This window comes from Chiloscyllium plagiosum, unplaced genomic scaffold (assembly GCF_037043375.1).
Source record: "Chiloscyllium plagiosum isolate Xiang-an unplaced genomic scaffold, Cpla_swu_hap1 HiC_scaffold_44, whole genome shotgun sequence".
NCBI lineage: Eukaryota > Metazoa > Chordata > Chondrichthyes > Orectolobiformes > Hemiscylliidae > Chiloscyllium > Chiloscyllium plagiosum.
This window is the reverse complement of record NW_028270182.1, coordinates 46285490-46429326: the sequence shown is the minus strand read 5'-3', so window position 1 is coordinate 46429326 and position 143837 is coordinate 46285490. Positions and strand designations below refer to the sequence as shown.

Below are 143837 nucleotides of genomic sequence, written 5' to 3'. Positions count from 1 at the left end.
ACTTCGTCATCATTCTAATAGAATTCAATAAATCAACATCCTTGTGGATGGATTATCTCATGTTCTTAATAAAATACAATGACCACCATTGTTATGTGAATCATGAAAATATTGGAGAACATTATTGGATATATAACAAGGTCATAAAGCCATCAGTTGAAACAGGAGAAGAAATCAAACAGTGCAGATAAGCAAGTTAAAACAGAATTATCAGAGACCACATTTGATTGAATGGCTCAGACAAAACACGAACAGATGGAGAACTAATGGAAGATGAAAAACTGAAACAATTGCATTGAAAAGTATTCCCAGGAGAAGAATCTGAGTGCATTCCCAAATGTTACTAACTGAAACATGATGTCTTGATGATGAAATGGAGACCATCACATATTCAGGCAGATGGGAAAGTGGGAGAAATTCATTACCAGGGGCTTATAGAAATGAGGTGCGTCAGGTAGCACATGAGCCACCTGTGGGTCATTGTGGGAGTGAGAAGAACTCACGCCAAAATCCAAAAACATTTTTACTGGCCTGGACTGCAGAAAGATGGAGTTGAAAATTGCCAGAAATGTTATATATGTCATGCAAGCAGAAAACCTCAGTCAATAATAAAACCAGCACCTTTAATACCCATCCCTGCATTTGAGGAACCTTTTCCAAGAGTCTTAATTGATACAGCAGGACCCCTACATAAAACAATAAGTGGGAATCAGTATTTGTTAACCATAATAGATGAGTCCATTAGATTTGCAGAGGCCATTCCATTTGTGCAATACCACTGCTAGAAGGATTGTAGAAGAGTTACCCAAATGTTTAACTCGATAAAGACCGCCCACAGAGATACAATCAGACCAAGGGTCAAATCTTACATCAAATTTATGCATGGAAGGTATGGGTAGCTTAGGAATAAAACATTCAATTCTACTGCTTCCCAACAAGGATGGCAGGGAGTGTTAGAAAGGTGGTATCAAACTTCAAAGACCATAAGCAAATTTAGAGAACACCATATTGAGGGCTTATTGTCACAGACAATCCAACCAACTGGATAAAGGAAGTGATTTTGTACATCTTGCCAATAGGGATGTACAAAATGAATCTGCCTCATTCAGTCCATTTGAATGAGTGTTGGGGCACGAGCTGAGAGTACCACTGAAAATAAATAAGGAGAAATTAGTGAGTCAGAGTTCAGCTACCACATACTTAAACTGTGTGTCAAATTTTAGGGAATGATTAAATTGAGCGGGGAAGTTGGCTAAATGGCATTTAAAAGTAACACAGCATGTGAAGAAGTAGGAAGCAGTCATGAGATCGAAAATTTGCAATTTTGTGAACAGAGATAAAGTGTTAGTGTTACTTCCAGTGAGAGGTGAACCTTTAAAAGCAATATTTAGTGGTACTTATCAAAGTGAAAGTAAGTTGAGTGAGGTGAATTATTTAATAAGGACTGCAGATAGAAAGAAATCTTACACAGTGCCCTGAGAATGTGCACATTTTGATAATGTGACAAAACTGTTCCTTTAACAAGGTTAGGTTGTCATTGGGTTTGTGTTTTCTCCTGGAGGTCATAAAAACACAGGTTCAGAAAAGTCTCCCTTTGGAAGGATTTTAGGGCCAATTTGCTAATAGCGAACAGATACTGCCTCGGGTAGAAGGTGTTCAAGTTAAAAAAAAAACACTTGTATAATGAAAGGTGAGTGTGCTTTCTCCCAGCGCAGCTTATTTCTGGTTTGGCTTTTTTCTAGCAGTAATGTGAAGAAAGGCTGCTGGACCCAAAGAAGCAGATCCGTGCTGGTAATGTCTCTCAGCCGTCTATCCTGTGATAATTATTAGATTAGATTACCTAAAATGTGGAAACAGGCCCTTCAGCCCAACAAGTCCACACCGACCCTCCGAAGAGCAACCCATCCAGACCCACGCCCCTACATTTACCATGACCAATGTAGCTAACACTACGGACGCTTTAGCATGGTCAATTTACCTAACCTGCACATCGTTGGACTGTGGGAGGAAACCAGAGCACCCAGAGGCAACACATGCAATCATGGGCAGAATGTGCAAACTCCACACAGACAGTCGCCCGAGGCAGGAATTGAACCCAGGTCCCTGGCACTATGAGGCAGCAGTGCTAACCACTGAGCCACCATGCTGCCCACACCTGTGTTTGATTTGACCTATTGTGCCAAGGGGTGTTTATAGGGATGTTGCAAGTATCTTGGAACAGATAAACTGTTAGGTTTTAAGATAGGATAAGTTATTTGGTATTCTGTTTTCTGTTCTTTGTGTTTCATTCAGTAAACTTGTAAAGAAATCCTGTTTGGTTTAAAATGATGTATCTTAACCAGCTGATTCTCTCCTTGAATATCCACTGTACACCTTCTCAAAACAACTAGCAAATTTAGGGTCTGGTCGACCTTCTTGAAATGTTTTGAGGGGGCTGGCCTGCTCCATAACAATCGAGAAAGAAAGTAAAAGGAGAATGTGTTACTGGATACAACACAGAATGGCGAAGTGAGTTCAGAGGATTCTGAATTGGACTTTCCTCAAATTAAAAAGGACAATGAGGACGTTCTCAAAATTTGGTATAAATTATTGAGTTACTTTCCCCAGTAAATCAAAATGATCTGAAAAAGGTATTACTATTGCTTGGTGAGATGTGTGCGAATAAGCTGTGAAGTACTAATTTAATTATGCATGATATATATAGGAAATGCTGTACCAATTAAGCAACATCCTTATAGATTTACACCAAAGAAAGTTGGTATAGGTTCAAAGACAGCTTGAACGCATGTTCCATAACAATGTATCAAAGTGAGGTGCAGTAACTGGAGCTCAGTCACAGTAATGGTGCCACAACCAGATGATTCTGTGCAGACTATTGCAAAGTGAATGCAGTTGCAGAGTCTGATTCATGTCCGATTCCACAATGAGAAGACTGTATTGAAATGTAGAACAAGCAACTTATATTTGGAATTTTGAATTGCTCTGATGATACTGGCAGGTACCTTTATCTGAAGGAGTGAAGACAATTTTGGCATTTGTAACACTGTTTGGACTTCACCAACTTAAAGTCCTAGAGTCACAGAGTCATAGAGATGTACAACATGGAAACTGACCCTTTGGTCCAACCCGTCCATGCCAACCAGATATCCCAACCCAAACTAGTCCCAGCTGCCTGCACCCAGCCTATATCCCTTCAAACCCGTCCTATTCATATACCCATCCAGATGCCTTTTAAATGTTGCAATTGTATCAGCCTCCACCACTTCGTCTGGCAGCTTATTCCATACACGTACCACCATCTGTGTGAAAATGTTGCCCCTTAGGTCTCTTTTATATCTTTTCCCTCTCACTCTAAACCTATGCCCTCTACTTCCCCGACACCAGTGAAAAGACTTTGCCTATTTATCCTATCCATACCCCTCATGTTTTTGTAAACTTCTATAAGGTCACCGCTCAACCTCCGACGCTCCAGGGAAAACAGCCCCAGCCTGTTCAACCTCTTCCCATAGCTCAAGTCCTCCAACCCCGGCAACATCCTTGTAAATCTTTTCTGAACCCTTTACAGTTTCACAACACCTTTCCGATAGGAAGGGGACCAGAATTGCACGCAATATTCCAACAGTGGCCTAACCAATGTCCTGTATAGCCGCAACATGACCTCCCAACTCCTATACTCAATGCTCTGACAAATAAATGCAAGCATACTCGATCCCTCTTCACTATCCTATCTTGTTGAGACTCCACTTCCAAGGAACTATGAACCTGCACTCCAAGGTCTCTTTGATCAACAACACTCTCCAGGACCTTACCATGAAGTGCGCAAGTCCAGCACTGATTTGTCTTTCCAAAATGCATCACCTCACATTTATCTTAATTAAACTCTTTTCCCAACCTTTGGCCCATTGTCCCATCTGGTCAAGATCCTGTTGTACTCTGAGGTAACCTTCTTCACTGTCCACTATACCTACAATTTTGTTATCATCTGCAAATTTGCTACATAATCCTTCTACGTTCACATCCAAATCTTGCATATAAATCATGAAAGGCAGGAAACCCAGCACCGATCCTTCTGGCACACCACCGGTCACAGGCCTCCAGTCTTAAAATCAATTCTCCACCACCACCCTCTGTCTTCTACCTTCAAGCCAGTTCTGCATCCATGTGGCTAGTTCTCCCTGCATTCCTTGAGATCCAACGTTGCTTACCAGTCTCCCATGAGGAACCATTCTCCCATGAGAATGCCTTATTTAGGTTCACATAAATCACTTCCATCGCTCTGCCTCATTAATTCTGTTTGTTACTTATTCAAAAAACTCAATCAAGTTCATAAGATTTTGATTTTCCATGCACAAAGCCATGGTGACTATCCATAATCAGTCTTTGCCTTTCCAAATGCATGTAAATCATATCCCTCCAACTGCAACGTGCCCACCAATGATGTCAGGCTCACTGGACTATAGTACTCTGGCCTGTTCTTACCACCCTTCTTAAACAGTGGATCCAGTTAGCCAACCTGCTGACTTCCAGCACCTCACCTGTGACTATCGATTATACAAATATCTCAGAAAGTGGTCCAGCAATCACTTCCCTAGCTTCTCCCAGAGTTCAAGGGTACATATCAGGTCCTGAGGATTTACCGACCTTAATGTGTATTAAGACAACCAGCACCTCCTCCTCTGGAATCTGGACATTTTTCATGATGTCACTGCCTTTTTCCCCACATTCTATATCTTCCATGTCCTTATCCACAGTAAACATTGATGCAAATACTCCTTTATTATCTCCCCCATATCTTGCAGTTCGACACATCGGCAGCCTTGCTGATCCTTGAAAGGCACTATTGTCTCCCTAGTTACCCGTTAATCCTTAATGTATTTTTAGAATCATTTTGGATTCTCCTTAATCCCATTTGCCAAAGCTATCTCATGCCCCTTTTTTGCCCTCCTGATTTCCCTCTTAAGTATACTCCTACTGCCTTTATACTCTAAGGATTCACTCGATCTATTCTGTCTATACCTAACGTGTGCTTTCTTCTTTTTCTTGACCAAACCCTGAATTTTTATAGTTATCCAGCATTCTTCACACCTACCAGCCTTGCCTTTCACCCGAACAGGAACACACTGTCTCATTATCTCATTTTTGAAAACGTCATCATTTTCTAGCCATTCCTTTACCTGCAAAAATCCACACCCAATCACCTTCTCAAAGATCTTACCTAATACTGCCAAAATAGTTCTTGATCCGATTTAGAAGTTTAACACTTAGATCCTGTCTATCCTTTTCCATTACTATTTTAAAACTAATAGAATTATGGTCGCTGGTCTCCAAGTGTTCTCTCACTGACAGATCTCTCACTTGCCCTGCCTTATTTCCCAAGTGAGGTCAAGTTTTGAACCTTCTCTAGTAGGTTCATCCACATACTGAATCAGAAGATCTTCTTGTACACACTTAACAAATTCCTCTCTATCTAAACCCTTAACACTATGGCAGTCCCAGTCTACAGGTAGAAAGTTAAAATCCCTTACCATAACCACCCTGTTATTCTTACAGATAACTGAGATCTCCTTACAAAATTTGTTTCTCAATTTCCCGTTGACTATGATCGGGAGTCTCGCATGGTGTGTTGCCTGCCCAGTGCCAGGGTGCGGGACATCTCCGACCAGCTTGAAAGGATATTTGTGCAGGAGGGGGAGGATCCAGTTGTTGTGGTACACGTTGGGACTAACAACATAGGCAAAGCTAGGGTGGAGGACCTGTTTGGGGATGATCAAGCACTAGGAAGGAAATTGAATATCAGGTTCTCAAGGGGCACAATCTCCGGATGACTGCCCGAGCCACGTGCCAATTGACATGGGGAAAAGAAGATTAGGGAAGTAAACACGTGGCTAAGGGATTGGTGTGGGAAAGAGGGATTCCATTTCATGGGGCATTGGCATCAGTTTTGGAACCGGAGGGATCTGTACCGTTGGGACGGTCTCCATCTGAACCGATCTGGTACCAATGTTTTTGCGAAGAGGATAAATTGGGTGGTCTGTAGGACTTTAAACTTCTGATTTGGGGTGAAGGGAAAGTGAAAGCGACAGGGAGTATGGAGTTCAATGGAAAGATAAGTAGCAGGATAGCATGTGTGCAGGTGGATTGAAGTTTGAGGCAGACTAGGAATGCAGCAAAAAGGAAGGATAACTTAGGACATCTTATGACTTCCAATATCTCTAATGATAAGAAAGTTAGCATTAAGGATCTTTACCTGAATGCTTGTAGCATTCGCAACAAAGCAGATGAACTAACGGCACAGATCATTGTGAATGATTATGATGTGGTAGGCATCACAGAGACGTGGTTGTAGGGGGTTCAGGACTGGCAGTTATACATCCAAAGATTTACAACTTACCGAAAAGACGGGGAGGTGGCCGGGGGGGGGGGGTTGCCTTGTTAGTTAAGAACAAAATTAAATCAATGGCACTGAATGACATAGGCTCAGACGATGTGGAGTCTGTGTGGGTGGAATTGAGGAACCGCAAAGGCAAAAAAAAACATAATGGGAGTTATGTACAGACCTCCTAACAGTGCTCAGGACCAGGGGCGCAACATGTACCGGGAAATAGATAAGGCATGTCAGAAAGGTAAGATCACGGCGATCATGGTGGACTTCAATATGCAGGTGGACTGGGTAAATAATGTTACCAGTGGATCCAAAGAAAGGGAATTCATGGAATGCTTACAGGATGGCTTTTTGGAACAGCTTGTCACGGAGCCCGCAAGGGAGCAGGCTATTCTGGACCTAGTACTAGGTAATGAACCAGACTTCATAAAAGATCTTAAAGTAAGGGAACACTTAGGAAGCAGCGATCATAATATGGTAGAGTTCAGTCTGCAGTTTGAAAGAGAGAAGGCAAAATCGGGTGTAATGGTGTTACAGTGAAATAAAGGTAATTATGAGGGCATGAGAGAGGAACTGACGAAAATCGACTGGAAGCAGAGTCTAGCGGGGAAGACAGTAGAGCAAAAATTGCAGGCGTTTGTGGGTATAATTGAGGACACAGTACAGAGGTTCATCCCCAATAAAAGAAAGATTATCCGGGGAGGGATTAGACAGCCATGGCTGACAAAGGAAGTCAGGAAATGTACCAAAGAAAAAGAGAGATCCTATAACGTGGCCAAGAGCACTGGGAAATCATAAGATTCGGAAGGCTGCAAAAACAAACAGAGGAAAACAAAGAGAGAAACAATGAAGGAGAGAATGAAACATGAAGGTAGGCTAGCCAGTAATATTAGAAATGATAGTAAAAGTTTCTTTCAATACAAAAGAAACAAACGACAGGCAAAAGTAGACATTGGGCCACTTCAAACTGATGCTGGAAGGCTAGTGTTGGGAGATACGGAAATAGCTGGAGAACTTAATAAGTACTTTGCGTCAGTCTTCACAGTGGAAGACATGAGTAATATCCCAACAAGTAAAGGGAGTCAGGGGACTGAATTGAGTATGGTTGCCATTACAAAAGAGAAAGTGCTAGAAAAACTAAAAGGTCTTAAAATTGATAATTCTCCTGGCCCTGATGGGCTCCATCCTAGAGTTCTGAGGGAGGTGGCTGAGGAAATACCGGAGGCATTGGTTGAGATCTTTCAAAAGTCACTGGAGTCAGGGAAAGTCCCGGATGGTCGCAGTTGTAACCCCCTTGTTCAAGAAAGGATCAAGACAAAATATGGAAAATTATAGGCCAATTGTTGTTGGTAAAATTCTAGAATCTATCGTTAAGGATGACGTTTCTAAATTCTTGGAAGAGCAGGGTCGGATTATAACAAGTCAACATGGATTTAGTAAGGGGAGGTCGTGCCTGACAAACCTGTTAGAATTCTTTGAGGAGATGACAAGTAGGTTGGACCAGGGAAACCCAGTGGATGTGGTCTAACTAGACTTCCAAAAGGCCTTCGATAAGGTGCCACACGGGAGGCTGCTGAGTAAGGTGAGGGACCATGGTGTTCGAGGTGAGCTACTGGCATGGATTGAGGATTGGCTATCTGCCAGAAGGCAGAGATTTGGGATAAAAGGTTCTTTTTCGGAATGGCAGCCGGTGACAAGCGGTGTCCTGCAGGGTTCAGTGTTGGAGCCGCAGCTGTTCACGTTATATGTTAATGATCTGGATGAAGGGATTGGGGGCGTTCTAGCGAAGTTTTCCGATGATACAAAGTTAGGTGGACAGGCAGCTGGAACTGAGGAAGTGGGGAGGCTGCAGAAGGATCTAGACAGTTTGGGAGAGTGGTCCAGGAAATGGCTGATGAAATTCAATGTGAGCAAATGCGAGGTCTTGCACTTTGGAAAAAATGAATACAAGCATGGACTACTTTCTAAACGGTGAGAAAATTCATAAAGCCAAAGTACAAAGGGATCTGGGAGTCCTAGTCGCGGATTCTCTAAAGGTAAACATTCAGGTTGAGTCTGTGATTAGGAAAGAGAATGTTGTCATTTATCTCAAGAGCATTGGAATATAAAAGCAGCGATGTGCTACTGAGACTTTATAAAGCTCTGGTTAGGCCCCATTTGGAGTACTGTATCCAGGTTTGGTCCCCACACCTCAGGAAGGACATACTGGCACTGGAGCGTGTCCAGCGAAGATTCACACGGATGATCCATGGAATGGTAGGTCTAACATACGAGGAACGGGTCGGGATCCTGGGATTGTATTCATTGGAGTTTAGAAGGTTAAAGGGAGATCTAATAGAAACTTACAAGATAATAAATGGTTTGGAAAGAGTGGATGCTAGGAAGTTGTTTCAATTAGATGAGGAGACTAGAACCCGTGGGCACAGCCTTAGAATTAGAGGAGGGAAATTCAGAACAGAAATGCGAAGACATTCCATCAGCCAGAGAGTGAAATTCATTGCCGCAGAGTGCAGTGGAGGCCGGGACGCTAAATGTCTTCCAGGCAGAGATTGATACATTTTTGATGTCACAAGGAATTAAGGGCTATGGGGAGAATGCGGGTAAGTGGAGTTGAAATGCCCATCAGCCATGATTAAATGGCGGAGTGGACTCGGTGGGCCTAATGGCCTTACTTCCACTCCTATGTCTTATTGTCTTATGGACTATGTGCAGCTCTATAGTACAGTCCCGAAAAGGTAATCATCTTTTTCTTCTTTCTCACTTCCACCCAAATAACTTCTCGGATGTATTCCCAGTATTTTTCCTTCCGCAGTACAGCTGAAATGCTATCCCTTATGAAAAACGCCAACACCCCTCCCCCCCCACCATCCCCCCCCCCCCCCCCCCCCCCCCCCCCCCACCACCTCTCCTGTCTTGCCTCCTTTTCTATCCTTCCTGTAGCATTAGTATCCTGGAACATTAAGCTGCCAGTCCTGTCCATCCCTGAGCTATGTTTCTGCAAATGCTCTCCTATCCCAGTCCCATGTTCCTAACCATGCCCTGAGTTCATCTGCCTTCCCTGTTAGGCCCCTTGCATTAATGTATATGCAGTTTAATTTATCAGTCCTACATTGTTCTCTGCTTTGTCCCTGCCTGCCTTGACTGTTTGACTTGCTCCTCTTCCCAACTGTACCAGTCTCAGATTGATCTCTTTCATCACTATCTCCCGAGGTCCCACACCCCCCACCTTATTACTTTAAATTCTCCCAAGCAGCTGCAGCAATCTCCCTGCCAGTATATTAGTTCTCTTCTAATTCAGGTGTAATCCATCCTTCTTGTATAGGTCACTCCTACCCGAAAAGAATTTCTCGTGATCTAAAATGTGATCTCTTCTCCCATACACCAGCTCCACAGCTATACAGTCATTTGGACACTCCCCTCCCTCCCCTTCCTGGGGCTCTCCATCTCCATCAACAGTGATCAACTCAACACTGATATCTTCTACAAACCCACCAGCTCCCACAACTAAACAAGGACAGAATCCCCCTGATCTTCACGTTCTACCCCACCAACCTCCAGATACATTTCACCATCCTCCGCCATTTCCGCCACCTACAAATGGAGCCCAGCACCACAGATATATTTCCCTCCACACCCTTATTTGCTTTCTGTAAAGACCATTCCCTCTGCAACTCCCTTGTCAGGTCGATACCCCACACCCCATCAACCCACCCTCCCGTCCTGGCACCTTCCTCTGTCACCAGAGAAATTGCAAAACCTGTGCCCCCAACTCCCTCTCACTTCCCAAGTGCCCTAAAGCAGCCTTCCACATCCAACAGAGCTTTCGCTGCACTTCCGCACATGTCATTTACTGTACACATTTCTCCCGATTCAGTCTCCTCTACATCGGGGATACAGGTCGCCTACTTGCTGAGCTCTTCAGAGAACATCTCCGGGGCACCCCCACCAACCAATCCCACCACACCGTGGCTGAAAACATCTCAACTCCCCCTCCCACTCCGCCGAGGACATGCAAGTCCTGGGCCTCCTCTATCACTAAACCCTAACCACTCGACGCCTGGAGAAAGAATGCCTCACATACTGACTTGGGACATTGCAACCACTCACTATCAATGTGGATTTCACCAGTTTCCTCATGTCTCCTCCCCTTCACAATTCCCTCCACCAATCCGAGCCCCAACCTTCCAAATCGGCACCACCCTCTTGATCTGTCCTACCTGTCAATTTTCCATTCCACCTTTCCAATCCACCCTCCCCTCCGATCTTTCACCTTTGCCCCCAACTCCAACCACTTACTGAACTCTCAGCTCCCTTACCCCCTCCCCATCTCCCATTTATCTCTCCAACCCCTTGGCTCACAGCCTCATTCCTAATGAAGGGCTTTTTGCGAAAATGTCGATTCTCCTGCTGTTCGAATACTGTCTGACCTGTTGTACTTTTGCAACACCACATTCTCGACTCTGATCTCCAACATCTGCAGTCTTCACTTTTTCCGAGACGTTCATCTGCTTGATCCTTCTATCCCTAGACTCACTAGCTCACAGCATCGGGAGTAATCCAGATATTACTACCCTCGAGGACCTCTTTTTAAAATTCCTGCCTAACTTTCTATCTCCTCTCTTCAGCATCTCATTCTTTTTCCTTCCTGTGTCGTTCGTTCCAATGTGCACAGTGACCTGCTGCTGGTTCCACTGCATTTTGAGGATATTCTGCCTTGATCCTGGAAACAGGGGGCAACATACCATTCCGATTTCTCGCCGTTGGCTGCAGAAACATCTGTCGGTGCTTCTGACTAGAGAGTCCCCTCTCACAATCGATCGCTTGGTACTTGACATATCCCTCGTAACATTACAGCTTGGTTCGGTCCCAGAAACTTGGATGTTCATGCTTTCACACCCTACATTTTCCAAAACAACCTACTTGTTTGAGATCGGGTTAACCACAGGAGACTCCTGCACTACCTGCCTCCCATTCCTACTTTTCCTGGTTTTTCTCCCTTCCTTAAAATTACAATCCGTCAGATGCGCCTAGCTCCTGTAAATTCCTCATTGCCTCAAACTGTCACTCCAACTGATCGATGCGATCTGATAGGATTCAGAACCAAATACACTTACTGCTGACATAATCATCAGTATTAAGGAAATTCTCCCTAATCTCCAACAGCTCTCAGGAAGAGTACATCACTCCACTTAAGTCCATCTTTGTACTTTAACAACCTACAGAAAATAGCATAGCCTCATGCACTAAAAAAACACTAATCCAGTCTAACCTATTTTCTATGTTTCATATTTTTAAATTTTAATCAAAGGACAGATCTCAAAAAAAAGAACAAACAAAACCCACTCCACTCACTGTTAAAAACGACAGCAATATTACACTTAAAAACCAGGCACTTATCTGCTCCTGTGCTGTATGCTTCCAACATAGGTTCCTCGAATGTCAGTTGTGAATTTTGCTGTTTGTTAACTTTTCTTCAACGCACTCCAAAGTCAACACTTGAACTCAAACAGCAAAGACAGTAACTGTGCAGATTCACCGCTGCGTCAGTCAGCAGTGTAGGTTTCTTTCTCTCTGTCTCTGCCTCTCTCTCTCTCTCCCTCGCTGTCTCTCTCCCTGACCATGTGGTCACTACCTTTGTTCACTTTCTTCTTTTTAAAGTGCCATTGTTTTGATCTTTTCTCCCAAACTTCCAAAACAATGCAACAGCTTAAAAACAGTAATTACTGCTGATGGAATTCGAGGAACTCACTTTCAACACCTAAAATACCCGAAAAGCGAGCAGTTCTTACAGCCAAAACTTTTCCCATCCTCGATCGTGGATTACCCAAATCCTAATAGCTTTTGCTCCATCTCCATGTCAATCCTTATCACTCATCAATTGGGTTTCCCTTTTTCACTTTGGTTACTTGTCTTCTAATCCTGATGAGTGTAGGGCAGAAATGTTCATTTTTGTTTTTCTCTTAGAAACATTTGGTTTTGTTCAGTTCTACAGCAATAGTGGGTGGTACCATGGCACAGTGGTTGGCACTGCTGCCTCACAGCGCCAGAAACCCGGGTTCAATTGGCGCCTCCGGCGACTGACTGCGTGGAGTTTGCACATTCTCCCTGTGTCTGCGTGGGCTTGCTCCCACAGTCCAAAGATGTGCAGATCAGGTGAATCGACCATGCTACATTGCCCGTAGTGTTCGGTGAAAGGATAAATGTAGGGGAATTAGTCTGGGTGGTTTGAGCTTCGGCGTGGACTTCTTGGGCCGAAATGACTGTTTCCACACTGTAAATAATCTAATTACCCACTATCTTCTTTTTAAAGACCTTTCCACTTCTCTAATGGCTATATTTATCGCCTTCAGTTGTGCGGAATATTATTCCCTATTCTCGAAGAAATGAGTCAATCTTGTACCAAGCTGGTTGAATATCAGACAGATCAGGGAGTCAGGCATCATTCACCCCTAGAGGTACACTGACAAGGAAAGCCCAGACTTCAATCAGGTTTTTTCTTGTTTCTCACCAGCTATTCCTTAAGATACTGAAACTTGACTGTCCTCCAGTCCATTTCTGGAGTTCTTAATCCATGAACCTTCAACCTTCAGTAGGGCCAATGGTGAAATGCCACAGTGGGGGTGATACCTTCAAAAAGGAACTAACTTGCATCAGAGATGCTAAAATGGCTCAGTATATCTAATGCAAACTAAATTTATTTGACTTTTATCGAAAATATTAAACCTGTCTCACACAGGTTAATTAACCTGAGCATAAACAGACTCAGTGAACATGGCTTGGGCCTGGATGTGGTTAACAGCACAATCTCATTGCTTTAGTTCGTTATGAACACGTCGGTGTCTCAGCAGGTTGAGAGAGTGAGCAAACCCTTCTTACACACGGAGCAGGTGATTGGCCTCTCCCTGGTGTGAACTCAGTGATGTTTGATGTCAGACGATTGACTGAACCTGGTCCTGCAGTGAGAGCCCCAGAAAGGTTTCTCATCATTGTGAACATGTTGATGGAATATCAGTTCCCTGGAACCTTTAAAGCGCTTCCCACAGTCTGGACATTTAAAAGGCCTCGTCTCAATAAGAACTCACTGGCCTCCCAGTAGGGCAGAAGATTGAGTAAATACCTCCCTAAACACAGCGCAACGAAATAGTCTCACCCTTGTGTGAACTCACCGGTGTTTTTGCACATAGGATATGGTACAGAATGCCTTCTCATTCGGCTCAGGGGAACAGTCTGAGTTTGCCGATATATCTGCAGCTGGATGACTGAATGAACGCCATGCCGCAGTCAGAGCAGGTTCTCAGCCTCTACCCAGTGTGATCTCGCTGGTGTGTAGTGAGTTGAAATGATTGTCTGAACTTAATGCCGCAGTGAGAACTCCTGAATTGTCTCTCCTCTGTTGAAATACGTCAATGGCACATCAGATGTCCAGAATTTCTATGGAATTTTCCACAGTCTTGTCATTTAAAAAGTTCTTTTACTGGGTGAACTCAATGGTCTACCTGCAGTAGAGAAGACTGAGTGAATCCTTTCCCACACTTGGAGCAAATGAATGGTCTTTCCTCAGTGTGAGTGCATTGATGAATTTCCGGTTGAGGTGGGGACTTGAATCCTCCTTCACCGTCCTCATATTCCCATACTTTCTCCCCAGCGTGACTGTGATTATATCTTGACAGTTCAGATGATTTCATCCACACACAGGACAGGTGCACAGTTTCTCCTCACTTGGTGTTTTCTCCTTCCAAGTTCAGAATTGAATAATATTCCAGTCATAAAATAAAAATCAATCTTTCCAATTCTAAAATGATACCTGGTTCTGTTTCCTTACCACAGACTGTCACCTTTACATATTCTGTGAAGCTAATTATAGAGAAGGAAAATGAGTGAGAGAAGACCACAATCTGACTGAATGGTCATCACTGAGGTAAAAACAGTTAAAAGCAATGGCTGCAGATGCTGGAAACCAGATTCTGGATTAGTGGTGCTGGAGGAGCACAGCAGTTCAAGCAGCAGCCGAGGAGCAATAAAGTCGACGTTTCGGGGAAAAGCCCTTCATCAGGAATACAGGCAGAGAGCCTAAAGGGTGGAGAGATAAGTGAGAGGTGGGTGGAGGTGTGGAAAAAGTAGAACAGTACAATCAGTGAGTGGGGGAGGGGATGAAGGTGATAGGTCGGGGGGGGAGGATGGAGTGGACAGGTGGAAAAAGAAGATAGGCAGGTAGGACAAGTCATGGGGACAGTGCTGAACTGGAAGTTTGAAACTGGGGTGAGGTGGGGGAAGGGGAAATGGGGAACCTGTTGAAGTCCACATTGATGCCCTGGGGTTGAAGTGTCCCGAGGCAGAAGATGAGCCGTTCTTCCTCCAGGCGTCTGGTGGTGAGGGAGTGGCAGTGAAGGACGCCCAGGACCTCCATGTCCTCCGCAGAGTGGGAGGGAGAGTTGAAATGTTGGGCCACATGGCGGTGTGGTTGATTGGTGCGGGTGTCCCGTAGATGTTCCCTAAAGCGCTCTGCTATGAGGCGTCCAGTCTCCCCAATGTAGGGAGACCACATCGGGAGTAACAGATACAATAAATGATATTGGTGGATGTGCAGGTAAAACTTTGATGGATGTGGAAGGCTCCTTTAGGGCCTTGGATGGAGGTGAGGGAGGAGATGTGGGCAGAGGTTTTGCAATTCCTGCGGCGGCAGGGGATGTTGCCAGGATGGGAGGGTGGGTTGAAGGGGTCATGGTCCTGACCAGGTAGTCACGGAGGGAACGGTCTTTGTGGATGGGGGAAAGGAGTGGGGACGGAAATATATCCCTGGTGGTGGGGTCTGTTTGGAGATGACTGAAATATCGACGGATGTTCCAAACTTCCAGCTCAGCACTGTCCCCATGACTTGTCCTATCTGCCTATTTTCTTTTCCGCCTATCCACTCCACGCTCCACATCCCGACATATCACCTTCATCCCCTCCCCCACTCACCTATTGTACTCTATGCTACTTTCTCCCCACCCCCACCCTTCTCTGACTTATCTGTCCACCCTTCAGGCTCTCTGCCTGTATTCCTGATTAAGGGCTTTTTCCCGAAAGTGGGCAGCACGGTGGCACAGTGGTTAGCACTGCTGCCTCACAGTGTCAGAGACCCGTGTTCAATTCCCGCCTCAGGCGACTGACTGTGTGGAGTTTGCACATTCTCCCCGAATCTGCGTCGGTTTCCTCCGGGTGCTCTGGTTTCCTCCCACAGTCCAAAGATGTGCAGATCAGGTGAATTGGCCATGCTAAATTGCCCGTAGTGTTAGGTAAGGGGTAAATGTAGGGGTATGGGTGGGTTGTGCTTCGGCGGGGCGGTGTGGACTTGTTGGGCCGAAGGGCCTGTTTCCTCACTGTAAGTAATCTAATCTAATCTAATCTAATCTAATCTAATCTAATCTAATCGAAATGTCGATTTTACTGCTCCTCGGATGCTCCCTGAACTGCTGGTCAGCACTGAGACCTGGCTGCAGGATGAAGTTCTAGGACATTCCTGAAGAGGGCGCGCGATGTCTAACCCCCCCCCCCCCCCCCCCCCGCCCCAGGACACCAGTGCGCAGGCGCTGGATTGAGCACTTTGGAGCATGAGAGATTTAATGAAGGCCCCTTTTTCTGTCTCCAGATAATGGCGGGGAGGGAGTGCTCCCGGAGGTATAATAGAGCCAGCGATGGGAGAGGTGGTGCAATCCGTCTCGGTAATACCCAGTAAAGATCCCGCGAACCGAATAAGAATTAGCAGGTCCCGCGGGTTCATCCCTGATTTTAATTCCCGGGACCTGGGCCGTGGCCACCATTTTGTTTGGGACGAGGCGCATGCGCGGTTATTCTGGTGACACACAGCGAGGGGGCGGGGCCTCCCGTCCCATTGACGGAGACAGTGGAGGTGGGGAGGGGGATGTGGCAGTGACCCCAGGAAGAGGGAGAGCCTGGAGTGGCTCGCATGCACAGGTCTGGTGATGGTGAGGGAAACATGACAGGGACAAATAATTCACCAGTACTGGAATGGTCTGAACTTCTCTCCTGTACTGACAGTGATCACTTCTATAAACTTCTTTTACAGGGGATCAGGAGAGGGCTAGAGAAAGGAAACTCAAACCAAACCAAAAACAGTCAAAATCTGATACAACACAATGAATCAGGAACTGAATGTTATCGGTGTTTGAACGTGGAAGCAGAAGTTTACAACCAGATGCACAGCCTCGGAAAAGCTTTGCACCATTCACAGCAGACAGGACCTGGACAGCATAGAGTTACAGAGATCTACAGCACAGAAAAAGGTCCTTGAGCCCTTCAGCAATTTAAACCAAACACACAGAAAAACTCACCTTGCCTCGGAATCTGTTAAAGTATGAGTGACAGAAGACTCCCAAATTCCACCATTTAAAGAAAATTATCAATGTTATTCTTTATCCCTAAACGTGAATATGAAACATTAAACAAAAGTGAACATTTAAATGAACATTTTAATTGGGGAAAATGAAATTATGACAAGAGTTGGGAAGTACAAACTGGGAACAATTGTTCCACAGAAAGGGCACAGCAGACATGTGGAGACTATTTAAGGAGCGGTTGTTGCAAGTGATGCACGAAGTTGTTCCTCTGAGACAGGTAAGAACGGGTAAGATTAAGGAATCTTGGATGACAAGAGCAGAGGAGCTTCTCATCAAAAGGAAGAAGGCAGCTTACGTTAGATGGAGGAAGCAAGGATCTCGCACAGCTTTACAGGATCACAGACGTGCTAGAAAGGAGTTCAGTAATGGACTGAGGAGAGCCAGGAGAAGGCACGCAAAAGGCTTGGCAGGAAGGACTAGGGAGGACCCAAAGGCATTTTACTCATAAGTGAAGAATAGAGAACGATCAGGGAGAAGATAGGGCCAATCAGGGGTAGAGTAGGGAACTTGTGCGTGGAGTCTGAGCAGATAGGGGAAGCCCCAAAAGAGTTTTTTTTTTTGCTTTGGTTTTCACTAAGGGGAGGGACCTTGTTAATGAGAACTTTGAGGAGCTAGGATACAGGCTGGAACAGATCAAGATTGATGAGGTTCATGTGCTGGACATTTTGGCAAACATTAACATTGATAAGTCCCCAGGACCAGGAGAAAATGAGGACTGCAGATGCTGGAGACCAGAGTTGAAATATGTGGTGATCGAAAGACGCAGCAGGCCAGGCAGCATCCGAGGAGCAGGGGAATTGACGTTTCGGGCATAAGCCCTTTTTTCAGGATTGAGGCTGATGTGCCAAGCTTGGCACACCAGCCTCATTCCTGAAAAAGAGCTAATGCCCGAAACTTCGATTCTCTTGCTCCTCGGATGCTGCTTGGCCTGATGCGCCTTTCCAGCACCACACTTTTCAACTCAAGTCCCTAGTACCAGACCAGATTTATCCTAGGCTACTACGGGAAGCAAGAAAGGAGGTTGCTTACCGCTGGTGAAGGTCTTTGCTTCCTCACTCTCCACAGGAGTCGTATAGGAGGATTGCTAGGAGGCGAATGTTGTTCCTCTTTTCAAGAAGGGTAATAGGGAAATCCCTGGCAATTACAAACCAGTCAGTCTTACGTCTGTGGTCAGCAAGGTTTTGGAAAGAATTCTGATGACTATTTGGAAACGCATAGCGTGATTAAAGGCAGTCAGCATGGCGTTGTGAGGGGCAGGTCATCCATCATAAATCTGATTGAGTTCTTTGAGGAAGTGACAGAACACATCGATGAAGGTCAAGCTCGTGGATGTGATGTATAAGGACTTCAGCAAGGCATTTGATAAGGTTCCCCATGGTAGGCTCATCCATAAAGTCAGGAGAGGTATGGGTTTTGGGAGATTTGGCTATTTGAAATCAGAATTGGCTGGCTGACAGAAGATGGAAAGTATTCTGCCTGGAGGTCAGTGTTGAGTGGGTTCCCACAGGGGTCTGTTCTTGCGCCTCTGCTCTTTGTAGTTTTTCTAAATGACTTGGATGAGGAGATTGAGGGGTGGGTTAGTAAATTTACAGATGCCATATAGGTTGGAGGTGCCATGATAGTACCGAGGGCTATTGCAGGCTGCAGCACAACATAGACAGGATGCAGAGCTGGGCTGAAAAATGGCAGATGGAATTAAACTCGATAAACGCGAAATGATGCAATTTGAAAGGTCAAACTAGAATGCTGAATCCAGGATTAAAGACCGGATTCTTGGCAGTGTGGAGGAACAGAGGGATCTTGCTGATCAAGTACATAGTTCCTGTAAATATGCCACCCAAGTGGATAGGGTTGTTAAGAAAGCATATGGTGTTTTGGCTTTCAATAACAGGGGTAAATAAATTTAAGAACCGAGAGGTTTTGCTTCAGATCTACAGTTCCCTGGTGAGACCACACTTGGAATATTGTGTCCAGGTTTGGTTGCCCGACTATTGAAACTGATTGGTTGAATTCAAATGGTGGTCAAACTACTGAGGTATCGAGTTTACAACCAAATGTTACATATTTTCAATTTCCCAGTACACTCTGAGACTGCTACTCAGTCACACGACAGTTGCACTCGCTGCCAAAACATCTCCCTTAAAGGTACAGTATGCATCTTCAACTTCATAACAACATCTTAAATATTTGGAGAGTTTCTCCTTCTGAAACCCTTACAGAAAGTGAGTTCCCGTTTCCCACCACCCTGGGGCTGTGTTTGTGTGTGGGCAAGGCTTTAACTGATCACCCAAACTGGAGACAAGCAACAACATCAGTACCACAGGGAAACCATGTAAACATGGGGATTGTGGAAAGGCATTCAAATACTCATTTCTGCTGAAAATGCATCCGCACAGTCACACTGGAGAGAAGCCATTCTCCTGCACTCAGTGTGGGAAAGGATCCATTCAGTCAACAACTCTGCTGACATACCAGCTATTTCACACAAGGGAAAGACCATTCACCTGTTGTCTCTGTGAGAAAGGATTCACCTAGAGTGACTGGTAGAACAGGTTCATACTGAGGCGAAGCTATTCATTCCCCTGTTCCATTTGAGAAAGGGATTTACTCAACTGTCACAACTACCGATCCATCAGCATGTTCTAACTGCGGAAAGAATATTCGTCTACCATGTGTGAGAAAGGATTCACTATTTCATCTAAACCTCTGACCCATCAGTGAGTTCACACTGCGTCGAGGCCATTCGCCTGCCCTGTATGAGAGGAAGGATTCACAACTTCATCCAACCTGTGACACATCAGCCGATTCATACCTGGAGTTACCTCTTCAACCTGTGCAAGTAGGTTTAGTCAGCTCACACGCCAGCAAGTCGATGTGTGACTGCAGAGGTTGGAATATTCCATTATTCCTGTTGCTCGTGACATCCAGCACTGAATCAGGTATGTCCATACAGTAAGGGTTTGTTTCTGCTGAAGTTACCTCCTTATCACTAGAGTAGAGTTGAAGATTGTTGTCATTGTAGCTGACAGCGTTCTTCGGGGTATAGTGACTTTTTAAAACCAGCTCTCTGTGATCATTCTGCCAAATTCAGACAAAATTCACAGACAATTAGTGTGCAACTAATATTGAATTTCTGCTTCAAATGGAACTTGCTCCCTGGTAAAAGAAATGAAATTTAACATCTGAACTGTTCCCTTGGGATTAAAATCTCTAGTAAGAAAGTGATGATGAATCCTTGCTGACAAATCCTACTGACTTGAATATTGCACACATGGCCCTACTTTCCTACCAGGAAGAATGGGAATCAAAGTTTATGTCAGACTCGAGGAGATTGGTGTCAGTGACTGTGGGGCCGGTTTACATCAGACCGGGGGAGATTAGTGTCAGTGAATAAGGGGCTGGTTTATATCAGATAAGGGGAGATTGGTGTCAGTGACTGCAGGGCTGGTGGAAATCAGGTGCGGGAGATTATTGTCAGTGTCTGTGTGGCTGGTCTCAACCAGACAGGCGGAGATTGGCGTCACTGACTGTCTGGCTAGTTTATATCAGAAGGGGAGAGATTGGTGTCAGTGATCTAGAGGCCGGTTTATATCAGACAAGAGGAGATTGGTGAAAGATTTTGTGGAAATGTTTTAAATTGGACAGGTGAAGTTTTTATCACTGCCTGGGGGATTGGTTTATATCAGGGGAGATTGGTGTCAATGAATGAGGGGCACGTTTATATCAGACAGGGGAAGATTAGGGGGAGATGTATTTAATAATGAGAGGTGTTCATAAGGTAGATAGTGAGGAAATTTTCCCCTTGGACTCGGGAGCTTATTCGCCCCTAGACTTCAGGACTTGGGGACATATTTTTAAAGTCAGAGGATAAAGATTTAAAAGGGAAATGAGGGTCAACTTTTTCTGCACAGAGAGTGGTTCATGTGTGAATGAACTTCCAGAGGAATTAATGGATGCGGGTACAGTTCCAATGTTTAAAAGGTATTTGGACAAACAGGAAAGAATTGAAGGGATATGGGCCAGGAGCAGGCGGTGGGACTAGTTTTGTTTGGGATTATGGTTAGCATTGACTTGGGGGGCACCAAAATGTCTGTTTCCATGCTGTTTGACTTTATCACTGACATTACCCTGAAGTCTCCTGCCTCTTACCTTAAATATCTGCACTGCCTTCCAGTCTTTACAGCATTTGTCTTAATTGGTTCCTCCATCAAGGGGAATATTTCCTTACTGTCTACCCAATCAACACCTCGCATTATTTTATACATCTCAATGATGTCATAGAGTCAAACAGATGTACAACACATAAACAGATCCTTCAACCCAACTCATCCATGCCGACCAGATATCCGAAATTAACCTAGTCCCATTTACCAACACTTGGCCCTCTAATCCCTTCCAATTCAAGTTAAAAATCACACAACACCAGGTTATAGTCCAACTGGTTTATTTGGAACCACTAGCTTTCGGAACGCTGCTCCTTCGTCAGGTGCTAGTGGAGTTTTATTTTACACTACCGATGCCTTTTATATGTTACTAGCCACGTACTGGCCTGCACTTCCTCTTGCATACACCGCCTGTTGCATGAAAAAGTTGCACCTTCGGAACCTTGTAAGTCTTTCTCCTCTCACTCTAAACCTAAGCCCTCTAGTTCTGGACTTCCCCAACCGCCCCCCTCTCCCCACCCCCACCAGGGAAATGACCTTGTCTATTAACCCTATCCATGCAGCCATAATTTTATCAACCTCCAGAATGTCACTCCTCAGCCTTCGACACTCCAGGGAAAACAGCTGCAGCCTGTTCAGCCTCTCCCTGCAGTTAAAACCCTCCAACCCAGGCAACATCCTTGTAAATCTTTTCTGAACCCTTTCAAATTTCACAACATCCTTTTTGAGGAATCAGAGCAGAATTGCACACAATACTTCAAAGGTGGCCTAACCAATGTCCTGTACAGCCACAACATGACCTCCAAGCTCCTTTACTCCGTGCTCTGACTAATGAGGTAAAGCATCTCAAATGCCTTCTTCACTATCTTATCTACCTGTGTCTCCCCTCTCAATCTCTCTGGCCGAAGGAAAACGACCCAATCTTTCCAGTCTCTCTTCATAACTGAAACTCTCCAGCTCAGACAACATCTTTCCAAGTCTTGAGTGCTAACATATCCCTTCTTAAATGTGGATTACAGAAATGCAGACAACAAGCTAGCTGTCCCCTAGCCAATGTTTTAAACAGTTCCAACATAACTCCCCAGCTCAAACTTTGTGCTTAATAACGAAAGCCGAGCTTATCACCTATTCCGGTGCTTAAATGACTGGTGGACAGGCACATCAAGGTCCCTCTGATCTTCAGTGCTTTCCAGGGTCCTAATGTTCATCATGTATCCCCTTGCCATGTTTGTCCTCCTATGATCTAAGCCTATCTTCCTCATTTGCCACCACACTTGTTTTCATACCATCTATGAATCACTGATCAATCCTCCTACTTTCATGTGAAAATTATTTCTATTAACCCAGAAACAGCAAGGACACAATACTGGCCTCTGCAAGATCCCTCTGGGCACAATCTTCCAGTTACAGAAACACATCTCAACCCCTGTCATTCTCTGCTTCCTGCCACTCAGCCCATTGTGTATCCAGTTTGCCAAATTTACTTGGAATCCATGGGCTCTTGTCTTTGCCATCAGTGTCCCGTGCTGGACCTTAACAAAAGACTCACTGAAGTCCAAGGAGACTACATCAAATGCATTGCTGTCATCTAAACGTCTGGTCACCTGTACAATAAATTCAATCAGGTTGGTCACACATGACCTTCCTTTCATAAAACCACACCTAACATTCTTACTTGACCCCTTTATGCTGCAAGTGCAGATTCATTATGTTCTTAATTATTGATTCCAACATTTTCCCCACCGTCAGACTGATTGGCCGGTAGTTTCCCGGTTTCCCCCTCCTTCCTTCTTGAAGACCTTGTCACGTTGGTTGTTTTTAATTGATGTCTGCAGCCAAGTGTTAGGTCTCTTGTACAACTTAGCGAAGGTGGAAAGGGACAGTGGTAGCGACTTTACCTCTGATCTAGGAGATCCAGGTTCAACTCCCACTTGGTCCAGAGGAATATCGTACCATCATTGAACAGTTTGGTTGAGAAATTATCTCCAAGGTGTTTTTGATCCACCTGGAATTGTTTGCTGCTCTCCTGAAATGACTTAGTTAATCCAGAATAGACATTCCAATAATACCTCTGCACCTGAATGGCACTATTTCTTCTCAATCTAATGTTATTTGTACCTTCCATCCCAACCTCTTTTGGGAGCTGTACAACACTCACTTTACCCTAGTTGTGACATTTGCAGCTTTTAAAAACTTTCACATTTGTATCTTTGCCAGTTTTATTTTGAAAATCAAAGACCAATCAACCTGAAACAGTAGCAGGAATTTATCTTCTTGGATACACAATATAACCACACACACACATGTTTTGATGGATAGATGATTTCTTCCAGGACTGAACCCTAAACTTGGATGATAACTGCTCCAGTGAGACAGGCATCAACTGCAAATGACTTCCTGGATCTTTTTGTGCAGCGCCCATTGCATCGACAGCATTGGTCTGTTTGTGTGCCTGCTTTTTTAAAGCGTGGCCAAGCAACAAGTGATTCATAACAGTTTTCCTCCAATGCATGTTTAAGGCATGTGTTTGTGTTATGTTTCACTGAGTGTTGATCTAGTCTTCTAAAATGGGGAGTGGTTTCCATCCCATATTACCACACCAGCGTGCCTTTAGGGCCCTGAGGAAATGATTAGGGAAGTGTATGTTTACCGTTCCAACTCCTGCACCCTGTACCGCCAGATAGTGCTCCCTCTGTTCCTCAGAAAGCACCTCCTCAGTATACTTACCCCTAAAGTATCTCGAAAAACATTCATGCCTTCAACGCCACAGAAAGCAAACCTGTTGCCCCCTTGGACCGTGTTCATCCCAAATCTCTTCTCACTGTGATGATCCACAGCCGCCCCCAAGATTGGAGCCCAGGGCCCAGAACATTATTTGGGTCTCTGGATTGATCACAGAATCCATACGACGTGGAAGCAGGCCATTCGGTCTATCAGGTTCACACTGACCCTTGGCAGAGCATCCCACCCACCTTCTCTATCCCTGGATCCCTTCATTTCCTCTGGCAATTCCACCTAGCCTGCATATCTTTGGACAGTGGTAGTGAACTGGAGCAACCTGAGGCAGACAGGGGGAGAATGTGCCAACTCCACACAGATAGTCGTCCGAGGCTGGAATCGAATCAGGGTGGGGTGAGGCAACACTGAGCTTCCGTGGCAATCACATTATCTCCTCCCCGTTGATGACCGTTTGATTTATATTTTCGAGGAGTATCTAACTTTTCTAGTGTTTATTTAAGAACGACGAGGGACAAGGACATTGTGTCCACACGTTCAAGATGCTCGATTCCGCTCTAAACATGTTTCTATCAATTTCAAAAAATACTTTATTAATAAAAACGTCTTTATGTACAAACGTAGTTACTGAAGTTAAATTGATAAGGATCTTTGTAAAGTGCATGTAAATCTTTATTTGTTCTCCCATGTACCACGCCCTCCGAATACAGTACCTTACAAAGCATTAAACATGTTTGTCAGCTTTCAGCAGAAGCAGCCTCAGGGAATTGAACACAGACTGAATTGCGCAGTGACGCTTGAATCAGGTCAGATCAAATTCTCAAGCAAACAGATGGCTGGGGAAATTCAACAGATCATGCAGCAACGGTGAAGAGAGAGAGGAACAATTCGCATTTCAAGTGACCCTTCCTCAAAACGGTCTGTTCTGAAGGAACTTCCCGCAGAAATCGCTGGATTGAAAGGTGAATTCTCTCTGTGTCTCTTTCTCCCTCTCCCTTCAGAAATGCTGCCGGACATGCTTAGCTTCTTCAGCAATCTCTGTATTGATGTTTCAGGTCGCCAGCGCGTCCGGACAGGTTGGTTTTAGTGTTAAATTCCCAAGCTTGTTCTATTTAAGGGATAGAATTCCTCTGTTACAAAGGAGGGTCAGTTACCTCAGCTAACAGGTTCGTGATGCCAACATCGTTGGCTCAATCTCTATCATGTCTGAAATTACCATGAAGGCCCCAGATTCTCAACATCGCCCCTCACCTGAGGTTTGTGACCCACCAGCCCTCTCTGGCTGACAAATAGCAGCTCTCGGGTCCTCCTGGTCTATATTAACTTCCTAACTTTAAAATGACACTCCAATAACAGAGCTCTTTACATGGTTCAGGTCAAAATCCTGGAGCTCCCCCCCTAACACCACTGTGGGACACCCAAGGATTGCAGCAGGAGAGGACAGCTCACTCCCACCTTCCAGGCAACTATTAGAGGGTGTGGTAATCATATGCAAGCCAAATTTCAAAATAAGTTTTGTTACAGGGTCACGATGGATGGTCACTAAGACTGTTTCTTTACCTCTGTTGAAATCAGCATAATGGAGAACCAAAGGGTGGGTTGAAAATGACAATGACAGCCTTTCGTAGGTTGATGTTTATTAGAGTTTGTATCGACAGTATGAATGTTTGAGCACTTATTCAAGGGCATGCAGGTAGCTGCTAGAGGAAGTGATGGGGGCTGGTACAATTGTGGCATTTAAAATGCCTCAGGATGAGTATGTGAATAGGAAGGGTTCAGAGGGATATCAGCGAAATGCTAGCAAATGGAATGAAATGAGATGAGCATATCTGGTTGGTATGGACGAGTTGGACAGGAGTGTCTGTTTCCATGCTTTGCATCTCTGTGACTCCGAGGAGAAAGTGAGGTGTGCAGATGCTGGAGATCAGAGATGGAAATGTGTTGCTGGAAAAGCGCAGCAGGTCAGGCAGCATCTAGGGAACAGGAGAATCGACGTTTTGGCCTGAAGAAGGGCTAATGCCCGAAACGTCGATTCTCCTGTTCCCTAGATGCTGCCTGACCTGCTGCGCTTTTCCAGCAACACATTTCCATCTCTGTGACTCCGTACCACTAAATAGACGATTGCAGAGAATTTCAGACAGGGCTTGGTTTGTGTATCTCTCTCATGTTTCGCAGAATCTACAAACGCTATGTCTCCAAATTTCCACAAGACTCTAAGAAATAGAAAAAAGAGGGTCAGTACTGAGGGAGTGCTGCACTGTCAGATGGTCAGTACTGAGGGATTGTTGCACTGACAGTGAGTTAGTACTGAGGGAGTGCTGCACTGTCAGAGGGTAAGTACTGAGGGAGCGCTGCACTGTCAGAGGGACAGTACTGAGGAAGTGCTGCACTGTCAGAGAGTCAGTACTGAGGGAGTACTGCACTGTCAGAGGGTCAACACTGAGATAGTGCTGCACTGAATAAAGGTCAGCACTGAGGGAGTACTGCACTGTCAGAGGGACGGTACTGACGGAGTGGTGCATTCTCAGAGCGTTAGTACTGTGGGAGCGCTACACTGTAAGAATGTCAGAAATAAAGAAGTGATGTACTGTCAGAGGGTTAGTACTGTGGGTGTATCGCACTGACGGAAGGTCAGTACTGAGGGTGCACCACACTGTCACACTGTCGGTATGGGGGCAGTGCCGCACTGTCAGAGGGTCAGTACTAAGAGAGTGCTGCACTGTCAGAGGGTCAGTACTGAGGGGTGCTGCACTGTCAGATGGTCAGTACTGAGGGATTGCTGCACTGTCAGAGGGTCAGTACTGAGGGAGTGCCGTATGTCAGAGGGGCGGTACTGACGGAATGGTGCATTCTCAGAGGGTGAGTACTGTGGGAGCGCTACATTGTAAAAATGTCAGAACTAAAGAAGCGCTGCACTGTCAGAGGGTCAGTACTGAGGGTGTATCGCACTGACAGAAGGTCAGTACTGGGGGTGCACCACACTGTCACACTGTCGGTACGGGGGCAGTGCCGCACTGTCAGAGGGTCAGAACTGAGGGTGTACCGCACTGTCGGTCTGGGGCAGTGCCACACTCTCAGAGGTTCAGTACTGAGGGAGCTCTGCACTGTCAGAGGGGCAGCACTGAGGGAGTGCTGAACTATCAGAGGGTCAGCACTGTGGGATCACTGCGCTGTCAGAGGGTCAGTACTGAGGGACTGCTGCACTGTCAGAGTATAAGTACTGCGGGAGTGATGCACTGTCGGACAGTCAGTAGTGAGGGGCTGCTGCATTACCAGCAGACCATCTCTGAGGATTACTACAATGTCAAAGGGTCAGTACTGAGGGAGCACCACACTGTCAGAGGTTCAGTGCAGAAGAAATGCCACACTATCAGAGGGTCAGCACTGGGGGAACACGCACTATCAAACGGTCAGTACTGTGGGAGCGCTACACAGTGAGAGTGTCAGTTCTGAGCGAGTATTGTTTCAGAGGGTCAGTATATAGAGGTTGCTGCACTCTCAGATGGTCAGTACTGAGGCACTACTGGACTATCAGAGGTACAGGACCGAGGCAGAGTGTCAGCACTGAGGGAGTGCTACACTGTCAATGGGTCAGTACTGAGGCATTCCTGGACCATCAGAGGTGCAGGAATGAGGCGGTGCCGCACTGTCAGAGTGTTAATACCGACGGGGTTCTGCTCTGCCGGAGGGTCAGTGCTGAGGGAGAGACTGTCGGAGCATCAGTACCGAGACAGAGCGGCACTGTCAGAGTCAGCACTGAGAGAGTTGCACTCTCAATGGGTCAGCACTGAGGGATTGCTGAGCTATCAGAGAGTCAGTACTGAAGGAGTGCTGCACTTCACAGGGGCAGTAATGAGGGAATGCTGCACTGTTAGAGGGTCAGCACTGAGGGAGTGCTGCACTGTCAGAGGGTCAGTACTGATTAAGCGCCTCACTATCGGAGGGGCAGTATAGGGCCACTTCGAAACTGTCAGAGGGTCAGTACTGAGGGTGTGCTGCACTGACAGAGGGTCAGTACTGAGGGAGCGCTGCACTGTCAGAGGGTCAGTACTGAGGGAGTGCTGCACTGTCAGAGAATCAGTATGGAGGGATTGCAGCATAGTCAGAGGGTCCTGATGGAGGGTGTACTGTGCAGTGAGAGGATCAGTAATGATGAAGTGCACACTCTCTGAGGGTCAGTACTAATGATGGCCTTGCTGTCAGTGTGCCGCACTGTGAGAGGGTTACTACTGAGGGAGCGCTGCACTGTGAAAGGATTAGAACTGAGGGAGCACCGGGCTTTGAGGGGTCAGTACTGAGGGAGCGCCACGCTATGTGTCGAACAGTCAGTACTGAGGGACTGCTGCATTGCCAGAAGATCAGTACTGAGGGAGCGCTGTACTCTCAAAAGGTTACTATTGAGGGAGCGCTATACGGTAAGTGCGTAGGTTTTGAGGGAGTGTTGTTTCTGAGGGTCAGTCCTGAGGCAGTGCTACAGTGCCAAAGGATCAGTACTGAGGCATTCCTGGACTACCAGAGGTGCAGGAACGAGGAAGTGCCGCACTGTCAGAGTGTCAGTATCGAGGGAGTTCTGCTCGGTCATAGGGTCAGTATTGAGAGAATGCCGCGCGATCAGTGGGTCAGTACCGAGGGATTGCTGCCCTGTCAGAGCATCTGTATTGAGGGAGTGCCTCACGGTCGGTGGGCCTGTACAAAGGGAGCGCCACACTATCGGAGGGTCAGTACTGAGGGAATGCTGTTGTGTCAGAGTGTCAATTCTGAGGGAGTGCTGCAGTGTCAAAGGGTCAGTGCTGAGGGAGAATGCACTGTCAGAGGGTCGGTACTGAGGGAGTGCTGCACTGCCAGAGTGCTGCACTCTCAGAGGGTCAGTACTTTGGGAGTGCTGCACTGTCAGAGCGTCAGTACTGAGGGATTGCTGCACTGTGAGAGGGTCTCTTCTGAGGGAGTGTTGAAGTGTCAGAGGGTCAATACTGAGGAAACGCTGCACTATCAATGGTCAGTGATGAGGGAGAACTGCACTGTCAGAGGGTCAGTACAGAGGGAGTGCTGCACTGCAACAAGGTTAGTTCTGAAGGCATGCTGCACTGTCAGAAGGACTGTACTGAGGGAGAGCTGCACGCTCAGGGGTCAGTATGATGGAGTGATGCACTGTCAGAGGGTCAGTAGTGAGGGAATGTTGCACTGTCAGATGGTCAGTACTGAGGGAGTGCTGCACTGTCAGTGTGTCAGTTCAGATGGAGTTCTACACTGTCAGAGGGTCAGTCCTGAGAGAGCTCTGCACAGCCAAAGGATCAGAACTGAGGGAGTGCTGCACTGTCAGAGGGTCAGTATTGAGGGCCGGCTGCATTGCCAGAGAGTCAGTACTGAGGGAGCGCTGCACTGTCAGAGGGTAAGTATTGAGGGCCGGCTGCATTGCCAGAGAGTCAGTACTGAGGGAGTAAAATATTGTCAGCGTGTCGGGACGGAGGAAGCACTGAAATGTCAGAGGGTCAGTACTGAGGGAGTGCTGCACTGTCAACGTGTGAGTACTGAGAGAGTGATGGACTGTCAGAAGGTCAGTACTGAGAGACCTCTACACAGCTAAAGGATCAGTACTGAGGAAGTGCTGCACTGTCAGAGGGTCAGTATTGAGGGCCGGCTGCATTGCCAGAGAGTCAGTATTGAGGGAGTGCAACATTGTCAGAGTGTCGGGACGGGGGCAGAGCTGAAATCTCCGAGGGTCAGTCCTGAGGTAGCGCTGCACTGTCGGAGGGTCAGTACTGAGGCATTGCCGCACTGTGAGGAATCCTGAAGCAAGAGATTGCTGCACTGTCAGACGGCCAGTACTGAGTGTGTGTTGCACTGTTAGAGCGTCAGTACTGAGGGAGTGCTGCACTGTCAGAGTGCTGCTCTGTCGGAGGGTCAGTACTGTGGGAATACCGCATTGTCATAGGGTCAGTACTGAGGGAGCGCTGCACTTCCAGAGGGTCAGTAGTGAGGGAGTGCTGCACTGTCAGAATTTCAGTACTGAGGGAGTGCTGCACTGTTGGAGTGTCAGTACTGAAGGAGTGCTGCACTGTCAGAGGGTCAGTAGTGAGGGAGTGATGTACTGTCAGAGGGTCAGTACTGGGAGAGCTCTACACAGCCAAAGGATCAGTAATGAGGGAGTGCTGCACTGTCAGTGGGTCAGTACGGGTGGTGTTCTGCACTGTCAGAGTGTCACTACTGAGAGAGTTCTACACAGCTAAAGGATCAGTACCGAGGTAGCGCTGCACTGTCGGAGGGTCAGTACTGAGGCAGTGCCGCACTGTGAGGAATCCTGGACCAAGAGAGTGCTGCACTGTCAGAAGGTGAGTACTGAGCGAGTGCTGCACTGTTGGAGTGTCAGGACTGAGTGAGTGCTGCACAGCCAGACAGACAGTCCTGAATGCATGCTGCACTGTTAGACTGTCAGTACTGAGGGAGTGCTGCACTGTCAGAGGGTCAGTACTGAGGGAGTGCTGCACTGTCAGAGCGTCAGTACTGAGGGATTTCTGCACTGTCAGAGGATCTGTAGTGAGGGAGTATTGCAATATCAGAGGGTCAGTGCAGAGGCAAAGCTGCACTGTCAGAGGGTCAATACTGAGGGAGTGCTGCACTGTCAGAAGGTCAGTACTGAGGGAGGGCTGCACTGTCAGATGGTCTGCACTGAGGGAGTACTGCACTGTCAGAGGGTCAGTGCAGAGCCAAAGCTGCACTGTCAGAGGGTCAGTACTGCGGGAGAGCTGCACTGTCAGGGGGTCAATACTGAGGGAGTGCTGCACTGTCACAGTATCAGTACTGAGGGAGTGCTTCACTGTCAGAGTGTCACTACTAAGGGAGTGCTGCACTCTCAGAGGGTCAGCACTTAGGGAGTGCTGCTCTGTCAGAGGGTCAGCACTGAAGAAGCTCTGCACCGTCAGAGGGTCAGTACTGCGGGAGCGCTGCACTGTCAGGGGGTCAATACTGAGGGAGTGCTGCACTGTCACAGTATCAGTACTGAGGGAGTGATGTACTGTCAGAGTGTCAGAACTGAGAGAGTGCTGCTCTGTCAGAGGGTCAGCACTGAAGAAGCTCTGCACCGTCAGCGGGTCAGTACCGGGAGAGTGCTGCACTGTCAGAGGGTCAGGACTGAGAGAATGATGTACTGTCAGAGGGTCAGTACTGTGCATGTGCCTCACTGTCGGACGTTCAGTATAGGGCCACATCCACACTGTCAGAGGGTCAGTACTGAGGGTGTACTGCACTGTCAGAGGGTCAGTAGTGAGGGAGCGCTGCACTGTCAGAGGGTCAGTACTGAGGGAGCCCTGCACTGTCAGATGGTCAGTACTGAGGGAGTGCTGCACTGTCAGAGGATCAGTATGGAGGGAGTGCAGCATAGTCAGAGGGCCCGGATGGAAGGAGTGCTGTGCGGTGAGAGGATCATTACTGATGAAGTGCACACTCTCTGAGGGTCAGTACTCATGGATAGCCTTGCTGTCAGAGTGCCGCACTGTGAGAGGGTTACTACTGAGGGAGCGCTGCACTCTGAATGGGTTAGAACTGAGGGAGCACCGCACTCTCAGTGGATTAGTACTGAGGGATCACTGCGCTGTGAGGGGGTCAGTACTGAGGGAGCACTACGCTATGTGTCGAACAGTCAGTACTGAGGGACTGCTGCATTGCCAGAAGATCAGTCCTGAGGGAGTGGTGTACTCTCAAAAGATCACTACTGAGGGAGCGCTACACGGTAAGTGCGTAAGTTTTGAGGGAGTGTTGTTTCTGAGGTTCAGTCCAGAGGCAGTGCTACAGTGCCAAAGGGTCAGTACTGAGGCATTCCTGGACTATTAGAGCTGCAGGAACGGGGAAGTGCCGCACTGTCAGAGTGTCAGTACCGAGGGAGTGCTGCCCTGTCAGAGCACCTTCATTGAGGGAGTGCCACACTGTGTCGGTGGACCTGGACTGAGGGAGTGCCACACAGTCGGAGGGTCAGTACTAAGGTAATGCTGTTGTGTCAGAGTGTAAATTCTGAGGGAGTGCGGCAGTGTCAAAGGGTCAGTGCTGAGGGAGAATTTCACTTTCATAGGGTCAGGACTGAGGGAGTACTGCACTGTCACAGGGTCAGTTCTGAAGGCATACTGCACTGTCAGAGGGATTGTACTGAGGGAGTGCTGCACTCTCAGAGGGTCAGTATGATGGAGTGCTGCACTGTCGGAGGGTCAGGACTGAGGGGGCGCTGCACTGTCGGTCGGTCAGTACCGAGAGAGTGGTGCACTGTCAGAGGGTCAGCACGGAGGGAGTGCTGCCCTGTCAGAGGGTCAGTATTGAGGGAGTGCTGCACTGTCAGAGGGTTAGTACTGAGGGAATGTTGCACTGTCAGATGGTCAGTACTGAGAGAGTGCTGCACTGTCAGTGTGTCAGTTCAGATGGAGTTCGACACTGTCAGAGGGTCAGTACTGAGAGAGCTCGACACAGCCAAAGGATCAGTACTGAGGTATTGCTGCACTGTCAGAGGGTCAGTATTGAGGGCCGGCTGCATTGCCAGAGAGTCAGTACTGAGGGAGTAAAGCATTGTCAGAGTGTCGGGACGGAGGAAGCGCTGAAATGTCAGAGGGTCATTATTGAGCGAGTGCTGCACTGTCAGACGGCCAGTACTGAGGGTGTATTGCACTGTCAGAGTTTCAGGACTGAGGGAGTGCTGCATTGTTAGATGGTCAGTACTGTGGTTTGCTGCATTATCAGAGGGTCAGTACTGAGGGAGCTCAGCTCTGTCAAAGGGTCAGGACTGACAGAGCGCTGCACTATCAGAGGTTCAGTACTGAGGGATTGCTGCACTATTAGAGGGACTGTACTGAGGGAATGCTGCACTATCAGAGGGTCAGTGCAGAGGCAAAGCTGCACTGTCAGAGGGTCAGTACTGAGGGAGTGCAGCACTGTCAGAGGGACAGTACTGAGGTATTGCTGCAGTGTTAGGAATGCTGGACCAAGTGAGTGCTGCACTGTCAGAGGGTCAGTACAGAGTTAGATTCACACTGTCAGAGGATCGGAACTGATGGATGACCGCACGAACAGACAGAGAGTACTGAGGGAGTGCTGCACTGTCAGAGGGTCAGTAATGAACAGGCGCTGCACTGTCAGAGGGTCAGTACTGAGGGAGTGCTGCACTGTCAGAGTGTCTGTACTGAGGGAGGACTGCACTGTCAAATGTTAAGTACTGAGGGAGTTCCACACTGTCAAAGAAGCAGTACTGAGGGATTGCTGCACAGTCAGGGAGTCAGTACTGAGGGAGTGCTGCACTGTCAGATGGTCAGTACGGAGGGAGTGCAGTACTGTCAGAGGTTTAGTCCTCAGTTTGTGCCTCATTGTCAGAGGGTCAGTACTTTGGGTGCGCCACACTGTCGGAGGGTAAATATAGGGCAATTTCCCAACTGTCAGAGGGACAGAGCTGAGGGAGGGCATCACTGGCAGAGGGTCAGGATGGAGGAAGTGCTGCATGTTAGAGTGTCAGTACTCTGGGTGTGCTGCACTGTGAGAGGGTCTGTACTGAGGGAGCGCCGCACTATCAGAGCCTCACTACTGAGGGAGTGCTGCACTGTCAGAGGGTCAGTACTGAGGGCCACTTCCACACTGTCAGAGGGTCAGTACTGAGGGTGTGTGGTACTGTCAGAGGGTCAGTGCAGAGGCAAAGCTGCACTGTCAGAGGGTCAATACTGCGGGACTGCTGCACTGTTAGACTGTCAGTACTGATGGAGTTCTGCACTGTCAGAGCGTCAGTACTGAGGGAGTGCTGCACTGTCAGATGGTCAGTACTGAGGGAGTGCTGCACGGTCAGAGGGTCATTACTGAAGAAGCGCTGCACTGTCAGAGGGTCAGTACTGAAGAGGCGCTGCACTGTTAGTGGATCAGTACTGAGGGAGTGCTGCACTGTCAGAGGGTCAGTACTGAAGAGGCGCTGCACTGTTAGTGGATCAGTACTGAGGGAGTGCTGCACTTTCAGAGTGTCTGTACTGAGGGAGGACTGCACTGTCAAATGTTCAGTACTGAGGGAGTTCCACACTGTCATATAAGCAGTACTGAGGGATTGCTGCACCGTCAGGGAGTCAGTAATGAGGGAGTGCTGCACTGTCAGATGGTCAGTACGGAGGGAGTGCTGTACTGTCAGAGATTTTGTCCTCAGTTTGTGCCTCATTGTCAGAGGGTCAGTACTTTGGGTGCGCCACACTGTCGGAGGGTAAGTATAGGGCAATTTCCCAACTGTCAGAGGGACAGAGCTGAGGGAGGGCATCACTGTCAGAAGGTCAGGATGGAGGAAGTGCTGCATGTTAGAGTGTCAGTACTCTGGGTGTGCTGCACTGTTAGAGATTCAGTACGAAGGGTGTGTTGCAGTCTCAGAGTGTCAGTACTGTGTGAGTTCTACACTGTCAGAGGGTCAGTACTGAGGGCCACTTCCACACTGTCAGACGATCAGTACTGAGGGAGCGCTGCACTGTCAGAGTGTCAGTAATAAGGGAATGCCGCACTGTTAGGAATGCTCGACCAAGGGAGTGATGCACTGTAAGCCGGTCAGTACTGAGCCAGTGCTGCACTGTCAGAGGGTCAGTACTGAGGGTGTGCTGCACTGTCAGAGTGTCAGGACTAAGAGAATGCTGCACTGTCAGAGTGTCAGTATTGAGAGAATGCTGCACTGTCAGAGGGTCTGTACTAAAGGAGTACTGGACTGTCAGAGGGTCAATATTGAGGGATGGCTGCACTGTCAGAGGGTCAGAACTGAGGGGTTGCTGCACTGTCAGAGGGTCAGTACTGCGAGAACTCGACACTGCCAAAGGATCTGTCCTGAGTGAGTCCTGCACTGTTAGGAATGCTGCGCCAAGGGAGTGCTGCTTTGTCAAAGGGTCAGGACGGAGTCAGGTTCGCACTGTCAGACGATCAGAACTGAGGGATCACCGCACTGTCGGACCGACAGTATTGAGGTCCTACTGCATTGCCAGATATTCAGTACTGAGCAAGTGTCACATTGTAAGTGTGTCAGGACGGAGTGAAGGGGGTAGTGTAATTTTTAAACGGTTAGCTGCATTTTAGTCTTTTCTACCTTATAGTAAACACAAGCAGACACTCGAAACTGTTGCCGGACCTCCCCCATGTTTTTTTATGAATGAAACAATTGTAACAGCTTTCCTCGATAGTTGAGAGACCGCCCTTAACCACAGTTGTACAACATCATCCATATAAAGAAAGAACGGGGAGCTCGAACACTGATTGGCCAAGTGAATAACAAAATAATCGCAGGCACCAGAACCCAAATAAGGAAAACAGTGGGGAACCCTAGCACTCATTGGTCAAGACAGCAGTAGGAGACCCAGCCCACATATACGTGTATATAATGCGTGGAGATTACTCTGCTTGTGTGTGTACCCACGGGAACAACACCCGACTTTGCAAAGTTGAATGAAAAGTTTTGGACAGACTCCTCCGTGTCTTTGTTCCTGGGAAGGGAAATAAAAGTGCCGGAGATGGGGCCGGACAGCCGCTTATCTCGCACAATTGGGGACTCGTCCGGGATGAAATAATTATTGCCGGGGGGAAGTCTCTTCGGCTCACGGATCAAGTCTGATCACAACAAAGACGCGTCTAGTATATATTTTTGCTTCTCACTGATCAGCTTGGTCCGTCGGCCGTCGGCCAAGAGAGGATGTGACCCGGCTCATTTAAAAATAATTTTGAATCCTGGAAAAATGAACACACGGACGAGTGCTGGGACGACCGGTTAGTGACTATACACGGGGGTACACACATTTAGAAAGGTCAGACAACTCTGTGCAGGATCAAAGTAAGAGAGTTTCTTTTGTTCTTCCTTGTTGGCCACGTGGTTTTGACGGTCATCTGTGAAAACGCTTTGGGCGTTTAAGACCAGGACAGAAGATAAACCACAGGAAATTGTGGTTTTGACGGTCATCTGTGAAAACGTTTTAGGCGTTTAAGACCAGGACCGAAGATAGACTATGGGAAATCAGACTTCTAGATTTACTAAGGAGAAGTCAGGGAAAACTGCAAATGGGAAAGAAATACCCCCCGATAGTCCACTAGGTCGGAAGTTAAGTCTATGGACGGAAAGTAGGAGAACGAAGGACTTAAAGAAAGAGACCATGATAAAATATTGTTGTTTTATATGGACCAAAGAACCTATCCGCGCCCCCTCGGTAGTTTGGCCCGAGTATGGGTCTGATGAAGACTGGGTGTGTCAAATCCTAAATGTATATGTTTACAGAAAACAACCGTTTGACCCAGAAGAGAGCAAATACACCGCCGCCTGGTTGGCGGGCGACGGCGAGAGTCCCACGCGTCTCTATCCTCTGATTCCCCAAACAGACCCGAGGAAGCCCCAGACGTCTTGGGACATCCTGACCGACGGTTTGCCACCATCCGCCTCGCCCCCGTATATACCACCCGCGCACGACCAGGCGTCCAGCGCGGACCTCCCTCCTGCGACGGAAAAATCCGATTTCCAGCAGGCTACGACTAGTGAGGAAGGGACTGCTGGGGGGGCACAGGAGGCAGCGCAGAACCCACCCCAGGCACTAGGAAATCAGTCCGACTCGAGATGCGGAAAGGTTGAGAAGAGGGATTGAGAGCTGGGAGGAGTGACAATATTGAACAGCTGAACCCCTTACGAGAGGTGCCGTCTGGGAACGAACGGGCCGGATTCGTAGTACAATCTTTAAATTCTGGGGATATCCGGCAACTCCGTAACGAACTACCCCCTCTACTGGACGACCCCGTCAGTGTGGGAATACAACTGGACCAATTTCTGGTGCCCAGTATATACACATGGGCTGAACTGCAGGCCATGATGAGAATACTATTTATTTACGATGAAATTGTTATGATCCGGAATAGTGCAATGGCCATTTGGTATAGGGAGCATCAGGACGGCCCTCAGCGTGGAGAGCAGAGGTACCCCTTAGAGGACCCCCGGTAGGATCATAACGACGCGGGGAGACGGGCCAATATGACAGATATCAGAAGCCTTATAATCAGGGGGATCCAAACCTGCGTGCCCAAACAGCGGAATTTAGCGAAAGCATTCGAAGTTGGACAGAAAAAGGATGAATCTCCGAGTGAGTTTTTAGACCGTTTGCGGGAGTCCATGCGAAAGTATTCAGGTTTAGACCCCGATGGGGAAATAGGCAAGGGCATGCTTAAGGTGCACTTTGTGACTAAGTCATGGCCTGACATTCAGAAGAAATTACAGAAAGTGGAGGTTATGGGCTGGAAAGAGGAACGTCGAAGGAAAGTTGGAGAGGGAGAGGAGCTAGTCGGGGCAGAAGTGAGAGAGGAGGATCTTATGGAATTGAGCGGCCTCAGGTGGCCGGATGTTACCATTGCGGGAAACTGGGACACTTCAAAAGGGATTGTCCCGAGTTTAAAAGGGAATAAGAAGGGATGTATGAAATGGAGCGTGAACAAATTGATTCGGGAAGTCAGGGGAGGATCGGAACACGGGCCTACCAGGAACCTCTGGTAAATTTACGGGTGGGCCCATTTAGACAAGATGTTACCTTCTTAGTTGACACAGGCGCCGGCAGGTCCTCAATTCCCCTCCATCCTAGGGGGGGTTGGCTTCCAAGCTAAAACATTAAACATTTCAGGAGTTAAGGGTGGGGTTTTTCATGCGAAAATATTCGAACCACAACCCTTGCGGCTGGAGGAGGAGGAGCTCCAGGTGGAACTCCTTCACCTCCCCCATCTTCCCTATGGGTTGTTGGGACGGGATTTGATAGTCCCTTTCGGATTACGAATAGAAGTGGGAGAAGAGGAAGAATTAGCTTTACCATGTCATACCTTAGTGAGTCCGATTGACAGAGATAGACCCTAGGGTTTGGGTCGCCAAAGGGAACGGTTGGGGGACTCGCAATTCGACCTTTGGGGTTAAAATTAAAGCCCCAGAGCACCGACTTCAGAGTGCGCCAAACCCCATCTCTTGGGAAGGGAGGCAGGGCCTGAAGACAGTTATGGAAAACCTAATAAAAGATGGATTGGTAGAGCCCTGTATGTCACGATACAATTCCCCCATCCTGCCGGTCCGGAAGTCGGACGGGAGCTACCGAATGGTCCAAGACCTAAGGGAAGTAAATAAAATTGTCCAAGTACGGCACCCCGTGGTACCGAACCCATACACTATTCTGGGGCGAATACCCCCGGACCACGGCTGGTTTAGTGTTATAGACTTAAAGGATGCCTTCTGGGCGTGTCCCCTGGACAAGGACAGTAGGGTTCTTTTTGCTTTTGAATGGGAGGATCCTGATACTGGCAGAAAACAGCAGTACAGGTGGATCGTGCTCCCCCAAGGATTCACTGAGTCCCCGACTCTGTTCGGGCAGATTCTGGAACAATTATTGGAGGGACTAACATTGTCCCCAGCCCTTAAGCTTATACAATACGTGGACGATCTCCTTTTATCCGGACCCGCGGAGGAGGACGTCCTACTTGGGACTAATGCCCTGTTAAATTACCTTGCTGAGAAGGGGTTAAGAGTGAGTCAGAAGAAGCTTCAATATGTGGAGGAAGAGGTTAAATACCTGGGACACTTGATAAGCCAGGGACAGAAACGAATAAGTCCGGAAAGAGTGCGGGCAATAATCGAACTAGGCCTCCCAACGACCAAGAGGGAGTTGCGGAAGTTCTTGGGACTCTTAGGCTATTGTCGGTTATGGATAGACGACTATGCCTCCCTTACTAAAGACTTGTACCTAAAACTCATTGAGGAGGCACCCAACAGAATAAAATGGGAGGAGGAGGAGAAAAAGTTATTTGGAATCCTAAAAGAAAAATTGATGACCGCACCTGTTTTAAGCTTGCTGGATTTTAGTAAAACATTTCGTCTCTTTGTGAACTCCAGAAAGGGAACCGCTCTCGGAGTATTGATCCAGGATTGGGGGGGAAAAAGGAAGCCCGTGCCTTTCCTGTCAAAAATTCTGGATCCAGTCTCCCGAGGGTGGCCGGAGTGTGTCCAAGCGGTGGCAGCCACGGCAAAGCTGGTAGAGGAAAGCAGGAAGTTGACTTTCGGGGCCCCCTTGACAGTCACTACTCCCCACCAGGTTAGAACTATCCTGAATCAGAAGGCCGGGAGGTGGTTGACTGACTCGAGAATTCTGAAATATGAAGCCATATTGTTAGACCGAGAAGACCTCCGAATAGAACTCGGGGGCTGCCAGAACGCGGCGGACTTTCTTTGGAAAGGGGAAGGGGAGGAGGAACTGGAACACTGCTATTCAGACATAATAGAGCACCAGAGTAAAGTGAGGGAAGATCTGAGGGATACCCCCTTACATGCAGGAAGGCGGTGGTACATTGACGGGTCCTCTCGAGTGATAGATGGGAAAAGACACAACGGTTATGCAGTCATTAGTGAGACTGGTTGCGAATTAGTGGAAAGTGGACGGCTACCGAATGCCTGGTCCGCACAAACGTGCGAATTGTACGCCTTGCACCGGGCTCTGAGGAATTTAAAGGGAATAGCCGGGACAATCTACACTGACTCTCAGTGTGCCTTTGGGGTAGTACACACCTTTGGGAAGATCTGAAAGGAAAGGGGAATGATAAATAGTAGAGGAAAGGAGTTGGTCCACGAGGAGCTAGTAGCCATGATCTTGGAGGATTTGTTACTGCCACAAGAGATTGCTGTAGTACATGTGAAAGGGCACCAGAAAGACGATAAAATAGAGACCCTGAGGAATCAATTGGCAGATGAACAGGCAAAATTGGCCGGGATGGGGAAGGAAGTAATAAACTGCCTGGTAAGGATTCCCCAGATATCCGAAATTACCGAAGTGCCCACGTTTACTGACAAAGAAGAAAGTCTTCTTGCGTCTCTGGGGGGTACAAAGGATAAGGATGGGAAGTGGACCTTACCCGATGGCCGCCAGCTACTAAATCGACCGTTGACGCGGGACATTATTGCCCGTCTACACCAAGGGGGTCACTGGGGCGCCCAGGCACTGTGTGATGCCTCCCTGCGCCGATATGCTCACCCTGGTCTGTACACGGTAGCCCAGCAGGCCACAGGAGATTGCATAACATGTCGAAAGATTAACAAAAGGGGGCTTCGGCAGCATGCAAGACAAGGGGGTAGGAGTCCGGCCTATAGGCCGTTTGAGTATGTCCAGGTAGATTACACTGAGCTCCCCCCCATAGGTCGCCTGAAGTATCTATTAGTAATAGTAGACCACCTGACAGGATGGGTGGAAGCTTTCCCCACTGCCACGGCAACGGCAACTCAGGTTAGCAAAATTTTACTCGAACAAATCATCCCACGATTTGGGCTACCCCGCGCTATTGACTCTGACCAGGGGAGCCACTTCACCTCGACCGTCCTCCAGAATGTAGTGCAAGCAATGGGGATTGACTGGGATTTGCACACCCCCTGGCATCCCCCCTCCTCGGGCAAGGTCGAAAGAATGAACCAGACCATCAAAAAGCAGCTAACCAAACTCACTAGTGAAATCGGCCTGCCTTGGACCAAATGCCTACCCCTTGCCCTATTGCAAATTCGCACCCAGCCAAGGCGGGATTTGGGCGTCTCCCCTTTCGAAATGCTGTTTGGCCTCCCGTTCCATGGGCCGAAGGGGGAACCTCCTGTATTCGAGTCTCGGGATATGTTTGTGCAAAAATATGTGGTGGCTCTGGGGTCTGCTCTATCTCGTTTACGCCAACAGGGACTTTTGGCACTGACGCCGCCCCTCGAGTTTGCGGTGCACACCGTCAAGCCGGGTCAGTGGGTCCTGATTAAAAGCTGGAAGCAACGTACCCTCGAAACAACTTGGGACGGTCCCTTCCTGGTACTTTTGACTACCGAAACGGCTGTCCGTACGGCCGTAAAGGGCTGGACACATTACACTCGAGTCAAGGGACCAGTGCCACAACCGACGGAGGACGAACGAACCTCTCTGACAAAGGCATCTAAGGAACAGAGACCCTGAGAACAAACTAATCGGACTTTGGCGAGTCTAAAGGAACTGTGCCCTCTGGCTACAGGTGTCGCGACAAAATGCGGTCAATCGTATTGTTAACTTGCTATGCCATTATCCTTGGGCTGGGTCATAGTGCGCGTGTTACCCAATTTGGCCTCTGGAAAAAAGCAAGCAGCGTACCGTCAGTGGTTCTCCATCTCCGTGCCTGCCAACAAGCCAACACAGACATTTAGCTTAGACCTGTGTGGGTTGGTGCCCTGTGGGACTAAAAGAGAACTGAATCAAACTAAGCAGAACCGAGAGAGAGAAAGGGGATTCCAGGGTCAGACGTTAGTATTACAATTGCATGGTAGGGAAGGCATAAATAGGCCTCCAGCCCCCGGGGTCCAGGCTATGGTGTCAGTTGTCCGTGATCCCATCACCCCTGGACGGGATTGTGGGCAGAATCAGTGCAATCCGCTCTATCTGACCATAAAGAACTTGGGAAACAACGGGACGAGCCTTAATGGAACAATCCTGGGTATTAGGGTTGGGGGCCAGGCAGGACAGGAGGGGTTGCACCTGTGCTGCACGCGTATCACGATCATTGAAGCTGAGTCTGGGGGCTCATCCGCCACCGATGAGCAGGAAAAGATTAGAATAATTGAGGTGACGGATTTGGAAAAGACCTTTGAAATAGAAACGGGATACGGGGAGGCGAATGCCTGGATGGAATGGGTCAAATATACTGTGAGGAGCATGAAAAAGAGTGATTGCTACGCATGCACGAGTGCCCGCCCTCACCCTCAGGTGGTCCCATTCCAGATGGGATGGGAGAAACACCCATGAGCCTTGGACTGCATGATAAGGCTGTACCAGGACCGAGAGGCCTGGAACGACTCCACTTGTCGACCCTTGAGTTTGAATTTCCCCCCCGTCAGGTCTGAGGGGGCGCCCCGCCCGCCATCATTCTCAGGGGTAACGGGTACGCACCAGGCCTGCGCCTCTCGGACGGGACTACAGTGGGACAACGATGTGGGGACATTTACAATGAAACTACCGGGGGCGGGAATTACTCCCACATTCATGTGCCTAGGGCAGACCTCTGGTGGTACTGTGGTGGGAGGGTTCTGCGACCGACCCTGCCCAGAAAATGGACGGGCACTTGTGCATGAGTTGGCAATCGTTCAATTGGCCATCTCATTCACCCTGGCATTCGAAAAACAAGAGCAACCCCGTTCCAGTGGAAGAACTGAGAGAGCTTTGGAGACCTCTTTCGATGATAACATATATTTAGATGCCATAGGTGTGCCCAGGGGTGTTCCTGACGAATACAAGGCTAGGAACCAGATAGGGGCGGGTTTTGAGTCGTCACTGTTCTGGTGGATGACCATCAATACGAACGTGGATTGGATTAATTATATTTACTACAATCAGCAGAGGTTCATTAATTATACCCGGGATGCAGTGAAAGGAATAGCAGAACAACTGGACGCCACTAGCAGAATGGCGTGGGAAAACAGGTTGGCCTTAGACATGATGTTGGCAGAGAAGGGGGGTGTTTGTGTCATGATAGGCACTCAGTGCTGCACTTTCATCCCCAACAACACAGCCCCTGATGGGTCCATCACCCGCGCCCTGGATGGACTCACCACATTGGCGGACGAACTGGCCGAAATCTCGGGTATCGACTCTGGCCTCACGGACTGGTTGGAAGCTTGGTTCGGTAAATGGACGGGGGTGGTCGTTCCCTTTCTTGTCTCATATATAGTGGTGGCAGGGGTACTCACTGCCCTTGGGTGTTGCGTTATTCCCTGCGTCCGGGGATTAACTCAACGACTGATCGAAACTGCCCTTACTAAGAGGGATGTTCCCTATGGGCAGGTTGAACGAATGAATCTCGAGATGGAACAACGTGAATCCCTCTTGGGCGGGGGTAGTATTAGAGACGGGCAGTTTGATGAACAAGCTCGGGAGTTATTAAACGCCCTGAAGAAGAAACATACGGTTTAAAAATTACAGGCCGTAAGAAAAGACACGGGGGATTTGTAGGGGGTAGTGTAATTTTTATAGTGTTAGTTGCATTTTAGTCTTTTCTACCTTATAGTAAACACAAGCAGACACTCGAAACTGTTGCCGGATCTCCCCCATGTTTTTTTATGAATGAAACAATTGTAACAGCTTTCCTCGATAGTTGAGAAACCGCCCTTAACCACAGTTGTACAACATCATCCATATAAGGAAAGAACGGGGAGCTCGAACACTGATTGGCCAAGTGAATAACAAAATAATCGCAGGCACCAGAACCCAAATAAGGAAAACAGTGGGGAATCCTAGCACTCATTGGTCAAGACAGCAGTAGGAGACCCAGCCCACATATACGTGTATATAATGCGTGGAGATTACTCTGCTTGTGTGTGTACCCACGGGAACAACACCCGACTTTGCAAAGTTGAATGAAAAGTTTTGGACAGACTCCTCTGTGTATTTGTTCCTGGGAAGGGAAATAAAAGTGCCGGAGAAGGGGCCGGACAGCCGCTTATCTCGCACAGGAGGAGGCGATGAACTGTCAGAGGGTCAGTACTGAGGGTGCGCTGCACTGTCAGAGGGTCAATATTGAGAGAGCTCTACACAGCCAAAAGATCAGTGCTGAGGGAGTGCTGCACTGTCAGAGGCTCAGTACTGAGGGAGTGCTGCACTGTCAGTGGGTCAGTACTGAGAGAGCTCTACACAGCGAAAGGATCAGTACTGAGGAAGCGCTGCACTGTCAGAGGGTCAGTACGGGTGGAGGTCTGCACTGTCAGAGGGTCAGTCCTGAGAGAGCTCTTCACAGCTAAAGGATCAGTACTGAGGAAGCGTTGCACTGTCAGACGGTCAGTATTGAGGGCCGGCTGCATTGCCAGAAAGTCAATACTGAGGGAGTGCAACATTGTCAGAGTGTCGGGACGGAGGAAGCGCTGAAATATCCGATGGTCAGTACTGAGGGAGTGCAGCACTGTCAGACGGTCAGTACTGAGGGAATGCCGCACTGTGAGGAATCCTGGACCAAGAGAGTGCTGCACTGTCGGAGGGTGAGTACTGAGCGAGTGCTGCACTGTCAGACCGTCAGTACTGAGGGAATGCTGCACTGTCAGATGGTCAGTACTGAGGGAGCGCTGCACTGTCAGAATGTCAGTACTGAGGGAATGCTGCACAGTCAGAGGGACGGTTGTGAGGGAGTGCTGCACTGTTAGACTGTCTGTACTGAGGGAGCGCTGTACTGTCAGAGTATCAGTACTCTGGGAGTTCTACACTGTCAGAGTGTCAGTACTGAGGGAATGCTGCACTGTCAGAGGATCAGTATGGAGGGAGTGCTGCATTGTCAGAGGGTCAGGACGGACAGAGTGTTACACTGTCAGAAGGTCAGTACTGAGGGAGTGCTGCACTGTCAGAGGGTCAGTACTGAGGGAGCGCTACACTGTCAGTGTGTCAGTTCTGAGGAAGTGTTTTTTCAGAGGGTCAGTACTGAGTGAATGCCAAAGTGTCAGTGCTGAGACATTCCTAGACTTTCAGGGTGCAGGAACGAGGCAGTGCAGCACTGTCTGAGAGTCAGTACCGAGGGAGTTCTGCTGTGTCGGAGGGCCAGAACTGAGTGAATGCCGTGCTGTTGGACGGTCATTACAGAGGGAGTGCTGCTCTGTCAGAGCATCTGCATTGAGCGAGTGCCACATTGTCGGAGGGTCAGTACTGAGGGGGTGCTGCACTGTCAGCAGGTCAGTGCCGAGAGAGTGGTGTACTGTCAGAGTGTCAGTACTGAGGCAGCGCTGCACTGTGAGAGAGTCAGTACTGAGGGATTGCTGCACTGTCAGAGGGTCAGTATTGTGAGATTGCTACACTGTGTGAGGGTCAATACTGAGGAAATGCTCATTCTCGTAGGGTCAGTACTAAGGGATCGCCATGCTGTCAGAGTGTTAGTACTGAGGGATCACCGCACTATCGGATGTTCAATGCTGAGGCAGTGCTACACTGTCAGAGGATTAGTACTGAGGGATCACTGCATTGTAGGACAGTCACTACTGAGGGCCTGCTGCATTGCCAGAAGATCTGTATTGAGAGAGTTCTGCACTGGCAGAGGGTCAGTCCTGAGGGAGTGCTGTACTGTCAGAGTGTCAAAACTGATGGAGTGCAGCACATTCAGTGGTTCAGTATGGAGGGGGAGCCCTATCTGAGGGTTCGGACAGGGGAAGCACTGAAATGCCAGAGAGTCAGTACTGAGGGATTGTCGCACTGTCATAGGGTCAGTACTGACGGAGTGCTGCACTGTCAGGTGGTCAGTCTGAGGCATGGCTGCACTGTTAGAGGGTCAGTCTGAGGGACAACTGCACTGCCAGAGAGTCAGCACTGCGGGAGGGCCGCACTGTCAGAGGGTCTGTACTGAGGGAGCGCAGCACTATCAGTGTCAGAACTGAGGGAGTGCTGCGCTGTCAGAGGGTCAGTAATGAGAGATTGCCGCAATGTCAGAGGGTCAATATGGGGGCAGTGCTGCACTGTCAGAGGGTCATTACTGATGGAGTGCCACACTGTTAGAGGGACATTACTGAGAGAACGCTGCACTGTCAGCTCATCAGTCTGAGTGACACCTGCATCGTAGGAGAGTCAGTATTGAGTGAGTGCCACACTATCAGATGAACTGAATGGCCTAATTTATGCTTCCATGTCTTGTGGTCTGAGAAGAATATGTGGAATTGTTCGGTGCATTTCTGCCTCTGCTTCCTACAGACCCTGCTCAGCAATGATTCCCACGTCCAGATTCCAGACACTGTGTTCAAACAGACCGTCTTCAATTGGATATTGATCTGAAAAGGTTCCACCCTCTTTTCCCAGGGATCGAGTTTTTGTTTCACGTGACTGGCCTGCCAGCTCAAAGGGATATTTTTATGTTGCAGGTCTGAGGTTTATTCCTCAGCTTCCATGTGCTCATGCCGAAAGAATCACACTGCCCCGCACTCAGCAGAGTGGTGTGTTTATTATTTCTGAGCTTCTCTGTGCTAATCCACATCCAGATTGACATCCCACCCTCCTCCAAATCGCATTGCAGGTTAATTGCCTGGGAGACAGGAGTGCTAAGAGGGCAACTAGAAATCTGAAAGTACCTTACAGTGATATGAAGGATGAATTGATAATGAGAGAAAGAGTACGTTGTGAAACACAGTGATAATGGATCCAGAGGCTATAGTGAATGGATGCATTATGTCAGTGCTCATCGGGACAGGGTTGATGTGAAATCGTGGAGATGCTCTGTGATACAATTAATGAATTAGCATATATATAGAAAGAGATGACTCTGAGTGGTCTGGCATTCTTAAAACCAAATAAATCTCCAAAACAGTGGAAATTTATCTCTGTTTACCGAATGCAGTGTTGGAGGAAGTAGCAGGTGTGCTTGCAAACATTTTCAAAACCTCTCTGGCCACAGGAGAGTTGTCGTCGGACTGACCATGTGGTACTGATAATCAGAAAGAGCATGGGGTATAACAGGCAGCTACAGGCCAGTCCTCCCTCTCTATGTCTCCACTCTCTCTGTCCCCACTCTCTGTCCACGTCTCTCTCTGACCCCCTCTCCATCCCCCTCACAGTTCCCCCTCTCTCTGTCCCTCCTCTCTTTGTCCGACCTCTCTCTGTCGACCCACTCTATGTCCCCCACTCACTGTTCCCACTCTCTGACCACACTCTCTCCGTCCCACCTCTCTCTGTCCCCCCTCTCTGTCCGCCCTTTCTCTGTTCCCGCGCTCTCTGAACCCCTCTCTCTGCCCGCACACTCTCTCCCACGCCACTCTCTTTTCCCTTCCTCTCTGTCCCCTCTCTCTGCCCCCTTTCTGTTGCCCTCTCTCGCTCCGTCCCCATCGCTCTGTCCTCCCTCGCTGTCCCCGTCTCTCTGTCCCCTTCTGTCTGTCCCCCTCTTCTTTGTCGCCCTCACTCTGTCAACCCCTCGCTCTCTCCCCTCTCTGTCCCCCACCCTCTGTCCCCCTCTCTATCTCCACTCTTCCTGTCCCCCTCTCTCTGTCCCCCCTCTATCCCCGTCTCTGTCCCCCTCTCTGTCCCCTCTCTCTCTGACCCCCTGTTTCTCTGTCCCCTCCTCTCTGTCCCCCACACTCTCTGTCACCCCACTCTCTGCCCCCTTATTTTTGTCACCCCATCTCTGTCCCCTCGTCCCTCGTCACCACTCTCTGTCTCCCTCTCTTTGTGCCCCCAACTCTCTGCCCCCATCGCTCTGTCCCACCTCTATCTGTCCCCGCTCTCTCTGTCCCCCGTTCCCCCTCTTTCTGCCTCCAACCCTGTGTCCTCCCTCTCTCTGTCCCCTACTCTCTGTCCCCGTCTTTCTGCCCCCACGCTCCCTGCCCCCCCGCTCTGTTCTCCATCTCTGTCACCCGTCTCTCTGTTCCCCTCTCTGTCCCCGACTCTCTGCCCCCTCTCTCTGTCACCCCCTTGCTCTGTCGCCACCTATCTGTCCACGTCTCTGACCCACCTCTCTGCCCCCCCTTTCTGTCTCCTGTGTACTCTCCCCCTCCTCCCTGTCCCCCTCTCTCTGTCACCCCTCTCTCTGTCCCCACTCTCTCTGTCCCCACTATCTCTTTCCCCTACTCTCTTTCCCGTCTCTCTCTGTTCCCCACTCTCTGTCCCCCTCTCTCTGTCCCCCTCTCTCTGCCCCTATCTCAGTCCCTCCTCTCTCTATTCGCCCTCTCTCTGTCGCCCTGTCTGTCCACCAATCTCTCTATCCCCCTCTCTCTGTCCTCCCTCTCTCATTCCTTCTCTCTGTCCCCCAATTCTGTCCCTCTCTCTGTCCTCCCTCTCTATGTCTCCACTCTACCTGTCCCCCACTCTCTGTCCCCGTCTGTTTCTGTCCCTCTCTCTGTTCCCCTCTCTCTGTCCCTCTCTCTGTTCCCCTCTCCCTGCCCCCCTCTCTCTGCCCCCTCTCTCTCCCACTCTCTCTGCTCCCTCTCTCTGTCCCTCTATCTCTGTCCTCCCTTTCTATGTCTCCGCGCTCTCTGTCACCCACTCTCTGTCCCCGTCTCTCTCTGTCACCCCTCCTCTGCCCCCCTTCTGTCCTTCCTATCTCTGCCCCTCTCTCTGTCCCCCTCTCTCTGTCCTCCTCTTTCTGTCGACCCTCTCTCCGCCCTTGGTGTCCTACCTCTCTCTGTCCCCAAACTCTCTGTCCCCCTCTCTCTGTCCCACCCCTGCCCCCGCTCTGTCCCCCGCTCTCGGTCACCCTCTCTCTGTACCCCCCTCTCTCTGTCCCCTCTTTCTGTCACCCCGCCCTCTATCACGCCCTCTCTGTCCCACAATCACTCTGTCCCCCATCTCTCTGTACCCCTCTCTCGATCCTCCCGCTCTCTGTCCCCCTCTCTCTGTTCCCCCTCCCTCTATACCCCCTCTCTGTCTCCCAATCACTCTGTCCCCCTCTCTCTCTGTCAGCCCTCTCTCGGTCACCCCTCTCTCTGCCACGCCCTCTGACCCCCAGATCTTTCCCCCCTCTCTGCCCCAATCTCTCTGTCCCCATCTCTCTGTCACCCTTCTCTGTCCCCCTCTGCCGCTCTGTACCCCTCGCTCTATCCCCCCTTTTTGTCCCTCTCTCTCTGTCCCCCTCACTCTGTCGTCACTCCCTCTTTCCCCACCTCTCTGTCCCCTTCTCTCTCTGTTCCCCTCTCTCTGTCCCCCATCCCCCTCTCACTGTCCCCACTCTTTCTGTCCCCCACTCTGTCCCCTCTCACTGTCCCACCTCTCTGACCCCTCTCTCTGTCCGCATCTCTCTCTGTCGCCCCTGTCTGCCCACCCCTCTCTCTGTCCCCCTCTCTCTGTCCTCCCTCTCTCCGTTCTTCTCTCTCTGTCCCCCCTCTTTCTGTCCCCCTCTCTCTCTTCGCTCACTCTGTCCCCCTCTCTCCGTCACCCTCTCTCTTTCCCCCCTTCTCCCTGACCCCTCTCTCTCTGTGTCCTCTATCTCTGTGCCCTTCTCTCTCTCCCCCACTTTCTCTGTCCCCCTCTCTGTCCCCCTCACTGTCCCCTCTCTCTGTCCCCGTCTCACTGTCCCCCTCTCTTGCCCCACTCTCACTGTACACCCTCTCTCTGTCCCCCTCTCTCTGTCCTCCTCTTTCAGTCGACCCTCTCTCTGTCGAACCTCTCTCTGTCCCCACTCTCTTCCCCACTCTCTGTTCGCCCACTCTCTGTTCCCGCGCTCGCTTCTTCCCTCTCTCTGTTCGCCCACTCTCTGTGACCCCCTCTCTCTGTCCCCCTCTCTCTGTCCCCACACACTCTGTCCACTTCTCTCTGTACCTCCTTTCTCGGTCACCCCTCGCTCTGCCCCCTCTCTCTCTCCGCCCTCGATGTCCTCCCTCTCTCTGTCCCCAATCTCTCTGTCCCCTCTCTATGTCCCCCCGCCCTCTATCACGCCCTCTCTGTCCCACAATCACTCTGCCCCCCATCTCTCTGTCCCCCTCTCTCTGTCCACCCGCTCTCTGGCCCCTCTCACTGTTATCCTCTCTCTGTCCCCCACTCTCTCTGTCCCCCTCTCTCTGTCCCATCTCTCTGTGCACTCTCTCTCTGCCCTCTCTCTCTTCCCCTCTCTCTGTCCCCCTCTATGTCCCCCTCACTGCCCCCTCTCTCTGTCCCCTTTTCTATGTCTCCACTTTCTCTGCCCCACTCTCACTGTACACGCTCTCTCTGTCCCCTTTTCTCTGTCCGCTTTCTGTGGACCCTCTCTCTGTCGACCCACTCTCTGTCCCCACTCTCGGTCCCCACTCTCTGACCACCTTCTCACTGTCCACCTCTCTCTGTCCCCACTCTCTGTTCGCCCACTCTCTGTTCCCGTGCTCTCTGTCCCCTATCTTTCTGTCCCCTTCTCTCACTAACCCCACTCTGTCCCCCTCTCACTGTCCTCTCTCTCTGTCCCCACGTACTCTCTCTGTCCCCCTCTGTGACCCCCTCTCTCTGCCTCCCTCTCTCTGTCCCCACACACTCTGTCCACTTCTCTCTGTACCCCCTTTCTCTGTCACCCCTCGCTCTGTCCCCTCCCTCTGTCCGCCCTCGGTGTCATCCCTCTCGCTGTCCCCACTCTCTCTGTCCCCCTCTCTCTGTCTCTCCTCCCTCTATAACCCCTCTCTGTCCCACAATCACTCTGTCCCCATCTCTCTGTCCTCTCTCTCTGTCCCCCCACTCTGTCCTCCTCTCTCTGCCCCGTCTGCTCTCACTGTCTTCCCTCTTTCTGAACCCACTCTCTCTGTCCACTTCTCTCTGTCCCCCTCTCTCTTTCAACCCCGCCCAATCTCTCTGTCCCCTCTCTCTGTCCCCCTCTCTCTGTACCCCTTCTCTGTACCCCCTCTCTCTGTCCCCAATCTCTCTTCCCCATCTCTCTGCCTCACCTCTCTGTCCTCCATCTCTCTGTCCCCACTCTCTGTACACGCCTCTCTGCGCCCCCCCGTCCTCCTCTCTCTGTCCCCCCGTCTGCTCTCTCTGTCCTCCCTCTCTCTGAACCCACACCTCTCCGAACCCACACCTCTCTGTCCCTCTCTTTCTGTCCCCCCGCCCACTCTCCCTGTCCGCTTCTCTCTGACCTCCTCTCTGTTCCCCCTCTCTGTACCCCCTCTCTGTCCCACAATCTCTCTGCCCCATCTCTCTGTCCCCCCTCTCTGATCCCCCTATCTCTGTCCCCCTGTCTCTCTGTCACCCTCCTCTCTGTCCCCACCTCTCTCTGTCCCCTTCTCTCTCTGTCCCCCACTCTCTGTCCCCCTCTCACTGTCCCACCTCTCTGTCCCTCTCTCTCTCCGCATCTCTCTCTGTCACCTCTGTCTGCCCACACCTCTCTCTGTCTCCCTCTCTCTGTCCTCCCTCTCTCCGTTCTTCTCTCTCTGCCCCTCTCTTTCTGTACCCCTCTCTCACTCCACCCACTCTGTCCCCTCTCTCCATCACCCTCTCTCTCTCCCCCTCTTCCTTGTCCCCCTCTCTGTCCCCCCTTACTGTCCCCTCTCTCTGTCCCTCCTCTCTCTGTCCCCCTCTCACTATACACCTTCTCTCGGTCCCGCCTCTCTGTTCACCTCTTTCTGTCGACCCTCTCTCTGTCGAACCTCTCTCTGTCCCCACTCTCTGTCCCCACTCTCTGACCACCTTCTCTCTGTCCACCTCTCTTTGTTCCCCCTCTCTGTTCGCCCACTCTCTGTTCCCGCGCTCTCTTCTCCCCTCTCTCTGTCCGCCCACTCTCTGTCGCCACTCTCTCTTTAAACCTCTGTGACCCCCTCTTTCTGCCTCCCTCTCTCTGCCCCCACAGACTCTGTCCATTTCTCTCTGTACCCCCTTTCTCTGTCACAACTCTCTCTGTCCCCCTCTCTCTCTCCCATCCCTGTCCCCTCTCTCTGCCCACGGTCTCTGTCACCCCTCCCTCTATACCCCCTCTCTGTCCCACAATCACTCTGTCCCCCATCTCTCTGTCCCCTCTCTCTCTGTTCCCCCTCTCTCTGTCCTCCCTTTCTGTACACCTGTCTCTCTGCCTCCTCTGTCCCTCACTTTCTGTACTCCCTCTCTCTGTCCCCCCGCTCTGTCGCCCTCTCTCTGTTCCCCCATCTGTCCTCCTCTCTTTGACCCTGTCTGCTCTCTCTGTCTTCCCTCTCTCGGAACCCACGCTCTCTGTCCACTTCTCTCTGTTCCCACTCTCTCTGTCCCCCTTCTCTGTACCCCCTCTCTCTGTCCCCAATCTCTCTGCCCCATCTCTCTGCCTCCCCTCTCTGTCTCCCGTCTCTCTGTCCCCACTCTCTGTACCCCCTCTCTGTCCCGCCCTCTCTGTTCTTCTCTCTCTTTCCACCTGTCTGCTCTCTCTGTCCTCCCTCTCTCTGAACCTACACCTCTCTGTACACCTCTCTCTGACCCCCTCTCTCTGTCCCCCGTCCACTCTACCTGTCCCCCCTCTCTGACCCCCTCTGTACCCCCCTCTGTCCCCCAATCTCTCTGCTCCCATCTCTCTGTCCCCCTCTCTGATCCCCCTCTCTCTGCCCCCCTGTCTCTCTGTCTCCCTCCTCTCTGTCCCCACCTCTCTCTGTCCCCTTATCTCTATCACCCTCTCTCTGTTCCCCTCTTTCTGCCCCACCCTCCCTGAACCCCTCCTCTCGGTCCCCCCTTTCTCTGGAACCCCATCTCTATGTCCGCCTCTCTTTGTTCCTCCCTCCCTCTGTCACAGCCTCTCTCTGTCACCCTCTCTCTGACCCCTATCTCTCTGTCTCCCTCTCTGTTCTCCTCTCCCTGTCCCCTCTCACTTTTTCCCCGCGCTCTCTGTCCCTCCTGCCTCTGTTCCCCCTCTCTGGTCCCCTCTATCTGTCCCTCTGTCTCTCTGTCCCACTCCTCTCTATCCCCCACTCTCTCTGTCACCCCCGCTCTGTTCGACCTCTCTCTGTCCCCCCTCGCTCTGTCCTACTCTCTGTTCCCCCTCTCTCTACCCCCTCTCTGTCCTCCCTCTCTCTGTCCGCTCTTTTCTGCCCCCAGGCACCCTGCCCCCTCTCTGTCCACCCTCTCTCTGTCCCTCTCTCTCGCCCTGTCTCCCCTCGCTCTGTCCGCCATCTCTGTCCCCGTCTCTCTGTCCACCGCCTCTGTGTCCCCGTTTCTCTGTCCAATCTCTCTGTGTCACCCACTCGCTCTGTCCCCCCTCTCTCTGTCCCCCCTCTGTACCCCCCTCTCTGTCCCCCAATCTCTTTGCCCCCATTCTCTGTCACCGTCTCTGTCCCCCTCTCTCTGGACCTACTCTCTCTGTCCCCAATTTCTCTGTACCCCCCTTTCTCTGCCCCCCTCTCTGTACAGCTCTCTTGCTCTGTCCCCCCTCGCTCTGTCCTCCCTCTCTGTCCCCCTTCTCTCTGTTCCCCTCTCTCTGTCACCCCTCTCTCTTTATCCCCGATCTCTCTGTCCCCCTCTCTCTGACCCTCTGTCTCTCTGTCCCACTCCTCTCTGTCCCCCACTTTCTCTGTCACCCCACTCTCTTCCCTGTCTCTCTGTCACACCATCTATGTCCCCCCTCGCTCTGTCCCCCCTCTCTGTCCCCTCGTCTCTCTGTCCCCTTCTTTGTCTCCCTCTCTCTTTGCCCCCTCTCTCTGTGCCTCTCGCTCTGTCCCACCTCTCTCCCTCTCCCCCCTCGCTCTGTCCCCCCTCTCTGTTCCCCCACTCTTTGTCCCTCCTCGCTGTCCTCCCTCTCTCTGTCCCCTACTTTCTGCCCACATTCTCCCTGTCCCCCCTCTCTGTCCCCCTCACTCTCTGTCCCCCTCACACGCTCTGTCTCCCCTCGCTCTGTCCTCGCTCTCTGTCCCCCTTCTCTCTATCCCGGCTCTGTGTCCCCGTTTCTCTGTCCCACCTCTCTCGCTCACCCCCTCGCTCTCTCTCTCTCTCTCTGTCACCCCTGTCTCTGTCACCCCTCTCTGATCCCCTCTCTCTGGTCCCCTGTCTCTCTGTCCGCCTCCTCTCTGTCCCCTCCTCTCTCTGTCCCCCTCTCTCTATCCCCCTCTCTCTGTCCCCCTCTTTCTGTCCCCACCCTCCCTGTCCCCCCGGTCTGTCCCCCTCTCTTTCTCTGTCCCCGCTCTCTCTGTCCCCTTCCTCTCGGTCCCCCCTTTCTCTTTATCCCCCTCTCTCTGTCCATCCTCTATCTCTGCCCCACACCTCTCTGCCCGCCCCTCTGTCTCCTTTTCTCTCTGTCCCCGCACTCTCTGTCCCCTTCTCTCTCTCCCGCCTCTCTGTCCCGCCTCTCTGTCCTCCGTTTCTGTCCTCCTCTCTCTGTCCCCCCAATCACTCTGTCTCCCTCTCTCTGTCCCCACTCTCTCTATCCCTTTCTCTCAAGTCAGCCGCCCCCAGCTCGGTCGCGCTCTCTATGTTCTCCTCTCTCAGTCACCCCCCCCCACCCCCGTCTGTCCCCCTCCCTCTGTCACCCGTCTCTCTTTCCCACTCTCTCTGCCCCCCCTCTGTACACCTCTCTCGCTCTGTCCCCCTCGCTCTGTCCTCCCTCTCTGTCCCCTTCTCTCTGATCCCCTCTCTCTGTCCCCCTCTCTCTGTCCCTCCCTCCCTCCCTCTGTCACACCCTCTCTCTGTCCCCCTCTCTCTTCCCCATCTGTCTTTCCCTCCACTCTGTTGCCCTCTCCCTTTTTCCCGCTCTCTCTGTCCCCGTCTCTTTTCCCTCTCTGCCCCCTCTCTCTGAACCTCTGTTTCTCTGTAGCACTCCACTTTGTCCCCCACTTTCTCTGTCACCCCACTCTCTACCCCCTCTCGCTTTCACTCCATCTCAGTACCCCCTCGCTCTGGCCCCATCTCTGTCCCCTCGTCTCTCTGTCCCCCTTCTTTGTCTCCCTCTCTCTGAGCCCCCTCTCTCTGTCCCTCTCGCTCTGTCCCACCTCTCTCTGTCCCACCTCGCTCTGTCCCCCTCTCTGTTCCCCCGTCTCTGTCCCCCTCTGTCCTCCCTCTCTCTGTCCCCCCTTTCTGCCCCCATGCTCCTTGTACCCCCTCTCTGTCACCCCCACTCTCTGTCCCCCTCTCTCGCTCAGTCTCCCCTCACTCTGTCCTCCTCTCTGTCCCCCGTCTCTCTATCCCCCCTCTGTGTCCCCGTTTCTCTGTCCCACCTCTCTCTGACACCCCCTCAATCTGTCCCTTTCTCTCTGTCACCACTGTCTCTGTCCCCACTCTCTGATCCCCCTCTCTCTGACCCCCGTCTCTCTGTTCCCCTCCTCTCTGTCCCCTCCTCTCTCTGCCCCCTCTCTCTATCCTCCCTCTCTCTGTCCCCCTCTTTCTGTACCGAGCCTCCCTGTCCCCCCTGTCTGTCCCCCTCTCACTCTGTCCCCCCCTCTCTATCCCCCTCCTCTCAGTCCCCTCTTTCTCTGTAACCCCCTTTCTCTGTCCACCCTCTCTCTCTCTGTCCCACATCTCTCTGCCCGCCCCTCTGTCTCCTTCTCTCTCTGTCGCGGCTCTCCCTGTCCCCCCTCTCGCTCTGTCCCCCTCGCTCTGTCCTCTCTCTCTGTCCCCCTTCTTTGTCTCCCTCTCTCTGTGCCCCCTCTCTAAATGCCCCACCTCTCTATGTCCCCACTTGCTCTGTCTACGCTCTCTGTTCCCCCTCTCTCTGTCCCCACCTTTCTGCCCCCACGCTCCCTGTCCCCCTCTCTGTCTCCCCCACTCTCTGACCCCCTCTCTCGCTCTGTCTCCCCTCGCTCTGTCCGCCCTCTCTGCCCCTGTTTCTCTCTCACACCTCTCTCTGTCACTCCCTCGCTCTGTCCCTCTCGCTCTGTCACCACTGTCTCTGTCCTCCCTCTCTGATTCTCCACTCTCTGTCCCCCGTCTCTCTGCCCCCTCCTCTCTGTCCCCATCTCTCTCTGTCCCCCTCTCTCTATCCCCCCTGTACCCCTCTTTCCGCCCCCACCCTCCCTGACCCCCTGTCTGTCCCCCTCTCTCTAGGTCCCCTTTTCTCTGTGACCCTCTATTGCTGACCACCCTCGCTCTGTCCCACACCTCTCTGCCCGCGCCTCTGTCTCCTTTTCTCTCTGTCCCCCTCTCTGTCACCCTCTCTCTGTCCTCCTCTCTCTGTCCCGCCTCTCTGTCCTCCCTTTCTGCCCCACTCTCTCTGTCTCCCCTCTCGCTCTGCCCCCCTCTCTCTGTCCCCACTCTCTCTGTCCTTTCTCTCGGTTCCCCGACCCCGCTCGGTCACCCGTCTCTCTGCCCCCCTCTCTCTGTCCCCACACTCTCTTTCCCCTACTCTCTGTCCCCGTCTCTCTCTGTTCCCCTCTCTCTGCCCCCCCTCTATCCCCCTCACATTGTCCCACTCTCTCTGTTCCCCTCTCTCTGTCTCCCTCACTCTGTTCCCCCGTCTCCCTCACTCTGTTCCCCCGTCCCCCTCTCTCTGTCCCCACTCTTTCTGTCCCCCTCTCTCTGTCCCTCCTCTCTCAGTCCGCTCTCTGTCGCCCCACTCAGTCCAACCCTCTCTCTGTCCCCCTCATTCAGTCCTCCCTCTCTCTGCCCCTCCCTCTCTGTCTCCCACTCTCTGCCACCCTCTCTCTGTCATCCCGTCTCTGTCATTCCCTCGCTCTGACACCCTCTCTGTCCACTCGTCTCTCTGTCCGCCCTCTCTGTCTCCCTCTCTCTGTGCCCCCCTCTCTATCCCAATTCTCTCTGTCCCCCCACTCTGTTCCCCCTCTCTCTGCCCTCATCATCACTCTCTCTGTCTCCCTCTTTCTGCCCCACTCTCCCTGTATCCCTTCTCTGTCCCCCTCACTCTCTGTCCTCTTCTCTTGCTCTGTCCCTCTTCGCTTTGTACTCCCTCTCTGTACCGCCGTCTCTCCGTCCCCGCTGTGCCACCCTCACTTCCCCCTCACTCTGTCGCCCCCTCGCTCTGTCCACATCTCTCTGTCCCCCCTGTCTCTGTGCCCCCCCTCTGTCAAACCTCTCTCTGACACACACTGTCTCTGCACCCGTCCCTCCTCGCTATGTCCCTCCTCTCTCTACCCCCCCTATCCACCTCACATTGTCCCACTCTCTCTGTTCCTCCTCTCTCTGCCCCCCTCTCTCTGTCCACCCTCTCTCTGTCCCACCTCTCTCTGTTCCCCTCCTCTCGGTACCCCCTTTCTCTGTAACACCCTCTCTGTTCCCCCTCTCTCTGACCCCCTCTCTCTGTCCACCCTCTCTCTGTCCCACCTCTCTCTGTCTTCCTCCTCTCTGCCCACCCCTCTGACCCCTTTCTCTCTGTCTCCCCTCTCTCTGTCTCCCAGTCTCTGTCCTCCTCTCTTGGTCCCCACTCTCCCTGAACCCCTCTCGCTGCCCCACCAGGTCCCCCTCTCTCTGCACCCCTCTCTCTGTTCCCCCTCTCTCTGTCCCCTCCCTCTCCCCCTCTCTGTCCACCCTCTCTGTCCTCCCTCTCTCTCTCCCCCCTCTGTTTGTCCTTCCCTCTCTGTACCCATCCTAACACCATCCCTGTCCCTCCTCTGTGTTCACCTCCCTCTGTCCCCCCCTCTCTGTCACCTCTCTGTCCTCCCTCTATGCCCCCCCTCCATATCCCCCAATTACTCTGCCACGCATCTCTCTGTTCCCATCTCTCTGTTCCCCACTCTCTCTGTCACCCTCTCACTTTGTCCCCCTCTCTTTGTCTCCCCACGCTCTGTCCTCCCTCACTGCTCCCCTGTCTCTCTGTCTTCCATCTCTGTCTCTCTCGCTCTCTATGCCCCCTCTCTCTGTCACTCCTTCACTCTGTCCCCCCTCTCTGTCCCCCTCTCTCTGTGCCCCCTCTCTCAGTCACCCTGTATCTCAGTTCCCCTCCTCTCTGTCCCCACTCGCTCTGTCAAACCCTTTCTCTCACAACCCTCTCTCTGCCTCCCCTCTCTGTCGCCCCTCGCTCTGACCCACTCTCTCTCTGTGCCTCCCTCTCTGTGTGGCCCCCTCTCTTTGTCCTCCTATCGCATTGTCCCACCTCTCTCTGTCCACGCTCTCTCTGCCCACCCTCTCTCTGTCGCCCCCTCTCTGTCCACCTCTCTCTGTCCCCCCTCTCTGTCTCTGATCCCCTCTCTGTCCCCCTCTCTCTGTCCACCCCTCTCTGTTCCCTCTCTGACCCCCCCTCTCTCTCTCTGTCCCCACTCTCTCTGTCCCTTTCTCTCTGCCCCCACCCCCCCGGTCCCCCTCTCTCTGTGCCCCTCTCTGTTCAACCTTTCTCTGTCCCCCTCTGACTGTCCACACTATCTCTTTTCCCTACTCTCTTTTCCCATTTCTCTCTGTCCCCCACTCTCTGCCCCCACGCCCCCGGTGGCCCTCTCTCTGTGCCCCTCTAAGTTCCACCATTCTCTGTCCCCCTCTGACTGTCCCCACTATCTCTTTTCCCTCCTCTCTGTCCCCATTTCTCTCTGTCCTCCCTCTCTCTGCACCAACTCTCTCTGTCCCCCTCTCTCTCCCCGATTTCTCTGTCCCCTACATATGCCCCCCTCTTTTTGTCCCCCGCTCTCTGTCACCCTCCCTCTGCCCCCTCCCTCTGTCCTCCTATCATTGTCCCCCTCCCTCTGTCCCCCTCTCTCTGAACCCCAATGTCTTACCCCCACCATCTGTTCCACCTTTCTGTCCTCCTCTCTCTGCCCCCACTCTCTCGGTTCTCCTCTCTCTGTCCCCCTCTCTCTGCCCCCCCTTTCTCTGACGCCCTACCTCTCTACCCCTCCCTCTGTTCCGCTCTCGCTGACCCCACTCTCTGTCCCCTATTCTCTGACCCCCCCAGAGTCTGCCCCCCATTCTCTGTTCCCCTCTCTCTGTCACCTTCTCTCTGTACCACTCTCTCTGTCCCCTTTCTCTATCCCCTTCTCTTTGACCCGCTCACAGTCTCTCTCCCTCTCTCTTTCCCCTTATTTCTGTCCCCTTCTCTTGTCACTCTCTCTCTCTGTTCCTCCACTCTATTACGCTCAACTCCCTTATCCCCTCTCTCTGTGCCCCCTCTCTCTGTCACCCATTCGCTCTGTCCCCCTCTCTTTGTCCCCCCTGTCTCTGTCACCCCCTCGCTCTGTCCCCCTCTCACTGTTCCCCGACTCTGTCCCCACTGCCCCTTTCTCTGTTCCCCTGTCTCTCTGTCCTCCTCCTCACTATCCCCCACTCTCTCCGTTCCCTCTCTCTCTGAGCCCCCCCTCTCTGCCCCTCTCTGTCCCCCCTCGCTCTGTCCTCCCACTCTCTCTCCCTCTCTCTGTGTCGCCCACTCTCTGTGCCCCCTCTCTCTGTAACTCCATCGCTCTGTCCCATCTCTATCTGCCCACCCTCTGTCTGTCCACACTCTCTGTTTCCCCTCTCTCTGCCCCCCTCTCTCTGTCTCCCCTCTCTCTGTCCACCTCTTTCTGCCCCCACTCTCCCTGTCTCCCCTCTCTGTCCGTCTCTTTCTGTCCCCCTCTCTCTGCCGCTCTCCTATCGGTCCCCACTTTCTCTGTAACGCCCGCCCTCTGTCCCTCTCTTTCTGCCCCCACTCTCCCTGCGCCCCTCTCTGTCCCCCTCTCTCTTTCCCCCCTCTCTGACCCCTCTCTCTGTCTCCCCTCTCTCTCTGTCACCAATCTCTGTCCCCATCTCTCAATCACCCCTCTCTCTGTCCTCACTCTCTGTCCTCACTCTTTGTCCCCCTCTCTTTGTCCCCCCCTCTCTCTGACCCCTCTCTCTCTGTCCCCCTCTCTCTGACCCATCCTCTCTGTCCCCCTCACTATGTCTCCACACTCTCTATTCCCCACTCTCCGTTCCCGTCTCTCTCTGTCCACCTCTCACTCTCTCCCTCTCTCTCCCCATTCTCTGTCCGCCCTCTGTCCTCCCTCTCTGTCTCCCTCTCTCTGTGCCCCCCTCTATTCCCACTCTCTCTGTCCCCTTCTCTGTTCCCCCTCTCTCTGCCCCATCCTCACTCTCTCTGTCTCCCTCTTTCTGCCCCACTCTCCCTGTAACCCCTCTCTGTCCCCCTCACTCTCTGTCCTCTTCTCTCGCTCTGTCCCTCTTCGCTTTGTCCTCCCTCTCTGTACCGCCGTCTCTCTGTCCCCCCTGTCCCCTCTCACTTTCCACCCTCACTCTGTCACCCCCTCGCTCTGTCCACATCTCTCTGTCCCCCCTGTTTCTGCCCCCCCCCTCTGTCAACCCTCTGACACACACTGTCTCTGCTCCCGTCCCTCCTCGCTCTGTCCCTCCTCTCTCTGTCCACACCCTCCTTGTTCTCAATCTCTCTCCCCCTCTCTCTGTCCACCCTCTCTCTGTCCCACCTCTCTCTGTTCCCCTCCTCTCGGTCCCCCCTTTCTCTGTAACACCCACTCTGTTCTCCCTCTCTCTGCCCCACCTCTCTCTGTCCACCCTCTTTTTGTCCCATCTCTCTCTGTCTTCCTCCTCTCTGCCCACCCCTCTGTCCCCCTTTGTCTCTGTCCCCCCTCTCTCTGTCTCCCAGTCTCTGTCCTCCTCTCTTAGTCCCCACTCTCCCTGAACCCCTCTCGCTTCCCCACCAGGTCCCACTCTCTCTGCACCCCTCTCTCTGTTCCCCCTCTCTCTGTTCACCTCCCTCTCCCCCCTCTCTGTCCACCCTCTCTGTCCTCCCTCTCTCTCTCCCCCTCTGTCTGTCCTTCTCTCTCTGTACCCACCCTAACATCATCTTTGTCCCTCCTCTGTGTTCACCTCTCTCTGTCCCCCCTCACCCTGTCACCCTCTCACTTTGTCCCCCTCTTGTCCTCCCTCTATGTCCACCCTCCATGTCCCCCAATTACTCTGCCACGCATCTCTCTGTTCCCCCTCTCTCTGTCACCCTCTCACTTTGTCCCCCTCTCTCTGTCCCCCTCGCTCTGACCCACTCTCTCTCTGTGCCTCCCTCTCTGTGTGCCCCCCTCTCTTTGTCCTCCTATCGCTTTGTCCCACCTCTCTCTGTCCACGCTCTCTCTGCCCACCCTCTCTCTGTCGCCCCCTCTCTGTCCACCTCTCTCTGTCCACCCTCGCTCTGTCCCCTCTCTGAATCCCTCTCTCTCTCTGTCCCCCTCTGTCTGTCCCCACTCTCTCTGTCCCTTTCTCTCTGCCCCCACCCCTCCCCGTTCTCCCTCTCTCTGTGCCTCTCTCTGTTCACCTTTCTCTGTCCTCCTCTCTCTGTCTCCCCTCGCTCTCTCTCTCTGTCCCGAATCTCTGTCGCCATCTCTCATTCCCCCCTCTCTCTGTCCTCACTCTCTGTCCTCCCACTCTGCCCCCCTCTCTTTGTCCCCGTTCTCTCTCTGACCCCTCTCTCTCTGTCCCCCTCTCTCTGTCCCACCCTCTCTGTCCCCCTCACTAGTCTCCACACTCTCTATCCCCCACTCTCCCTTCCCGTCTCTCTCTGTACCCCTCTATCTGTCCCATCTCTCTCTGCCCCATCTCTCTGTCCCTCTCTATGTCCCCTCTCTCTCTCCCTTCTCTCTCCCCTTCTCTGTCCGCCCTCTATTCTCCCTCTCTCTGTCCCCCTCTGTCTCTCCGCCCTCTCTCTGTACCCACTCTGCCCCCTCACTCGGTCCCCTCACTCTGTCCCCCCACTGTGTCCGCCTCTCTCTTGAATCGCTCTGTCTGTCCCCATCTCTCTGTTCCACCTCTCTCTGTCACCCCCTCGCTCTGCCACTCTCTTTGTCCCCCTGTCTCTGTTCCCCTCCCTGTCTCTCCTCTCTCTGTGTCCCCGCTCTGACCCCGTCTCTGTCTCCCTCTCTCTGTGCTCCCCTCTGTCTGTCACCCCCTCGATCTGTCCCCCTCTCATTGTCCCCCTGTCTCTGTCCAGCCCCCTGTCCCCTTCTCTCTGTCCCTGTCTCTCTGCCCCCCTCCTCTCTGTCCCCCACTCTCTGTCAACCCTCTCTCTGACCCCCTCTCTGTGCCCCCTCTCTGTCACCCCCTCGCTCTATCCCCACTCTCTCTCTCCCTCTCTCTGTGCCTCCCTCTCTCTGTGCGCCCTTCTCTGTGTCCTCCCATCGCTGTCTCCCGCCTCTGTCTGTAACCCCCGCTCTCTGTCCACCCTCTCTCAGTCCTCCTCCTCTCTACACGCCCCTCTGACCCCCTTTCACTCTGTGCCCCCTCTCTCTGTAACCCTGTCTCTGTTCCCCCCTCTCTGTCACCCTCTCTCAGTCCCGCTCTCTCTGCCGCCCCTCTTTGTCCACGTGTCTGTCACCCTCTCTCTGTCCTCTCTCTCGCTCTGTCCCCCCTCTCTGTCCCCCTCTCTCTGTCCACCCTTCTCTGTCTGCCTCTCTGTACCCCCTCTCTGTCTCCCTCTTTCTGTCCCTCTCTCTCTGCCCCACTCTCTCTGTCCCATCTCTCTCTGTACCACCCTCTCTCTGTCACCACTCTCTCTTTCCCCTACTCTCTGTCCCCGTCTCTCTCTTTCCCCCTACTCTCTGTCCGCCTCTCACTGTCCCCCTCTCTGACCCTCCCACGGTCTTACCGCCCTTTCTCTGTCCCCCTCTCTGCCCCCTCTCTCTGACCCCTCTCTCTGTCCCCCTCTCTCTATCTTCCTCCTCTTCCTGTCCCCTCTCTTTTACTCCCCTCTCTCTCTCCCTCCTCTCTCTTTAGCTTGCTTTCTATCCCCCTCTGTCTGTCCCCCCTCTATCTGTCCCCTTCTCTCTTTCCCCCACTCTCTGGCCCCCACTCTCTGACCACACACTCTCTGAACCCCCTCTCTCTCTGTCCCCTCTCTGTTCCCGCCATTCTCTCTCTCCCCTTTCTTTCGGTCCACTTCTTTCTGTCCGCCTCTCTGTTACCCTCTCTCTGTTCCTCTGTCTCTGTCCCCTCTCTCTGTACCCCCATCTGTGCCACCCCCCGCTCTGTTGTCCCGCTCTCTAACCCCCCATCGTACCACCCCACTCTCTGCGCCCCCACTCACTGCCCCCTCTCTCTGACCCCTTCTCTCTGTCACCTCTCTCTCTGTTCCCCCTTCCCTCTGTTCCCTCCTCTGTCCTCTCTCTCTCGATCCCCTCTCTGTCCCAACTCTCTGTTCCCACTTCTCTGTCCCCCTCTCACTGTCCCCCTCTCTCTGTCCCCCACTCTCTCTGCCCTCCTTTCTGTTCCCCTCACTCTGCTCCCACTCGCTCTGCCCCCTCTATTCCCCTCACTCTGTCCCACTCCCTCAGTAATTCTCTCTCTCCCTCCTATCTTTGTCCCCTGTTTTCTGTCCCCCGCTCTCTGTCCCCCCACTCTCTGTCCGTCCACTCTCTGTCCCCCCACTCTCTTCCCCCTCTCTCTGTCCACCTCTGCCTTCCCCCTTTCTCTGTCCGCCTTTATCTGTCCTCCGTCCCGCTGTCCACCCTCTGCCCCCTCTCTGTACACCTCTCTCTGTCACCCTCTCTGTCCCCTTCTCTCCACCTCTCTGCCCCCAGCACTCAGTCCCCCTCTCTCTCTCCTCTCTCTGTTACCCCTCTCTCTGTACGCAGTCTTTGTCCCCCTCTCTCTCTCCCCTCTCTTTTTCTGTCCCCTGTTTTCTGTCCCCCGCTCTCTGTACCCCCACTCTCTTTCCCCCTCTCTTTGTCCACCTCTGCCTTCCCCTTTCTCTGTCCGCCTTTAGCTGTCCCCTGTCCCGCTGTCCACCCTCTGCCCCTCTCTGCCCTCCCTCACTGTTCCCCTCTCTCTGTCCCCCTCTCTGTCCCTTCTCTCCCCCCTCTGACCCCAGCTCTCAGTCCCCCTCTCTCTCCCCCTCTCTCTGTTACCCCTCTCTCTGTCCGCAGTCTTTGTCCCCCTCTCTCTCTCCCCTCTCTTTCTCTGTCCCCTATTTCTGTTCCCCTCTCTCTGTCCCCCATTTTCTGTCCTCCCTATCTGTGCCACGCCCCCCTCTGTTTCCCCACTCTCTGGACCCCTTCTCTCTGTCACCCCTCCCGCTATTGCCTCTCCCCTCTGTTCCCCCGTCCTCTCTCTGTCACCTCTCTGACCCAACTCTCTGTCCCGTCTCTCTGTCCCCCTCTGTTTGTCCCCTTCTCTCTGTCCCCTCTCTCTCCGCACCTTCTCTGTCGCCCTCACTCTGTCCCACTCCCTAAGTACTCCTCTCTCTCCCTCCTGTCTTTCTCCCCTGTTTTCTGTGCAACCCCCTCTGTCCCCCCCCACTCTCTGTGCGTCAACTCTCTTTTCCCCCACTCTCTTTCCCCCTCACTTTGTCTGCTTATCTCTTCCCCCCTTTCTCTGTCCACCTTTATCTGTCCCCGGTCTCTCTGCTCCCCGTCCACTTCTCTCTCCCCTCTCTCTGTCCCCCTCTCATGTCCTCCTCTCTCTGTCCCCTTCTGTCCCACCTCACTGTCCCCGCCTCTCTCTATCCCCCCTCTCTGTACTCCTCTCTCTCCCTCCTCTCACTGACCCCCTCTCTCTGTCTCCCATCTCTATTTCCCGCTCTCTGTTCTGCACTGTGCCCACTTTCTCTGTCCACTCTCTCTGTCCCCCCTCTCTGTCCGCCTCTCTCTGTACCCCTCTCTCTGTACCCCTCTCTCTGTCTCTCTGTCTCTGTCCCCATCTCTCTTTCTCTTCTCTGTTTCCCCCCTCTCTGTCACCCCTCTCTCTTCCCGTAGAATCTGTTCCCCTCTCTCTGTCCCCCTCTCTCTGTCTTCTTCTTTCTTTCCGTTTTTTTGTTTCCGCCCTCTTTGTCACCCCTCTCTTTGCCCGCACTCTCCGTTCCCCTCTCTCTGTCCCCCTCTCGCTGACCATCTCCCTTTCTGACCCCCTCTCTCGGACCCCCTCTCTCTGTTTAAACTTCCCTCTGTTCCCCCGTCTATCCTCTCTCTCTGTCCCCCACTCTGTTCCACTCACTCTGTCGCACTCCCTCAGTACTCCTCTCTCTCCCTCCTCTCTCTGTCCCCCTTTCTCTATCCTCCACTCTCTGTACCCCCGTCTCATTTCACTCACTCTGTCCCCGCACTCTCTGTCCCCCTCTCTCTGTCCACCCTTCTCTGTCCCCTCTCTGAACCCCTCTCTCTCTCTGTCCCCCTCTCTCTGTCCCCACTCTCTCTGTCCCCACCCCCCCAGTCGCCCTCTCTCTGTGCCCCTCTCTGTTCCACCTTTCTCTGTCCCCCTCTGTCTCTCTCTTTTCCCTACTCTGTGTCCCCGTCTCTCTCTGTCCCCCACTCTCTGTCCCTCTCTCACTGTCCACCTTCTCTCTGTCCCCCTGTATCTGTCCCTCCTCTCTCTCTGTCCCCCTCTTTCTGCCGCCACTCTCCCTGCGCCCCTCTCTGTCCCGCTCTCTCTTTCCCCCCACCTCTCTGAACCCTCTCTCTGTCTCCCCTCTCTCTCTCCGTCTTTCTGTCCCTCTCTCTCTGTCCCACTCTCACTGTCCCCTACTCTCTGTCCCCGTCTCTCTCTTTCCCCCACTCTCTGTCCCCCCTCTCTGTCCCCCTCTCTCTGTCCCGCTCTCTCTGTCCCCTCTCTCTCTCTTCCTCCTCTCCCTGTCCCCCTCTTTTACTCCCCTCTCTCTCTCCCTCCTCTCTCTTTCGCCTGCTTTCTATCCCCCTCTGTCTGTCCCCTTCTCTCTTTCCCCCACTCTCTGGCCCCCACTCTCTGACCACACACTCTCTGAAACCCCTCTCTCTCTGTCCCCCTCTCTCTGTCCCCACTCTCTCTGTCCCTTTCTCTCTGCCTCCACCCCCCAGTCGCCCTCTTTCTGTTCCACCTTTCTCTGTCCCCCTCTGTCTCTCCCCACTCTCTCTTTTCCCTACTCTGTGTCCCCGTCTCTCTCTGTCCCTCTCTCACTGTCCACCTTCTCTCTGTCCTCCTCTATCTGTCCCTCCTCTCTCTCTGTCCCCCTCTTTCTGCCGCCACTCTCCCTGCGCCCCTCTCTGTCCCCCTCTCTCTTTCCCCCCACCTCTCTGAACCCTCTCTCTGTCTCCCCCCTCTCTCTCTCTGTCCCCAATCTCTGTCCCCATCTCACAATCCCCTCTCTCTCTGTCCTCACTCTCTGTCCTCCCATTCTGTCCCCCTCTCTCTGTCCCACCCTCTCTGTCCCCCTCACTATGTCTCCACACTCTCTATCCCCCACTCTCCGTTCCCGTCTCTCCTCTCTCTGTGCTCCCCTCTCTCTGTCACCCCCTCGCTCTGTCCCCCTCTCATTGTCCCCCTGTCTCTTTCCAGCCCCCTGTCCCCCTCTCTCTGTCCCTGTCTCTCTGTCCCCCTCCTCTCTGTCCCCCACTCTCTGTCAACCCTCTCTCTGACCCCCCTCTCTGTGCCCCATCTCTGTCTCCCCCTCGCTCTATCCCAACTCTCTCTCTCCCTCTCTCTGTGCCTCCCTCTCTATGTGCGCCCCTCTCTGTTTCCTCCCATCGCTCTCTCCCGCCTCTCTCTGTAACCCCCGCTCTCTGTCCACCCTCTCTCAGTCCTCCTACTCTCTACGCGCCCCTCTGACACGCTTTCACTCTCGCTGTAACCCTGTCTCTGTTCCCCCGTCTCTGTCACCCTCTCTCGGTCCCGCTCTCTCTGCCGCCCCTCTCTGTCCCCGCCTCTGTCACCATCTCTCTGTCCTTTTTCTCTCTGTGTACCCCCTCTCTGTCCCCCTCTCTCTGCCCCCCCTCTCTGTCTCCCTCTTTCTGTCCCCCTCTCTGTCCTCTCTCTCTCTCTCTGTCCCCCCTCTCTGTCCCCCCTCTCTGTCCCACTCTCTCTGTCCCACCTCTCTCTGTACCCCTCTCTCTGTCACCACTCTCTCTTTCCCCTACTCTCTGTCCCCGTCTCTCTCTTTCCCCCACTCTCTGTTCGCCTCTCTGTCCCCCTCTCTGTCTCCGTCTTTCTGTCTCTCTCTCTCTGTCCCACTCTCACTGTCCCCTACTCTTTGTCCCCGTCTCTCTCTTTCCCCCACTCTCTGTCCCCCCCTCTCTGTCCCCCTCTCTCTGTCCCCTCTCTCTGTCCCCTCTCTCTCTCTTCCTCCTCTCCCTGTCCCCTCTCTTTTACTCCCCTCTCTCTCTCCCTCCTCTCCCTTTCGCCTGCTTTCTATCCCCCTCTGTCTGTCCCCCCTCTGTCTGTCCCCCCTCTGTCTGTCCCCTTCTCTCTTTCCCCCACTCTCTGGCCCCCACTCTCTGACCACACACTCTCTGAACCCCCTCTCTCTCTGTCCCCCGCTCTGTCCCCGCCACTCTCTCTCTCCCCTTTCTTTCGGTCCACTTCTTTCTGTCCGCCTCTCTGTTACCCTCTCTCTGTTCCTCTGTCTCTGTCCCCTCTCTCTGTACCCCCATCTGTGCCACCCCCCGCTCTGTTGTCCCGCTCTCTAACCCCCCTCTCGTACCACCCCACTCTCTGCGCCCCCACTCACTGCCCCCCCCTCTCTGACCCCTTCTCTCTGTCACCTCTCTCTCTGTTCCCCCTTCCCTCTGTTCCCCCCTCTGTCCTCTCTCTCTCGATCTCCCTCTGTCCCAACTCTCTGTTCCCACCTCTCTGTCCCCCTCTCACTGTCCGCCTCTCTCTATCCCCCACTCGCTCTGCCCCCTCTCTGTTCCCCTCACTCTGCCCCCCACTCGCTCTGCCCCCCTCTGTTCCCCTCACTCTGTCCCACTCCCTCAGTAATTCTCTCTCTCCCTCCTCTCTCTGTCCGCTTTTTTCTGTCCCCCGCTCTCTGTACCCCCACTCTCTTTCCCCCTCTCTTTGTCCAGCTCTGCCTTCCCCCTTTCTCTGTCCGCCTTTAGCTGTTCCCTGTCCCGCTGTCCACCCTCTGCCCCCTCTGTCCCCCTCTCTGTACCCCTCTCTCTGTCCCCTCTCTGTCTCCTTCTCTCCCCCCTCTCTGACACCAGCTCCCAGTCCCCCTCTCTCCCCCTCTCTGTTACCCCTCTCTCTGTCCGCAGTCTTTGTCCCCCTCTCTCTCTCCCCTCTCTTTCTCTGTACCCTATTGCTGTTCCCCTCTCTCTGTCCCCCATTTTCTGTCCTCCCTATCTGTGCCACGCCCCCTTCTGTTTCCCCACTCTCTGGACCCCTTCTCTCTGTCACCCCTCTCGCTATTGCCTCTTCCCTCTGTTCTCCCGTCCTCTCTCTCTGTCACCTCTCTGACCCAACTCTCTGTCCCGTCTCTCTGTCCCCCTCTATTAGTCCCCCTCTCTCTGTCCCCTCTCTCTCCGCACCTTCTCTGTCGCCCTCACTCTGTCCCACTCCCTAAGTACTCCTCTCTCTCCCTCCTGTCTTTCTCCCCTGTTTTCTGTACAACGCCCTCTGTCCCCCCCCCCCACTCTCTGTGCGTCAACTCTCTTTTCCCCCACTCTCTTTCCCCCTCTCTTTGTCTGCCTCTCTCTTCCCCCCTTTCTCTGTCCACCTTTATCTGTCCCCGGTCTCTCTGTCCCACGTCCACGTCTCTATCCCCTCTCATGTCCTCCTCTCTCTGTCCCCTTCTGTTCCCCCCTCACTGTCCCCGCCTCTCTCAGGTCCCCCCTCTCTGTACTCCTCTCTCTCCCTCCTCTCACTGACCCCCTCTCTCTGTCTCGCATCTCTATTTCCCGCTCTCTGTTCCGCACTCTGCCCCCTTTCTCTGTCCACTCTCTCTGTCCCCCTCTCTCTGTCCTCTCTCTCTGTACCCCCCCTCTCTGTCCCCCTCTCTCTGTACCCCCTCTCTCTGTACCCCTCTCTCTGTCTCTCTGTCTCTGTCCCCGTCTCTCTGTCCCCTTCTCTCTTTCTCCTCTCTGTTTCCCCCCTCTCTGTCACCCCTCTCTCTGCCCTCACTCTCCGTTCCCCTCTCTCTGTCCCCCTCTCGCTGACCATCTCCCTTTCTGACCCCCTCTCTCGGACCCCCTCTCTCTGTTCAAACTTCCCTCTGTTCCCCCGTCTATCCTCTCTCTCTGTCCCCCACTCTGTTCCACTCACTCTGTCGCACTCCCTCAGTAGCGCGACAGAGTGAGCGGCACGGTGGCACAGTGGTTAGCACTGCTGCCTCACAGCGCCAGAAACCCGGGTTCAATACCCGCCTCAGGCGACTGACTGTGTGGAGTTTGCACGTTCTCCCCGTGTCTGCGTGGGCTTCCTCCGGGTGCTCCAAAGATGTGCAGGCCAGCTGAATTGGCTATGCTAAATTGCCCGTAGTGTTAGGTAAGGGGTAAACGTAAGGGTAGGGGTGGGTGGCGCTCCCGCGGGGCGGTGTGGACTTGTTGGGCCGAAGGGCCTGTTTCCACACTATAAGTAATCTAATCTACTCCTCTCTATCCTCCACTCTCTGTACCCCCGTCTCATTTCCCTCACTCTGTCCCCGCACTCGCTGCCCCCTCTCTGTCTCCGTCTCTCTCTCTTTCTTTCTCTCTCCCCTATTTCTGTACATCTCTCTCTATCCCCCAATTTCTGTACCCGCCATGTGTGCCACCCCCTTCTCTGTTTCCCCGCTCTCTGGACCCTTTTCTCTGCCCACCCCACTCTCTGGCATCCCCACTCTCTCCCCCTCTCTCTGGTCTCTGTTCCCCCTGTCTGTCCTCTCTCTCTTCCCCCCCTTTGTCCAACTCACTCTGTCGCACTCCCTCAGTACTCCTCTCTCCTTCATATCTCTGTCCTCTGCTCTTCGGCTTCCACTCTCTGTCCCCCCTCTCCCTGTCCCCTCTCTCTTTCTCTCCTCTCTCTCTCTCTCCTCTCTCTGTTTTCTGCTTTCTTTCCCCCTCTGTCTGTCCCCTCTCTCTGTCCTCTCTCTTTCTCTGTCCCCTATTTCTGTACTCCTCTCTCTGTCCCCCACTTTCCGACAGCCATCTGTGCCATCCCTCTCTCTGTTTCCCCGCTCTCTGGACCACTCTCTCTGCTCACCCCATTCTCTGCCCCCAACTCTCTGTCCCCCTCTCTGACCTCTTTCTCTGTGCCCCCTCTCTCTGATCCCCCATCCCTCTGTTTCCCCTGTCTGTTCTCTTTGTCCCCTCCTCTGTCCCCTTCTGTGTCCGCCCGCTCTGCCCCCCTCCATCTGCCCTCTCTCTCTGCCCCCTCTCTCTCTGACCCCGCGCTCTATCACCCTCTCTCTGTCCCTCTCTCTCTGCCCCTGTCTTTGTCCCCCTAATCTCTGTCCCCTCTATCTGTCACCTGTCACTCTGTACCCCCTCATTTACCCCCTCTCTGCCACCCCTCTATGTTCCCCTTTCTCTGTCCACCTCTCTGTCTCCTCTCTCTGTCCTTTGCTTTCTGTCCTCCTTCTCTCTGTCCGCTATATCTCATCCCCCTCTCTCCCCTTCACGGTTCCCCTTGCTCTGTCCCCTTGTCTCTGTCCTCCTCTCTCTCTGTCCCCTCTTTCTGACCCCCACTCTCTGACCCCCACTCTCTGTCACCCCTAACTCTGCCACACTACTCTCTGTTCCCCCTCTCTCTGCCTCCCTCTCCCTGACCACGACACTGTCTGCCGCCCAACTCCCTGTCGCCCTCACTCTGTCCCCCTGTCTCTGTTCCCCTGTCTATGTTCTCCTTTCTCTGTCCCCACTTTCTGTCCCACACTCTCTATTCCCCTCTCTCTGTCCCACCTCTCTCTGTCCCCCACTCCCTTCCCCCCCCTCTCTGTCCCACATCTCTCTTTTCCCTCTCTCTGTCCCCCTCTCTCTGTTCCCCTGTGTCTCTGTAACCCCCGCCCCCTTCTCTGTCCCCCTCTCTCTGTCCTCCTCTCTCGCTCTTCCCCCTCTCCGTGTCCCCTCTCTCTTACTCCCCTCTCTCTCTCCCTCCTCTCTCTGTCGCTTGCTTTCTGTCCCCCTGTGTCTGTCCCCCTCTGTCTGTCCCCTTCTCCCTTTCCCCCACTCTCTGGCCCCCACTCTCTGACCATACATTCTTTAACCCCGCCCCCCTCTCTCTCTGTCCCCCTCTCTGTCCCCACCACTCTCTCTCTGTCCCGCCTCTTTCGGTCCCATTCTTTCTTTCCGCCTCTCTGTTCCCCTCTCTCTGTCCGTCTGTCTTTGTCTCCCCGTCTCTGTCCCCCCTATCTGTGTCGCCCCCGCTCTGTTCTCCCGCTCTCTGAGCCCCCTCTCTCTGACCACCCCAGTCTCTGCAGCCCCTCTCACTGCACCCTCTCTCTGACCCCTTCTCTCTATCACCCCTCTCTCTGTTCCCCTTCCCTCTGTTACCCAGTCTTCTCTCTCTCGATCCCCGCCGTCCCAACTCTCTGTCCCCGCCTCTTTGTCCCCCTCTCAATGTCCCCCTCTCTCTGTCCCCCACACTCTCTGCCCCCTCTCTCTGTTCCCCTCACTCTGTCCCACCCCCTCAAGTAATCCTATCTCTCCCTCCTATCTCTGTCCCCTGTTTTCTATCACCAACTCTCTGTCACCCCACTCTCTGTCCGTTCACTCTCTGTCCCCCCACTCTCTTTCCCCCCTCTCTCTGTCCGCCTCTGTCCTTCCCCCTTTCTCTGTCCGCCTTTATCTATCCCCGGTCTCTCTGCAACCCCGTCCCCCTCTCTGTCCTCCCTCTCTGTCCCCCTCTCATGTCCTCCTCTCTCTGTCCCCCCCTCACTGTCCCCACCTCTCTCAGTCCCCCTCTCTCTGTACTCCTCTCTCTCCCTCCTCTCACTGTCCCCCTCTCTGTGTCCCCCTCTCTGTGTCCCCCCTCTCTATTTCCCGCTCTCTGTTCCGCTCTCGGTCCCCCTTTCTCTGTCCCCCTCCCTCTGTCTCCCTCTATCTGTTCCTCTCTCTCTGTCCCTCTGTCTCTGTCCCCCTCTCTCTGTCCTCTTCTCTCTTTCCCGTCTTTCTGTTTCCTCCCTTTTTGTCAACTGTCTCTGCTTGCACTCTCCGTTCCCCTCTCTCTGTCCCCCTCTCTCTGACCACCTCCCTCTCTGACCCATCTCTCTGTTCCCCCTCTCTGTCCTCAGTCTCTCTCCCACCACTGTCCCCTTCTCCCTGTCCCCCTCTCTCTCTCCGCCCTCACTCTGCCCCCCTCTCTCTGTCCCCAGTCTCTGTCCCCGTCTCTCTCTCCCCTCTCCTTCTCTGTCCCCTATTTCTCTACACCTCTCTCTGTACCACCCATCTGTGCCACCTCCTCTCTGTTTCCCTGCTCTCTCGACCCCTCTCTCTGCCCACCCCAATCTCTGCCACCCCCACTCTTCCCACCTCTTTCTGTGCCCTCGCTCTGTTCCCCTTCCCTCTGTCCGCCCTCTCTGTCCCGCTCTCTCTGTCCCCCTCTCTCTCTGCCCCTCTCTTTGTCCCACACACTCTGTCCCACTCCCTCAGTACTTCTCTCACTCCCTCCTATCTCTGTCCCCTGCTTTCTCTCCCCCGCTCTCTGTCACCCTCTCTCTGTCCCCTCTCTTTCTCTGTCCCCTATGTCTGTACCCCACTCTCTGTCCCCACTTTCTGACCCCCCATCTGTGCCACCCCCTTCTCTGTTTCCCCACTCTCTGGACCCCTCTCTCTGCTCACCCCATTCTCTGCCCACCCCACTCTCTGTCCCCTCTCTCTGACCCCCTTTCTCTGTGCCCCCTCACTCTGTTCCCCCTTCCCTCTGTTCCCCCGTCTGTCCTCTCTCTCTGCCCCCCTCTGTCCCCCTCTGTGTTCCCCCCTCTGTCCCCCTCTCTCTGCCCCGCTCTCTCTCTGTCCCCCTCTCTGTCTCCCCCGCACTCTGTCCCCCTGTCTCTGTCCCCCTACTCTCTGTCCCCTCTCTCTGTCCCCTGTCACTCTGTACCCCCTCTGTCACACCCTCTCTGCCACCTCTCTCTGTCCCCATCTCTGTCACTGACTCTCTCCCCCCTCTATGCCCCCCTCTCTCTGTCCACCTCTCAGTCTACTCTCTCTGTCCTTTGCTTTCTGACCTCATTCTCTCTGTCTGCCATATCTCAGCCCCCTCTCTCTCCCCTTCTCTGTCCCCCTCGCTCTGTCCCCTTGTCTCTGTCCTCCTCTCTCTCGCCTCTCTCTCTGTCCCCTCTTTCTGACCCCCACTCTCTGACCCCCACTCTCTGTCGCCCCTATCTCTGCAACACCACTCTCTGTTCCCCCTCTCTCTGACCCCCCTCCCTGACCACGCCACTCTCTGCCGCCCAACTCCCTGTCACCCTCTCTCTGTCCCCCTGTCTCTGTTCCCCTGTCTCTGTTCTCCTTTCTCTGTCCCCACTTTCTGTCCCCCACTCTCTATTCTCCTCTCTCTGTCCCACTTCTCGCTGTCCCCCCACTCACTGTCTCCCTCTCTCTGTCCCACCTGTCTCTTTACCCCCACTCTGTCCGCCTCTCTCTGTCCCTCTTTCTCTGTTCCCCTGTGTCTCTGTAGCACCCGCCCCTTCTCTGTTCCCCCCTCTCTGTCACCCCCCCTCTCTGTCACCCCCCCTCTCTTCACCCTCTCCCTATCTGCCTCTCTCTTACTCCCCTCTCTCTCTCCCTCCTGTCTCTGTCGCCTGCTTTCTATCCCTCTCTGTCTGCCCCCCTCTCTCTGTCCCCTTCTCTCTTTCCTGGAGGAGAAAGTGAGGACTGTAGATGCTGGAGATCAGTGGTGCTGGAAAGGCGCAGCAGGTCAGGCAGCATCCAAGGAGCAGGAAAATCGACGTTTCGGGCATGAGCCCTTCTCTCTTTCCCCCATTCTCTGGCCCCCATTCTCTGACCATACACTCTCTGAACCCCCTCTCTCTCTACCCCCCTCTCTGTCTCCGCCACTCTCACTCCCACCTCTTTCGGTCCCCTTCTTTCTGTCCGCCTCTCTGTTCCCCTCTCTGTCTCCCTCTGTCTCTGTCCCCCCTCTCTGTCCCCGCATCTGTGCCACCCCCCGCTCTGTTCTCCTTCTCTTTGACCCCCATCTCTCTGACCACCTCACTCTCTGCACCCCCACTCACTGCCCCCTCTCTCTGACCCCTTCTCTCTCTCACTCCTCTCTCTCTTCCCCTTCCCTCTGTTCCCCCCTCTGTCTTCTCTCTCTCGATCCCCCTTGTACCAACTCTCTGTCTCCGCCTCTCTGTCCCCCTCTCACTGTCCCCCTCTTTCTGTTCCCCTCACTCTGTCCCACTCCCTCAATAATCCTCTCTCTCCCTCCTATCTCTGTCCCCTGTTTTCTGTCCCCCGCTCTCTGTCCCCCCACTCTCTGTCTTTCCATTCTCTGTCCCCCCACTCTCTTTTCCCCCTCTCTCTGTCCGCCTCTGTCTTTCCCCCTTTCTCTGTCGGCCTTTATCTGGCCCCGTCTCTCTGTCCACCCTCTGCCCCTTCTCTTTTCCGCTCTCTGTCCCCCTTTCTCTGTCCCCCCCCGTCTCCCCTCTCCCTGTCCCACACTCTCTGTCTGCCCCCTCTCTGTCCACCTCTCTCTGTTCCCCTCTGTCTGTCCCTCTGTCTCTGTTTCCCTCTCTCAGTCCCCCTTCTCTCTTTCCCCTCTCTCTGTGTCCCCTCTCTCTGTCCCGCTCTCTCTGACCACCTCCCTCTCTGACCCATCTCTCTGTCATCCCTCTCTCTGTTCCCACTTCCCTCCGTCGCCCCTCTATGTTCCCTTTCTCTGTCCCCTCTCACTTCCCTCTGTGTCCTCTATCTCTCTCCGCCTCTCTCTGTCCCCCTTATGTGCCCTCGCTCTGTCTCACCTCGCTCCCCCTCTCTCTGTCTCCCACTATCTCTCTCCCCTTTCTCTCTGCCCCCTCTCTCTGACACCCTCCCTTTCTGACCCGTCTCATTGTCACCCCTCTCTCTGTTCCCCCTCCCTCCGTCGCCCCCTCTAATGTCCACTCTATCTGTCCCCCTCTGTCTCCGATCTCTGTCCACTCACTCTGTTCCCCTCTCTCTGTCCCCCTCTATGTCTGCTCTCTCTGTCATCCCTCTGTCCCCCCTCTATGCCCCCCGTCCCCTCTCTCTCTGCATACCTCTCCCTGTCCCCCTTTCTCTGTCGCCCTCTCTCTGCACTCCTCTCTCTCCTCTCTCGGTCCCTAGCTTTCTGTCCCCTGTCTCTGTCCCCCTCTCGCTTTCCCCTCACTCTATCCTCCGCTCTCTGTACCCCCATTCATTTCCCTTGCTCTGTCCCCGGTCTCTCTGCCCACCTCTCTCTGCCCCCCACTCTCTGCCCCCCCTTTCTGTCCCTCACTCTCTGTTCCCTCGCTCTTTCCCCTCTCTGCCGCTCTCTCTCTGCCCTCTCTCGCTGTCCACCTCTCTCTGTCCCCTCTCTCTGTCCCCCTCTCTATCCTCCGTTCTCTGAACCCCCATTCATTTCCCTCGCTCTGTCCCCGCTCTCTCTGCCCAGATCTCTCTTTCCCCTTTCTCTGTCCCCCCTCTCTCTGCCCCCTCTCTGTCCACCTCTCTCTGTCCTCCTCTCTCTGTCCCCCTCTCTTTATCCTCCGCTCTCTGTACCCCCCACTCATTTCCCTCCCTCTGTCTCCGATCTCTGCCCAACTCCCTTTGTCCCCCACTCTCTGTCCTTCGCTCTCTGTCCCCAGCTCTCTGTCCCCCCGGTGCTGACCCCCACTCTCTGTCCCCCACACTCTGTCCCCCTGTCTCGCTGTCCCCATTCTGACCGTCCCTCTCTGCCCCCTCTCTCTGTCCCCCCTCTAGATCCCCCTCTATCTCTCTGCCCCACTCTCTGTCCTCCATTCTGTGTGCCCCTCTCTCTCCCCCTCTCTTTCTATGTCCCCTATTCCTGTACCCCTCTCTTTGTCCCCCACTCTCTGTCCCCCCATCTGTGCCACGCCCCTCTCTATTTCCCCGCTCTTAGGACCCCTCTCTCTGCTCACCCCACTCTCTGCCACACACACTCTCTATCCACCTCTCTCTGATCCCCTCACTCTATGCCCCCTGTCTGTCCTCTCTCTCTGTGTCCCCTCTATCCCAACTCTCTGTCCCCCTCTGTCCCCTCACTCTGACCCACTCTCTGTCCCACTCACTCAATCCTCCTCTCTCTCCCTCGTATCTCAGCCCCTTGCCTTCTGTCCCCTGCTCTCTGTCCCCACTCTCTCTCCATCCACTCTCTGTCCCCTACTCTCTTTACCCCGCTCTCTGTCCACCTCTCTCTTTCCCCATTTCTCTATCCGCCTTTACCTCTCCCCCGTCTCTCTGTCACCCTCTCAGACGCCCTCTCTGTCCCCCCTCTGTCCCCGTATCTCTGTCCCCTTTCTCTGTCCCCTTCTCTTCCCCCCCCCCCGTCTATCTGTCCCCCTCTATCAGTCCCTCTCTCTCACTGACCCCCTTTCTCTGTCCCCCGCTCTCTTTCCCACGCTCTCTTTCCCCGGTTCTCTGTCCCCCATCTCTCTGTCCCCTTCTCTCTGCACCCCTGTCTCTGTCCGCCTATTGTCCGTCCCCCTCTCTCTGTCCCACCGCTCTCTTTCACCCCTCTCTCTGTCCACCTCTCTCTGTCCCCCTTTCTCTGTCGCCCTGTGTCTCTGGACACCCCAGGCCTCTTTCTCTGTCCCCCTCTCTCTGTCCCCTCTCTCTGCCCCCTCTCTCTGTCCCACCACTCTCTCTTCCCCTCTCCCTGTCCCCTCTCTCTTTAACCCTCTCTCTCTCTCCCTCCTCTCTCTGTCGCCTGCTTTCTTTAAACCCTCTGTCTGTCCCCGTCTCTCTTTCCCCACTCTCTGGTCCCCGCTCTCTGACCACCCACCCGCTGACCCCGCCTCTCTCTCTGTCCCCTTCTCTCTGTCCCCGCCTCTCTCTCTCTCACTGCCCCCCCTTTCGATCCCCTCTTTCTGTCCCCCTCTCTGTTCCCTCTCTCTGTTCCTCTGTCTCTGTCCCCCTCTCTCTGTCCCCCACTCTCTGTCCCCCCAATCCGTGCCACCCCCGCTCTGTTCGCCCGCTCTCTGACCCCCTCTCTCTGACCACCCCACACTCTGCCACCACATTCTCTGTCAACCCTCTCTCTGTTCCCCTTTCCCTCTGTTACTCCCTCCCTGTTCCCTCTCTCTTTCCCCCGTCCCCCTTTGTATGTCCCTCACTCTCTGTCCCCTATCTGTGCCACCCCCTCGCTCTGTTCCCCCGCTCTCTGACCCCCCTCTCTCTGAACTCTTTTCTTTGTCACCTTTCTCTCTGTTCACCCTTCCCTCTGTCCCCTCTCTCTGTTCTCTCTCTCTGTCACCCCCTCTGTCCCATCTCTCTGTCCCCCTCTCACTCTGCCCCCTCTCTCTTTCCCCCGCACTCTGTCCCAATCCCTCAGTACTCCATCTCTCCCTCCTATCTCTGTCCCCTGTTTTCTGTCAACCGCTCCCTGTTCCTCCACTCTTTGTCCGTCCAATCTCTGTCCCCCCACTCTCTTCCCCCTCGCTCTGTCCGCCTCTCTCTTTCCTCCTTTCTCTCTCCGCCTTTATCTGTTCCCGTCTCTCTGCCCCCCCCCCCCTTCTGCCCCCCCTCTCTCTTGTCCTCTCTCTGTTCCCATCTCTCTATCCCTCTGTCTCTGTTCCCCTCTCTCTGTCCCCTTCTCTCTTTCCCCTCTGTCTGTGTTCCCTCTCTCTGTGTCCTCTCACTCTGGCCGCACTCTCTGTCCCTCTCTCTCTGATCACCTCCCTCTCTGACCTATCTCTCTGTCACACTTCTATCTGTTCCCTCTTCCCTCTGTCGCCCCCTCCATGTCCCTCTCTCTGCCCCCCCTCTGTCCTCCCTCTGTGTCCACTCCCTCTGCCCCGCTCTCTCTCTCCCTCCTGTGTCCCCTCTCTCTGACCTCCCTCTGTCCGCCTCTCTCTGTCCCCCACTATCTCTCTCCCCCTCTCTCTGTCCCCCCTCTCTATGACCCCCTCCCTCTCTGACCCCTCTCTCTGTCACCCCTTTCTGTGTTCCCCCTTCCCTCCGTCGCCCCCTCTATGTCCCCTCTCTGTGTATCCCATCTGTCCCCCTCTCTGTCCCCTCTCTCTGCACACCTCTCTCTGTCCCCTATCTCTGTCGCCCTCTCTCTGTACTCCTCTGTCTCCCTCCTCTCTCTATCCCCTGCTTTCTGTCCCCCTCTCTATTCTCTGCTCTCGTAGCCCCCTCTCATATCCCTCGTTCTGTCCCCGCTCTCTCTGCCCACCTCGCTCTGTACCCGCTCTCTCTGTCCCCCTTTCTCTGTCCCCCTGACTCTGACACCCCACTCTCCCTCCCCCACTTTCTGTCCCCCACTCTCTGTCCCCCGTACTGTCCCCCTCTCACTGTCTCCTCTCTCTCTGTTCCCCTACTGTCTGTCCACTCTCTCTGTTCCCCTGTCACTCTGTCCCCCCGTCACCCCTCTCTGCCCCCTCTCTCTGTCCCCCTCTCTCTCTCTCCCACTCTCTCTATCCTCCCTCTATGTACTCCTCTCTCTGTTCCCCCTCTCTCTCTCCTCTCTCTGTCCCTTGCTTTTTGTCCTCCTTCTCTCTGTCCCCCATATCTCTGCCCCACTCTCTCTCCCCCCTTCTCTGTCACCCTCTCTCTGTTCCCTTGTCTCCGGCCTCCCCTCTCTCTCTCGCCTCTCTCTCTCTGTCCACCTCTTTCTGTCCCCCACTCTCTGTCCCTCCTATCTCTGCCACACCCCTCTCTGTTCCCCTCTCTCTGAACCCCCTTCTCTGACCACCCCACTCTTTGCCGCCCAGCTCCCTGTCCCCGTCTCTCTGTTCCCCTGTCTCTGTTCCCCTGTCTCTGTTCCCCGGCTCTGTCCCCACTTTCTGTCCCACACTCTCTCTTTTCCCCTCTCTCTGTCCCACCTCTCTCTTTCCCCCCTCTCTCTGTCCGCCTCTTTCTGTCCCTCTTTCTTTGGCCCCCTCTCACTTTACCCCCCCGGACCCCTTCTTTGTCCCCCTCTCACTTTACCCCTCTCTCTTCCCCATTCTTCCTTACCCCTCTCCCTGTACCCTCTCTCTTATAAGTCTCTATCTCTCCCTCCTCTCTCTTTCGCCTGCTTTCTGCCCCCCTCTGTCTGTCCCCTCTCTCTGTCTCTTTCTCTTTGTCCCCACTCTCTGTCCCCCACTCTCTGACCACCCACTCTCTGACCCCCCCTCTCTCTTTGTCCCCGTCTCTGTCCCCACCTCTCTCTCCCCTCTTTCTGTCCCATACTTACTGTCCCCCTCTCTGTGCCCCTCTCTCTTTCCTCCTCTCTGTCTCCCCTCTCTCTGTCCCGACTCTCTCTGATCTCCTCTCTCTTGCCCCTCTCTCTGTCCCCCTCTCTCTGACCCCCACACTCTGAACTTAAGCTCTCTCTCCCCCTCACTGTCTCCTCTCTCTGTCCCCCACTCACTGTCATCCCTCTCTTTATCCCCCTCTCTATCCTCCTCGCTCTGTTCCCCTCTCGCTGTCCCCATCACTGTCGCGCTCTCTCTGTCCCCCCACTCACTGACCCCCCTCTCTCAGACCCCCTCTCTCTCTGAACCCTGTCTATGTCACCCCTCCCTCTGTTCCCTTTCCCTCTTGTTCCGCAAGGCCCCCTTCTGTTCCCCTCTGTCCCCTTCTCTGTCCCCCTCTCCGTCCCCCTCTCTCTGTCCCCTCTCTCTCTGTCCCCCACACTCTGTCCTCCTCTCTCTGTCCTGCACTCTCTGTCCCCCTGTCTCTGCCCTGACTCTCTCTGACCATCTCTCTGGTCCCTCTCTCTGTCCCCCCTATCTCTGACCCCACTCTCTGAAGAGGAGAAAGTGAGGACTGCAGATGCTGGAGATCAGAGCTTAAAATGTGTTGCTGGAAAAGAGCAGCAGGTCAGGCAGCATCCAAGGAACAGGAGAATCGACGTTTCGGGCATGAGCCCTTCTTCATTCTTGAAGAAGGGCTTATGCCCGAAACGTCGATTCTCCTGCTCCTTGGATGCTGCCTGACCTGCTGCGCTTTTCCAGCAACACATTTTCAGCCCCACTCTCTGAACCCCAACTCTCTGTGCCTCCCACAATGTCATCCCTCTCTCTGTTCACCCTCACTCTGTCCACCTCTCTCCGTTCCCCTCTCTCTGTCCCCTGTCACTGTCGCGCTCTCTCTTTCCCCCTCTCTCGGTCCCCTCTCTCCGTGTTCCCTGTCTCTGTCCCCCTCCCTCTGCCCCCCTCTTTCTGAACCCCTCTCTCTGACCCCCTCTTTCTCTGACAGCTCTCTCTGTCACCCCTTTCTCTGTTGGCCCTTCCGTCTGTCCCCCCTCTGTCCCCCTCTCTCTGCCCGGTCTGTTTGTCCCGTCTCTCTCTGCACCCCTCCCTCTTTACCCCTCTTTCTTTCCTCCACTCTCTCTCCCTCTCACTCTATCCTGCACTTTCTGCCCCCCCTCTCTGCTCCCTCTATCTGTCCCCCACTCTGCCCCCCCCACCCCGGTCTCAGTCCCCTGCTCTCTGTTTCCCGCTTTTTGTCCACCGCTTTCCGTCCCCCGACTCTCTCTCGGTCCACTGTCTGTCCCCTATTCTCTTTCCCCCTCTCTTTGTCCGCCTCTCTCTTTCCACCTTCCTCTGTCCACCTTGATCAGTCCCCCTCTGTTTCTGACGCCCCACTGTCCACCGTCTGTGTACCCCACCTTGCCCTCACCCCTCGCCTTGTCCCCGCTCCGTCTGCTCCACTCTCTCTTTCTCCCGCTCTCTGTCCCCGCTCTCTGTCCACTGCTCTCTGTCCCCCTTTTTGCCCCCCTCTCTCTGTCCCACTGTCTCGGTCTCTCTGTCTCTGACCCCTCACTCTCTGTCCCCCACTCTCTGTCCCCCGTCTCTCTGTCCCCATTCTGTCCCACCCTCTCTGACCCATCTCTCTGTCACCCTCTCTCACCACACCACACTCTGCCCCTCCACTCTCTGTCCCCCTCTCTCTGACCCCCTCTCTCTCTCCCACTCTCTCTGTTCCCGCTTCCCTCTGTTCCCCCTCTATCCCCTCTCTTCGTCCCCCCCTCTGTCCCTTCTCTCTGTCCCCCTATATCTCTGCCCCTTCTCTTTGTCCCCCCTCTGTCCCGAACCCTGAGTACTCCTCTCTTTCCCTCCTCTCTCTGTCCCCTGCTTTCTGTCCCCCGCTCTCTGTCCCCCCCCCCCCCTTTTCCCCCTTTCTCTATCCACCTCTCTCTTTCCCCCTTTCTCTGTCTGTCTGTCTCTCTGTCCCGCCTCTGTCCCTCCTCACTGTTTCCTTCGCTGCCCCCTCTCTGTCCCACTCGCTCTGCCTCTTCTTCTCTCCCCCCATCTCTGTGTCCCCCTCACTCAGTCATCCTCTCTCTGTCCCACTCTCTCTATCCCCCGCTCTCTGTTCCCCTTTATCTGTCCCCCTCTCTGTCCCCCGCTCTCTGTCTCCAGCTCCCTGTCACCCGCACTCTTTCAGGAGAAAGTGAGGTCTGCAGATGCTGGAGATCAAAGTTGAAACTTTATTGCTGGAACAGCACAGCAGGTCAGGCAGCATCCAGGGAACAGGAGATTGATCAAAGTTGAAACTTTATTGCTCTCCTCCACTTCCCGCTCCTCCGCCCTTGAGCCCCGCCCCTCCAACCGCCACCAGGACAGAACCCCACTGGTCCTCACCTACCACCCCACCAATCTCCATGTACAGCGCATCATCCGCCGTCACTTCCGCCACCTCCAAACAGACCCCAGCACCAAGGATATATTTCCCTCCCCTCCCCTATCAGCTTTCCGTAGAGACCACTCCCTCCGCGACTCCCTTGTCAGATCCACACCCCCCACCGACCCAACCTCCACTCCCGGCACCTTCCCTTGCAACCGCAGGAGGTGCAACACTTGCGCCCACACCTCCCCCCTCACTTCTCTCCAAGGCCCCAAGGGAAACTTCCATATCCGCCACAGATTCACCTGCACCTCCACCCACATCATCTACTGCATCCGCTGCAGCCGGTGTGGCCTCCTCTATATTGGGGAGACAGGCCGCCTACTTGCGGAGCGATTCAGAGAGCACCTCTGGGCCACCCGAACGAACCAACCCAACCAACCTGTGGCACAGCATTTCAACTCCCCCTCCCACTCCACCGAGGATATGCAGGTCATTGGACTCATCCACCGCCAAACCACAACAACCCGACGGTCGGAGGAGGAGCGTCTTATCTTCCGACTGGGAACCCTCCAACCGCAGGGGATGAACTTGGACTTCACCAGTTTCTTCATCCCCCCTCCCCCCACCTTGTCTCAGCCGGATCCCTCCAGCCCGGCACCGCCTTCCTGACCTGCAGTCTTCTTGACCTCTCCGCCTCCATCCTACTCCGACCTATCACCCTCACCTTGACCTCTTTCCACCTATCACATTTCCAACTCCCCTCCTCCAAGTCCCTCCTCCCTACCTTTTATCTTCTCCTGCTGAACACTCTCTGCTCATTCCTGAAGAAGGGCCTGTGCCCGAAACGTCGAATCTCCTGTTCCCTGGATGCTGCCTGACCTGCTGTGCTGTTCCAGCAATAAAGTTTCAGCTTTGATCTCCAGCGTCTGCAGACCTCACTTTCTCCCCTGTCTCTGTCCCTCACTTTCTCTCCCACACTCTCTGTCTCACCTCTCACTGTCCCACCTCTCTCTGTTCCCCCACTCAATCTCCCCCACTCATTGTCCGTCTCTCTCTGCCCCACCTCTATCTCACCCACCCCCTTCCGCCTCTCTCTTTCCTCTTTTGTCTGCCCCTTTCTCTGTCCCCCTGTCTCTGTACCCCAACCTCTGTTTCCCTGTCTTTGTCCCCCTGTCATTGACCCCTGTCTCTCTGCCCCCTGTCCCCCCTCTCTATCCCTCTCTCTGTCCCCTGTCTCTCCCTCCTCTCTCTGTCCCCGTACTCTGACCCCCCTCTCTCTCCCCCTCTGTCGTCTTGTTTCTGTACCCCATCTCTGTCCACCTCTCTCTATCCCCCACTCTCTGTCCCCCACTCTGTCCCCCACTCTCTGTCCACTCACTCTCTTTCCACCGTCTCTCTGTCCCTCTCTCTCTGTCCCCCTCTCTCTGTCCCAACTCTCTTTGTCCCCCCTCTCACACCCACTCTCTGTCCCCTTGTTTTTGTCCCCTCTCTCTGACCACCCCTCTCTCTGCATCCCCACTCTCTGCTCCCTCTCTCTGTCCCCCTTTATCTGTCCTTCTATCTCTTTTCCCTTGTCTCTGTCCCTCACTTTCTGTCCCACACTCTCTGTCTCCCCTCTCACTGTCCCACCTCTCTCTGTTCCCCCACTCACTCCCCCACCCGTCCGCCTCTCTCTTTCCCCTTTTGCCTGCCCCCATTCTCTGTCCCCCTGTCTCTGTCCCCCGGTCTGTTTCCCTGTCGTTGTCCTCCTGTCACTGACCCCTGTCTCTCTGCGCCTCTGCCCCCCTCTCTATCCCCCTCTCTGTCCACTCTCTATGCCCCCGCTCTCTGTTCCCCTCTGTCTGTATCCCTCTCTCTCTTCCCCCACTTCCTGCCCTCTCTCTCTTTCACACCTCTCTCTCCCTCCTCTCTCTGTCCCCCGATCTCTGTCCCCTACTCTCTGACCCCCGAATCTCTGAACCCCCCACTCTCTCCCTCTTTGTCGCCTTGTTTCTGTACCTCATGTCTGTCCCCCTCTCTCTCTGTACCACCTCTGTCTGTCCCCTCTCTCTGTCGCCCTCTCTCCGACCCCTCTTTTGGTCTCCCCTCTCTCTGTTCCTCACTTTCTGTCCCGTTCTCTCTGTCCTCCCCTCTCTGTCCCCCTCTCTCTGTCCCCTCTCTCTGTCACCCCTCTCCCTGACACCCTCTCTCTGTCCCCTCTCACTGTCCCCCTCTCTCTGTCCCCTTCTCTCTGTCCCTATCTCTGTCCTCCTTTCTCTGTCCCCCTCTCCTTGTCCGCTCTCTGTGTCCCCCTCTCTCTATCCCCCTCTCTCTGTCCCACCTCTCTCTTTTCCCGTCTCTCTCTCCCCCTCTCTCTGTCCCCCTCTCTCTGGCACCCCTCACTTTGTCTCCCCTTTCCCGGTCCCCCTGTCTCTGTCCCCCTCTCTCTGTCCCCTCCCTCTCTGTCCCCTTCCCCCTCTCTCCCTCTCTCTGTCCGCATCTTTTGTCCCCTCTCTCTGACCACCCCTCTCTCTGCATCCCCACTCTCTGCTCCCTCTCTCTGTCCCCCTTTATCTGTCCTCCTATCTCTGTTCCCCTGTCTCTGTCTAACACTTTCTGTCCTACACTCTCTGTCTCCCCCTCACCGTCCCACCTCTCTCTGTCCTCCGCACTCACTCTTCCCCCCTCACTGTCCGTCTCTCTCTGCCCCACTTCTATCTCCCCCCCCCCGTCCGCCTCACTCTTTCCCCTTTTGTCTGCCCCCTTTCTCTTTCCCCCTGTCTCTGTCCCCCGGTCTCTGTTTCCCCGTCTCTGTCCTCCTGTCACCGACCCCTGTCTCTCTGCCCCCCCCCCGTATCCCCTCTCTATCCCCTCTCTGTCCCCGTCTCTCTGCCCCCTCTCTCTGTCCCCCTCTGTCTGTATTACTCTCTCTCTTCCCCCACTCCCTGTCCCCCCTCTCTTTCACACCCCACTCTCCCTCCTCTCTATGTCCCCCTCTCTCTGTCCCCTACTCTCTGACCCCCCACTCTCTGATCCCACCTCTCTCTCTGTCCCCCTCTCTCTGTCCTTCTCTCTCTCTCCCCTATCTCTCTGTCGCCTTCTTTCTGTCCCCCATCTCTGTCCCCTCTCTCTGTCACCCTCTCTCTGTCTCCCTCTCTCTGACCCCCTCTCTCTTTCCCCCTCTCTCTGTCACCCTCTCTCTGTCACCCCACTCTCTGATCCCCCACTCTCTGTCCCCGCTCTCTCAGTCCCCCTCTCTCTGCTGCCCTCTCTCTGTTCCTCTCTCTCTGTCCCCTCTTTCTGTCCCCCTCTCTCTGACCCCCTCTTTCTGTCTCCCCTCTCTCTGTCCCCCACTTTCTGTCCCACGCTCTCTGACTTCCTCTCTCTGACCCCCTCTCTCTGTCCTCCTCTCTCTGTCCCCCTCTCTCTCCCTCCCTTGTCTCTGTCCGTCTCACTCTGTCCCCCTCTCTCTGTATCACCTCTGTCAGTCCCCTCTCTCTGTCGCCCTCTCTCTGACCCCTCTTTTGGTCTCCCCTCTCTCTGTTACCCACTTTCTGCCCCCCTCTCTCTGTTCCACCTTTCTCTGTCACCCCTCTCTCTGACACCTTCTTTCTGTCCCCTCTCACTGTCCCCCTCTCTCTGTCCCCCTTTCTCTGGCCCCTCTCTCTCTGTCCCCTCTCTATGTCCCCCTCTCTCTGAACCCCTCTCTCCGACCCCCTCTTTCTATCTCCCCACGCTCTGTCCCCCACTTTTGTCCCCACCTCTATTTCCCCCCTCTCTCTGTCCCTCTCTCTCTCTGTCCCCTCTCTCTATCCCTCCTCTCTCTGACCCCCTCTTTCTGCCATCTCTCTCGGGCCCCCCTCTCTCTGTCCCACTCTCTCTGTCCCCTCTCTCAGTCCCTCCTCTCTCTGACCCCTCTCTCTGTCCCTCCTCTCTCTGACCCCCTCTCTCCGATCCCCTCTCTCTGTCCCCCTCTCTCTGACCCCCTCTCTCTCCCTGTCTCTCTGTTCCCACTTCCCTCTGTCTCCCCTCTCTGTCCCCTCTCTCTGCCCCCCCGATTCTCTCCCCATCTTGCACTCTCACCCTCTCGCTCCCCTCTCCCTAATTTCTTCTCCCTTCGCTCACCCCCAGTTCCCTCTCCCCCTCCCATTCCCCGCGCTCTCTCTCTCCCGCTCTCTCTCCCCTCTCTCCTACACTCTCCCACCCTCCTCACCCCTCTCTACCCCAACCCCTATCTCTCACCCCCTCTCTCACTCCCTCTCTTTTTTCACTCTTCCCCACTCTCTCCCCATCCACTGTCCCCCCTCGCTCTCTCTCCCACTCTCTCTCCACATTTCTCCCCCCCTCCCCCTCTCTCTCCGTCTCTCTCTCCCTCTCTCCCCTACCCGCTATCTCTTTCAACGTCAGTCCCCACACGCTCCCACTCTCTCCACACTCTCTCCCCATCCCCATCTCCCCTCCCCTTCCCCCTCTCTCAAAACCGTCTCTGTCTCCCACTGTCTCTCCCCACTATCTCCCTCTCTTTCTCCCACTCTCTCCCCCTCCCCACTCTCTATTCCGCCTCTCTCTACCCCATCTCACGCTCACCCTATCTTTCTCCACCCTATCTCCCCCTCTCTCCACCTGACTTCCTCTCCCCCCTCGCCAATCGCTACCCCTCTCCCTCGCCCCACTCTTCCTGTCTCTCCCCCTCCATACTTCAATCCCCTTCCCCCACTCTGCCCCCTCTCCCATCCACCGCTCTCCCCTCCCTCTCCCCTCCACTCTCTTCCCCGCCTCTCTCACGCGCTCCTTTCTCACGCCCTGCCCTATCTTGCCCTCCCTCTCTCGCACCACCCTCACTCACCCTCCCCTCTCTCTCCCCTCTCCCCTTATCTCGCTCCTCTCTCCCCTATCTCTCACCCCTCTCTCTCCCCACTCTCTCCCCTCTCTCCCACTCTCTCCCCTCTCTCTCCCCCACTCTCCCCTCTCTCGCTCTCCCCTCTCTCACACCCCTCTCGCGCCTTTTTCACACCCTCTTTCTTCCATCTCTCTCTACTCCTCTCCCTCCCGGTCTCTCTCGCCCTCTGTTTCTCCCTCTCTCTCCCCTATCTCTCTCCCCTCACTCTCCCCCTCTCCCTTCCCCCTCACCCCCTCACTTGCCCCCCACCTCTCTCCCACTCTCTCTCCCCATCTCTCTCCCTCCTCGCATTCCACTCTCTCTCCCCCTCTCTCACATCCACCACCGTCCCTCTTCTCTCGCCCTCCCCTCTCTCTCCCCACTCTCTCCCCTCTCTCTCCCCTCTCTCTTCCCTCTCTCTCCCCCACTCTCCCCTCTCTCGCTCTCCCCTCTCTCACCTCCCTCTCTCGCGCCTCTCTCACACCCTCTTTCTTCCATCTCTCTCTACTCCTCTCCCTCCCGGTCTCTCTCGCCCTCTGTTTCTCCCTCTCTCCCCCTATCTCTCTCTCCCCTCACTCTCCCCCTCTCTCTTCCCCCTCACCCCCCTCACTTGGCCCCCACCTCTCTCCCGCTCTCTCTCCCCATCTCTCTCCCTCTTCGCATTTCACTCTCTCTCCCCCTCTCTAACCTCCACCACCGTCCCTCTTCTCTCGCCCTCCCCACTCTCTCACGATCCCTCTTCTCTCTCCCTCCCGTTCTCTCGCACTCCCCTCTGTCGCCCTCCCCTCTCTCTCTGACTTCTCGCCCCTCCCCCTCTCTTGCCGTCCCTCTCTCTCCCTCTGCCTCTCTCGCCCTCCCCTCTCGCCCACACATTCCCTCCCTCCCCTCTCTTCCCTCTCTCCCACTCTCTATCCCCACTCTCTCTCTCCCACCCTCCCTCTCTCTCACTCACTCTCCCATCTATCTCTCCCCTCTCTCCCCCTCACTGCCCCCTCTCTCTCCCGTCTCCCTCCCCTCTCTCTCCCCCTCCGTCTCCTGCCCCTCTCTCGCCCTCCCACTCTCTCACCCTCCCCCCTCGTCCTCCCGTCTCTCGCCCACTCCTCTCTCGCCCAGCCCTTCTCGCTCCCTTTCCTCTCTCCCGCCCTCCCCTCGTTTGCTCCCTCCCCTCTCTCACTAGCACCCATCTCCCTTGCCCTCCCCTCTCTCGCCTTCCCCTCTCTCGCCCTTCCCTCTCACGCTCCCTCCCCTCTCTCTCGCCCTCCCTCTCTCGCCCGCCGCTCACTTCCTCCCTCCCCTCTCTCTTGCCCTCCTTTCTCTCGCCCTCCCCTCTCTCTCACCCTCCCCAATCGCCCTCCCCACCCTCGCCTTCCCCCTCACTCTCCCCTCTCTCAACCTCCCCTCTTTCGCACCCTCCCCTCTCTCTCGACTTCCTCTCTCTCGCCCTCCCCTCTCTCACCCTCGCCTCTGTTGCTCCATCCCGTCTCTCTCGCCCTCCCCTCTCTCGCCGTCTCCTCTCTCGCCCTCCCCTCTCTCACCCTCCCCTCTCTAGTTACCTCCCCTCCCTCTCGCCCTCCCCCCGCCCTCCCCTCTCTCGATCCCTGCCCTCTCTCTCGCCCTCCCTCTCTCGCTCCCTCCCGTCTCTCGCTCCCTCACCTCTCTCTTGCCCTCCTCTCTCTCTAGCCTTCCCTTCTCTCGCCATCCCCTCTCTCGCTCCCTCCCTTCTCTTGCTCCCTCCCCTCTCTTTTGCCCTCCTCTCTCTCGCCTTCCCCACTCTCTCCCTCCCTTCTCTCGCCCTCCTCTCTCTCCCTCCCCTCTCTCGCCCTCTCCTCTCTCGCCCTCCCCGCCGCCCTCCCCTCTCTTGCCCTCCCCTCTCTCACTCCCTCCCCTCTCTCTCGCTCACCTTCTCTCGCCCTCCCCTCACTTGCTTCCTCCCCTCTCTCTTGCTCTCCTCTCTCTCGTCCTCCACCCTCTCTCGCCCTCCCCCAAATGCCCTCCCCTCCCTCGCCCTCCCCCTCACCCTCCCTCCTCTCTCCCTCCCCTCTGTCGTTCGCACCCCTCTCTGTCGCCCTACTCCTCTCTCCCTCCCCCTCTCACCCTATCCCCTCTCGCCCTCCCCTCTCTCTTGCCCTCCACTCTCTCGCCCTCGCCTCCCTCGCCCTCCCCCCACCCTCCCGTCTCTCGCTCCCTCACCTCTCTCTTGCCCTCCTCTCTGTCGCCCTTCCTCTCTCGCCCGCCACTCACTTGCTCCCTCCCCTCTCTCTTGCCCTCCTCTCTCTCGCCCTCCCCATCTCGCCCTCCCCAATCGCCCTCCCCTCCCTCGCCTACCCCCTCACTCTCCCCTCTCTCAACCTCCCCTCTTTCGCTCCCTCCCCTCTTTCTCCCTCCTCTCTCTCGGCCTTTCCTCTCTCGCCCTCCCCTCACTGCCCTCCCCTCTCTCGCTCCTTCCCTCTCTCTCGCCCTCCCCCCTTGCCCTCCCCGCTCTCTCGTCCTCTCCTCTCTCACTCTCTCCCCTCTCTCTCACCCTCCTCTCTCTCAGCCTCTCCTCTCTCGCTCTCCCCTCTCACTCACCCTCCCCCCTCGTCCTCCTCTATCTTGCCCTGCCACTCTCTTGCTCTCCTCTCTCTCGCCCTCCCCCTCTCTCTCCCTGCCACGCTCTCGCCCTCCCCCTCTCTCGCCCTCCCCTATCTCTCGCCCTCCTCTATTTTGCCTTTCCCTCTCTCCCGCCCTCCCCCTCTCTCTCACCCTCCCCTATCTCTCGCCCTCCTCTCTCCCCTCACTGCCTTCTCACCCTGCCACTCTCTCTCGCCTTCCTCCTCGCCCTCCCCTCTCTCACCTTCCCCTCTCTCGCCCTCCTCTCTCTCGCCCTCCCTCTCTCGCCCTCACCCTCTCTCACCCTCACCCTTCACTCGCCCTCCCCTCCCTTCCTCCCCTCTCTTGCCCCCCCGTCCCTCCCCTCTCTCGCTCCCTCCCTCTCTCCCCCTCACTCCCTCCCCGCACTCTCGCCCTCCCCTCTCTTGCCCTCTCCTTCCTTTCGCCCTCAACTCTCTCCCTCCGCTCTCTCGCCCTCATCACTCTCGCCTCCCCGGTCTCTCGCCCTCCCCTCTCTTGCCCTCTCCTTCCTTTCGCCCTCAACTTTCTCCCTCCTCTCTCTCGCCCTCATCATTCTCGCCTCCCCGGTCTCTCGCCTTCCCCTCTCTCGCCGTCTCCTTCCCTCTCGCCCTCATCTCCTTCCCTCCCCTCTTGCACCTCACCTCTCTCTCGCACTGCCACTCGCTCTCGCCCTACTCTCTCCCCCTTTCGCCCTCTCCCTCCCTCTCAATCTCCACTCCCTCCTTCCCCTCTCTTGCCCTCCCCCTCACTTGCCCTCCCCTCTCTCGATCTCTGCCTTCCGCTCGCCCTCGCCACCCTCCCGCCCCTCTTTCGCCCTCTCCCTCTCTCACCCTCTCCCTCTCTATCGGCCTCCCATCCCGCTCTCCCCCTCCTGCTCTGTCCACTCTCTCGCACACCCCTCTCTCACCCTCCCCTCTCTCGCCCTCCCACCTCCCTCCCTCCCCTCTATCGCCCTCTCCATCCCTCTTGCATTCACCTCCATCCTTCCCTCTCTCACACTTCCCTCTTTCGCCCTCCCCGTCTCTCGCACTCCCCCTCTGTCGCCCCCCCACTCTTGCCCTCGTCTCTCTTACCCTCTCCCTCCTTCTCCCCCTCCCATCTCTGGCCTTCCCCTATCTCGCCATCCCCTCTCTCGCCCTCCCTCTCTCTCCCCTCCCCTCACTCTCTCCCTCACTCTCGCCCTCACCTCCCTCACCCTCTTCTCCTCCCCTATCTTGCCCTCCCCTCTTTCTCCCTCCCCCTCCGTCTCTCCCTCCCCTCCCTCCCTCCCCTCTCTCGTCCCCCGCTCTCTCGCCCACCCCCTCTCTCCCATCCCCTCTCTCGCCCTTTCCCTTCCTCTCGCCCTCCCTTCCCCTCCCTCCCCTCTCTCGCGCTCCACCCCTCCCCTCCCCTCTCTCGCCTTCTCCCTTCCTCTCGCCCTCCCCTCCCTCGCCTCTCTCGCCCTCACCCTCTCTCGCCCTCCCCCTCACTTCCTCCCCTCCCTCCCCTCTCTTGCCCTATCTCTCCCTTGCCCCCTCCCCACTCTTGCCCTCTCCTCTCTCCCCTGCCCCTCCCTCTCTCCCTCCCCTCCTCTCCCTCCCCTCTCTCGACCTGCCCTTCCTCCCACCCTCCCCTCTCTCACCCTATCTCTCTCTTGCCCCCTCTCTCTCTCTCCCCCTCTTGCCCTCCCCTCTCTCTCCCTCCCCTCTCGCTCTCCCCTCTCTCACCCTACCTCTCCCTTGTCCGCGCTCTCTCTCCCCCCGCTCCTTCGTTCTCTCTCTCCAACTTCTCTCACTCTCGACCCCCCTCAATCGGTATCTCTCTCTCCCCACCCGACTCTGTTTCTCTCTGACGAAATCTCTCTCCCTCCTCTCCCTCCCTCCCTCGCTCTCAGGCACACTCTGTCTCCCTGATCCGTCCCTCTCCCTCCGACCCAGAGACTGGGGGATGGGGTGGGGGTATGGTAGTCGTGAGGCTGCGTGTGGGGTGTGAGATACGAGGAGAGGAAAATGCGGTCGAGATGGAACTGCTGGAGGGAGACAGAGTCGGCAGGACAGAGAGAGTGAGGGTGAGGGGAAAGGGAAGAGTGTAGGCCGGTGGAGAATCCGGGGTTGGGGGGTGTGTGTGAGAGGGGGAATGAGGGAGTGTGAAGAGGAGAGGTGGTGAGAGAGAGGGAGAGAATTAAGTAGAAAGAGTGGGGGAGATGAAATGGGGAGGACAGGCTGCAATGGGGGCAGAGAGAGTTAAACCCAGCTCCTGAGCCTGGTGCCCTCCCCTTCCCTGAGGACCAGGACTTGCGGCTGAATCTGCCTCTCTCCAACTCAGCTTCTCCAACACAAAGACACACAAAAACATCGGTCACTCTGCTGCTCGGCACGCTTTAATCAACATTTTTATTGTTTACAAATGGAAGTGATGGATACAGTCAGTGGGATGGTACCTTTTCTCACTGGCACCTGAGTTGTCAGAAACATTGAAATGTGTCCCTGTAACCCTCCTGTGGGATAAGGATGGACAAACCAGCGCTACCCTCAGTCTGTTACCATAGCGACAGGCTGCTCCATCGCTGAAACACTGAACTGAAATGAGAAATCCCGGATGGATTGATTAATGATGGAATTTGATTGATGGATGGATTTGGGTGAAGGGATATTTCAGCACATTCTTCAGCTGCTGTCTGAACTTCGTCTGGGTGATGGCATAAATCACGGTGTTTGTGCAGCAACTGAGGAGCTGCAGCATGAAGCCCAATTCCCGCACAAATCGATGGACAGACACAGGGTTATCCACAATATCCCACATCCGTCTCCATATAGAATACAGCATGAACGTTGACCATAACAGGATGAAATTGGCCGAGATCACAAACAGTAAAATGATGGATTTTTTTCGGTTTCTCATTTCAGTGTCAGACTGAGCGTCCCCATTGGTGTGAGCGCAGAGTCTCCTGCGGGCTCTGCTGGTCACTAAAATGTGTCTGACGGTGAGAACATTGAGCAGCAGAATCAGGAGAAATGGGACACACGGGGTTAGAATGTGATGGAGGGACTCGATTGTGCCCCAGACAATGGAGTATATAACAGCGCGTGTTATTTCACAAAACCAGGGGCGGTTCCACAGGTAATACCGAGCCGTGAGCATAAAATACCAGAAAATGTTCATAAAACAGCTCAGCACAGTCACTGCTGCCAGAACCACAGCCGCCGTTTTCTCACTGCAATATTTACTTTTCAGCTTCTGGCAACAAATGGCCACAAACCGATCAAAGGTGAAAGTGACGGTGAACCAGACAGAGCAGTCAGTGGCTGCATAAAGCAGGACGGCGTGGATATTACACACGGGGACGGAGTCCTTCAGGAAATAAAACTGTTCCCGATAAACAATGGGAATGTGTCTCAGTATCAGGTCGAGGATAATGACCAGGAGATCGGCCGCTGCCATGGCCCCCAGGTAACGTCTGACACATGGAGACAATCCACAATCTTTATAAAGCAGGACGTAGATGGTCACTACATTAACTGTGAGGAAGGAAAACAAACCCATTATCCATCAGCCTGGAGACAAAGGGACCCGTTTGACTGGGGATCCAGTGAGATTGTCAAATGTGTCCCTGTATTCAGGGATTTATTTAAATAATTGGAGCTGGAATAATAAATGGGAAGGCCTGAATTATAGACAAAAATGTGACATAAACCACAAGAACCCCTCCCTCCCCAAATACACAGAGACACATCCATAAGAACAGATGGTTTCGAGAACATTCCCACACACTCGATCACTCGAGAGCAGACAGGTCACTCCTTCCCAGTTCCTAATACGGAGGGTGGAAACATTGTTGTCCTGAAGGATCCTCTCCCAGTTTCCTGAAGACAGACGGAGTTTGGGAATTTCTGTATTTTGGTCTAAATTGTGGTGGATCCTGTGTCGTGAAGAAATGTAAACACAGGGAAAACGTATTCAACCCTTTAACTGCCTGAGGGGCCTTCGGAACAGCATCTCCTTCTCCCTGGAACGGGATCTCTTCCGTCGGGATATTATCGTTCGTTCAATTCACTGACGTCCGGCCATTCACAAACAATGTCAGGGACAGAACGTTCCAGGGAGTGTCAGTTATAGAATGTCGGGGACAGAACGTTCCGTGGAATGTCAGTTATAGAATGTTGGGGACGGCACGTTCCGGGGCATGTCAGTTGTAGCAAGTTGGGGACGGACCGCTCCGGGGAATGTCAGTTATAGAATGTCGGGGACAGAACGTTCTGTGGAATGTCAGTTATAGAATGTCGGGGATAGAACTTTCCAGGAAGAGTCAGTTATAGAATGTCTGGGATAGAACTTTCCAGGGAATGTCAGTTGTAGAAAGTTGGGGACAGTACGTTCCGGGGAATGTCAGATACAGAATGTTGGTGACGGAACATTCTGGGGAATGTCAGTTATAGAATGTTGGTGACGGAACATTCTGGGGAATGTCAGTTATAGAATGTTGGTGATGGAACGTCTGGGGAATGTCAGTTATAGAATGTCAGGGACAGAACGTTCTGGGGAATTCCTTGACCTGTCCATCACTTTCCCCCCTACCCACCCCATCAACATCATGTACTGTGCCAGGGCACATTTTAACATTAATGGGGTGAGAGACGGTGGATCGAATCACGGGAATGGGAACTAAAGACATTGTCAGATCAGTTGAAACGGTTCGATATACCACATTCTCAATCCAGCTCACAGAACCAGCCCAGACCCCATAAGCCCAGAGTAGATATCTGTTCACCATGGGACACTGTGTAGTTCAGGCTAGTGTACTGCTCAGATTCATTCATTTCACTGGTCAGTACAGTCCAGCAATCTGTCCAGAGTGGAGTACTGCACAGTTCAGATCAGGGCATTGATCTATAAACCCGGAATAGATATCTGTCCAGCACGGGGAGCTGTGCAGACCACAGCAGGGCACTAACGTATAAACCTGAAACAAATATCCATCCAGCATAAGGAGCTAAACAAACCACAACATTGCATTATCAATAATCCTCAACCAGATAGTCTGACTAACACAGCAAAGTGCAGTGATCAGCCATGAATTAATCTGTAACCCTCCCAGCATGTAGGACTGTGTACCCCATCCCAGTGCACTGATCTGTAAACCAGGAGCAGTTACCCTCCCGGCATTTAGGACTGTGTACATCCCCACAGTGTATTGCTCGGTAACACTGTGTTAGATCACTGCCCAGTGTGGGGAACATTGCAACCCATGCTATAAGTGACAGGATGTGCAGCTCCCATCCATTTCCAGCTCCTTATCTCCATTGTGACATGACAAGGGGGTGCTGTGGGTGTGAACATCATTGCCAGAGAGATATGGCGGGGGAATCACTTTAAATATCAGCACATGGGAGGGGTTTGGGATATAGACACAGAGGGAGAGACTGAGAGACAGTGTCATGGAAGGATGTGTTCCCAGGTTGCAGAATGCTGGAATGTCGACACTTTGATAGCATTCTGTAACATCAGCCAGTCTTCCCAGGAAAGATTGTAAAAAGGGATATTGGTGTGAAGTCAGATGAGCATTTGTTCTGCATCTTTTTAACTGGAATTAGTTTAAACAGAATCTATGACTCATTGGACAGATTCTAACAATAATTTGTTAGAATTAATGGCATTTTCATTGAGTGTGACAGAGGGATTGTCTATACGAGGCCGAGCTAGTTTCCTGGTGCTATAATTGTCGAACTCATCTCATTAACTATCCACCCCACCCTATGGTGTACCTCTCATTCAATACCAGCCCGATTCTCCCACCCATCATGGCTGAAGGTACTCACCATTTCCCGGATGCCCCTGGGTATTCCGTGAGCCCTGGCACTGGCGCCATCTTTAAAAGGCCACTGGGCACACGGTTGAGCTTTCTCAGTTCGGAGCTGCCCTGCAAAGTTTACCCCGAGCACGGCAGATAAGGGACAATTACACCGCGGTTTGTCGACGGGGCACAGACGTCCTGGTGGATGGGGTAGTAGAGAGGGGGACCATTCTCGTCCCAGAGGGGGCCACACCACCAGACCCACCAAGCATGTTTTGAGCTCCCCACCCAGCTCAGTGCAAGATCTGCGGTCTGCAGAAATGTCCAGCAATACAGGACAAGCATCAATAACCTTCCCCACTCTATCAAGGGTCACTGTATTCTCTCTGCTCCCACACACTCACTGTATATCTGTTATAGCACCAAACCACGAACAAGTCTGTCCCTCTCTTCCTCTCTCTCCCTCTCCCCCTCCCTCCCTCCACCAGCGACTCCCCCCCCCCCCCCCCCCCACACACACACACACACTAATAACACTGCATGGATACAAAACTGTGGACTGACTCCCTCCGGACACGTCACAATGACCCTGTCCCCCACCTACACCAGCATTAACAGCAGGAACACCCACTCCCACCCTCCCTCCTTTTCTCCCATTCAAGGAGAAACAGCCTGGAATAGGACAGAAAGTGCCAAGCCGGGTGGTGGAGTGCCTGATATCCGTTCCCTCAACCCCCTCCACCAGCCATGTGGGGAAGACCCTGTTAGGAGCCGGAGAGGACAGGGACGCCTCGTGTGGAGATTCTGAAACATCCACGTCCCACTGACCGAGTAAGGAGCAATGTTCAGTGAAGGGCAATTCTCACTTTAAACCCACTGGCAGTTCCGTTTCCCCCCGGCACAACTTAGAATTCGTGGCCTGATGCCATCTCCCTTTTGTGTCGAGCTGGTACAAATGGAATCCCCATGGTCTCGGTGGGCACGAGGGTGGGCTCACAACACATCGTCACCTCCACCTCCCAGGAAGGGAGCACGGAGACTCCCTTCTACACCACCTCCTGGAAACAGCTCAGATACTGAAACTAATCTGTGATAGTTACTGCCCTCCCCACTTGTCCTGACATCTTCAATCATCTGTGCTCATATACACCAGCGCCCTCTGCTCCTGCACCCCCTTTATAACGGCACATCCTGTTTTAAACTGTCTTTCATTGACTTTCCAACCAAAGTGCATCACCTCACACAGCTCTGCATTGATCCCCATCTGCCATAAACTTGAACACCACACCAACGTGTGATCGTACTGTTAGATTTCCACACTGTCTTCCACAGACTTCAGAGTTCTTCCAGGTTTGGTGCCATCTACAAACGTTGACATTGTCATTGCATCACAGTCCCCATGAAACAACTGAAATCCTGCCATACTCACGAGTGTGAGCAAGTGAAATACTGATATGTTCCCACGGACAGAGTCGAATGGAGCAATGGAGCAACAGAGTCGAATGGAGCAACAAAAATCCTGACACATACGAGACAGAGTAGATGAAATAAGAGCAAGAGAAATCCGGATAGGTTCCAATTATCTATGTTCATCAGGGTATAATGTGATGAAGTTGAAAGCGTGTACTGTACCTTTACGAGAGGGTGAATGCTGTTATGAACTGAGAGTTTACACGCACCTGTGATATGAGAGGATGGCAGACCCAGAAACAGTATATTGTTATAGAGCTGGAGTCGGGTAATACACAGTTAAGAGAAAGGGGGTCTCAGAGTTGTGAATAGTTGATGTAAAATGTTCACTTTCAGCGTGAATAAATAAATGGATGTTTTTATTTAAACAGTGGAAATTGGCAGATCTATCATTAATATTTTAACAGCTTACGAGGCAAATTCTGCCTTGGTTTATGTTTCATGTAAGTTACCAGATGAGCTTTACGCCGTGTCCTAACCATTCCCGTGTGTGTATCTGTGTGTCTCTGTGTGGGGAAGGTCTGGTTGTCTCTGTGGTGCTTAACGTGATGCAATATCACCCTCTGCTGGCCTTCCCACACCACTGCACAGGCATTGGCAGAGGGTGAAAACCAACAGGGATACATTCAGAGAGGGGGAGGGAGAGGGCAGCTGCGCACAGCACCATCCAAACTGATGTCTTATCCATGTACTGATCTAAATGTCCTTTAAACATTGTGACTGTCCCTGCTTTCACTACTTCCTCTCGAAGTTCATTCCACACACAAGCCAGATTCTGCCTAAAATATTTACCTTTCAAGACTTTTGCAAATCTTTTTCCTTGCACATTAAAATATCCCTCAGTTTTGAATCCCCCAATCTAGGGAAAATACATCAGCCCTTCAGTTTCTCTGTACCCCTCATTATTTTATAAATCTCTGTAAAGTTACCCCTTACTCTCATACTCTCCAGTGAAAAAAGCTCCAGCTTACCCAGCCTCTCCTGATAGCTCAATCCCTCCTTTCCCAGAAACATCCAGGTTAATCTCTTCTCAATCCTCTCCAGTTTAATAATATCAAGTCAATAATATCAAAGTGAATAGTCAAGGTATTTTCTAAGGGTAGGGGGAGACCAAAACTTGAGGACATAGGCTTAAGTTGAGAGGGGAACATTTAAAACTGACCTGAGGGGCAGCTTTTTCACCCAGAGGGTGGTGTGTCTATGGAATGAGCGGGCAGGATGACCAGACTGGACGCAGTATTCCAGAAGAGGTCTCACCAATGTCCTGTACAACCACAACATGACATCGCAATTACGATACTCAAATACAAGTGCGTGAAACACCTTCTCATCCACGCTATCTATATGAGATGAAATTTTTAAAAATTATACCTGACGGCCTTGGTTTCTGTTCTACAACACTGCCAAAGGCCCTACTTTAAATTGTGTAGATCCTGCTCTTGTTTGATCTCCCAAATCCAATAACTCGCATTAATTCAAACTAAATTCCAAACGCAACCCCTCAGCCCAGTGAGTGATATTACCACCTCCTTACCTTACCCGTTTAATTTTAAAATTCTCTCCCCTCTTCAGGAGGCCTGCACACTGCAGCCTTGATTTTCACAAAGACCCTGAGCTTGGGTGGCCTTGTGTGGTTAGGGGAGAAGGGGCAGATTGCAGACACAATCAGTCGGGAGGAGAGGCTGGACAGAAATCAACGGCCTGGTATCATTTCATGGTTTTAGGAAGAGAGCAGTCACACACGTTATTGGTACTTAAAATATGATCCAAAATCTTGGTATGGTAGTGTCCCTGCCTCTGACCCAGAGCTCTCGATTTGATTCAAATTCCTGAACTTTGTCGTAGTGTTCCTAGCTCTGTTCTAGAATGTCTGAATTCAAGTTCTGCCTGTTGCAGAGGTATGTCACAGCATGTCAGAACAGGCTGATGAGCAAATACACAGAAGAATAATGTTACAGCTTTATGCATATTGTCGAGTGGTGCTAATGACCCTACTTTCGGGAACAAAGGTCTAGGTGTAAATACCACAGATGTGTTTCATATTACATCTGAACAAATTGATTAAAATGGATTTAGAATTGTGACCTGAAGGAGAAAGAAGAGGTGTCAGCATTGAATTTCAGAATGTAGGCCCAGGATGACTGAAAGTACAGCTATTCGTGTTGATTGGAGTCACATTTCGCCACAGTAGCGGTTTATAAAATCTGAATGGTCATGGGTAGGGTGAGTAGTCAGAGTTTTTCCCCAGGTTAGGGGCGTCCAAAAGTAGAGGGCGTTGGTTGAAAGTGAGAGGGGAAAGGTTTTGCAGAGGCCAAAGGGGCACCTTTTCACACAAAGGGTGGTGCATGTATGGAATACTATCAGAGGTAGTGGTGGACACTGGTATGAATAGAGCATGTAAAACTCATCAGGATGCGGACAGACCTGCTGAGATTTTCCAGCAATTTCCTTATTTGTTAAAAATGCATTTATTTTAACTCATGTATTCTGAATACATTAAACATTTTATTTCTTAATGACGCAGGGATATGTAACTCATCTTTAAATCGACCGAGACCATTTTCTGCTAAGGGCATGGCTCTGTGTATGACAGCAGCAATGATGCATCCACATGGAACAGAGAATGCAATGGAGACATGATTTGGACAATGTACAAGGAGACCTCACATGGTCCAGTTTGGGAGAGGATGACTTTACTGTGTGATTCAGCTCAGAGATGGAGACAATGTAATCTGCCCGAGAAGGAACGGCCTCTTGCACTCTCTCTCCCTCATTATTGCTTATCACAGCAATGTGTGCGAGCTAAAACAAAACATCTACCGTCATCGTTACCATTCTTATAGAATCCCTGCAGTGTGGAAACAGACCCTTCATATCAATAAGTCCATACCAACCATCCAAAGAGTGACCTTCCCAGGTCCGTTCCCTTACATTTACCACTTACTAATGTTACAAACCAAAAATCCCTGAACACTATGGGCAATGTAGCATAAACAATCATCCCAATCTACACTGCGGGAAGAAACTGGAGCACCAATTAGAAGCTCATTCAGACAGGGGGAGAATATGCAAACTCCACACAGATAGTTGCCCACGGCTGGAATTGAAACCACGTCCCTGCTGCTGTGAGGCAGCAGCGCAAACCACGAAGCCACCGTGCTAATCTTTGGGCAACCCCTGACGAGAATTCATTGGAATTTCCTCACTGCCTAATGCAAAGGTAATTCAGCGAAATCCAATTGTTCCAGGATGAAATCCCATTGCTAGCAGCTTGTGTGAGTAGAATATCTTCAGAAGCAGAATAACATTTTGAACAATCACTCAATTTTTCCTTTTGTCACGAGTTATACTAATATATGGGCAAAGTTATTTTAACTTCAAATTGCAGAGGTTTTGTTTGTGTGTGTGTGTGTGTGTGTGTGTGTGTGTGTGTGTGTGTGTGTGTGTGTGTGTGTGTGTGTGTGTGTGTGTGTGTGTGTGTGTGTGTGTGTGTGTGTGTGTGTGTGTGTGTGTGTGTGTGTGTGTGTGTGTGTGTGTGTACACCAGTGTTTTTAGAAAGGGAAATGTCGATTCTTTATTTGCAATACCCAAACAGTTTGCCATTCATCTTTCCATCATAGTTTGAGTAACATTCCTCTGGATCACAAACTGCTATTTCATCTGATTAAAGACACTAGCCTGACTTGTTCCTAAAACTGACCATGACCCAGTCTGAGACCAATATCATCGGCCATATCACGAACCTGGTTACATTTCGAATTTGTTGTGAGCAGTGGAGGAGTGGGACTAGAAAAGGAAACAATGACCCAAAAAGCCAGGGAACTATAGACCGGTGAGCCTGATGTCAGTGGTGGGTAAATTGAAGGAGGGGATGCTGAGGGACAGGATTTACATACATTTGGGAAGACAAGGGCTGATCGGAGTCGTCAACGTGGCTTTCTGCATGGGAAATCATGTCTCATTAATTTGATTGAGTTTTATGAAGAGGTGACAAAGGATATTGATGAAGGCAGTTTGGTAGACATTGTCTATATGGACCTCAGCAAGGCATTCATAACATTCCGATTGGAAGACAGATTAGCAAGATTAGATCTCATGGGGCACAGTGGAAGCTGGTCACAATTGGCTTGATGATAAATGGGTTTTTTTCAGACTGGAATATTGTGACCAGAACTGTTCTGCATGAATCATTACTGAGTTCACTACATTCATCATTTATATCAAGGATTTGGAGGTGAATATTGGGGACATAGTTCGTACGTTTACAGATGACATCAGAAAGGTGGTATAGTAGATTATCTCAGTGTACAAGACCACAATTAGATGGGACAAAGGGGAAAATTGTAACAGATGAAATTTAATTTCGAAAAATACAAAGTTTTGCATTTTGGGAAGGCAAATCAGGGCAGAATGTCTATACTTAATGGTAAGGTCCTGGGGGATGTTATGGAACAAAGGGACCCAGGGCTACAGGTACATTGTTCCTTGAAAGTGGAGTCGCAGGTAGACAGAGTGGTGCTGAACACATTTGGCACATTTGCCTTAATCTGTCAGAGCATTGAGTACAGGAGTTGTGGTGGCATGTTCCATCAGAACAGAATGTCGGTGATGCCACTTTAAGAATACTGAAAATATTTACACGGATGTTCCAGGACTGAAGGGTTTGAGTTTTAGGGAGAAGTTGATTAGTTTGAGGTGGTTCCCCCGGAGTGTCAGAGGTTGAGGGGTGACATTATAGTGGTTTATAAATTCATCAGGGGCATGGATAATCTGAACAGCCACGTTCTGCTCCCCAGGATAGCTAGAGGGCGAATGCTTTAGAATGGACCTGAAGGTAAATGTTTCACACAGAGAGTGGTGCGTGTACAGAAAGTGCTGTCAGAGGAAGTGGTGAAGTCGGTTACAATCGCACATTTAAAAGGTATCTGAAAGAGGAGGGATTTTGGCCAAATGCTGATAAATGGGATAGGATCGGAGTGAACAGATTGCACTAACGGGTCTGTTTCCGTTCTGCATGACTCTCTGTTTCTTTGAGAGAAGGAAGAAAACGTCTGAAAGGACCTTTCAAGTCAGAAATCTTTGAACTGGAACTTTATCGTGCCTCTCTGTTCACATTGATTCAAAGCTGAGTAAGTTAAATATTTGACAGACAAGTGAATCACGGATAATGGGACAAAGACAGGAAAGTGTGGCTGAGACCACAACCTGATCAGCCACAAACTTAGTGGCTGGTGGATAAGGCTCAAAGTGTCTAATGACCCACTCCTGCTCCTCAGTCCTATGTTTCTGTGTTCCATTCAGCACCTCAAACCTGCTCGACAGGAGCAGTTGGAGGCCACTTACTGTTATGACCTGGTACACAGAAATAGAGGAGACCTTTCAGCCCCTCAAGTCTGTCACACACGATTTGAGATGATTTGGGAAATGCAATTGGATATTAAAAAGGCCCCTCATCTCTCTTTCAGAGCTTCCCCGCTCTGCAACTTGTGCTTCATTTGTTGATCATGTTGTAGACCCAGATTCACTGTGAATACAGTCCACATACCTCACACAGCAATGGCTCACAAAATCCTCTGGTCTCCCTGACTGCAACATTCAATAACAGAACATTAATGAAAATAACACCCACTAACTTTCCAATAACAGAATGTGAGAACATCAGAAACAAGAGCAGGTCATTCACTCCCAAGCCTGCCTTGCCCTCCACTAAGGTCATGACTGATCTTCTCTTGGTCTCAAATCATCTTTCATACCCAATTCTTCATAGCCCTCAACTCTCTGACAGATCAATATCCATAGACCTCCTCTTCAAATACTTTCAGTCATCTGGCTCCCCCAACACTCTTGAGAAGAGAAACCCAGACATTCAATAGCTCCTGTTTGAAGAAAACACTTGCTGCTCCTATATCATGGCCTATTGATGTGAACAAAAGATTTTGAGACAAGGGTTCAGCTAAAAATGACTGGCCCTGATATCAAGGTAATGGTTGACTTCTGTTGACATCAAGGAACTGTTCTTAATGGGAATCAGAGTAAACTGCTCAGTGTTTGGTGTCAAACATGGAAAAAGGAAGATGTTCATCATCTCAGTCTTGGGTCACCACTGTGGGAGATCCTCAGGGTAGCTTCCTCTTCACAAACAGCTTCAGCTGCTTCTTAAGTTCTCCCCGCCCCACCCTCCCCACCATAAGATCAGATTTGGGGATGGTCACCGAAGATTCCACAATGTTCAGAACATTTTGTCCACCGTCAGCTCCTGAACTGGCCTGTGTCCATGTGCAGCAAGACCCAAACTGCATTGATGTATGTGCTGTTAAATGGTCCATATCATTCATGTAACAGCACTGCCTGATACTGCACATTGCCAGAGTAAAATAAGAGTTCATTCAGCACCACACACTGGTTTCACAGGAATACGAGGAAGTCATTTAGTCCATAGACATTATTGAAGAAGATCAGGGATAGACCACTCAGTGCCTCCAGCCTATTACTCAGGAAGAGAAGGTGTCTAGTGTGATGGGCCACACCAGAGCCCCTCGAAAATGTATGAAGGCGGTAACTTAGTCTATAATGTTTTTATATTTTAAAGGAAATGCAAAGTGTCTGTTCCAGATGCAATGTGACTGGTCAAACTACTCGGTGTGAAGCAAAACACCATCTACTTAAACACGAAAGATAAAATGAAACCAAAGAAAAATGAATTTAGAATAACGTAATTCTATTGGACAAGTTAACAGAATAATAGATCTCGGAACTATTACTAATGAACTGTCATAATCTAGGGAAATCCCATAAACACAGCCCTTGGCGAAAAGGAATATTCAGACACAGATTGTCACAAATATTTCTCCAATCCAGGAATTAAAAACAGCATCAAGAGAAATATCAGAGAGAGTAGCAGCCAGGAGACATTCACTGACGCTTCCAACTCTGTGGAGACTCCAATTGTTTCTGATGTTGTCGAGAAACCAAAACCCAGAGATCCTAATCTTTGAGAGCTGGCCACACCCATTCAGTCTGCATTAAAATAAACCTAAGTCCTCCCAAGCTGTATACTCAAGTGGACTTAACTAGCCAGCTTGGTAACGGTCGTTCAATCTCTCTCTTAAAATAATCCAGGACAAAATAACTTCTTAAAGCTGCAGCATCATCACAGCAGTCAATACATCGAGCTTTCAAACAGGAACCAGGGGTAACCCAATCAGGCCCTTAGCCCTGTTCAATCGGACGAGGAAGAAGCCAGTCAGTCTTTTCAGTCACTTACCCGGCAACAGGATGAGGCCATTCAGCCCATTGCGTCACTTACATAGGAACAAGGGGAGGCCATTCATCCCCTTGAGCCACTTAGGCATGTGAGAAACAAAGCTCACACACTTCAATAATTGCAGTCCGAGACAAAATCTGAATCAGCTGTGTCCTTTATTTTACACTTGCAAGTGGGTGTGATGTCCAGGGACATACACACCCCAAGTTCAATTAATACACAACATTTATATAATTTGTTATCTTTTGTTTTACATTGCTCCTCCCCTCTTTACATCTTCCACTTCTCTAAGACCGGCACCCATTACTCCTGTTTATCTCTTGCCTTATCAGGCCTTGTCTGTTACAAAATGCGTTTTCTGACCTTACAAGGCCGTTTGACCTCATCCCGCTGTAGGTCATTGTTAGGCATATTCTTTCTTCATCATTATCTACTCCCTCCATCTGTGACTTCCCCTACCATACTGATCCTTATGACCCTTTTAATTGGGGTTTGTTCCTGTGTCTCTGTAAAAGTGGGAAACAGATGTTTATACCAACTGTTTGTACAGGCGTATCTCGCTTAACTTCCTCCCCTCACAACATCTTATCTATTCGCCTGTAATATCTACCATTGTTTTGCAGTCACGTTTCATTCTGGCATACAATTTTAGCTAATACAAAAACAATTATGTATTTCCTCCACATAGTTTTCATTCTTATTGACTCAGCTCTTGGCTAAAACAATTGCACACTGGTGTGAGTTCATTTACCTTGTATAAGTAAATGGAATTGCAGAAGTAACACTATTTTTCCCACATCCCACAATTTCCCCTTTTTCTTTAATTACTTTTTGTTATCTTCTGCAATTTTTCTTTTAAGCATCGCCCCCGAAATTCGCAAGCATCATTCCGGAGATTTCATCCATCTTGGTCTCACTCATCCCTTCATTATTTAGTCAATAATGTTCCTCTGCCTGATTCCCTTTTAGGGGCATCTGTTTCGTCAAGGTTGTTTCAATCAGTCGTTGGGTGAGCCCTCGTATACAGGGTATGATACAACAGCCAATGGCCACCAATACCCCGACTACCACTATCAGGGAAGTAAGGATAGAAACCACCACCCATTCCATCTTCCAAACCATGATTCAAGCCATCCCGTGAGAGATGTCTCTACTCCTGAATTCTCAGCCAGTTACTCTGCTAAGGTAGTCAATCCCCTTAAGGCCGGAGTAATTGAACCATCAGGTGCAGTGTTATTCGGAATAAAGGTACAACAGCTTCCTCCTAACATCACACGCACACATCTTTTTTCTGCTAAAATCATATCAAGGGCCATTCTGTTTTCCCATGCCATCCTATTTGTCGCATCAAGCTGTTCTGATATTCCTTTAACCACATCTCTTGTGTAATTTATAAATCGCTGTTGATTATAGAAAATGCAATTTATCCAATCTACATTTTTATTAATTGTTACCCACCAAAAGAGAGCTGACTCAAAGCCTGCTGCAATCTGGTTACGAGCCTTGAATTCATCAGGCACTCCCCTAGGGACTCCTACCGAATCGAGATAAACCAAATCATCGAAAGAACTGTCTAACGGTAATCTCTTACCCCTTCCTTTCTTCCCTACTATCTTTTCCTTCTCAAAGGTCAGGGTAAATGGAATTGCCAATTATACAATTGCACATTAGATTAGATTACAGTGTGGAAACAGGCCCTTCGGCCCAACAGGTCCACACCCATACCCCTACATTTACCCCTTACCTAACACTACGGGCAATTTAGCATGGTTAATTCACCTGACCTGCACATCTTTGGACTGTGGGCGGAAACCGGAGCACCCGGAGGAAACCCACGCAGACATGGGGAGAACGTGCAAACTCCACACAGTCAGTCGCTTGGGGCGGGAATTGAACCGGGGTCTCTGGCGCTGTGAGGCAACAGTGCTAACCACTGTGCCACCGTGCCGCCCACATATCCCTCTCCAATCCGGAGGTAGCGTGGGTCTCAATATTTTGCCTCCACAGTACCAACACAGATCCACTCGGGGAACCTTTAGTGCTGAGTAGTTCCCTCCTTTGTCCGTTTCGGTAACATTCTTAATCTCTGTACATAATTTCAGCTCCCCAAAATCTCTCGACCGACTTGTACCTCGTCTACACACACACGACGCATGATTTCCAACTGCGGCGGAAAATGTGGGGGGACGTTTGCATCTTTCTTCTCCAAGGGAGGGAACATCAGAGATAAGGAGGGACAATTCCTATCATTCCATGAAGTCTCATCCTGATACAGGGCTATCATACATTTCATGTCCTTCCTATCTTGCTTCCACCCGAGTGGAAAGGGCCTGGGCCATTGGACTACCGGAGGAACATGCATAGCAATTGCTCTTGTTCAGACTTTTTACAGTATACTTTACCATTCAACCCAGGCATTTGCATCCCCGTACCCAGTTTCTATTTCGATACTCTGTTTCAAGTCCTTTACATCTATAATTGTTACTACTTTAGGGTCATCAGAAGAGGTGAAAGGTTGTATCTTATTACCCAGTAGTTCTACCCGTTTTCCCTGTCCTACACTAATTCGAAAACAACAGCCCAAGAAATCCTTCCCATTTGCTTTCATTTCTGTCCCAAATGTTTCATTTAATTGTATCTCATAGATACCCCCCCACCCCCCCCCGAATTGCTTCGTGCCATGTGGTTTTCGTTATTGTTAGGTATATTGGGTTACACTTTTTATCGGGACAATCGCAAACTGGTCGGAAGGGGGCCCGGTATACTGTGACGAGACCATTATACCAAGTAACATCCCCGAGGCCATCCGCTTAGGACTTAAGATGTATCTCAGAGCTGCGGTACTGTCTCTGATTATCTACATACCCACAATTTACTAAACTGCATGCATAGCGTCTATTACTTGTGGATTATCAGACTCAGGAACCGTTAATAATACATATGAAATGATATTTGACAAAATCCCAATGCTAAGAGGGCGAGCATCATAACTCTAAGCATTCCTAGTATTCTAAACATCATGCTGAAGCACAAAAAGACTTAATATACAATCTTACAGAAATAATCCCGCGCTCGCGTCGCCACTGTATAATCAGTTACGCAAAGTCTCTTTAGTCTGAGTTTCAGCGGGTCTTGCGTTGATTCAGCTGTCCAGACTTCTTCCTCAACTGGAGGTTCCACTGGCCCTTTGATCTGAGTGTAATGAGTCAGCTTTTCTCCGCCGTCCTTATTGCCGTTTCAGTGGTCAAAAGAGCCTGGTACGGCCCTTCCCAGTGCGGCTGCAATTTAGTCTTTATCCATGATTTTACTAAGATCCAATCGCCCGGCTGGATGGGATGAACGGTGAATTCAAGAGGTGGAGTCTGTCCCAATAAACCCTGTTTCCTGAGGAAAGACAAAGAGGAGGACAAGCCCAGTAGATATTTCTTTAAAAACAAATCTTTAATTTCGGGAATTGGCAATTCTTCGTTCGTTCCCAGGTAAGGTAATCCAAATATGATTTCATAGGGGGATAGTCCCAAATCTTTACTTGGGGCTGTTTGTACTCGCAAGAGAGCTATAGGTAAACATTTGGTCCAAGGGAGTCTGGTTTCTATTATCAATTTAGAGAGCTGACATTTGAGTGTTTGGTTCATTCTCTCAACCCTTCCCAATGATGGCGGGTGCCATGGAGTATGGAACTCCCAGGAAATTCCCAACACTACATTACCCCCTGTAACACTTTAGAGGTAAAATGAGTAATCGCCCAAATCGGGGAATTATGTGCTCCAATATTGTTTTAGACACCCCACTCGCAGTGGCAGTAGCTTGGGGGTATGCCTCAACCCAACCAGATAGATGATCTACTATAACCAACATATATTTTAGTCTTCCTACTCTGGGTAATTCAGTATAATCTACTTGTACACTCTGGAAGAGTCTCAATCCTGGGTCTATTACTCCCGGGGTCTGTTTTCTCAAGACTTTCTTATTTACCTTTCTGCATTTGATACATCCCTCACATATTTGTTTAGCAATTGTATATATCCCTTTACATCCATGTTCCCTAAGAACTAAATCACACAATGCTTGTACTCCCCAATGGCTGCCTTGGTGTAGGACAGCCATAATCTCTCGCATCATCATTTTGTTTAACATTTCCCTTTCATCAGGTAACCTCCAATGCCAGTCTGCTGTTTTAACAGCCCCTAAATCTCTCAATTCTTTTTCTTCACTTTCAGTAAATATAGGAGCTTCCCTAGGACCAGGGGCAGTAGGTATTAGGGAATGAATCACCACTCCCTGTGGGTTCAGGGCGGCTTCCTCAGCCACTTCATCGGCTATTCTATTCCCCCTAACCTCTCGTTCATTTCCTTTCTGATGACCATGTACATGCACTACCGCTATTTCTTGGGGGAGTAATAAGGATTCCAAGACTATTTTAATCAATTCTTCATGTACTAATTCCTTCCCCCGGCTATTGATCAGTCCTCTTTCCTGACATATCTTTCCGAAAGTGTACACAACACCAAATGCATATTTAGAGTCAGCGTATACTGTTCCCTCTTTATTTTCTAATGCCCTAAGGGCTCTCTCCAATGCATAGAGTTCGCAGGTCTGAGCTGACCACCCATTTGGCAAACTTCCTGCCTCCACCACACTACCGTTTGGCCCGTCTACGACTGCATACCCATTATGTATTTTCCCTTCAGTCACCCGGGATGATCCGTATATAAAAAGTCTAGCCCTTTCATGAAGTGGAACATCTCTCAGGTCCATGCAGACCTTAGTTTGTTATTCTATAATGTCAAGGCAGTCGTGCCCTGGATTCTGAGGACAGTCTCCTTCCCCTTTCCAAAGAAAGGCAGCTGGATTTAAACAAATTGTCCGTGACCAACACTAGATCATCCTTTTCTATTAATATTGCCTCATATTTCAGAATCCGCAAGTCTGTCAGCCATCGCCCAGCTTTTTGTTTTAGGATCGTTCTCACTTGGTGTGGGGTGCTTACTATTAGGGTTCCCCCAAATGCAAGCTTTCTGCTTTACTCCACCAACAGTGCAGTAGCAGCCACAGCCTGCACACACTCATGCCATCCCTGGGATACTGGATCCTATAGCTACGAAAGATATGCGACTGGCTGTCTCATTCCTCCCCACCTCTGGGTTAATACTCCCAAAGCCACTCCCTTATCTACGGTAGCAAAGAGGTGGAAAGGTTTATCCAGAGAAGGTAAGGCTAACACGGGGGCATGGATCAGATCTCTTTTGAGTTCCTCAACTCGTTCTGTTCCCTCATCATCCCAACTTAAACACTTTGGTTCCCCCTCTAATAGTTTGAGATATAATTTCTTAGTCTTCTGAGCATAGGAATCAATCCACAATCTGCAATATCCCATTAGACCCAAAATTGTGCGTAACTCCCGTTTAGTGCTGGGCAGTGGCATCCCCACTATTCCCTCTATCCGTTCTGGGCTTATCTTTCGCTTTCCCTCACTAACTAAATGTCCCAAGTATTTCACTTCTTGCTCCACATATTGTAGTTTGTTTTTAGATACTCGCAGTCCCTGTTGGCCCAGGAAATTCAATAATTTGTTAGTGGCTTCTACTACTCTTTCTCTTCTTTTTCCTGTTACTAAGAGGTCATCTACATACGCAACAGGGTAGTCCCCTTGGGGCAGCAAAATTTCTCGAATATTTGTTCTAACATCTGTCTAAATAAATTCGGGGATTCCGTAAACCCCCTGGGGGAGCACGGTCCACCGGTATTGCTGTTTCCGTCCTGTCTTGGGGTCTTCCCATTCATAGGCGAACAAATTCCTACTTTCCTGCGCCATGGGACAAGCCCAAAAGGCATCCTTTAAATATATCACACTAGACCATTTGTGGTCATGAGGGATCTTACTTAATAACGTATAGGGTTTTGGCACCACTGGGTGCCTGATCTGTACTATTCGATTCAATGTTCTCAAATCCTGCACCAATCGATAAGTTCCATCAGATTTCCGCTGGTAGAATTAGGGTATTATAAGGAGACATACATGGCTCCAACAGTCTATCTCTAATCAGTCCTTCAATTCCTGGCTACAGTCCTCGTTTACCTTCCATGGAAATGGGATATTATCGCTCACAGACAACGTCCCCTTTCCTTTTTAAATTTATTAGAAGGGGAGGGATCTGTAGTTTTCCACGATTCCCTTCTCTAGCCCATACAATAGGGTCTCTCTCTCTCTCTCCACATCCTCTGTCAACATTGCCATTTGTGCAACTAATTCTTTTTCCTGAATTCCTATCTCCAGTCCTAAGAGGATAATTAAGTCTCTCCCTAGTAAGTTACTTCCTATATCAGGGATATACAGCAGTTCCTCTGTGACCCTATCCTTAGGACCTTCTATCATCATAGTTTCAAATTCTGGAACAGTAAATCCCACCCCTTTTACCCCGGAAACAGTAATTGACCGTGTCGACATTTCTACTTTCTTTGGATTAAAATTCAGCGATGATCGTGCTGCCCCCCCGTATCTACCTCTTCCCTATAGGGTCCCACCTTCAAGATTATCAACGGTTCCTGGTGGGCCCCCGAGGGCAGGAACCCCTGACACCCCTATTCTTCATCAAATTTCATAAGCGGAATTGCCCTTTCTTCCCTTTGTCGATCAGGACAGTCCCACTTAAAAAGCCCTATCTTTCCGCAATAATAGCATCCTGCCTGTGGAGACCTCCATCTCTGCCCCTGTCGCTCGAACCCTCTATCAAATGCTCCCCCTTGTCCTCTCCCTCTCCCTCTTCCTCTCTGTCCTACATGCTGCCACCCGCCGCTCCGGTTACTCACTATTGGTTTCATTCTTTTCTTAACTACCTCATCAACCATAGCTACCATCATTTTCACCTTCTGTTTTTGTCTCTCATCCTCTCTCTTTACAAACACTTTCTGTGCCTCTCTTAACAATTCATCTAATGGTTTTTTACTCCACCCTTCTATCTTCTGTATCTTTCTCTGTATGTCTGGCCATGCCTCTGTCACAAAATGGACTTTCAAAAGACTCTGTGCCACAGGGTCCTCAGGGTTCATTCCAGAATATTTCCGCATTGAGTCTCTTAATCTTTGCAAGAATGCTGAGGGAGTCTCATCCTTCTCCTGTCTAACTTTAAAGGCTTTAGTCAAATTCTGTGACTTCGGAACTGCCTCTCTTATTCCTTTTAGAATCAGGTCTTTCAATTCCCTCATGTCTTCTCTATGCTCCGGATTTTGGTTTTCCCACTGGGGGTCTCTGAGGGGAAACTTCACCTCTCCCTGTCCAGCATCCCCATCTCCAATCGGGTGTTCCCTGTCCCATATTTTAATGGCTGCTCCTCGTGTAAGTCCCCTTTCTTCCCCAGTAAATAGTATATTCAAAATAGGCATTAACTCAGCCCAAGTATACAGACTGGGCCCCAAGAATTGATCAATTTGGACAGACAACCCCACCGGATCCTCAACCAGGACCTTCATTTCCTTTTTAAATGTTCTGACCTCCCCACTGGTGAGAGGGGCACTTCCAAACCCCTATTGGTACCTCCCGAAGGTCGTTACGTTCATCCCTTTATTTTGTTTTCCCCCTTTAGGCTTTGATTTAGATCCTCCGGAGGCCTCCTCTATATCTACTGTAGCTTTCCTTTCTTTTGTTGACGATTGAGGGTCAGGAACAACAATATCCCCGTCCACCACGCCTTCGTCCTCCTCTTGTGAGTCATCTGTTCCCTGTCCCTGTCTGTCTGTCTCTCCTCCTCCCCCATGTTCACCTAACCTGATTTTATGGTACGGGGGTGGCAAACAGCCAAGAGGATCCCAGGGACTGGGTGGGGCAGTGGGGGAATCCTTTGTCTTTACTACCATCATTCCCAAACTGCCCTTCCAACAGGACGCATAGTCCGCCTCCTCTTGACTAAAAGGTTGTTTTTTTATTCACATAAAAATCTAAATACTGACAGACCCAATCCTCGTCCGAACCATACTTTGGCCAGAAGACAGCCGGACGAAGGATTGGGTCTTTGGTCCATACTAAACAACAATATTTAATCATTTTCTTTTTATTCTTTGCCCTTGTACACGTATTGCTTGTCCATTCCCGCAAAATCCTCCCCAACGGACTTTCAGGAGGAATGTTACCAGGGACTTTTTCTTCTTCCTTTACTCCGTGATAGCTACTCTGCCTGCCCCCCATTTCGCGGGGCCCTCGCCAGTCCCTCAGCGAGTAAATACCCCTTTTCCCGGCCACCAAGGCAATACTTAAAAGTCAGGTTTCTTACCTTGGTCTGTGCACAGAGTTGCCTGGCCCCTTTTCGCCGTATTTTCTATCGAGCTCCTATCACTGTCTGATTCAGATGTGTCTCTTGTGGGATCCGTATCAGTCGCCCAAGGGAGCAGACCTAACCGGGACACGAGCCCGCTCCTCAATTGGGAACGGGACGCGTCTTCCCAATGTCCAAGGCCAGCCACTCCCCACAGCGATGGAAGAATATCCCGGACAACCCCCAATTGTGAGAAACAAAGCTCACACACTTCAATAATTGCAGTCCGAGACAAAATCTGAATCAGTAGTGTCCTTTATTTTACTCTTGCAAGAGGGTGTGATGTCCAGAGTCATACACACCCCAAATTCAATTAATACACAACATTTATATAATTTGGTTTCTTTTGTTTTACATTGCTCCTCCCCTCTTTACATCTTCCACTTCCCTAAGACCGTCACCCATTACGTCTGTTTATCTCTTGCCTTATCCGGCCTTGTCTGTGACAAAATGCTTATTCTGGCCTCACCAGGCCGTTTGGCTTCATCCCGCTGTAGGTCGGCACGGTGGGCGGCACGGTGGCACAGTGGTTAGCACTGCTGCCTCACAGCGCCTGAGACCCGGGTTCAATTCCTGCCTCAGGCGACTGACTGTGTGGAATTTGCACGTTCTCCCCGTGTCTGCGTGGGTTTCCTCCGGGTGCTCCGGTTTCCTCCCACAGTCCAAAAGATGTGCAGGGTCAGGTGAATTGGCCATGCTAAATTGCCCGTAGTGGTAGGTAAGGGGTAAATGTAGGGGTATGGGTGGGTTTCGCTTCGGCGGGTCGGTGTGGACTTGTTGGGCCGAAGGGCCTGTTTCTACACTGTAATGTAATCTAATCTAATCTATAATCTAGGTCATTGTTAGACATATTCTTTCTTCATCATTATCTATTCCCTCCATCTGTGCCTTCCCCTACCATACTGATTCTTATGACCCTTTTAATTGGGGTTTGTTCCTGTGTCTCTATAAAAGTGGGAAACAGATGTTTATACCAACTGTTTGTACCGGCGTATCTAGCTTAACTTCCTCCCCTCACAGCATCTTATCTATTCGCCTATAATAGCTACCATTGTTTTGTAGTCACGTTTCATTCTGGCATACAATTTTAGCTAATACAAAAACAATTATGTATTTCCTCCACATAGTTTCCATTCTTATTGATTCAGCTCTTGGCTAAATCAATTACACACTGGTGTGAGTTCATTTACTTTGTATAAGTAAATGGAATTGCAGAGGTAACACTATTTTTCCCACATCCCATAGACAGGAACAGTACGAAGTCATTCCCCCATCAACGCACTTACAGAGGGACAGAATGATGTAGTTGATGCTGATTCCTGATGAAATACTTATGCCCGAAACGTCGATTCTCCTGCTTTTTGGATGCTGCCTGATCTGCTGTGCTTTTCCAGCAATCAACTTTCTACTCGTATCTCCAGCATTGGCAGTCCTCACTGTCTCCTAATAGATGCTCTAACATGTTGCACAAGTGGAGCAGAGGCTGCACAGACAGACTGGTCCACGCTGTTCCTCCTGGCTCCGTTGCTTATGATACACACGTGGGACTTTAACGTGGTTTTCTAGTGTTGAGGAGGGAAGTCATATGTCTTGTATGAAGTCTCAAGAAGACATCTTCCATCTCCGAGAAGCCAGCCTGTGTTCTCGATGTAGGGCGGAAGCTGATTGGAATGGCTACCTGTTTTAAATGGAAGGTATTGTGGCTGCTGTTGGGGATTATGAGCAACCTGACGTTCAGTGCCGGGTTCACACGCCGACTGTCCAATAACATGGGGAGAGTTAATTTAGGCATATAATCTATTCGGAAAATCACGTTAGACTGATGAATGGGCTCTCCAAGTTCAAATAATGCTGATCTTGTACATGTTGATCGTGTCTAGTGCACTAGGAGAAAGTGAGGACTGCAGATGCTGAAGATCAGAGCTGAAAAATGTGTTGCTGGAAAAGCACAGCAGGTCAGGCAGCATCCGAAGATCAGGAGAATCGATGTTTCGGGCATGAGCCCTTCTTCAGGATTCATGCCCGAAACGTCGATTCTCTTGTCTCGTGCACGTCCTGTTCAATGTAACCTGCATGACTTACTCTGTCCAAGTCTATTTCCACCCTATTATCTGCCTGGCCATGCTTACTATGATCTGCCTCCACTGCTCATAAATAAAGTGTTTCCCTGTACTGAGTTACACGTGACAATAAATCAAACCAATCAATCCTGGGTAAAGTATGGAATTTCTCACCCAATCAATGTCTCTTTAATAAATAAAAGAGACATTGCTGCCACTCCTCGTGTTTCAGCGTCACTATTTCTTCGTCTCTCATAGTTCTACAGATTAAACACTCAGCTTCTTCACTCTGTCCTCATGTTACCATCACCCGTGTCCGTGGTAAGGAGATCATTCCTTACAAAGTTGATCAAATCTGTACAGAGTGCCCCAAATGCTCTCTCAGCAAAGCTCTACAACAGCAGGAAGATGGCTTTACTTATGTACTCGAATCATCTTACAATGAAGGACAGCATACCATTGACTGCACCCATCACTTATACAGAGTTTGATTCAGAGCAGTCAGCATAGACTTGTGAGTTGGAGACAATGATTCCCAAATTTGTTAGAGTTCTTTGATGAAGTGACCAAGAACGTTGATGAGGGCAGAGCGGCAGGTGTAGTCTCTATGGATTGCAGTAAGGCCTTTGATAAGATTCCACATGGCAGTATGCTCTGGTAGGTTATACCACATGGAATGCTGGGGGAACTGACCAATTGCATACACAGTTGGCTTGATGGTAGGAAGCAAAGGGTTTAGTGGAAGGATGCTTGTCAGTCTGGAGCATAGGTCCATTGCTGGTTGTTAACTATGATTTGGTTGAGAATGAACAAGGCATGATTAGAAAGTTTTCAGATGACACTAAAATAAGTGAGAGCGTGATCAGTGAGGAAGTTTATCAGAAATTGTAGCAGGACCTTAATCAGGTGGGGAATTGGGCCGAAAATAGCAATGGAAGTTCATTAGATGCGTGATGTCTTGCATTTTGTAAACTCAAATCAAGGTAGGAGTTTCATGCTGTTCCAACAACCCACATATCATACATTACAATCTCAAGCCCACACAGTCTCCATCTTCCCCGCTGTGTTCACTCTTCCAGCTGCTGATCTCCCTGGGTCATTTTTTTTAACTACAAGTAGGCTTGACATGAGCATTTATCTTTCATAGAGGGTGTTTGAGATGGTCAGTTCGCACTTCTGCTCTACAGCAGTTACTCTGCTGTTGGATGGCAGTGGCTCTCCCTCTAATGTTCAAAATGCTGGGTTTATATACTTCCCATGATACAATAATTCTCATAATTTGGTTGCTTTCCAGGTGTCCAAACAATAATATTCAAATTCCGTTGGCTTCTGGTATCCTGAGCGTTATTTAAACTCCGTGATTGCATTCGAATTGCTGTCAAAACAGCAACCAAAACTCAGGTACCCATTCCCCAGCTAATCTTTACATTTCGAATAGTCTGGCATCTGTGGCTATACTTTATATTTAGCAAGACCCGTTCTGTCTTAAAGTGACCAGACATGCTTTCGGATTCATAACATTTCCCACATTCATGAAAACAAATTTGAAGCATCAGAATGAAAAGATGGCTTCATTTCTTTTCCACTAATTCTTAATCCCATTTTTATGAAATACAAAAGTATTAATCTCAGTTATACCATTCATGTTAATTCCGCACACAGATATAACACTGGAATAAGTCAAATTTTATCTAAACCTCTTCCCTTAACTTCACGATAACACACCTACTATAACATTTTTACGATCCACAGCATATTCATTTGAAAGTTCAAAGTCGGTTACATAAGATTCCAATGAAGTAGTCTCATGTTTCGGTCTTTAAATATCCAAAAAAAATGCGACAGGATTATTATTGTTGTCCACAACAATCTCCGACAATTTATTTGTAATGGAAACATTAAAATACTGTCAGGCCAGTCCGAAACTCAATCATTCTTTCTCAATAATGGGGATGTTGTATCTATTTCTGGTGGATATTGAGTTTTTTTTCTACAAGTAGCCAATTGGCCATTCAATTCCATCATCATCTTTCTGCATTAATACATTTCTGACCCCTATATCCCCAGCATCAGACAATTTTCAAATGATTTCAAAATATTTGGTGCAGATAAAACTGGTGCAGTGATTAAGCCTGCTTTAAAATTCTCAAATGCCTCCTGGCATTGTTCTGTCCACCACAATTGTGTGTTCTTCTTTAATAAATCCATCAGTGGTGCCAATACGCTGTTAAAAATTGCAACAAAGTTCCGATAGAATCCACTCAGTTCGAAAAACTGAAGTACCTCTTTCTTCGAGGATGGTCGTGGAAATTTCTCAAAGCCCTTCAATTTTGTGTTCCATGGGGTCATCTTTCCATGTCCAATGTAATGTCCCAAGAACATCACCTCTACCTTCGCGAATTCTGTTTTCTTTAAGTTTATTACCAAGTTTGCTGCTTGTAATCGTTCAACATGCTCTGCCAACTGTAAAATGTGAGCTTTCAATCACTTGCTAAAGGTCACTACATCATACAGATAAACAGCACAGTTTATACATCTGACCACAACTCTGTTCCTAAGTCTTAAATGTGGCTGGAGCATTATTCATTCACATGACATACTCGATAAAGTTTTTTGTCATATCTGGTATCTTTACCAGATAGTTTAATTGGCTCAACATTTTTTTAATTTGAAAGGGGCCACTAAACCTGGCTTTGAAGTGATTTCCGACCACTGCTGGCAATACTAATACGTCATCCTCACTTGCTTTACTCTGTGCCGTGCCCACGTCATGTGCTGTTGAGCTAACTCACCTACTCCATTTAATCTCTCCCTCACCTCACATACATATTCCAAGTGTGAGATCTCCGACTTCGGTCCTGTCAATTTACATTTAATAAATTTCAAAGGACCTCTCACTTCATGTACGAATATTAAGATAAAGGAAGTAAACGGAGTAGATTTACTTGGGGAATCTTCGATGATAAGCAATTTAATGGGACACCTTTTTTCCAATCATTTGGCCAATTCTGACAGCTGTTAACATGGTCTTCAGTGTCTGATGCTAACTTTGCAATCCTCCCTGGGATTCAGGATGGGGCACACTTGATTTGAAGTGCTGTGCCTAAGCCATTCATGACTTCCTTAAACAGCTGAGAGGAAAAATGAGGCCCTTGGCCTGACTGAATCTCTCTAGGTAGGCAACAGCGAGTAAAGAAAGCTACCAACCCATCCACCTCCCGTTTTGCCTTAACACTCCGTAATGGAATTGCCTCTGAAAATCTGGGAGACACATGCATTATTAAGAGCAAATATTGGTTTCCACTTTTATTTTGGAAAGGGGAGCTACACAACTAATCATAACCCACGTGAAAGGTTCGTCGAATGCAGGAATTGGCAACAACGGTGCTGGTTTTATCACTGTCTGTGACTTACCTACCTTTTGGCATGCATGAAAAGTACAACAAAAGTTAACCACGTCCTTGTGCATTCCAGGCCACCAGAAATGCTTCTGTACCTTAGCATGATTCTTCCGTACACTTAGGTGACCACCTGCATTTAATTCGTGTGCTATCCGTATCACAGTATGCCACCGGTAACACGATTTAGTGCACTTCGGCCCACTTCCCTTCTGAACTAACCTACCCTTTCTCTCCACGTTCAGGTGTTTTCCTGCACTATTACACCAAATAGGGTGTGAGTGACACGAACATCAACTCCTTTGTCTTTATCTTTTGTTTTTCCATCCTGCTGTCACTTATGACAGTGGTATCCTGTTAGTACACAGTGTGGAAAAATTCCTGGGTATATTTCGTTTAACTCCTCAGGTCCCTCGTTTTCATTTGACTTCTCCACCACAAGGTGTGTCTCTCCCACCTTAAATCCTGCTAAATCGTTTCCAAGAATAAACCGTATTCCTGGGACTGACAGTCTGTCACTCACTCTCACTTTTACTTCCCCAATCTTGATTTGGCACTCCAACCTGATGTTACTGTCCCCTAACCTTAATTTCTGTCCCCGTTCCACAAATTATCATGCTGTTGATTAACATGTGAGAAAGAGTGAAAATACTTCCATCTCTTATATTAGGGGCTGAGAGAAAGTGAGGACTGCAGATGCTGGAGATCCGAGTTGAAAACTGTGGAGCTGGAAAAGCACAGCAGGTCAGGCAGTATCCGGGAGGCAGGAGAGTTGACATTTCAGGAACAAGTCTTTCATCGGGAAAGTTGGGAGTAAGGGGGGGGCGAGGGATCTGAGAAATAAATAGGAGGGTTGGGTGGAGCTGGGTGCAAGGTAGCTTGGAAGTTGATAAGTATATGCAGGTGGGGTGTGGTGGTGATAGGTCGGAGAGAAGGGTGAAGTGGATAGGTGGTAGGAAAGCTGGACCCCATAACTATACAACATCAACATCGACTTCACCGATTTCCAAATCTCCCCTCCCCCAACCTCATCCCAGATCCAACCGTTCAAATTAGCACTGCCATCTTGAACTGTCTTAATTGTCCATGTTCTTTCCCACATGTCGACTCCATGCTCCTCTCCGACATATCACTATTACTTCCACCTACATCTTCTTATATCCTTCCCAGTGACCCTCCAGCCAGCCCAGCTCTTACCGTCCTATTTAACTTTCAGCCCTCTTGTCCCCAAACCACATACCTGACGATGGGTTTCCGCCTGATATGTCGATTGTCGTGCTCTTCAGATGCTGCCTGATCTGTTGTGCTTTTCTGGCGCCTCATTCCTCAACTATTAGAGACTGAGCAGATCTCGTATCTCACAAAATTTTAATTTTTTTGTCCTTCCCCCACCCTCACCCCCCCCCCGCCCTTTCTGATAAAGTTTATCCACAGAGGCAAATTCTTTACAGAAAACCGGTACTAACTCCATAACTAGCCCCTGCCTCGGCTGTACACTCTCCTGCAGCTCCTCGACTCCACTTGTGAAATCCTTTACCAGTTTCAGCAATGCCACTGGCTTAGCCTCTTTTCCAACATCTTTTCACAAAGTGTCTTCCTTCAATGCCCAGCACTGTGTGTCCCAACTTACTGCAGTGAAAACACATTTCTCCCACTGCCCTTCTTAAACCATCAGCACTGTAATTTTATGTGTTCCACTCCGTTATAGTGAGAACACCAGAGGCCTTTCACCTCCTTTCAACCCCTTTGGGCTTCTTTTTTCACCTGTGATAAACTATTTTCAGTGTGCTCTACTGTTAACTTTGTAGTGTAGTATCTCACCTTCTCCCAATTTCTATCCTTCACCGGATGAAAATCCTCTTACATGCTAAATTTCATTTCATGCACCAATAGATTTTACCTGCCATTTCTGCCACGCTTCTCACTTCTTGAACTTTCTGTTCATTCACATTAATTCTTACCATCTCTGCAGGTGAGTTTTTAAACTTCTCCAGCAGAACAATCTCCCTTCGCGCCTCACAGGGCTTATCCATTTTTAAGGCCAGCACCCATCTATCAAAATGACTGTGGTCAATTCTTTCAAACGGACATAAGTCTGACCTGATTTGGTCTCTATATTTCTGAACCTCTGTCTATATTCTTCTAGTAACAATGCATAACCACACAAAATAGCCAGTTTGACATCTGCATGATCTCTTGAGCCTACATCTGACAGCGACGCACATACCTCACTAGGTGTGCCCACCAGCTTAGTTTCAACGAGCATTACCCATAAGTTCATCTGCCGAGTCATTTTTAAAAAATAAAATATTAACAGATTTTGATATTTTTCTCACCGAAGTATGGCAATGTATTAACATAGCTGTATACATCCCGCCGTTCTCCCTTCATCTCTATCCTGTTAACTTAACTTTCTTGTCTAATTCCCAACTTTTGAATTTCAAATTCTCTCTCTCTTTTCCTCTCTTTCCCTTTCTCTTCGTTCTCTCTCTGTTTCCGTCCCTTTTCTCATCTTCTAACTCCAGTTGCCATATTTGCAATTTAAGTTTTTTCTAATTCTACTGCAGTTGCCTGTTTCTCTGACACACAAAAGTGCTTGACCAACCCCATTACAATTTCAGCTTTCCTTTTGTCCCTGGTTAAACCCAATTCAAACCTATTTGCTAATTCTAAAAATATTCCTTCTTCTGTCTTTGTAAACTTCCTTGGCAAATTTGGGAACCTCTTTAGTAAAATTGAAAAATAAATCACTCACTTTTAATTTAACCAACCACAAGTTAAAAAAATTAAATGAATTTTCCCACCGGATTAATTTGAAGATATATGTCACTAATTGCCACGTGTTGGAATCTGCTGGGAACTTTTGTACCGCAAATCTGTTCAACTCTGTCCAAATCCCATACGGCAAGGCCCCAAACTGTTTTGACATCAATGTCGAACCCCTCTGTTAATTAAAACCACACACCCAGAAAATCACATCTCACATCATAATCTTTTAAAACGTGGGTGACAGAGAACTCCTAAATTCCACTAATTAACGAAAAATGGCAATTTGTATATATGCAAATTAGTTCGCTGAGCACTTTATTGCTGGAACAACACAGCAGGTCAGGCAGCATCCAGGGAACAGGAGATTCGACGTTTCGGGCACAGGCCCTTCTTCAGGAATGAGCAGAGAGTGTTCAGCAGGAGAAGATAAAAGGTAGGGAGGAGGGACTTGGAGGAGGGGCGTTGGAAATGTGATAGGTGGAAAGAGGTCAAGGTGAGGGTGATAGGTCGGAGTAGGATGGAGGCGGAGAGGTCAAGAAGAAGACTGCAGGTCAGGAAGGCGGTGCCGGGCTGGAGGGATCCGGCTGAGACAAGGTAGGGGGAGGGGGGATGAAGAAACTGGTGAAGTCCAAGTTCATCCCCTGCGGTTGGAGGGTTCCCAGTCGGAAGATAAGACGCTCCTCCTCCGACCGTCGGGTTGTTGTGGTTTGGCGGTGGATGAGTCCAATGACCTGCGTATCCTCGGTGGAGTGGGAGGGGGAGTTGAAATGATGTGCTACAGGTTGGTTAGGTTGGTTCGTCCGGGTGGCCCAGAGGTGCTCTCTGAATCGCACCGCAAGTAGGCGGCCTGTCTCCCCAAAATAGAGGAGGCCACACCGGCTGCAGCGGATGCAGTAGATGATGTGGGTGGAGGTGCAGGTGAATCTGTGGCGGATATGGAAGTTTCCTTTGGGGCCTTGGAGAGAAGTGAGGGGGGAGGTGTGGGCGCAAGTGTTGCACCTCCTGCGGTTGCAAGGGAAGGTGCCGGGAGTGGAGGTTGGGTCGGTGGGGGGTGTGGATCTGACAAGGGAGTCGCGGAGGGAGTTGTCTCTACGGAAAGCTGATAGGGGAGGGGAGGGAAATATATCCTTGGTGCTGGGGTCTGTTTGGAGGTGGCGGAAGTGACGGCGGATGATGCGCTGTACATGGAGATTGGTGGGGTGGTAGGTGAGGACCAGTGGGGAACCACCACCACCACATCATCTACTGCATCCGCTGCAGCCGGTGTGGCCTCCTCTATATTGGGGAGACAGGCCACCTACTTGCGGAGCGATTCAGAGAGCACCTCTGGGCCACCCGGACGAACCAACCCAACCAACCTGTAGCACATCATTTCAACTCCCCCTCCCACTCCACCGAGGATATGCAGGTCATTGGACTCATCCACCGCCAAACCACAACAACCCGACGGTCGGAGGAGGAGCGTCTTATCTTCCGACTGGGAACCCTCCAACCGCAGGGGATGAACTTGGACTTCACCAGTTTCTTCATCCCCCCTCCCCCTACCTTGTCTCAGCCGGATCCCTCCAGCCCGGCACCGCCTTCCTGACCTGCAGTCTTCTTCTTCACCTCTCCGCCTCCATCCTACTCCGACCTATCACCCTCACCTTGTCCTCTTTCCACCTATCACATTTCCAACGCCCCTCCTCCAAGTCCCTCCTCCCTACCTTTTATCTTCTCCTGCTGAACACTCTCTGCTCATTCCTGAAGAAGGGCCTGTGCCCGAAACGTCGAATCTCCTGTTCCCTGGATGCTGCCTGACCTGCTGTGCTGTTCCAGCAATAAAGTTTCAACTTTGATCTCCAGCATCTGCAGACCTCACTTTCTCCTCCAGTTCGCTGAGCATGAATGTTTGTTTTCAGACGTTTCGTGACCATGACTAGGTGGCATCAGTCGTAAGAGTTTCCGCTGAAGCGCTGGTGGTATGTCCCGCCTCTCTATTTATAGGTTTTGGTTTCTTAAGATGGGTGATGTCATTGCTTTTTTTTATTACAAGAGAAGGTAGATAGGATCCAAATTGATATGTTTATTAATGAACTTCTGGTGAGAATGTCATTCCTCTAAGAACGTCCTTGCGTGTCTTGGTATGCACGTGTGTTGTTCCAGTCAAAGTGGTGCACTTCTTTGACTGTATTATGGAACATAGTGATAGTGGGTCATGTCTTTTGTTGGCCAGTTGGTGTTCATGTATCCTGGTAACAGGACAACAGGACGATTTCAATGGCGGAAAAACGATTTTGTATACATTGTTTAATCAATGAGTGTGCGTGAATATTTTTCATATGTGCACAACACATTCTAAATGAACAACAGAGACACAGTTATCGAATAATGATGCACATGATGTATACAATTTATAAACATTATTTGATGCTCATCTGATGTGATATGTTCCCGTTCTCTCAATGTTCCCTTCTTTTCTGGAATTCTCTACTGTAATCTCCCATTCTTATCAGGATGTATGCTCCAAATTCTTGTTTCTGGTGTCCCAATTTATTTCAGTTAATCCCCTTTAAAACCGGGAATTCAATATATTAGCGTGCTGGGTTATTTCCAAAGTTATTATCTGTCATATTATTGGAGATTAACATTCTGCTATGAGACCCAGCATTTGAACACATTACTCTGTTGTACATTCACTGACCACAGCACACAGGAATTGCCAAAACGCTGAGGGATTTGCATCTACTTCTTTCAATAATCTAGTTTTCTCATTTTTCACCTGTCCTCATCTATATCTTCTCTCTCGTTCTCTATTTGTATCTCGTTAAGAAATTTGCCAATTATTCTTTATGTCCCATCTCTCAAAACTACTTCTTTCGTTTTATATCCATTGTTGTCTTCTTGATGTTACGTGATTATAATTGAGCAATGTAACTAGAAAGACATGCGGAAGGAGCTGGCCAGAGATAATTGGAAGGGGTGCCGAGCAGGGAAGACCATGAAGCAGCAATGGCAGGAATTTATGTTCGATAATTCGGAGGATATCAGAAATTCTCCCAAAAAAAGATGAAACATACTCATAGGAGGACAAGGCAGCCATGAGTGATAAGGCATCAAACTATAAGAGGAAACATACAATGTGGTGAAGATGATTGGGAATTCAGAGAATTAATTGGCTCTGAAACTACAAAAGGCTGGCATCACTGACACTACAGAGGTCTTAATCACGGCCAGTGAGAGAAACAGAGGGAATCACATTCAATTTAAACACAGAAGATGGGATTACTCAAAGAAAAAGATTCAGATGAACTAAACAATTGAAGTAAAATCAGTTAAACATTTTTTATAGAAAGTGTCAGATTGGAAGCATGACCTCAGCAGAATGAGTAAATGAAAATGAAAGTGTTGCCATAACAGAAACCACAGTAGGTCACTGAGTACAGGGTTGATGGGTGAATGGGTCTCGATGTGAACTAGGGGACAGACAGCAGAATTGCATTTCAGATATTGCAGCTCAAAATTGCATATTCATGTAGTGCTGTAGACCACAGCAGCAGAAGAAGCAGCACACCATTCAACCACCACCTGTAACATTTTGCCCAGGGATAATTTCCTTAGTCTGCCATTACCATCAACACGATCTATGTTTCAGTAATGACTGTGGGTGAACATGTCAGGGTCAGAACCATGTGAACCTAAATATGATGCTAGCCTATTAATGTTACCGCACTTGACCAACAGATTTGATCGAAGCTCTGCAGTCCTGCCACATTCAGTCATAAATGGTGATGGATGATTAAACAAATGACTGGAGGAAAGGGATCCACAAACATCCCCATCCTAAATAATCGAACATGCCTACACATCAGAGTAAAAGACAATGATGTAGTATCTGTAAAATCCTGTGCTAGAAGTGTTGAGTTGATGATCCACCTCACTGTCGCCATGATGCCCACAGAACCACAGATGCCAATCGTCAATCAATTCGATTCGCTGCACGTGAGATGAAGAAACATCTGAACACAGTAGATAAGACAAAGGCAATGGGCACTGACCCCATTCCTACAATAGGACTGAAGACTTGTACTGCACAACAAACCGTGTCCTGGGAATGCTGTTTCATTCCAGCTCTAACTCTGATATCTCCCTGGTAATGAGGAAAATTACTCAACTACGTCCCGTTTCCTAAGACGGGAGTAATTACAATCTGAACAATTATTACCCCCTCAGTGCAATCACGATAGTCACATTGGTGGGAGTTCTTTTTGACAGAGCTATCAAGCAGCACAGAAATAAGCTGCTCAATGTGGTTTCTAATCGGTCCCCATGTGGAGATTGTGCTGTTGTGGAAAAGTCACTGGATTACTCATCCAGATCAGGCTAATGCTCTGGCAGCTGGTGGACGTTAAAAACAATTAATAAAATATGAACAAGCAAAATCTGGTAACTGTAATATGACCTTGAAGCCAATGTCGATTGTCAGCAGCAGTTTGCTTCTCCAATATACTTTCAGGAAGTGAATCTCCCGTGCTTTCCGTGTCTGGCCTAAAAGTGACTTCAGACACACAGACGTGTGATAAACTCATCAATGGTCTCTGAATCGGCCAAGCAAGTCACTCAATTGTATCAAACTGTTCCGATGTCTTCAGGATAAAACCAGACCGAACACCCGGCATCAGCCACGGTATCGGAAAAGGGAAAGATGTACACAATCCTGTTGACCCTGCAGAGACCTTCTTCCTAACAACTGAGAGTTTGTGACAACTTTCCCACAGACTACACAGAAACACCGGTAAAGAAGGAGGTCATACAACATATTGAGCCTCCCCCATTCCATGTTCAAACATCTCCTCAATGCACTTATCCCGCACAAGGAATATATCCCGTTAATGTGAGTAACCTTGGAAAGCTATACATAGGAAGTACAGTACTCCCTTTGGTCCATCATCATTGCTACCCAATTCAATATAATGATGGCTGGCCTTTTATTTCCATACCGTTCTCCTGCTCTTCCACCATCCCTTTACTATCTCTAAACCCGTATTTATGTTCAGTGTGTTGGCTTCCAGATTCCACGCATTCCCTAAGTTCACCAGTCTCTGAGTGCAGACAGTTATTGTCATCTCAATGCAGAGTTGCCTGTCTGTACCTAATGCTAACGTCCCCTGTTTTAGACACCACAGCCTGGGGAATTATCATCCCTGCTTCCAATCTGTCTCATCCTGTCAGAGTTTTTTATATCTCACTGAGATCTCCACCCATTTTCCTAAAGTCCATGAAATGCAGGCCCAGTCGCCACAAACTCTGCTGCCACAACAAGCCTGTCATCACAAAGATCGGTATGGTCATCCTTCACTGCTCTCTCTCTTTGTCAGGTTTGTCCTTTGGTAGGTACAGAGACCAAAACTGCACACAATTCTCTACAATGTTCGAGATGGGGTCTCACTAAGGCCCTGTACAGCTGCAGGAAGACACCCTTACTCCTGGATTCAAATACCCCTGAAATGAAGGTCAACACAACATTTATCTTCCTAACTGCTTTCTTTCCTACAATATTGTTTTCAGTGACTGGTGTACAGGGAGATCCAGATCCTTTTCAATGCTGCAGCTCCCCGCTTGGTGGGTCTATATACACTGGGCAGTGTGACAATGCCATTCCCAGTATTGACGTCTGGGTTCAGAACTCACTGTGCTGGAGGGACCTCGGAGGGCTGCACAGAAGGAAACAACAAAAAGGAGCACACGTCCCTTTGTAGATCAACATGTTTCAAACAATCCCTTTTCAAACGATAGGCTTCCAGTCTATTTTTCCCACCAAACGGCACACGGTCACCTCTACCCACATTGCTCTCCACCTGCAACGCCTTTGCCCATTCACTCCACTTGTCTTAGTCACCTTGATGTTTTTTTGCAGCCTCCTCTCCCATTCACAATCCAACATCCTTTAGTTCTGTCAGCAGGCTGGGATATATCGTATTTGGTTCCCGCAACCAAATGTTTAATGGATACTGTGAACAACTGGGGCCTGAGCACCGATCCCTATAATACCTAAGCAACCTTCCTCTGTTATTTTTTAAAAATACTTATTTCCTGAACCAACTAAATGCAGTCAGATGGAATAAATGTATCATTTTCTTCTGGCAAATGTACCTTGTGTGGTGCCACAGATTTCAGTACTCATGCATGCATTAATTATTTTTCCTCAATATTATTACTCGGTTGACAGGATAGAAAATGCTGTAACCAATCTTTCAGATGACACTAACAACGGTGGGAAATTACTTCGGAATGGAGATGTCAGAAGTTTAAAAATGGATATGAATAATTTGGTTTAATGGGCTAACATTTCACAATAAAAATTAAAGTGGATAACTATGAGATTACTCAATTTGGCCAGCGAAATAGAAAGGCAAATTATTATCTAAATGGAGAGACACTTCAAAGTGCGGGGTACAGAGGGGTCTATGTGTTCTGGTTCATATCACAGAAAACCTGCATACAGCTACAGCAAGTAACGGGAAAGGCAAGCGTAGGTTCAGTTTTTATTTGTAAAAGGATAGAGTAGAAAGGTAGGGAGTGTTGGTGTAGCTATGCAAGACATTACTGACGCTGCAACTGGAGTACCGTTTGGGTGGTATGACTTGCGGAAGGATGCATCTGCATTGGAGGTAATTCAGAAGAGGTTCATTAGATTGATTCCAGAGATGAGGGGCTTGTCTAATGAGCAGCAGTTCAGGTCTATAGTCTCATGTTTATAATAATGAAAGGAGATCTCATTGAGGTCTGTAAAATCCTAAAAGTAATCAACAGTATAGATGTGGAATGGATAATTTTTCACGTACAGCAATCTACCACAACAGACCAGAGTTTCAGGATAGAGAGATGGCAGGAAAGTGGAACAGAGGCCGCGATGACATCAGCCATGATTGTATTCAGTGGTGGATCAGGTTGGAGCGGCTGAATTACTGACTGATGTTTCTTATTCTTATTCACCCCTTCGAATGTGTTACACAGGAATGGGGAGGACTGTGTATCAAACAGGAAGCAGGCACTCCGGATAAATCAGTCTCAATCAGTTAACAGAACGTCACCAGTGGAGTCACACAATAAACATGCTGGGTCCTCAACTATTTACAATCTATATCAATGATCAGGAGTATGGAACAGATGTACTACTACTAAGTTTGGTGATGACTCTGTGATATTCAATACATTAAATTATCAAGAGAGGCAGGTGGAATATAACATGATATGACCTGTCATTACATTTACAGGAAGAATGGAGGGGAGTATGTTACTGAAATGGAAAGAGATTACTGTGCTTAGTAATACTGTGTATTGGGGTGTTCACTCAGACCAGTTCAGACATGGGAGGTTTTGCTCCATCTCTCTGATGGTCTGTTCCGTGACATTCCCAGTGGACCAGTTGCTTTCAGTACATAGCCATATTTTAATATTGTTCATTGGTAGTGTGGGCAGTGTTTTGAAACGTGTAGCAAGGGGACGGCCTTTAAGATACATTCATTTCTTTCTACAGGGAGACCGATGATGAAGGAATGGTCTGACTGCTTCTGAAAGAAGAGGCTGTGGCTGCTGCGAGGACATGATGTACTGTGCATGGACGCTCTGTAACATTAATGGAGTGAAATGTCCTTCATTTCCCCTCCATCTCCTCAATGACATGGAGACCTGCAGAGCCATGTACATAATTGGGAAAATTACTGGGAAAACAAGGATACACTCAGCAGCTCACTGCTGAGGGAGAAAACACTGTATTCACCTCATCCGCCATATATATATATATATATATATATATATATATACTCCGTCTCTGAATGGTGACATTGATGTCGACATACTGGGAAATGATGGATATGTCACCAGTCCTGCCTGGGAAGTTCCAGATCATAGAATTCACAACACCCCCTTTGAAAAAAAAGTGAACAATCAATATGCAAAGGTGACTTCATTTTAAACTCCTTATTCTTACTGTTTCAGTAGACTACAATACATATATATTGTATTGACACTAAGCATGCCAACATTCGCAACTTCATTTTATATCAGTCAGTTTACTTCGGCCACAGAACGTCTCTGTCATTCTTCATCCAAGTCTCGACAACTTGGCAGCAAGTACAGTTTCTCATCCTGTCACCTGTATAACTTCATAAGTGGATGGCAACAATACTAACCTCTACCTGAATAGCCCGGAGGTTTTCTCCCTAAATTTCTCCAAAAACGTTTAGGAGTTATGATCATATGTAGATTTGTCTCGGGCACGTTATTTTCAAGTTAAATGATGAAATGTTGTAATGCCAACACCAAGCTCACGGCCCAATTGTGAAATATTTCTGTTGATAGTTTAACCGGACACTCCAACCACACATTACATAATGGAGCAAATCCCATCTCTCCAATAGTCCTTCTCAATGACATGTCTCCTCGTGTCTCAGCTTACAAGATTTACATGCTTCTGTACTGCTCAATGCTGAAACCTATTTACCTATGCCAGTAAACCTTACTCTCACAGGTATATATTTTAAGATCTCGCACATTCATCTCCACCCTTCACAGAAGCCAAACTTTGATTTATGGAACAACTGCTAATCATTAGTCATTTCAGCTTCTAGGCTTGCCATTTTAACTTTCTGCTCTTACATACGAGTTCTCACGACTGCAGAAACTGATTTTTTGAACTCCTCCCAGGTAAAAGTCTCTCTAAGAGTGTCATAGATTGCTTTGTTTTTAATACCCTTATCCACCTTTCAAAATTACTTTATTTGATTCTTTTAAACCCAATGTACACTTAACGAGGAACGCTTTTTTCACCCCCTCATACTGACCAGATACCTCATCCGATAGGGATGCAAATACCTCACTCCTTATACCGACCCGCTTTGTTTGGATCAACTAAATCCACTTGGTCAGTGCATCCGTTCAGCCACTTTCTCAAATGAAATTAAAAAGGCGTCTGCATCCTTCTCATCAGATTTAGATAATGCCTGGATGTATTTAAACAGATCCCCATCTGACCTTTGGCTACTATAGAGTTGCTTATCCTCACTCTCTACCTCATCCAGCCTACCGTCTGCCTTCATCTCCACCGTGCTCAGTCGACTTTCCTCTCTAATTGTTAACTTTTGAAGTTGAAACTCTCTCTCTTTCTGCTTTTCTTCTTTCTTTTTCTGTCTTTCTTCTTCCTCTCCTTTTTAAAAATTCTACTTTGAATAGTATTTCAAACTGTTTCAATTCCTTTTTGTGTTCAATCTGCCTCTTCTGCGATTTAATTCCAGACATTTCCAAAGATTCTGATGGTGTTTCCACGAAAATGTAAATGCCAAGCTACAGCTATAATTATCTCTCCTTCTCTCACTGACAAACACAAACCCAACTACAGCTTGTCTGCCATTTCTAAAACATTTGCCTTGCTCACCTTTTGTAAAATCTCTAACTTCACTTCTTTCACACGAGAACTCTTAGAGACAGAAAGGACCATTATACACAAAGCACTGTTCAAACCATCTGAATTCGACACCCGGAACAAAAGACACCAACAACTATCAAAAGCCGCCTTTGAGCCCAACAATCTCTCTGTGCACATTCTCCACCTCCCCACGTGGGTTTCCTCTGGGTGCTCAGTTTTCCTCCTACAGCCCAAAGATGCGCAGTTTCGGTGAATTGGCCATGTTAAATTGCCCATTCTGTTCTGGGATGTGCAGGTTAGGTGCATTAGTCAGGGGTAAATATGGAATAGTAGGATAGGGGAATGGGTCTTGGTGGGTTACTCTTCGGTGGATTGGTGTGGACTTGTTGGGCCAAATGGCCTGTTTCCACACTGTAGTGATTCTGAACCTGAACCCAATTTGGAAATATCGATTTCGAAACGGACAAGAGTCCGTTTGCTATGGACCAGACCTGACTGCCTTAAAATTCTTTCAGGTGGCAGCCTGGACGCCAACTTTGTTTTAAAGTAAAGGTGGATGTGAAATGGGTGTTCCAGATGTGACGCAGCTGTTCAAACCACTCAACTTAAAGCAAAATACAATTTATTTAAACACACTAATAAAGATACACGCAAAAAGAAGAGGAATGTCGAGGAACTTTACTGGAAATCTCAACAGAACAATAGATATAGTACCTTCTAGTAATGAACTGTTCCAATGTACAATCATCCCATTATCTCATCCCTTGGCAAAAAGACACATCCAAGGCCAGTCAGTCATGCATGCAGTTCTCCACTCCAGGAGGAAACAGCATCAAGACAGATCTCAGAGAGAGTAGCAGCTCGGGATCATTTACTGAAGCATCCAACCCTTCTCCCACCCCAGGCACCTGGTGATTGTTACAGCTCAGAAAAACTGGAAAGCCTGGTCTGTGCGAATTGACCATTGTTCTCACTATTTATAAACAAAACTAAATGCCTCCCAAGTTATTTACTTCAGCCGTTTTCAATAGGCAGTTCGGCCTTTAAGATCTCTCTTTAAAGAAAAGGAGCAAATATCCTTTATTTAAAGTGAAAGCATTGTCAGAGATGTTAGGTATCTGGTCCTTTAAAATAATACTCAAGGGGCTTCCTCGTGTTACTGACCACACGATCAGCTCAAAGCGACAAACACAGAAATCAGACGTTCAGTGGCCAGGCACAGATCAAGTTTATAAGATGTGAGTCAACACTGCTGAAAACCCTATCCAACATGGAACGCAACATGGGATACACCGGGAACTGAAGAACAATCCGACACACCTCCCCCTTTCTAACATGGAGCACCACACGGGATAAACCTGGAAGTGAACAACAGCCCGACACACACACCCCTTTGCAACATGGAGCAGCACATGGGATACACCGGGAAGTGAACAATAGCCCGACACGCACCACCCTCCCACCATCCATGGAGCACTATATGGGATGCCCCTCTAAGTGAACAACAGCCTGACAGGCACCAATTCATTGTTTGTGAGCTTCACAATGCCAGCACTCGATACACGAGAGAGGTAAAAACCAAGGTCAAGGAAACTTACAGAGGGACAGAACGATTCACGTTAAAGACAGAAACAGACAGTTACTTAACTGAGATCGTGTTGTGGAAATACATAGAATAAGACTGGGTAGTGGGATGAACTGTTGGATTGAACCCTTAGAGAGCAAAATTACACGAATGTGAACATGAAACAAAGGTTTATTCAGATCAGCTGAAATGGTTTGTTTCATCAAATTTTGAATCGGCTTCACAGAATACTTCCATCAACGCAAACTGGAACAAGGTAATGGACTAACAGGGTGGGCTCTGCAGGCCATGCTAGTGTATTGCTCAGTAATCTGGATTATCTGGCCAGCATGACGATTATTGGTAACATTACTATCATATGCGAACGATGCACGTATCAAATACCCACATCAGGAGAAGATTTCTATCTGCATTGGACCTGTATAAGGTGTGTGTGTGGTGGGGGCGTGCATTTGGGGTGGTTGAATATTAAAGTCATGCTTTAGAGGAAATGCACGTGAAGGAAACCAGGTTAAATATGAACAACTGGCAGGGATTTGGATAATCGAAACAGAGAGATTGAGAGAAGTTTCATGGACAGATGAGTTATATTGCTTAAGAATATTAAAATAAAGGCATTGCCAGACACAATAGAGATATAGATCAGCGTGCACAGGATTTTCAGATGGATGTGATTTTGGGATGAGTTCGAATCAGATTTGTTTCTGCAGGCTTCAACCCGAGAGTATCAGCAGCAGTTGTTGCCATCGTTAAGTCTGTATTTCACAGCTCAATGTTCAAACAGCAGATGCGTTAAGCCAATGAAGTATATTCTGGAGCACCGAGTAGTTAAAGATAATAATGGTCAGGGCATGGTGTCAGTAATCAGCTCATGGCCAAAGGGATCACCAAAGTTGTGATTCGTCTGTGTCAAACAGCACATGCAAGTTTCATCTCCCCCCCCCCACCCCCCACCCCAATCCCGCCCCAAGCCACTCATCGCGCTGATTTGGAAATATACTGCTGTTCCTTCACAGTCGTTGGGTCAAATTCCCATCCTACTGGCATTGTGGGTCAACCAACAGCAAATGGACTGCAGCGATTCAAGAAGGCAGCTCACCCTCACCTTCTCAGGAGCAAATAGAAATGGGCTATCAATGCTGGCTCGCCAGCAACACTGAAGTCTCACAAATGAATAAGTAAAAATATATTGGCCAGGGTTGGGATGGAATCCCTTTGATGAAATGGAGTTTGTAAACATAATAGAGGACAATGACCTCCACAATCCCAAAATTTAAATAACACGGGCAGAGAGATGATGGTTCACATCTGAAAGTGAGTAGGTCAACATAGAGACCCACGAGTAATACAGCCAGATGCAAGGAGGAATACAGGAATTGAACTGGATTCAAAGTATCACCAGGTACACTATCGGTGGCAAGAGGTATAGACTATATGAAGGAACAGTAATGCAGTCGTAACTAGCTTATAGAAAAAAAAATCTGGACAGTGAGACTTACCAGGGACACCAACGATAGACAGGAGAGGATAATAAATGTATTGAATAATGCAAAGAGCATAGTAGATCCGCCATGATAACGACAACCGATCATAATATGTAGAAAGATACCAAACAGAATTGGATAAACCCCTGTCCATTTTTGGAACATTCCAGTCTAATGTTCTCAGATTCTGATCCATTGTTGGAATATTCCAGGCTAATGTTCTCAAATTCTGATCTCTCTTGCCTGGAGCCACTAATCCCTGTTAGTGCTGTCGGTGATGTTCCCACTCATACTGTGGAATAACATGTTGATGGAGCCTATTTATCAGTAAAAGATGGTAACCCTCCACTGGAATAATTACAATCCATGGAGACTTATATTAATCACAGTCATTGAACAAACAGGTTCAGTTAAACCCTTCTTTATATCATATTTCATATCATAATAAAACGGAACATTTACTCAGTCTGGATGGAATGGATGAGGGTTACTGATGGACCGACTATAAATCTTTCAATCTTTCTTTTTACCATTTACTTGTATCTGGGAGAAATTCCAGAGCTGTGCAAGGCTGTATAAGCTCCACTCTGTTCAGAATAGGAGACTGGGATAAAATAACTGACCAGCTGCATAAAATGTCGGGTGGGGAAATTTCTGGATACACCAACTCAAGGGAGAAATTGAGGATGGCAGATGCTGGAGGTCTGAGTGAAGAATGTGGTGCTGGGAAATGCACAGCCCTTCAGGCAGCACCGGAAGAGCAGAAGAATCCACATTTCATGTGTCAGCCCTTCATCAGAAATGAGGCTTGTCACCCAGAGGTGCTGAGAGATAAATGGGAAGGGGATGGGAATGGGAGAAGGTAGCTGAGGATGTGATAGGTAGATGAAGTTGGGGTGGAGGTGATATATCGGAGAGGATGGTGGAACAGAAAGGTGGGAAGGAAGATGGGCAGGAGGCAGGTCATGGGGGCTATGCTGAGTTGGAAGGTTAACCTCTGGTAAACGAAAATGAGGAAACTAATGAAATCCACATTGATCCCGTGTGGTTGCAGGCATCAGGTGGTTAGGGGGTGGTGGTGGTGGAGGCCCAGGACCTTGGCGGAGTGGGAGGGTATGCTGAAATGTTCGGCCATGGGGCAGTGGGGTTGGTTGGTGCGGGTGTCATGGAGATGTTCTCTAAAGTGTGCCGCATGTTCGCGTCCGGTATCCATAATGTGGAGGAGACAAGATCGGGAGCAACGGATACAGTAGGTGCCGTGTCTGGAAGTGCAGGTAAAACCCAGATGGATGTGGAAGGATCCTATGGGGCCTTGGACGGAGATGAGGGCGGAGGTGAGGACGCAGGTTTTGCAATTCCTGTGGTGGCAGATGAAGGAGCTGCGATGGGAGATTGTTTTGGTGGGCGGTGTGACCTGATGAGGTAGTCACGGAGGGAACGGTCATTCTGGAATGCAGATAGGGGTGGGGAGGGAAATATATCACTGGTGGTTGGGTCTGTTTATAGGTGGCGCAAATGGGAGAGGAAAATACATTGTATCTGGAGGATTGATGGGGTGGTATGTGAGGAACAGGGATGTTATTTTCCTATTGCATTAGGAGGGGTGGAATTCGAAGGCAGAGGTGTGGGAAGTGGATAAGATGCGCTGCAGGATATCGTCGACCATGTGAGAGGGGAAATTGCGATTTTTGAAGAAGAAGGCCATCTGAGATATTCACGGGGGTTCAGAGTGTGGTGCTGGAAAAGGAGGCTAGATCAGACAACATCCGAGGAGCAGGAAATCGATGTTTTGACCAAAAGTCCTTTAACAGGAATCGGAATTTTGCCCGAAACATTGATTTTCCTGCTCATCGGATGCTGCCTGTTATGCTGTGTTTTTTCAGACCACACTCTCGACTCTAATCTCCAGAATCTGCAGTACTCATTTTCGTCTACTCACTAGGTTCAGCCACTTCTGTAATACTGCCTTGAAGTCAGTTCTCCCTGCTATAGAAAAGATATTGTTAAACCTGAAAGCGTGCAGTAAAGATTTACAACTATGTTGCTGATGTTGGGGGAGCGGCTGATGTTGACCTACACAGAGATTATGATTAGGTTGGAGCTATATTCCCTGTAGCGTTGAGTCTGAGGATTGACCTTACTGTGGTTTATAGCGTTGAATCCTAATGCTCCAGGGTGAGCAAGGTCAAAGACCAGGGAAATAGACAGGACAGTTATTCACATTATAACTGGACAATTACTCATTGGGCAAGTTGCCTAAACATACAAGTAGACTGAAAAATGGGACTGGCCGGAGGATTCGGAATTTGGAGGGTCCAATCACAAGAATGAGAACCAAAATGAAGGCATTGCCATATCGACTGAAATGATTAGTTATATCAGATTCTGAATCCACCTCAAAGAACCAGCCCTGACACGATAAGTTCGGAGGAGATATCTGTTCAGCATGTAGCACTGTGCAGACTAGGTTCGAGTTCTGCTGTGTACAACCCTGCAATCGTTCCAGCGTGGAACACTGTGCGGACCATAGCAGTGCATTGATCTATAAACCCAGATCAGAAAAGATTTCAACATGGAGCACTGTGCAGACCGGGCTGATGTACTATACAATAAAAGCCACTATCTACCCAGCGTGGAAAGGTATGCAGACCACAGCAATGCATTGATCTATAAACCCAGGTAAGACATGTGACCAGGGTGTGGAATTGTGTCCTGAAAATGTGTTGCTGGAAAAGCGCAGCAGGTCAGACAGCATCCAGGGAACAGGAGAATCGACGTTTCGGGCATAAGTCCTTCTTCAGGAATTGTGGAATTGTATCCACCAACCCAGTACATTGCTCAGTAACACTGTTTTAGATCACTGGCCAGGGTGGGGAAACTTGTAGCCCTTGCTGGGAGTAACAGAATGTGCAGCTAACATCCATTTACAGCTCCATATCTACACTGTGCCATGGAAGGAATGCTGTGGGTGTGAACATGACTGCCACAGTGCGATCGCCTGGGAATCAGCTTAAATACCAACAAATGAGAGGAGTTTGGGGTATAGACAGAGAGGACGAAATTGAGAAAAAATGCCATGGATGGATGTGTTCCCATGTTCCAGAATGCTGAAATGTAAACTTTTCAACAGTATCCTTCAACATAAGCCAGTGTTTCCAGGACTGATGGGTGAAAGGGATATTGGTGTCAGATCAGATGATGGAGAGTATTGGATGAGCATTTGTTTTGCAGCTTTGTAACTTGGAGAAATGTCAGCACAGACTTCGATTCATTTGGCTGAATCTAACAATAACTTGTCACAGTGACATTTTCATGAAGTGTGACAGAGGGATTGTCTGTACTAGGTCGTGTTAGTTTCCTGGTGCTATCTTATTGAACTCACCTCATTAACTACCCACCTACCCAATGGTGTCCCTCTCATTCAATGCCAGCCTGTTTTCCCACCCATCATGTCTGGAGGTACTCACCATCGTCCGGATATCCCTGGATGTTCGGTGATCCCTGGCATTGGTGCAATCTTTAAAAGGCCAATGGGCACACGGTTGAGCTTTCTCAGTTCAGAGCTGTCCCGAGCATGGCAGATAAGGGGTAATTACACCAGGGTTTATCAACAGGGGCAAGGAGGTCCTGGTGGATAGGCTGGTACAGAGGAAGACCACTTTCTTCCCAGAGGGGGCCACACCACCAGACCCACCCAAGCATGTTCTGAGCTCTCTCTCTCTCTCTCTCTCTCTCTCTCCCATCTCTCACTCACTCTCTCTCTCTCCACTACACCCCTTACACTAACAAGATTGCATGGACACATCACCGTGGACTGACTCTCTCAATACACCTCACCATGTCCCCCTCCCTACCTGCACCAGCAATAACAGCAAGGCCATCCAGTCCCACTCTCCCTCCCTCCCTTTCTCCCAGTCCAGGAGAAACAGCCTAGAATAGAACAGAAAGGACCAAGCTGGTGGGTGGAGTGCCCGATATCCATTCCTTACACCTCCCTCACTCCTGCCATGTGGAGAGGACCACGGCACGAGCCGGAGAGGACCGGGACACCTCGTGTGGAGATTCTGAAATATCCACGTTCCAGCGACCGAGTAAGGAGCAATGTTCAATGAAGGACAATTCTCACTTTAAACCCACTGGCAGCTCCGTTTCCCGCCGGCACGATTTAGAAGCCGTGGCCCGGATGCCATATCTCTTTTGTGTCGAGCTGGTACAAATGGAATTCCCACGGTCTCGGTGGGCAGGAGGGTGGGCTCACAACACATCGTCACCATCATCTCCCAGGAAGGGAGCACGGAAGCTCCCTCCTACACCTCCTTCTCTAAACAACTCAGATACTGAAACTAATCTGTGATAGTTACTGCTCTCCCCACTTGTCCTGATATCTTCAATAATCTGTGCTCATATTCATCCAGGGACTTCTGTTCCTGCACCCCTTTTATAACCGTACAGTCTGTTTATATTGTATTTCAATGTTCCTCCTACCGAAGTGCATCACCTCACACTGCCGTGCATTAATCACCATTTGCCATAAAACTGAAAACTACACCAGTGTGTCACTAAAATGTTGGAGTTCCACACTGTCCATTCCATCTTTTAATTCTTCCAGGTTTGGTATCTGCAAACATTGAAATTGTCCTACAGTCACACGCCACACAGAAATACTGATTCACTCATTATTGTGATCAAGTGCAATACTAACACCCTCCCTGAGGACAGAATTAAATACTGATACACACCAGACAATGTAAGTGAAATATTGACAAGAAAAACATGGAGCAAGAGAATTACTGACAGACACTCCATGTCTGTATGAGTTTCCGAGTATTAGTGAGTGTCTCGATTACTCTGTATTAGTGTTTGTGTATATCTGTGTGTATCAGTGTGGGGCGAGACTGACAGTCTCTGTGGTGCTTGAAGTGACGTAATATCCCCCTGACATGAGTTCTGAGGAAGCGTCACTCTACCTGTAACGTTAACTTTCATTTCTGTGCACAGATGCTGCCAGACCGGCTGAGCTTTCTGTTGTTGTCACTCTCTGCTGGCCTTCCCACACCACTGTACAGGTGCGAGTGGAGGGTGAAAATCATCAGTGATTCTATTTACGTGGGACAGAGTGAGGGCAGCAGCTCACAGCACCATCAACACACACAGACACACACATAGACACGCACACACACACACACACACACACACAGACACATAACATGCACAGGCAAATAGATGCACACAAGAGGCCCACAGAGACACATATAGACACATAAACATAGACAAGCGCGAAAAGAAATATGCAGATACATGCTTGGACATACAAACACACACGGAGTCATAGAGTTACACTGGGTGTTTGGAAACAGACCTATCCGCTCATACAGTCCATGCTGATTATAATCTCAAACTAAACCAGTCCCAACTGTCTGCGCTTGGACCATATTTTCCCAAACCTTCTCTAATACTTGTACTTTATCAAATGTCTTTTAAACATTGTAACCCTACACACATCCATCACTTCTCAGGACATTCCTTCCATACACGAACCAAATGATGTGTAATCAAAATGCCCTTCATGGGTCCTGATCAGGTATTCATGAGAACTCTGTGGGAAGCTCGGGAAGTGAGTGCTGGGAGTCTTGATGACGTTCTTATCATCAATAGCCAAAGGTAAGGTTCTGGGAGACATGAGGCTGACTAACGTAGTGCCATAATTAAACAAACTGGGAAGAAAAAGCCAGAGAACTATAGACCAATGATCCTGACATCGGTGGTGGGCAAGTTATTGGAGAGAAACCTGAGGGACAGGACGTTCATGTATTTGGAAAGGCAAGGACCAATTAGGGATAGTCAACATGGCTTTGTGCAAGGGAAATCATGTCTCACAAACACGGTCATTTTTGCTTGAAGGAAAGGGAATGATGAGGGCAGAGTAGTTCACCTGATCTATATGGACTTCTGTGAGGCGTTCGACAAAGATCCTCATGGTAGACTGGTTAGCAAGGTTAGAGCTCATGGAATACAGGGAGAACTAGCCACTTGGATACAGAACTGGCTCAAAAGTATAAGACAGAAGGTGGTGGTGGTGGGTTGCATTTCATACTGGAGGCCTGTGACCAGTAGAGTGCCATAAAGATCGGTACTTGTTCCACTGCTATTTGTCATTTATATAAATGATTTGGATATGAACATTTTTGGTATGATTCGTACGTTTATAGATGACACCAAAATTTGGAGGCGCAGTGGACAGGGAAAAAAGTTACCTCAAAGCATAACAGGATCTTAATCAGATGGACCAATGGGCTGAGGAGTGGCAGATGGAGTTTAATTTCGAGAAATGTGAAGTTCTGCATTTTGGAAAATCAAGGCCTGGCTTATACATTTAAATTTAAGTTACTAGGGAGTGTTGCTCAACAAAGAGACCTTGGGTTGCAGGTTCATAGTATTTGGAAACTGGAATCGCAGCTATAGCGGATAGTGAAGAAGGTGGTTGATATGCTTGCTGCTGTTGGTCAGTGCATTAGATGTAAGATTTGGGAGGTCTTATTGCGGCTGTACAAAATATTGGCTCGGACACTTTTGAGTACTTCGTGTAATTACGGTTTCAATAATAGAAGAAGGATGGTGAAACCTGAAAGGATTCAGAAAAGATTTACGAAGGTACTGTCAGGGTTACGGTTCTGAGATTTATGGAGAGGCTGAGTAGGTCGGGGTTATTTTCCCTGGAGCATCAGTGGTTGAGAGGTGATCTTAGAGGTTCCAAAGTCATAAGTGGAATGGATAGTGTGAATAACCAAGATCTTTTCCCCAAGGGAGCACGTTCCAAAGCTAGACGGCATAGGTTGAAGTTGAGAGAGGAAAGACTTAAAACGTATCTAAGGAGCAACGGTTTCAATTAGAGGGTGCTGTGTATGTAAGAGCTGCTAGAGGAAGTTGTGGAGGCTGGTCATTTAAAAAGCAACTGCATGGGCACATGAATAGGAAGGGTTTAGGCGATATGGGCCAAATGCTAGCAAATGGACCTACATTAATTAAGGACATCTGGTCAGTAGGGACGAGTTGGATAGAAAGGTCTGTTTCCATGCTGGACAGCTCTGTGACAATATGTCGTCCGTTAAACATTCTCCTGTCATCTTAAAATTACCACCAGTCTTGAAATCCACCACCCTAAGGAAAGGACACCAGCCATTCAACACTATCTATACCCCTCATTGTTTTATAAACCTCCATAAGGTTGATAAGGTCTCAACCTTCTATGCTGCAATGGAAAAGGTCCCAGTCCATCGAGTCTGTCCTTATAACTTAAAGACTCCATTCCCAGCAACATCCTGGTAAATCTTTTCTGAACCGTCTCCAGTTTTATCATATCCTCAATGTGACTGACTGACCAGAACTGCACACAGTACTTCAGGAGAGACCTCACGAATGTCCAGCACAACCTGAAGATAATGTCCCACCTCCTGTACTCAAAGGTCTGAGAAATGAAGGCCAGCAAGTCAAACGCCTTCATACTTAGCCTGCCCACACATGATGCAAACTTCAAATAAATATACCAGATCCCCGAGATCTCTCTGTTCTACAACACCACCAATGGCCTGACATTGAATTATATATGTCCTCTCGTTGTTTGTTTTACCAAATTTTGATACCTTGTATTTATCGAAACGATACTCCATCTGCCACTCCTCAGCCCGGTGAGAGTGATAGTACTGGGGAAGAAAGGCTGGAAAGTAGCTCACTGCCTTGGATTATTTCGTGGTTTTAAGAAGAGGGCAGTCACACGTTAGAGGCGGGAAAGAGTGAGTGGTGTTTTTGATCCAGAAAGTATGCTCTTTCTTCATCTCTGGTGTTCGGTGAGAAATATCTGTTCCAGATCCTATATCGTGCAGAGTGTGTCTGCAGGATGCCTTTCCCTCATATTGCAGATGTTAGATAACAGCCACTTAAGGTGGAAATCATAGCCAAACAATTAAAGATATTCATAGTTTATCTCGAAGGCAGAGCACATAAACTCACCATCCTATCGTTGAGGTGAGTAACTTTCATCTGTTAAACAATGTAATTCTTTTAACTGTGTAAGTCAGTAAAAGTGAACCAAATTTTAATGAATCCACAACGAGCTGAAAGCTGACATTTGAAATCTTGACCCAAAATCTGGGCATGTTTTAAGTCTTGTGTCGTGGGCAACGCCCATGCATCTGAGCCAGAGCTCTGGGTTAGATTCCAATACCTGAACGTGCGTGGTAGCGCCGCTCACTCTGTACCAGAAGGTCTAGATTCAAGTCCTGCCTGTCAAGGAGGTATGTCACTGTATTTAAAACAGTCTGATGAACAAACACACAGGAGAATAATGTTGCAGCTTTAGGGATTGTTGCAAAGTGGTTGTGGTTTCCCTGCCTCTGAACCCAAAAGTCTAGATTCAAATCCCACAGAAGTGTTTCAAAATGTGACTAAACAAGTTGATTAAAATGGTTTTAGAACAGTGACTTGATGCAGAAGGAAGAAGTGTCAGTATTGAATTTCAAAATTTAGGCCCGGGATGACTGAAAACATAGCCATTCGTGTTGATTCGAGTCACATTTACACATTCTAGTGGTCTATAAAATCATGTAGACCATGGATAGTGTGAACAGTCAGGGTCTTTATCCCAGGGTAGCGAACTCCACAACTAGAGGACGTAGATTTAAGGTGAGGTGGACAGAAGGTAGTGCATGTGTGCAATGAGATGCCAGAAGAAGTGGTGGAGGCTGGTGCAATTACAACATTTAAAAGGCATCTGGATAGGGACATGAATTAGAAGGGTTTAGAGGGATATGGAACAACTGCTCGAAAATGAAACAAAGTTAATTTACGACATCTGGTTGGCACGAATGAGTTGGACCAAACGGTGTTCTGTATAACTTCATGATTCATTGCTGCAATTAATTATGATCGCTTTATAATCTTATGTGACCTTCTACACCTTCCACGAAATAACTAATCTTGGTGTCATCCGTAAACGTGCTCACAATACCTTCTATTATTTACATCTAAATTACTGATATAAATGACAACCAAAAGTGGATCCAGCACCAATCCCTGTGGAGCGCCGCTGGTCACAAGCCTCCAGTCCAAATGACAACCCTCTTCCACTACCCACTCTCTCCCGCCAATAAGCAGAAACTCACACACACATACAGACATACAGAGACACAGACACAGTTCTGTCTTTAAGGCAGATATAGATACGATTTGATTAATATGTGGATCAAGCATTACAGTGAGAAGGTGGGAGAATTTTGTGGCGAAACATGTCGGCCATGATCGAACAGCTGATCAGACTCGATGGACCAAACACTCTCGTTCTGCACCACTTTTGTACTCTCTATGGTTTACACTATCGGAAATGTCGACCCAACAGAGCAGTGGAGGCTGAGTTTGATAAACACTTTACTGAACAGAGTCAATGAGAATGTGGGATAGGTTTGAGGAGCTGAATGGTCCATTTCTTTCCTGTTCGTTGTGCCCTCATGTCTAAAAAAGAGAACCTGACTTGCTGTGAAGTTCATACACTTTTAAATTTAGAGGTTCACCCATTTAAGATTGAGATTATGATGTTTCTATCTCCTTAGGATTGTGCTGTCTGTGGTATTCTCATCCCCAGGGTGTAGTGAAGACTGAGCCATTGAAGATATTCCAGGCTGATCTTGACTGACCTTTGTTGGACAGGGGAGTCAGTGTTTATTGGCAATAGACAGGAAAAGAGTTTTTAGCCGCAAACAGACTAGCCATAATCATTATAAACTGATAGGCCGGCTGGAGTTCCTTTCTCATATGTTGTTCTCTCACTGCACCCCTTGGGCTTGTTACAGAGAGAGAGGAAGACCTCATTCAGCCAGTCAGTATCGCTGCAATGTGGCAGGAGGAGCCCATTCTGCCCCTCTAAGGAGATATACAGGAATAGAATGAATGATTCAGTCATAGTGTAATATAGATATACATCAGGGAAACAGACTCTTAGGTTCAACTTATCTGTGCTAACCAGATGTCCTACAGTAATTTAGTCTCATTTGCCAGCATTTTGCCCACATCCCTCTGAATCATTCCTTTCCCTATAGCCATCTGGATGATGTTAAATATTGTAATCACGCCAGCATCCAGCAATTCCTCTGGCAGCTCATTCCATACACACACCATTGACTTTGTGAACAAGTTGCCCCTTAGGTCCCTTTGATATCTTTCCCATCTCACATTAAACCTCTACCCCTAGATATGGACTCCCTTACCCAAGGAAAAAGACCTTGCCTATTTACCCTATCCATGCCACTGATGATTTTCTAAACATCGATAAGGTCGCCTCTCAAAGACAATAGTTTTTTTTTAATCTGCAGTGACTGCAACAATTTTCCAACACAGCACCAACAGCCAAAAATGCAATTAATGATTAAGATTATTGGTTGAGTTGTTAAGGGGACGCATGTTAATCAGACTAATAGGAAATCTCTCCTCTTCCTCAGTCTCAGTCTGGTGAAAATTAAGTACATGACTGATATTGCAGAATGGTTCTATTGCTGCATCTGAAAGACCACATTTTTGACAGGGGAGCAATCCCTCCATATCTTAGTTTATATTTTGTGCTCATCTTTTAAACTCTCAGTGATCAGGATCATTGACGGTATGAACTATACCTAATCATCTTACAACAAATGGCCGGAAGGAGGATCACTGAGATTAGAAACAAATCGACAATCAGCTACACAGCATTGCAGGAGGCCATGAAAGCATTCTGGGCAGGTACACAGGAACAGGGAAGCTCTGGTTAGCTACCAGGAAATATAGAATAGAGATTATTATTTATTTTCAGGTTGGAAAGCTGTCACTAGTGGATCTCCTCAGGGATCAGTGTTGGGTCATCAACAGATTGCAATCCAGATTATTGGTTTGGATGAAGGGGCTGAATGTACTGGAGCTCAATTTGCTCAGACAACAGAATAGTCATTAAATAAGATGTTCCTGGGCGGCACGGTGGCACAGTGGTTAGCACTGCTGCCTCACAGCGCCAGAGACCCGGGTTCAATTCCCGACTCAGGCGACTGACTGTGTGGAGTTTGCACATTCTCCCCGTGTCTGCGTGGGTTTCCTCCGGGTGCTCCGGTTTCCTCCCACAGTCCAAAGATGTGCGGGTCAGGTGAATTGGCCATGCTAAATTGCCCGTAGTGTTAGGTTAAAGGGGTAAATGTAGGGGTATGGGTGGGTTGCGCTTCGGCGGGTCAGTGTGGACTTGTTGGGCCGAAGGGCCTGTTTCCACACTGTAAGTAATCTAATCTAATCTAATCTAATCTGTAAGTAATCTAATCTAAGATGTCAAGTGGTGACACGGTGTCTGCAATAGGATAAAGACATGGGAGGGTCGTGAGCAAACCTTCAGCACAAAATAAAATGCGCAAAGTCGGTAACGGGAAGTTTGTGTTTTGAAGGAAGCATAAACCCACCAACACTCTCAAATAAAAACTAGCAAACGTAAGAGACCCTGTACATCTCATGTACAAAACCAACGTCGTCTACAAACTTCCATGCAAGGACTGCCACAAACACTTTGCAGGACAAATAGGAAGAAAGTTAGCCACCAGGATACACGAAGATCAGCTAGCCACAAAAAGACACGACCCTCTGTCCCTCGTAGCCCGACACACAGAGAAAAATAAACACCATTTCGACTGGGACAACACATCTATCCTGGGACAGGCTAAGCAAAGACATGCCAGAGAACACCTCGAGGCCTGGCACTCCAACCACAACGCCATAAACAAACACATAGATCGAGACGCCATCTATCAACCCCTCAGAAAACGAACAGGAAATGACATTACCACAAACCCCAGGAACCCTATCCAGGAGAAAGATATAAATAGAAAGCAGGAGACAAAAGCTTCGCTTCACTTGGAGGTCGCCATTGATGATGATACCTAGCCAGGTAATGAAACGTCTGGAAATCAAACCTACAGCTCAGCGAGCAAACCTACACCCTAGCGATAGGATTTGCATGCAATTGTAGCTGCACCAACTGATTAGGGATAGTCAACATGGTGTTTTGCACGGGAAATCATTTCTAACAAAATTGATTGCGTTTTTTGAAGAGATGTACAACAAGTTTAATGAAGGCAGTGTGGTAGACGCTGTCCATACAGCCTTCAGCAAGGCATTCGACAGGATTCCACATGACAGACAAGTTAGTAAGTTTGGATCATAAATGGATCCAAGATAAGCTCGCCACTCCACTACAAAATTACAGTGAATGTAGCAGGCACAGGGTGGTAGATGACTGATTTTCAGACTGGAATCCTGTGGCCCATGGTGTAACACAACGTGCTGAGTCCACTGCTTTTGTCATTTAGAAAAAGTGAATTGGATGTGAATATTTACCTGTTTATTATGTTTACAGATGACATCAAAATTGGAGGTGCAGTGGTCAGCAAGATTTTACTTGGAGTACAATGGGACCCTGATCAGATGGAGCAATGGGCCAAGGAGTGACAGATGGAATTAAATTTAGATAAATGTGAAGTGCTGCATTTTGGAAAGGTAAAATACGGCAGGACATATACAATTAATGGTGAGGTCCTGGGTAGTGTTGTTG

At 50.2% G+C, this 143837-nt stretch overlaps 1 long non-coding RNA gene across 1 annotated transcript; it reads left to right on the top strand.

The window, feature by feature from the left end:
- Positions 1–41872: 41872 nt before the first annotated feature.
- LOC148137394 (uncharacterized) lies at positions 41873–98331 on the top strand. The gene is made up of 3 exons (XR_015754339.1): positions 41873–43179; positions 90929–91144; positions 97480–98331. It is a non-coding gene; the product is annotated as an uncharacterized LOC148137394 (long non-coding RNA).
- The last annotated feature ends 45506 nt before the right edge of the window (positions 98332–143837 follow it).